The sequence below is a fragment of the Mobula hypostoma genome, chromosome 2 (assembly GCF_963921235.1).
Source record: "Mobula hypostoma chromosome 2, sMobHyp1.1, whole genome shotgun sequence".
Lineage (NCBI taxonomy): Eukaryota > Metazoa > Chordata > Chondrichthyes > Myliobatiformes > Myliobatidae > Mobula > Mobula hypostoma.
In genome coordinates, this window is record NC_086098.1 from 184,571,134 (window position 1) to 184,715,312 (window position 144,179).

Genomic DNA, 144,179 nt, shown 5'->3' on the forward strand with positions numbered 1-144,179 from the left:
GCACAGTAAAAAAGTTCAAAGTCTCTTGAAAGTCCCACATCTCACGCAGACGGGAGAAGGAAAAAAACTCTCCTTGCCATGACCGACCACAGTCCAACTCTAAGTCGTCCGAAAACTTCGAGCTCTGATCAGCCCTTCGACACCCGAGTACCGAGCACTATCTCTATCCGAACGCTTCGACCTCAGCCTGGGTCGCCAGCAGCAGGCAAAGCCGGGGATTTTGGGGCCTTCCTTCCGGAGATTCTCGATCGCGCAGTAGCAGCTGCAGTGAACCGGACATTTCAGAAATTTCTCCAGATGTTCCTCTGCTTCTCATGTCTGTCTTCATCAAATCAGAATTGTGCACGGCGTCCTACTTACAGATACGATATCATTTCACCAGAGAGCTGCGTCGCGCTGCCATCTTCTCCTCCCGCCTCGTTTAGTATAGTAAATTTGCTGGTGACACTAAGGTTGGAGGTGTTGTGGATAGCATGAAGGGGTGTCAGAGGTTACAGCAGGACTTTGATAGGATGCAAAACTGGGCTGAGAAGTGGCAGATGGAGTTCAACCCAGATAAGTGTGAGGCGGTTCATTTTGGTAAGTCAAATATGATAGCAGAATATAGTACTAATGGTAAGACTCTTGGCAGTGTGGAGGATCATAGGACACTCAAAACTGCTGCTCAGATCGATTGTGTGGTTAAGAAGGCATACGGTACGTTGGCCTTCATCAGTCGTGTGATTTGGTTCAATAGCCAAGAGGTAATGTTGAAGCTATAGAGGACCCTGATCAGACCCCACCTGAAGTAGTGTGCTCAGTTCTGATCACCTCACTACAGGAAGGATGTGGAAACCATAGAAAGGGTGCAGAGGAGATTTACAGAGATGTTGCCTGGATTGGGGAGCATGCCTTATAAGAATAGGTTGAGTGAACTTGGCCTTTTCTCCTTGAAGTGACGGAGGATGAGAGGTGACCTGATAGAGGTGTATAAGATGATGAGAGGCATTGATTGTGTGTAGAGTGAGAGGCTTTTTCCCAGGGCTGAAATGGCTAACAGGAGAGGACACAGTTTTAAGGTGCTTGGAAGAAGGTACAGAGGACATGTCAAGGGTAAGTTTTTTGCGCAGACTGGTGAGTGCGTGGAATGGACTGCCGGCGATGGTGGTGGAGGCGGATACAATAGGGTCTTTTGAGAGACTCTTGGATAGGTACATGGAGCTTAGGAAAATAGAGGGCTATGGGTACCCCTAGGTTATTTCCAAAGTAAGTACATGTTCGGCACAGCATTGTGGGCCGAAGGGTCTGTATTATGCTGTAGGTTTTCTATGTTTTTACGTAGCGATGGAGCTGGACTTGTTCGTAGCATTGTTATGTTGTTGCCTGTACTAGCTGCATTGCATTGTACCGTGATGGTTCAAGTGATTGTCTTGGATGTTTTTATTGTGATCATAAGACCCTGTTGGACATAGGTAATATAGATTCCTGCATGTCTGTTTCACTGGTTCATTGATGAGACTGATGGCAGGGGAACGGTGTTGCCTCGTTTGTAGCAAGGACTCGGCCCTCATGCTGCACAGTCGCCTGTTTGCAGCAGCCCAGGGGAGCTGACACCAGTGGTGGTGTGGGAGAGAGCAGAAACTTGTTAGGGTGCACCGGAATCTGTGCTGTATCGGGGGCTGGCCCCACCAATTGTGCTGCCCTCCAGTGTTCACACGGTGCTTGCCTCTGCTGTTTGTTTGGTGCTGCCCCCTGTGTTCTCTTGGTGGAAGAACAAGCTGGACCAGGACAACTTACAATCAATCTACAGACAATGCCACTCAGGAACATGAACTATATGTTTTTTCCTTCATGACTGTATGATTTTCTGCTGTCTTAACCATATGAGCTTTCTATTTGTGTTATGTGCTATGTGCAGTGTGTTGCAATCTGTTAGTAATGTGTTTTTCTCCCTGGCCCTGGAGGAATGCTGTTTTATTTGCCTATATTTGTGTATAGTTAAGTGATAACTTTATCCTGAAGTTGAACTTGATCGGACACCAGCAGAGAAGCACTCTTTGCAATCAAATTGCACCAAATCTTTAGACTGATGCCTCATTATTTTATTCAGACTAAGTTAGAGTCATAGAAGAGTATAGAACAGAAACAGACCCTTCAGCCCGTCTAGTCCACGCTGAACCATGAACCTGTCAAGTCCCATCGACCTGCACCCGGACCATAGATTTCCATGCTCCTCCCATCCATATACCTGTCCAAGTTTCTCTTAAATGTTGACATCTAACCTGCATTCACCACTTCTGCAGGCAGCTCGTTCAACACTCTCACCACACTCTGAGTGAAGTTCCCCCTCAAATTCCCCTTAAAAATTTCACATTTCACCTTTTACCCTTAACCCATGATCTCTAGTTTTAGTCTCACCCAACCTCAGTGGAAAATGCCTGTGTGCATTTACCCTTTTCAATTCCTCATAATTTTGTATACCTCCATTAAATCTCTTCTCATTCTCCTGCACTCTAGGGAATAATGTCCTAACCTATTCAATAATTCTCTATAACCCAGGTCCTCAAGTCCTGGCAGCAATCTTGTAAATTTTCTCTGCACTCCTGCAATCGTATGAATATGAGTTAAATTAATTCAGTGTAACATTATGTTACTCTACAAGGAGTGTGGAAATGGCCCAGTCATTATGGGTAAAGCCCTTCCCACCATTGAGCATATCTACATGAAACATTGTCACAGGTAAGCAGCTTTCATCATTGCGGCCCCCCCACCACCACCCAGGACATGCTCTCTTCTGATTGCTGCCATCAGGAAGAAGGTACAGGAGCCATAGGTCTGACGGCATCAGTTTCAGTAATAGTTATTACCCCTCAACCATCAGCTTCTTCAATCAAAGGTCATAACTTCACTCAACTTCACTTGCCCCATCATGGAAATGTTTCCGCAGCCATGGACTCACTTTCAAAGACTCTTCATCTCATATTTTTGATATTTATTGTTTCGTTCTTTATTATTATTATTTCTTTCTTTTTGTATTTGAACAGTTTGTTGTCTTTTGCACACTGGTTGAATGCCCGAATTGTTGCGGTCTTTCACTGATTCTATCGTGGTTATCATTCTGTTATGGATTTATTGATTATGCCTGCAAGAAAATAACTTTCAGGGTTCTATATGGTGACATACATGTACTTTAATAAATAAATTTACTTTGAATTTTGAACTAGCTTGTTGTACCCCCTTTGTCAGTAAATGCTTCATCCTAACAAGAGTTGATGCTGGAAATCAAAGTAATACACACAAAATGCCGGAGGAATTGAGCAGGGCAGGCAGCATCTATGGAAAAGAGTTAACAGCCGACATTTCAGGACCTGATGAAAGGTCTTGTATCGAAACGTCAACTGTTTATTCTTGTCCAGAGAATGCTGCCTGGCCTGCTGAGTTCCTCCAGCATTTTGTGTGTACTGATGCATCACCCTATATGATTTTGAGACCCACAGATCATAGATGTCTACCTAGTTTTGTAAAGGAGTGGATGAGTGCAGCCAGGCTATCAAATGAAGGATGGCAATCAGCTCCATATCATTAGGCTGGGAAAATTATGCAATTGCATTGCATTGTTCATAAAGGCACATGACCCTATGTGAGATCCTGTCATATCAGCCTTCCATTCCAAATACCCCGCTTATACCCAGCGTGTAGGTTTAGATATGTAATTATTGAATCACAGAGGAAGCCAGTCGGTCCATCAAGCACACATCAGTCCTCTGCTAAAGCAATGTAGACAGAACCGATCTCCATTTCTTTCCCACTTTCTCATATGTCCATAGGATATTGGTTTCAAAGCAATAATTGAATCTGCTTCTAATACATCTTCAGCAGTGAATTCCATTTCATAACATTTCACTAGGTGCAAGTGGTTTTTCTCATATCACTTTATGTGTGCAATATTTCTTTGAATGCTGCAAGCTCCCATGGTAGTCAGCCACCGGGGCATTTGATCTGATTTTTTAATGATATTGTCTTGAGGATATTAATTCCAACAATTCCCATTACTCCATAAAATGACAAGATGTTTCACAGATAATGAAGCACACTTTAAAGTGCAGGAAAATACTACAGCTAACCAGAACCAGATCACAGTATAAACAGCAGATGAATGACCAGTTCATTTATTTTTGCTTTGGCCTGAATTGTTGCCCAGAATGCGGGAAAAAGAAAGACCTTTCTCTTTCAAATTATGCCAGCTGTTGTTTCACTTTCAATCTCAGCAGGTGTCAACCATGTTTCATTTCTTGCCCTATGTTGGAAGGCTATAGGCTTATGTCTCACACTAGAAATCTGAGATGAAGGATCTGACCTCGATATTTCAGTGCTTTGCTGCTGCACTGAGAAATATAGAAGGTGGCTCATCATTTTCAAATAATATTATAGATTTTACTTAGATTATTAACATATGGTGTTACGTGCAGCTAGCATTGTTAAACAAGCCATTAGTGTGGAAATGCTGAACAGCTTAATTAAAGCTTGTTTACCACATTGATTTATCAAGTGATCAGAAGGACTTATCAAATGACAAGAAGTGGTTTGAACATAAAAAGAGATTTCTTTTGGATTGCTGTGTTCTTACGGACAAGAACTGGTAAAGATATGTTTATTGTTGTCAGATCCCTTTATAAGGGGGTATGAGAGCTTTGGTTTGTTCTTGAGAACTCTTTGTTTCCTGGATTCATTAATTGAGCATTGTTTACCTCAAACTACAGTTGCGGGTGAGTGTTGTCAAGAAGTATTGAAGACTCATATTTGCAACTGCCAGGGGTAACAGAATGTGATTCAAGTTCATATTGCTTGAATAATGTAAACAGTTTTTGTTACTTATTGTGTAATGATTCAATTTTCTTGAATGAATCTGATTCTACAAAGCACTCTCTAGAGGTTGATTTTTTTTAGGGTGAAAACTTTAAACTATTTTCTCAGATGAACATGAAAATTGCCAGAGTACTCTTTCAAAGCATGCTCCTGAAACAACAGTGCTAATAGAAATTATCCAGTTATTATCACATTGTTGATGGTAACTTACTGTGCACAAATTGACTGCAACACTTCCAACAACACAGCACTGATCACTCTTCAAAGCTACCTTATTGGCTATAGGTGTGTTGAGAAATCTGAGTTTTTAGATCAGAGATTCATATCCTTGTGTACATGGACCCCTTGCTTAATGGTTGTGTCTATGGCATAAAGTTTGGGAACCCCTGTGTTAGATAAGGATTCTTTTCTTTCTATAAATATATAATGACAGTCCTCAATTTTGAGACGGTTAACCCTTTCATGTTGTGGATGTTCACTTGGATTGATTGACTGAAATTATCCAATCATCCCTTATTGTTACTATATGCAGCCTATTATGAAATCCCCTCTTCAAGACGATTTATTATCTAAATATAGTCTCAGCAGTAAGAGCTGAAAAAATGAATCACAATCAACCAGAATCAGGTTTAATATCACTGACATATGCTGTTCAATTTGTTTTTGTTGCAGCAGTACAGAGCAATTGATAAAAACAAACTATAAATCATGATTTTACATATTACTATGCAAAAGTCTTAGATACATATAGCTGGGTGCCTAAGACTTCAGCATGGTACTGTATTTGTCAATGTGGAGCAGAGAGTAAGTTTGTAAACCTGGTGGGAGCGAAGGGTGTTGGGAATGGTGAGGGTCGAGCATTGGGTGGAGTGTGAGACAGGTGGCAGCGAAGAAGTGCCAAGGATGATGGATGATGCATGTGCAGACACACCCAGCTGTGAAACACCAGGCAAGGTTACTCGATTCCAAACAATTGGTTCATTGATGTTTCTCTGGTGCTGCCTGCTCCCTTCCCCTCCCTTCCAATTTTCCCAATCATGATTCCCTTCTCCCAACGCTCTTCCCACACTCACTCCACAGTGGAGACCCATCAGTCACATGTGGGTTTATCATCATTCACATATGTATGAAATTTATTTTTTTTTGTGCGGCAGCATTAACATGCAATACATAAAATTACTACAGTACAGGACTGTGCAAAAGTCTTGGGCTCACTGGCTACTCACAGTACTGCATGCATACAGTGTAAATAGAGATCAGAAATAGTGAGGATGAGTGCATTTCCATTCAGAGATCTGGTAAAGGAGGGGAATTTGTTCCTGAAATGTTGAATCTCTCTTTAGGTTCCTGTACCTCCTCCCTGATGGTAGCGTGCCCTGGGTGATGGGTTTCCTTAATGATGGATGTTGTCTTTTTGAGGCATTGCCTTTTGAAAATGTCCTTTATGTTGGGGAAACCAGTGCCCATGATGGAACTGGCAGAATTTACAACACTGAAGCTTTTTCCCTGATCCTGTGCAGTGCTCCCCTCATGCCCCTCCCCAATACCAGACAATGAATCAACCACTTGCTATGCTCTCCACGGTTTGTCTGCAGAAATTGACTAGAATCTTCAAGTTCAATAACAAATCTCTTCAAGTCCAAAGGAAATGTAGCTGCTGATGTGCTATCTTTGCCATAGCATCAATATGTTGGGGCCAGGGTTGATCTTCAGAGATGTTGACAGCCAGAAACTTGGAAAATGCTCACTTTTTCCTTTTCTGAAGATTAAATGGATAGGTATGTCAGAGACTTCATATTCTGCTGCTTCAGTAGCCCCATCTATTAACACTTGAGTGCATTCCCCTTGTATATGACACAGATCATGCTGTCTAGACTGTTCTTGGTCTAGGTGATGTGCATTGTTTCAATCCATCATTGTTACAGGCCCTGTCACAGGCTGTACTCCCATTTTCTCCAGATCATTCCTGTAGGGTATAAGAACAAGTAACAGGTGTAAGAAAAGTGAAGTGTAGAAGGTTGTGATGAGGAAAGGATGATTGATAGTGGGGTACAATGGTGAAGCAGAGTGAAGGCACTGTTGTTAGTACCTCCGAAAGAAAGAATTTCAACTGGCAGCTAAGGAGATGTGTGGTTTAGTCAGGATCGCCAATGTGGGGGCGGGGGGGAGGGAAATGTGCAGCATGTGGAGAGAATGGTAACATCTCTAAGAAGAAGAGTAGTTTGAGTGAGGGTTAAGGAAGAACTTTTAAGATAAAGTCCATATCCAGGAAGCAAGAAGAATAAGTGGAACAAGAGAAGAGTGAATTAACTAGGTGGGCATGGATAAGAAATAAGCGTGAATTGTTTTCTTGAGTAACCATGAGGAAAGGAGTTCAGGATTGTTATGATGAGTGAACAATGAAAAGGGGAGGAACAGTGAGCAGGTTCCCTGTACAAGACAGGGAGCAGCAGATGACACATTTACTGATCTGGGTGGCCAATCAGGGTTCATTTCCCACCATTATCTGTAAGAACATCATAACTCTCCCTGGGACCACATAGGATTTCTCAGGTCTCTTCCCACATTCCAAAGATGTATGATTAGGATTAGTACGTTGTGGGCTTTCTGTGTTGGTGCCAGAAGCATGGCAACACTTGTGGGCTGCCCCTAGCCTAATCCTCACTGATTTGACACTAAATGACATTAGTCACTGTTTTGATGCACATGTGACAAATAAGGCTAATCATTATTTATTATTTCTCTTGCAGCACTGGATTTGAGTCATTTGGTCGATGCTCCATGAACTTCCTCTGCCACCCTCTACTTGTTAAGAGCACAGAATGACTTCAAGACAGTTTGACAGAGGTTTTGAGAACTGCCGGCAACATTCAGGGAGGCAATATCTTAAGACAACCTGTGTTTTGTTTTCTAACTGCAGTGATGTGTGTATGATCAGAATATGCAGCACAGTGCAATTGAGATCCTTACTGAATTATGCCTGCCATTTGGCTCATTTGCCTCCTCACGCACTGTTCCTAGTTGGGCTTCCACCCAAATAGTGAGCAAGCCTGAGTTTGCTTAACTGGGTGCTCACAGGGAATGGTCTGATACCCTATCCACTGCTCCAAACTTGAAGCAGTTTAAGGCATCGTCCTTTAAACATTGGTACAGGACATTCACCCTAGCTGTAGGCTCTAACTCTGCTGCAATTAGCTGGTCCACTTGCAATTTACATTCTCAGAGCTGGCCATTGTAATGGATAAGACCTATTTAGGTTTCCAAGTTTTACATGTCTTCAAACTCCCTCTCTTACCAATCCTACTTGTTACGTTGGTTGCCTCATACCCCATCCATCCTCTGGGCTTCATCCCTCCCCCTTTCTATCTCCCTAGGCCTCCCGTCCCATGATCCTCTCATATCCCTTTTGCCAATCAACTGTCCAGCTCTTGGCTCCATCCCTCCACCTCCTGTCTTCTCCTATCATTTTGGATCTCCCTCTCACCCTCCACTTTCAAATCTCTTACTAGCTCTTCTTTCAGTTGGTCCTGACGAAGGGTCTTGGCACAAAACGTCGACTGTACCTCTTCCTATAGATGCTGCCTGGCCCGCTGCGTTCACCAGCAACTTTTGTGTGTTGCTTGAAATTCCAGCATCTGCAGATTTCTTCGTGTTTGCTACGTTGGTTTCACTGTTATTGAAAAACTGTACCTGTGAAAATATAACCAACCACAATACAAGGTGTGAAAATTTTTATGTATCAATTATTTTATTTATTTTTATTTAATTTAAAGATTCTGGAATAGGCCCTTCCTGTCCAACCAGCTGCATCGCCCAGCATCCCAACTATTTAACCCTAGCCTAATCACAGGACAATTTATGATGATTATTTTACCTACCTACCAGTATGTCATTGGACTCTGGTAGGAAACCAGAGTAGCCAGAGGAAAGCCTATGTATTCATGGGAAGAACATACAAATTTAGAGGATGCTGGAACTCCAAAATCAGATGTCTCAAGCTGAAATCATGTTATGCTAACCGTTACAGTACTGTGGTGCCTTGCCATGTGATGTAATCTTCAAATATTCTTTGTTTTTGTATGATAGACTAACTGTGGCTTGAGACAACAATGCAGGTATCAGAAAGTAACACTTCAACTACCCCGCACCAGCTCTATTGCTAATAAATAACTTTCCAAAGACATGATACTACAAGGCATAGGAACAGAATCGGGAGCAGCCCACTGAATCTGCTCTGGTTCCTTCATGGCTGCTTTATTATCCCTCTTAATGCCATTCTGCCAATGGCACTCGACCACTACAGAAACCATTTGTAAAATGCACAATTCAATCGATCAACTAACTAAATTCAAAACCAATTTAAGTCTTCATGGACATAGATGAGCAGAGTGCTTAAGCTCCTTGTACAAAGCTAAAGATCAAAAATTTGATGCTACTGAGTTTGCTGATTGCAAAGTTCTAAACTTAAATGAAGACCTTAAACCTTATTGGATATAGATGGCTCTGGGTATCCTCACTAAAGGGAGATTATACTCTAACTACCTACTCTTCAAACACTAGTTCACTTCCCTGTTTATCCTCCAGCAAGTTTAGCTGCCAATTACCACTACTTGAGTGGTGGACCCCCATTCCCAGTCACCACCCCCCTCACCAAAAAGGAGATACTTCCAACTAACAGGGTAATTTAAACATAGTTCATTTATTTTTAGTGATGTACTTTTCAATCCAAACAAAACTTTTAAAGCATCTATAAAGCACAGAACTTTAATCAGAAACAAAATACAAAATCGCAAGCAATTTTAAAAACAAAGGATTTCCAAAACTGGGATACAATCCCTGTAAGCTAAAAAGAAATGCCAGCCATGCAGGTGAGCAAGTAGTCTGTTGCAGAAATCAAAAGTGGAGATTTTATTCTTCTTGATGTTCCTTAACAATTCCTGATAAACCTAAGCTGCTCTCTACATTATACTGCATTTCTGCCACTTGGGTGACTTCACACATATATGATATTTTTTTCTATTACCCTTTTTACACAAACTCTCAAAGTTTCTTGAGACAGTATGTCTAGATATCCATAATTAATGCTGTGAAGCTGACTCCCTAAGCATACAAACCTTCCAACTATTAACAGATCAGCTATTTGAAATGCTAAATGATAGTATCAACCTGGTTTGAAAACTTACTTGAACTAAATAAGTTAGCTTCCTGCCTGGTTTGAAACAAGCCTAATTAAATAATCCCATTGTTTTACACTACAGCTCTTGAAAGATCAATCCAGATGCTGTGAACCAACATTCTGTGTTCTGTATCTGTTTGCAAAGCTGTATTTTTAACTGCAAACTGATTACTGCCTGACATTTACATTAAAAACTGAAGACTAGCTTTTTTGCGAAAAGAAGTTAAACAAAGAATTTTCGTTGAAACTTTGTCTTATTCAAAAATCATTGTTTAATCAGTTGCTATGTTAGAAAGTTGAGCTTGGCATAGAAAGAAAGAAAGAAATGCCCCTGGCCCTGCACATAGACTATCCATCACAAAGGTAAAAAATATTTCAGCACTTTACTCCTTTTGTAGGCTTTGGCCATACTCTTACACAGAATAAGGCACCATTGATTGAATGAAGTTAGTGAAACTCTTCTCTTAAACTGTCCATCACCGAATATAGCTGTAGTTGAAAGCTGAGAAATATTTGGTTCTCTCGTCTTGTAGCCAGACAATGGGTAGGAAAGAAAGTCCAAGGATGGTTATCCCAGATCTGCAAGCATTATTGCAAATAAAAATCCTTCCACCTAGCAGGGTAGGTCAAGGTTAAGGCTCTGAAGTTTGCTCTCTCAAAATGTCTTCAAAGACAACCATCTGTACTATTCCTGCACTCATCCATCCTGCAATCCCAGCATCAACTGGGGATCTTGCTATGGCATAAAACATAGGAGCAGAATTAGGCCATTTGACCCATTGAATCTGTTCCACCATTCCATCATGGTTGATTTTATTACCTCTCTCAACCCTATTTTCCTGGCTTCTCCCTGTAACCTTTAATGCCCTTACTAATTAAGAATCTATCAAATTCCAGCTTAAATATACACAGTGGTTTGTTCTCCACAGCCATCTGTGGCAATGAATTCCATGGATTCACCATCCTGTAGCTAAAGAAATTCCTCCACATCTCTTTTCTAAAGGGATATCCTTCTATTGTGAAGTTGTATCTTCTGGTCCTAGACTCCCCTGCTATTGGAAACATCCTCTCTACGTCCATTTTATCTAGGCCTTTCAATATTCAATAGGTTTCAATGAGATATCCCCTCATTATTCTAAACTCCAGCAAGTACAGGCGCAGAAATTCATCGTAATTTTTTAAATTTCGTCTGGCACTGAAATAAAGTCAGCATTCACCTGAAGGCTGTTTTGGATAGCTCTAAATAAAAGGGGAAATCCATTGATGTCAGCTCCAAAGCAAACAGCATCTATTTCAGGGAGAGTGGGTGTAAGGAAGTGACTTACAGTCTTAATTTCCTCACAGCTCTGACCTGAGGAAGTCGCTCTTAAAGCATCTCAGACAATGCAACCAGACCCCTGTCAGCCACTTGGGAAGCATTGGTAATGAACTACTGCCTGTTGAATGATGGTATGAGGGGGCAGATTCTTCAGAGGAGAGAGGAGACGAATTTGCGCAGGTTCCTGTAAAAACAGTGTACATAGAAGTCAGAATCTATGTGCAAAGGAAACACTTGGAAGTGGCTCCAAGAATACCTTCAAATTTCAAAGAAAAGTTATTGTCGAAGTACATATACATCACCATTTACTACCCTGAGATTCATTTTCTTGCGGACATTCACAGTAGATGAAAAAAAGCACAATAGTACCAATGAAAAAATATACATGAATAAAGAATAACCAATGTGCATAAGAAGCCAGACTGCAATTACAGAAAAGGCAAATATAATAATAATAATAAATACATAATCTTGAGAACATGAATTGTAGAGTCTTTGAAAGTTGAATCAAATTTAAGAATTTGTTCAACTATGGGTATCATTTGTGTACTTTGGGTGCCAAAAATACCATGTGAAGGTATATGACGTTCTTAATCCTTATTAATGACTGGTGTTAACTCACATCAATGTTTGCGAAGTATTGTTAAAACCATATTAATACAATTTTGGTCTGATCAAAGGCAATTATGTTTTCGAATGGGGAGGCAGTTAAATGCACTTTGTGCATCCAGGAATCTCTGACCCGCGTTTATTGCTTTTGAAAAGATAGTGTGAGCTGCCTTCTTAAACTGTGGCCGTACTTTTCAGTAAAGGTATTCCCCAAGTGTTGTGAATGGGGAATTCTAGGATTTGGAACCCACCACTGACAATATATTTCCAAGTCAGAATACCCATGACTTGGAGTAGAACTTGAAGGTGGTGATATTGCTCCTGCCTGTTGCCCTTGTCTTTCCTAAAATAAATTACTGTTAAAGTTGCCTGGTTGAGTTACTGCATTATATTTTGTGGATAGTTAATGCTATAGCAATCATGCACTGATGCTGGAAGGAATAAATAGTTTCTATGGCAGATAGAGTGCTGATCAAGCAGCCTGCTTCATCCTGGTTGGTGTCAAGATTCTTGAGAGTTGTTAGATCCAGGCAAGTGCAGCGTACTTCATCATTCTACTGAATTGTTTTTTTTTGTGGATAGTGCAAACGATTTTCAATATGGGGAAGTTAATCAATTGTCACAGGAAACATGGCTACTGATCTGTTTTGTCGCCATGTTATGTCTGCTCCAGTTGAGATTCTGGTCAAAGGTGAAAATAAGGATATTGTTTGTGGGGATTCAGTGGTAGTCATGCCATTGAATGCAAGGGCAGGTGATGGAACTCTCCCTTGTTAGGTATGTTACTGCTTGACACGTTTGCTGCAAACATCATTTGCCACTTATCAGCCTATGCCCGAATTTTGTCTAGGCCTTGTTGCATGTAGCCATGAACGACTTGATTTTCTGAAGAGTTGAAAATAAAATTGAACATTTTGCAATCATCAGCAAACATCTCTACTTCTGTCCTTTTGATGGAAGAAAGCTCCCTGTGAGCTTAGGAGACGATGGCGCCTATCGGCGACTCCCTGCTTGCATCTTCGGAAATAGCTCTATTTCTATCTGTAATATCTCTATTTTTCCCTTTCAGGGTTCTTTTGAAGACCCTGACCTGGACAAGCATGCTAACTTCGGTTCTTTGGGGTCTTGGGGTCTCACGACTGGCCGCTATTCAATATGCCAAGGAAGAGGACAAGAAGACCAGTGCGCCTTCAGGGTTCCGGGATTTCATGGCTCCGGAGGAGGGCGGACTCGAGGTCAGTGCTCCTGCAGGAAATCGGTGTGTTGTGGGAGATGGAAGATCAAAAGCAGCAAGCTGACTGCTGGCTGTGTGCCCAAAGACCCGAGATCTTTGGGCACAGAGCTCAGAAGAAGCAACGCAACAGACTTTTAACATTATAAATCAGGGAGTTGTTTGTTATATCTCCCCTCTCGCTGTGAAACAGAGACACCACTTTTTAGGGAGGGAGAGAGGGGGAGAGAGAGAGAGAATTAATGAGAATTAATTACCGGGTGAACAAGTGGTAATTGGGGTACTGCAAGTCTGTGTCTTTATTGATGCTTTGCTGCACACTTGAGTGCTCACTGGGGGGTGTCAATGTTTTCTCGCCGGTGGGAGGGTGGTCGTTGCTTTGCTGCTGCTTATGTGTGGGAGGGGAGGCTGGGTGGGGATTTTGGGGTTCTAACATTTAACTGTCATTCATTCTTTGGGACACTCCCCTGTTTTCATGGATGTTTGCGAAGAAAAATAATATCAGGATGTATATTGTGTACATTTCTCTGACATTAAATGTACCTTTGATCCTTTGATGATAAACATAAAGACAAAGATTAGCTTTATTGATTATGTACATTGAAACGTACAATAAAATCCATAATTTGTGTCAATGACCAACATAGTCCAGGGATGTGCTGGGAGCAGCTCGTAAGTGTTGTTATGTTTCTGGCACCAACTTAGCGTGCCGACAACCGTACATCTTTGGAATGCGGGAGGAAACTGGAACACCTTGGAGGAAACACAAGCAGTCACAGGGAGAACATACAAACTCTACAAGGTGTAGAAGGGAATTGAACCCTTATGTTAACTGTTAACAGCACCATACCATTATAGAGTCATAGAAACATGCCATTCAACCCAGCTCATCCACACCAACCAGCAGACAACCTTCTATACTGATCCCCTCTTCCAGCACTTGGTCTATAGGCTTCTCAAAGTTCGAAGTAAATTTATTATGAAAGTCACCAGAGAGAAACCTGAAATCCATTTTCTTGTGGGCATACACAATAACCTTGAAGAGGACTACAACCCTGTCGTGGTTTGGAGGCTTGCATGCCTCAATGACATGGAGAGCTATACTGGCTGGAGTCAGGGTCTTATGCTTTGGCTCATGTTAGGGTTACCCATGCCAAACAGGTCAAAGTGTAGAGACCAGACTAAGAGTGGCCTACCAGACCTCTAGGCTTAGGGGTTGAGCTCAGGGCTAACAACCCTGACTGGTGAAACAAAATTGTTATGGAAACAGCAATGAAGAATTCTTCTACATCCTACATCTGAGTGCAAATATATTCCTCCATCCAGGACTTGCATGACTCACAGTAGTGAAAACCGAGAGGAAGCTACTGACATGCTGAAGGAAGCCCACAACACTGCCAGAGATGGAGGACCTTCACTGCTGTCCTAAATGCCAATGATGCAATGGGCAGTAAGTATGCTCAATAAATCCAATAACCATAATAGAATCAATGAAAGACCACACCAAATGGACATATAACCAATGTGGAAAAGACAACAAACAGAGCAAGTATAAAAAGAAATAGATAATAATTATAAATAAGTAGGCAATAAATGTTGAGAACATGAGATGAAGTGTCCTTTAAAATGAGCTAATAACTTGTAGAAACATTTCAGCAATGGGAAAAGTGAAATTGAGTGAAGTTATCTCCTTTGGTTCAAGAGCCTGATGGTTGAGGGGTAATAACTGTTCCCGAACCTGGTGATGTGAGTCCCAAGGCTCCTGTACTACCTTCCTGATGGCAGCAGTGAGAAGAGAGCATTACCCAGGTGATGGGGGTTCCTGGTGATAGATGCTGCTTTCCAGTGACAATGCTTTGTGTAGATGTGTTCAATGGTGGGAAGGACTTTACCTGTGATGGACTCAAGTGCTCATTTGGATTCTTCTAAAATCCAGCTTCAACCATTCTCTTAGGCATTCTTCATCTTCTCTCTGGATGAAGAAGATCCAATTTGTATCCCCTGCAAATCTTTTCTCCACCAAACTAGGAATTTTTCTTCGAGTTACCATTGGTTTCAGTTCTACTAAGGGCACTTGATGCCAAACTTGGTGAAATATGTTCTCATCTCATACCCCTTCTGGATTTCAGCTCTTCGATGTTATACCAAGGTATTGAGGTGAAACCCCATCCCTGTGGATAGATTATTTGGTGAGTAGCTACTATTTATTAATATTGTCATCCAAACCTTACTTCATTTTACTGATTCTTGAAAGTAGATTGATTGGATGGCAAATAGCTCAGCTGAATTTGTCTAATGATTATGAACAGGACAAACAAGGGGATTTTTCCACATTTTCAGTTCTGAAATTGCAGTGAAATAATCTTCTTAGAGGTGTGGCCAGATCTGAAACATAGGTCTTCAAAGCTGTAGTTGGAATCTCATCTTCCCTCATAGCTTTTATGTAACTAGTTCTGTCAGCATTTCTTGATATCACAAGGCTGAAAACTGCTGTCTGACAGTGGGGATCTCAGACAATTCTGTTATAGAGGACTGGCTGAATGTGGTTGTGAAGGCTGCAGTCTTTGGCACTCAACTATTGGGCCTTTCTGACATTCAGGATGGGACAGTTCTTGAAGCCTTCTTCCCTAATTATATCTTTATCCACCAGTATTCAAGTTCAGATATGATAAGACTGCATAACGAAGATCGGGTGCATTAGCTGATGAGAAATATTTAACTCTGCCAATGGCATGCTGATTTTTGCTGTACATGCGCAGTCTTGTACTGCAGTTTCACTAAACAGGGACCTTTTCATTTCTAGGCACACCTGGTGCTACACCTGGCTTTCCCTTCTACAATCTTCATTGAAGTAGGGTCGATGCCTAGCTTACAGTACAATAATGATAGAGTGAGGGATACAACAGGCCATGAAATTTTAAAAAAATCTGGTAGTGTATATTTCTGCTGCTGTTGATGGTCCATTAGATATTTGAACGGCCAATAAATCCATAAACACTATCTTGCTATTCCTCTTTTGCACTAATTGTTTCTTATTGGAACTTATGTTTTTTTATGTTATGCTCTATACTGCTGCCACAAAACAACAAATTTCATAACATATATCCATGACAATAAACCTGATTCTGATTTTGATTCTCATGGGTGCCAGACCTGTTCTCAAATGTCCCTTTTAAATGTTGGTCATGGCACACAATGCAATGGAGCGTTTCCTCATAGCAAAGATGAGATTTTGTCTCTACAAGGACTGAGCAATGGTTATTTCCACCACAGCTGTCATGGAGAGATACATTTAGCACAGGTAGGTTTGTTAGAAAAAGGACACATACATTTATCTTCACCACTTACTACAGGCTCCATTTGGCATTCATCACCTTCTGGTCAGGGACAGATCCATCAGTCAATGTGCTACTAAGCCAGTCTTGTTGATGGCCACTGAAGTTCCCCATGCTCAATACATTCTGTGTCCTGGCTACTTCATCAGTCAATGTGCTACCAAGCCAGTCTTGTTGATGGCCACTGAAGTTCCCCACCCTCAATGCATTCTGTGTCCTGGCTACTTTCCATGCTTCTACTGAATATTGTTGAACATGGAGAGCATTGATTCAGCAGATGAAGGAGAATGGTAGGTGGTAGTCAGGAAAAAGTTTTCCTTACCTATAGTTGACTTGATTTTATGAGACTTCCTTAGTCTAGAGTTGTTATTCAAGGCTCCATACTTCAATGTACTGTAAATGTATTATCAAAGTATGTATTTGTCATTATATACTACTCTGAGGTTCACTTTATTGCAGGTATTCATGGTAAAACAAAAGAAATCAATGAGAAACACAAACACTGATAAACAACCAATGTGCAAAAGATGACAAACTGCACAAATACAAAAAACAACAATGAATAATAATAGTAATAATAATAAATAGTTCAAAGATAATTTATTATCAAAGTACACATATGTCACCATATATAACCCTGAGATTTGTTTTCTTGTGGGCATACCCATTCAATCCAAGAACCATAATAGAATCAACGAAAAGCTACACCCAGCAAGACGGAGAAAAAGCTAGTATGCAAAAGATAATAAACTGTGCAAATATAAAAGAAAAAGAGTAATCATAATAAACATGAAGCAATGAATGTCAAGAACATTGATGACCAGTAGTGTAGTGGCATCCGCACTGACCTGCGGATCATTCGGGAGAATGAGGAGATTATAGATAGTAGCTACAGGGAGGTAGTTACGCCAAAGGAGCAGAGGACAGGAAATTGGGTCACTGTCAGGCGAGGGAAGAGGAAAGGGCAGGTAGAGCAGGGTTCCCCTGTGGCCATTCCCCTCAACAACAAGTATACTGCATTGGATACCGTTGGGGGGGATGACTTATCTGGGACAAGCTGCAGTAACCGGATCTCTGGCACCGAGTATGGTTCTGCAGTGCAGAGTGGAGGGTGGAAAAAGAGGAGAGCGGTAGTGATAGGGGACTCGATAGTTAGAGGTACAGATAGGAGGTTCTGTGGTCGTGACAGAGAATCCAGGATGGTTTGCTGCCTCCCGGGTGCCAGGGTCAAGGATGTCTCTGATCGCTTGCATGACATTCTGAAGTGGGAGGGTGATCAGCCAGATGTCGTGGTGCACATCGGTACCAATGACATAGCAAGGAAGAGTGAGGAGGTCCTGGAGAGTGAGTATAGAGAGCTTGATAGGAAGTTGAAAAGCAGGACCTCGAGGGTGGTAATCTCAGGATTGCTACCTGTGCTCCGTGCCAGTGAGGGTAAGAATAGGATGCTCTGGAGGATGAACAAGTGGCTGAGGAACTGGTGTAGGGGGCAGGGTTTCAGATTTTGGGATCATTGGGACCTCTTCTGGGGCAGGTGGGACCTGTACAAGAGAGGCGGGTTACACTTGAACTACAGGGGGACCAATATCCTTTCAGGGAGGTTTGTTAATGCTATTGGGGGGGCTTTAAACTAGATTTGCAGGGGGATGGGAACCAGAGTGCCAGAGCTGACAGTGTGGCTGGGGTGAAAATAAATGTTGTTAAAAGTTCAAGCAAATCCGCTGATAGAAAGGTTGTGAGTGGTGGTAAAAATCTTCTGAGGTGTATATATTTCAATGCTAGGAGTATTGCGGGAAGGCAGACGAGTTGAGGGCATGGATTGACACGTGGAATTATGACGTTATAGCAATTAGTGAAACTTGGCTACAGGAGGGGCAGGACTGGCAGCTTAATATTCCACGATTCTGAAGTTTCAGATGTGATCGAGGCAGAAGAATGAAAGGTGGGGGAGTAGCATTGCTTGTTAGGGAAAATGTTACAGCAGTGCTCAGGCAGGACAGATTAGAGGGCTTGTCTACTGAGTCCTTATGGGTGGAGCTGAGAAACAGGACAGGTATGGCCACATTAGTGGGGTTATATTATAGACCACCCAATAGTCAGCGAGAATTGGAGGAGCAAATCTGCAGAGAGATAGCAGGCAACTGCAGGAAACATAAAGTTGTGGTGGTAGGGGATTTTAATTTTCCACATATTGATTGGGACTCCCATACTGTTAGGTGTCTAGGTGGGTTAGAATTTGTAAAATGTGTTCAGGAAAGTTTTCTAAATCGATATATAGAGGTACCAACTAGAGAGGATGCAATATTAGATCTCCTATTAGGAAACAAGTTAGGACAAGTGACGGAAGTGTGTGTAGGGGAGCACTCTGGTTCCAGTGATCATAACACCATTAGTTTCAACTTGATCATGGATAAAGATAGATCTGGTTCTAGGGTTGAGGTTCTAAACTGGAAGAACGCCAAATTTGAAGAAATGAGAAAGGATCTAAAACGCGTGGATTGGGACAGGTTGTTCTCTGGCAAGGATGTGATCGTTAAGTGGGAAGCCTTCAAAGGAGAAATTTTGAGAGTGCAGAGCTTGTATGTTCCTGTCAGGATTAAAGGCAAAGTGAATAGGAATAAGGAACCTTGGTTCTCAAGGGTTATTGCAACTCTGATAAAGAAGAAGAGAGAGTTGTATGACATGTATAGGAAACAGAGAGTAAATAAGGTGCTTGAGGAGTATAAAAAGTGCAAGAAAATACTTAAGAAGGAAATCAGGAGGGCTAAAAGAAGACATGAGGTTGCCTTGGCAGTCAAAGTGAAGGATAATCCAAACAGCTTTTACAGGTATATTAAGAGTAAAAGGATTGTAAGGGATAAAATTGGTCCTCTCGAAGATCAGAGTGGTCGGCTATGTGTGGAACCAAAAGAAATGGGGGAGATCTTAAATGGGTTTTTTGCGTCTGTGTTTACTAAGGAAACTGGCATGAAGTCTATGGAATTAAGGGAAACAAGTAGTGAGATCATGGAAACTGTACAGATTGAGAAGGAGGAGGTGCTTGCTGTCTTGAGGCAAATTAAAGTGGATAAATCCCCAGAACCTGACAGGGTATTCCCTCGGTACTTGAAGGAGACTAATGTTGAAATTGCAGGGGCCCTGGCAGATATATTTAAAATTTTGGTGTCTACGGGTGAGATGCCGGAGGATTGGAGAATGGCTCATGTTGTTCCGTTGTTTAAAAAAGGATCGAAAAGTAATCCGGGAAATTATAGGCCGGTAAGTTTGATGTCGGTAGCGGGTAAATTATTGGAGGGAGTACTAAGAGACAGAATCTATAAGCATTTGGATAGACAGGGACTTATTAGGGACAGTCAACATGGCTTTGTGCGTGGTAGGTCAGGTTTGACCAATCTGTTGGACTTTTTCGAGGAGGTTGCCAGGAAAGTGGATGAAGGGAAGGCAGTGGATGTTGTTGACATGGACTTCAGTAAGGCCCTTGACAAGGTCCCACATGGGAGGTTAGTTAGGAAAATTCAGTCGCTAGGTATACATGGAGAGGTTGAAAATTGGATTAGACATTGGCTCAATGGAAGAAGCCATAGAGTGGTGGTAGAGGATTGCTTCTCAGAGTGGAGGCCCATGACTAGTGGTGTGCTACAGGGATTAGTGCTGGGTCCATTGTTATTTGTCATCTATATCAATGATCTGGATGATAATGTGGTAAACTGGATCAGCAAATTTGCTGATGATACAAAGATTGGAGGTGTAGTGGACAGTGAGGAAGGTTTTCAAAGCTTGCAGAGGGATTTGGACCAGCTGGAAAAACGGGCTGAAAAATGGCAGATGGAGCTTAATACAGACAAGTGTGAGGTATTGCACTTTGGAAGGACAAACCAAGGTAGAACATACAGGGTAAATGGTAAGGCTCTGAGGAGTGCAGTAGAACAGAGGAATCTGGGAATACAGACACAAAATTCCCTAAAAGTGGTGTCACAGGTAGACAGGATTGTAAAGAGAGCTTTTGGTACATTTGCCTTTATTAATCAAAATATTGAGTTTAACAGCTGGAATGTTATGATGAGGTTGTATAAGGCATTGGTGAGGCCAAATCTGGAGTATTGTGTTCAGTTTTGGTCACCAAATTACAGGAAGGATATTAATAAGGTTGAAAGATTGCAAAGAAGGTTTACAAGGATGTTGCCGGGACTGGAGAAACTCAGTTACAGAGAAAGGTTGAATAGATTAGGACTTTATTCCCTGGAGCGTAGAAGAATGAGGGGAGATTTGATAGAGGTATATAAAATTATGATGGGTATAGATAGAGTGAATGCAAGCAGGCTTTTTCCACTGAGGCAAGAGGAGAAAAAAACCAGAGGACATGGGTCAAGGGTGAAGGGTGAAAAGTTTAAAGGGAACATTAGTGGGGGGCTTCTTCACACAGAGAGTGGTGGGAGTGTGGAATGAGCTGCCAGACGATGTGGTAAATGTGGGTTCTTTTTTAACATTTAAAGATAAATTGGACAGATACATGGATGGGAGGTGTATGGAGGGATATGGTCTGTGTGCAGGTCAGTGGGACTAGGCAGAAAATGGTTTGGCACAGCCAAGAAGGGCCAAAAGGCCTGTTTCTGTGCTGTAGTTTTTCTATGGTTTCTAAGTGGCCCTGGGTTTGAAACCAGCTGGCTTCTTGCATGCTTTCCATCCATGCTGGATTGAGCATCGTGCTAGCAACTTGGCTTGGTAAAAAACACAAACAAAAGGTAATGAAACATCACAGTTGCAACCCAATGCAGCACAAGGAGTGGAGAGGAACTAACCATCGAGAACATGAGATGAAGAGTCCTTGAAAGTGAGTCCATTGTTTGTGGGAACCGTTCAGCGACAGAGCAAGTGAAGTTGAGTGAAGTTATGCCCAATGGTTCAAGATGTTGAAGGGTAATAACCGTTCCTGAACCCGGTGGTGTGAATCTTGAAGGTCCTATACCTTCTTCCTGATGGCAGCAGTGAGAAGAGAGCATGGCTTGGGTAATGGGATTCCTTGATGATAGTTACTGGTATCCTAAAAAACAGCACTCCATGTTGATGTGCTCAATGGTGGAGAAGGCTTTACCGTGATGGTTTGGGCCATAATCCCTACGTTTTTTAACATTTTCCATTCAAATGCATTGGTGATTCCACATCAAGCTGTGATGCAACCAGTCAAGATACTCTCCACCACACATCTAAAGGAGTTAGTAAAAAATTTTAGGTTTCCTGCAGAATCTTTGCAAATTTTTAAGGAAGTAGAGGTGCTGCTTTGCTTTCTTTGTAGTGGCACTTACTGTATGTACTGGGCCGAAGACAAGCCCTCTGAAATGATAACTCCGAGGAATATGAAGTTGCTGACACCCTCCACCTTTGATCCCCTGATGAGAGCTGGCTGATGGACTCCAGTTTCATTCTCATGAAATCAATAATCAACTCCTTGGTCTTGCTGAAATTGAGTGGCAGTTAGTTGTTATGGAACCACTCAGCCAGATTTTCAGTCTCCCTCATATATTCTGATTTGTCACCATTTTTGCTTCATCCAACAGCTGTGCTGTCATCGGCATACTTAAATATGGCTTTGGAGCTGTGGTGAGCCTCACAGTCTTTCAGTATAAAGTGAGTGGGGCAGGGGTTAAGCACACTAGATGACACCACTACTTTTCTAAGCCTAACTTAGCCATTCCTCCAACTGCATTCCAAGACATCTCATTGATTTGAGAACCCAAACGTTTCAAAATGTATATTATGTACATGTGGGTGGCATGGTAGCAAAGTAGTTAGTGCAATGCTTTACAGTGCCAGTAGTAACATCAGAGTTTATTCCCCCCCCCCCCCCCCCCCCGGTCTGTAAGGAGATTTTATGTTCTCCTCATAACTGTGTGGGTTTCCTTCAGGTGCTCTGCTTTGCTCCTAAGTTCCAAAGATGTACAGTTAGGGTTAGTGAGTTGTGGGCATCCTATGTTGGCATCAGAAGCATGGCATCACTTGCAGGCTGCCCAGTACAGTCCTCACTGATTTGATTTGACATAAAACTCAGTTCACTGTAGGCTTCAATGTACATGTGACCATGTGACAAATAAATCTAATCTTTATCTTTTATCTTTATTCTCACAATTCAGATATTGACATAAACCTGCATTTTTAAGCCAGAAAAAGACACCTATAATATTATAGTCATGCAGCTGTGTCAGGTTGGAGGGAAAGACCTTCATCATAACATGTGGGCATAAAAAGTAGATATTAAAAAGGCAGTAGCATAAAAAAGACATTAAAGTCCTATGAATTACTTTTGTCATTTAGCAAGGTCATGGCCAAACTTCTAACTCAGGGATAGTGCTTGAAAATGACAGTGAGTCCTGAAGAAGGGTCTCAGCCCAAAACGTTAACGGCCTGACCTGCTAAGTTCCTCCAGCATCTTGTATGTGTTGCTTTGAATTTCCAGCATCTGCATATTTTCTCAAGCTAGTGATTTTCTATCCCTGTATCATTTGATTCCAATAGTATCTAGAAATCAATTACTACATACTTTGAATGAACTCAACACTAAACTTCCACAGCTCTCCAGAGTAGAGAATTTCAAACATTTATCACCCTTGGAGTGAATTTCTTTCTCTCAATTCCTATCCTTATTCACAAAACCAGTCCTATAGTCCAGGAGCTTTCAGTGGAAAATATTCTCCCTACATCCAATCTATTGAGCCCTTTAAGATTGTTGGAATCGCCTGTAATTTTTCTAAATATTAAAGAATGCAGACCCAGTGTACTCAAACTCTTGTCCAATAGCACACCTGCCCTCCTTGCGAACATTCTACTGAATATGTTCTATATGTATTTTCTCTATAAGTTTATCCCTTTTTTGGGTAGGCAGATCTATGTAGAGGAGTCTCACCAAGGCTCTGTTCAATTTCAATAAGTCTTCCTTACTCCTGTTATCAATTCTTCTTACCAAAAAGGATATCTATTGTGTATTTAATATTTCTGTAAAATTTAAGTAATATTGTACATGTATTATTTGATTAAGCATTTTTTACATAATTCCTTATGGGTTATATGTAAAAGAACGTGAATAGCATACATCATGGCGCTACCACATTATAATTGCATGCCTAGCTAATGTAAAACCTGAAATGCATACGTTTATCCAAGGCTCCTGTGTTTTTCTTTCCATTAGTCTCTGGAGTTACAAAACATAACAAAGGCGATGAGTGTGTTTTAAAACAAACCCGAGATGACTACCTACTGGTTGAAGTGCAGCAAGGCGTTGGAGTTTTTTTTTAAAGTGCAGCACGCTTTCTTCACAAGAGGAGAAAGACAGTCAAGTAAAAAAAGGCAGGAAACAGGTGACATTCATGGGTTTGTAAACAGTGAGTATCAGGTGATAATAATAATAACAACAATAATAATAAATAATAAAAAAAGGAGAAATGACTGGCTATTTTGGAAAGATAGATGTGTTCAATTGCACAAAAGATAACTGGGAGATGTATACTGAGTGAATTTAGCAGCATTTTAAAGAAAATTATATAACCAATGAGAAACTAGTACCAGTTTTGCTGTGTGCATTTGGTGGAAGAGCATACAGTTTGCTTAGAAGTTTAACTGCTCTAATGAAACCAGCCAAAACGAGCTTTGCAGGAAAATTTAGAACCAGAATGTTGATTGCAGAACATTTTAGGTTTCACAACAGATTCAAAATGAAAGGGAGCCTATTTCAATACATAGCTGAGGACATTGCCCAAGCATTGTCAGTTTAGTGTGGGCTTAATGATGCACTGAGAGATCATTTGGTTTGTGGAATCTTACAAGAAAGTATTCTGAAACAGCTCCTAACTGAAGCACAACTCATATTTAAAAGATATGTTGAAATTGCTATATCCATGGAAACTGCAGCCAGAGAAGCAATTAAATTGCAGTCAAGAATGAAACGAGCATGAACAAAATTGCAAATGTCTAAATAAGAAACCTACCTGGCTGAACCAGTTTTGTTACCAGTGTGGCAGGGGCTCACGTACATAGACCAATGTGGGTTTAAAAGTGAAGCTTGCAGAAAACGCAACAATGTAGAACACATATAAAGAGCATGTCGGGAAGGCAAAAATAAACAGACTGAACAGGGATGTCAGGTAGTAATTTCAAAAAGAGCACTAAACAGCATGCTGTTGATGTAAAATCTGATAACGAAAATGGGTAGCTTTGAGATTTACAGTGTGGAAACTAACAATACACAAGCAATATGCTTACATCATAAGTGAATGACAAATTAATTAATAACACTGGCTGGACTGTTTCAGTCATTCCACAAAATCAGTTTGAACAGCATTTCAAAGACACTGAACTGAAGCCTGCTGGTATCTAACTAAGAACTTATACTGGAGAAATATAACTTCTGGCCCCAATAGTCAAGGTAAATGGGTCTTCCAGGATCTGTGGTGATTTTAAGATCACCATAAACCCAGTATGGAAAGTAGATCAATATTCTCTGCCCAGGATAAAGGATATCTTAGCAAGAATTTCTGGAGAAAAACTCTTCAGCCAGGTGGACTTAGCTAAGGCCTATCTACAGATGGAGATGGAAGAGGGGCCCAAAGGGCTTATGACTATAATCACGCACAAAGGGCTTCATCATTATAATAGGCTTATTTTGAGAGTAGAGTCTGTTTCTGCACTTTAGTCGAAGCTGTGGGCCAGGTGCTGCATTCTGCCCAGGCATTGAGTGTTACCTAGATGACATCATTAGTACCAGTAAGGATGACAACAAACACGTTGAAAATTTCAAGACAGTGTTAGAAAGATTAAAAGGTTATGGGCTCAGAGCACAACACAACTGGTGTGAATTCTTTAAACCAAGCACCATGTACTGCAGTCAACCCATTTATGCTCTAGCATTAAACATGTGTGCTAAGAAAATTCAAGCAGTGGTGGATGGTCTAAGGCCAAAGGATGTGACACAGTTTTGGTGCTTTTTGGGATCTATAATTACTATAACAGCTTGCTGTCAAACCTGGCTACTGTGCTTCAGCCGTTGAACTCATTACTACCGATCGGGAAGAAATGGGAATGGACAAAGCAGTGTGAGGTGGCTTTTGAAAAGGTAAAGGAAATGGTGACATCAGGCACGGTGCTTACATATTATGGTCCACACTGTCCGGTGAAGCTTGCCCGTGATGCCTCGCTTTATGATATAGGTGCAGTGTTGTCACATGGTATGAGTGGAAGAAATGAACATCCAATAGCCTTTGTATTATGTTGCTTTTCTGCTGCAGAGAATATTTATGCACATATTGTCAGGCATGCCTTGAGTCTGTTTTGAGGTGTAAAACATTTCAACTAGTACTTGCATGGGAGCAACGTTACTCTCATTACCAATCATCAACCACCTGTTCCATTTTAAAATCGACGGGTGTTTCAATAACAAAAGCAGAGATGGGCTCTATTTCTTAGAGGACACAATTACAAGATCAAATTCATGAGCACGTCTAATCAGGGAATTACTGATAGATTGTCCTGTTTACCCTTAGAGAAGGAAATAACCGAAAAATTTACCGAAGTGAACTCTCCTCTTGATGTATTTACCCTAATGCAAATCTCCTTATTACGGCACAGATGATCCAAAGGGAAACCAGAAAAGATTCCACACCATCTCAAGTCTACATGGCCACCAAAAGTGGCTAGAATGTGCAGCAGAAGATCCAATTCCTCCATTTTTACTAGTCCCAAGATGAACATGCCCTTGATAAGGACTTATGTGGGGATTGAGAGATTTACTATCCAAACTGAAAGCTAAAGTGTTGGAGGAGCTACAGGCCGGTCATCCAGGAGTGGTCAAAATGAAAACATTGGCTCAAAGCTTTGTCTGCTGGCCTAGGGTAGATTAGAAGATTAAGTAGCTTGCCATGCGATGTGCGTGATGCTAACACATCAAGAAGATGCCAACAGCAGTACCTCTCCGTCCCTGGAAATGGCCTGCATTGACCTGGCAGAGGATTCATGTGTATATTGCCAGACCACTCATGGGCACAAGTTTCTTGGTAATAGTGGATGTGGGCACAAAGTGGCCAAAAGTGTTCCCAATAGCCTTCATTACAACCGCACACATTGTTGATGTGCTGAGAAGCCTCTTGGCAAGGACTGGTGTTCCAGAATACTTCGTAACAATGGACCACAGCTTGTTGTGGAGCAGTTTCAGTCATTCCTGAAATGAATGGAATAAGACATTTTGCACCATCCCACCCAGTTACAAATGGCTTGGTGGATAGTTTTGTCCAGAGTCTAAGGAACAGACTACAAGCAATGTGAACAGAACACACTACCAGACTGAATCAGAAGTTTACCAATTTCCTCCTTGCATATCACAATGCTGCACAATCAACAACCAACAACTCACCAGTTATGCTGTTCCTGGGTCATCCCTTGTGCTCACACCTAGAGCTTCTCAAACCTAATCTCTGAAGGAGTGTGCTGGACATACCGATGAGACAAATTGAGTCCTCCTCAAACAAGGAGTTTTGATGTTTCACTCTTGGACAAGCAAACCTGGTGAGGAACTACAGAGGTGATCAAAAGTGGGTACTTGAAAAGATTAAGGACAGAACTGGGCCACTGTCCTACACAGGGAAGATTGTGTCTATTATCATCTGCAAACAACGCATTGATCAGTTGCGGAGAGCAGAGTCAATTATTAGAGAAGAAAGGTGTCCAGAGCTGTCAGAACCACTTCCTGCAACCCCAGAGACAACTCCTACAACCTCCACGAAGGAGGTCCCAGAACCTGAGATTGTTTCACAGCCACAAGTCCCTTCTGCCAAGCGGAGTAACATCCCTTAACAGAAAAGATATTAGCACACAAGAATGAGACATCCTCCAGAGCAATTAAATCTTTATGCTCGAATGGGACAATTTAAAATTATATAGCTATATCTATATGTGTGTGCGTGTATGTATATATATATATGTATATATATGTGTGTGTGTGTGTGTGTGTGTGTGTGTGTGTGTGTGTGTGTATGTATGTATGTATATATATAATATATTGTGGACATGTTATATTGACACTGGAGGCATGGTCTCACTTGCAGGCTGCCCAGCACAACATTTGCTGATTTGGTTTCACACAAATGATGCATTTCACTGTATGCTTTAATGTGTCAATGTATTTGACAATAAAGCTAATATTTTATCTTTACACTCTCTCTGGTTGTCTGTAATCTCCCAAAGCTTCTTTATATCCTCCTCTGTGCTCACAATTCATCCTAGTTAATAAACTTGGATAGATAAACGTTGGGTTAACTCAGGCTGAAGATGTAGAGGATTTGAAAATTTGTAATTATCTTCAGAATCTCCTTCATTCATGGCAATTTCTTTATATATCAGAGATTGTGTACTGGATATTCAATGAAAAAAACACTATGCATTCAATATCACTGTGCTCTTTTTATCCCTCTCATTGTAGAATTGTAAGAGGCATCACATGCCTTGGAATCCCACTGAGTGTGGGAGAATCATCCCACAAAGGAGAAGGAGGAGACAAATCGATTCTACCCATTCTATTTCCTATTGTATCTTCCCATGTAACATCTTCCATTTTTATTTTTTTCTTGCCACCTAGCAACTCAAAAACTCCTTATGATGAAGCAGTGATTTACTCACACTTCCAATTCAGTGTACTGCTTTCAGTGTTCATTATCTCAGTAACTATTTGGAGATGCCTCTGTCTAGTCCTTAATTTCCAGTTTCTTATCATGTTATTTATTCATTCCATTACCATTCCTGTGGAAAGTAGAAAGCGGGGGCGAGGGAAAGATGTGAACAGTGGTGGGATCCTGTTGGAGACGGAGGATGTTCCGGAGAATTATGTGCTGGACGCGGAGGCTGATGGGGTGGTACAAGAGATCCCACATTTGTGGGAAATCCAAAACAACACACACAAAATGCTGGAGGAATTCATCAGGTCAGGCAGCATCCATGGAGAAAAACAAACAGTCAACATTTTCAGCTGAGAGCCTTCATCAGGACTGGAAAGGAAAGGGTTTATTCCTTTCCACAGATGCTGCCTGATCTGCTAAGTTCCTCCAGCAGTTTGTGGGTGCTTATGTGAAAGAAAAAGACTGCTGATGCTGGAGAGAAAAAAAGTTCAAATGTTAAGTTGTTGAGCTGACATGTAAACCTTTCCACAGTTGCTGCCTGATCTGCTAAATATACCAGAATTTCATTTTTCTATCAGATTTCCAGTACTGTGTTTTTATGTTTTCAACTATATCATTGCATCTGGCTCCACCAAAACATCAGCTCTTATACACTCATGACATCAAGGTTCATTTAAATTTGCTTGAAATCACAGTGTTATGTGATCCATTTTAGATTATAAGACATAGGAGCAGAATTGGGCGATTTGGCCCATCAAGTCTGCTCTGCCATCTCATCATGGCTGATTCATTAGCCCTCTCAACCCCAATCTCCTGCCTTCTCCCCATAACCTTAGATGGGCTGATTAATCAAGAATCTATAAACCTCCGCCTTAGATACACCCAATGACTTGGCCTCATAGCTGTCTGTGGCAATGAATTTCACTGATTCACCATCCTCTGGCACAAAAATTTTCCTCATCTCTGTTGACTGTTTATTTCTCTCCATGGATGCTGCCTCTCTTCTGAAGCTCTGCACTCCTGACCCTAGACTCCTCTACTATAGGAAACATCCTCTCCATGTTCACTCTATCTAGGCATTTCAATAGTCAATAGGCCTCAATGAGAGGCTTCCTCATTCTTTTAAGCTTCAGTGAGTACAGACCCAGAGCCATCCTTGGATTATTCTCCTGAACCTCCTCTGGACCTTCTCTAATGCCAGCATATCTTTTCTTAGATAAGAGGGCAAAAAATGCTCACATAATCCAAGTACAGTCTGACCAATGTCTTAGAAAACCTCAACCTTACATCCTTGCTTTTGTATTCTGGTCCTCCCAAAATGAAATTCAACATTACATTTGCCTTCCTCACCACCAACTCAACCTGCAAATTAACTTTCAGTGAATCCTGTATGAGGACTCCCAAATCCTTTTGCACCTTGGATTTTGAATGTTTTCCCTGTTTAGAAAATAGCCTCTGCCTTTATTCTTTCTACCAAAGTGCATGACCATACATGATGCTGCTTAACAAGTTAAGAGCTCTTAACTTGTTAAGCAGCATCATGTCTGGCACCTTGTCTAAGGCCTTCTGAAAATCCAAATAAACAACATCCACTGACTTTCCTTTGTCTATCCTGCCTGTTGTTTCACCAAAGCCCCTCAATGGTATCCGAAGCGATGTGCTTATTATTAGGCAGAATGGTCACAGGAGTACTCTGTACAGACTGTCTCTTTCCTTTCCTTCTCCTGACAATCACATAGGTACCTGTCTCCGGCGACCCACGGGTGACTACCTCCCTGTAGTTCCTATTTATCACCTCCTCATTTTCTGAGCATGTCTCCCCTGTGCATCTTTGTTTAAACCTCCTCACTAACGGAAGTCTTAAAAATAAAGTTAGAATCAAATTCTCTCATGATGACATTAATCTTGATTTTATTGAATATCCGATGGTAAAACTGTTAACCACCATCATTACACCGTGATATATGCATTTCGAGAGCAAATTTGGAAGGTGCTTTTGGAAAACACCTTTTTAATAGTTTGTGCCATGAATTAGTAATGTGTTGAGATGTTTGTGCAAACTATTCTCTCTGTAAAATAACCAGAATAAGTTGTATTTTATTCCATGGTCTGTGTGTTTTATTGCCAGTCCAAGTTATAATTGCTACATAACTGCATTATACTTCATCTCTTAAACTAACTCTGTATATATGATTGTAATTCCCTCAGATGGAATTTTCAAGACAGAACAGATATTAAAATAATGAACACTGTTTCTACAAAGCTGGTTCCCTTCACCAGTCTGCAAAATCCGCTTTTACCGTGAGTAGGTCTCTCAACATAATCTTCTGCAGTAAAGCCATTAGATGCTGACTGGCAAAGATCTGTGCAGCTAAGTGTTTGTCCTGTTGAAATCCTTTATTAGTTACTCCCTGGCTGGACAGGCTGTCAAAATGATCAGGCATTCACAAGTGTTCAGCTCTGCACTGAACTGAGGCTGAGGCTGTGGCCTACTTCGGCCACTCTGGCGTTCATGTCTATGCGTTCCGCGACATTTAGTCAGCTCTGAACTGAACTGAACTGAGGCTAAGGCTATGGCCTGCTCCGGGCTTTGTGTCTGTAGGCTCACTTTTATTTTAAATGCTATTTGCTTATTTTTATTGTTTGCATGATTTTTTTTCTCCCTGCACATTGGGTGTTTGACGATCATTTTAACGGGTTTGTATGTTTTGTGGCTGCCTGTAAGAAGACAGATCTCAAGTTGTATGATCTGTACATACTTAGATAATATATCTACTTTGAACTTTGAAATATTCGAGGACTATTACAAGTTAGAACCATAGAACCATAGAAACTACAGCACAGAAACAGGCCTTTTGGGCCTTCTTGGCTGTGCCGAACCATTTTCTGCCTAGTCCCACTGACCTGCACACGGACCATATCCCTCTATACACCTCCCATCCATGTATCTGTCCAATTTATTCTTAAATGTTAAAAAAGAACCCGCATTTACCACCTCGTCTGGCAGCTCATTCCATACTCCCACCACTCTCTGTGTGAAGAAGCCCCCCCAATGTTCCCTTTAAACTTTTCCCTCCTCACCCTTAACCCATGTCCTCTGGTTTTTTTCTCCTCTTGCCTCAGTGGAAAAAGCCTGCTTGCATTCACTCTATCTATACCCATCATAATTTTATATACCTCTATCAAATCTCCCCTCATTCTTCTACGCTCCAGGGAATAAAGTCCTAATCTATTCAACCTTTCTCTGTAACTGAGTTTCTCAAGTCCTGGCAACATCCTTGTAAACCTTCTCTGCACTCTTTCAACCTTATTTATACCCTTCCTGTAATTTGGTGACCAACACTGAACACAATACTCCAGATTCGGCCTCACCAATGCCTTATACAACCTCATCATAACATTCCAGCTCTTATACTCAATACTTCGATTAATAAAGGCCAATGTACCAAAAGCTCTCTTTACAACCCTATCTACCTGTGACGCCACTTTTAGGGAATTTTGTATCTGTATTCCCAGATCCCTCTGTTCCACTGCACTCCTCAGTGCCTTACTATTAACCCTGTATGTTCTACCTTGGTTTGTCCTTCCAACGTGCAATACCTCACACTTGTCTGCATTAAACTCCATTTGCCATTTTTCAGCCCATTTTTCCAGCTGGTCCAAGTCCCTCTGCAGGCTCTGAAAACCTACCTCGCTGTCTACTACACCTCCAATCTTTGTATCATCAGCAAATTTGCTGATCCAATTTACCACATTATCATCCAGATCATTGATATAGATGACAAATAACAATGGACCCAGCACTGATCCCTGTGGCACACCACTAGTCACAGGCCTCCACTTGGAGAAGCAATTCTCTACTACCACTCTTTGGTAATAATTAAATTCAAATGAAACTACCTGTATGTATTTTCAATGTATTAAAAACAAAAGAAAGTATAAACATTGGAACAAGATTAATAGCTATAAATTTGTTGAAATAAGTCAATAAAAGTGAATTAAAATGTCAATAAAAATGTCTGTATCTTATCTTTCTCCCAGTCGTCTTTCTCTCCATTGGTGGCACAGTAGCTTGGAGATTGGCACAATTGCTTTACAGTGCCAACAATCACATCAGAATTTGATTCCTGCTGCTGTCTATAAGGAGTTTTACCTTCTCCCCATGACTGCATGGGTTTCCCACAAATGCTCCACTTTCCTCCCATATTCCAAAGGTATAAGATAAGGGTTAGGTTTAGAAGTTATGGTAGGCTATATTGGCGCCTGAAAGGAGATAGCACTTGTGGGCTGCCCAGCCCAATTCTCAGACTGTGTTGGCCATTGATGCAAAAATGATGCATTTCACTGTATGGTTTGATGTTTTTATATACACGTCACAAATAAAGCTAATCTCTTTTATTATTGAAAGGGAGTAGCTAAATTTACAAAAGGTAACTTGTCACAAATTCAGCAGGAAGACTTCCCAAAATAAATGTTTGAAAATAATGGTAGCTCACCTTCCACGGAACTCGTGTGATGAAGCATAATCTGAATTCAATGGCAACCAGCTGTATGGAAACCACCTGACTTCCATTAGTGCTTGAATAGGAACCTCAACTCTTGGCATAGTAATAAAGGTAAAAGCCAGCAGCACTAGATGAAAATTCCAGCTCCTTCATGAAAAATTTACACGCTTGAAAAAAGCTTACTTTTATAAATGTCTGTAATATTTCCATTACTACCTTAGTTTCCCAGTAATATTGCAAGCTTTCTTTATTTATTCACTTTGCAGTGACTTTAAGGTATTTGTTGCATATCCTTTGCCTTGCCCATCTTCTTGGCCAGCACACCCCACTCGCACCCCACTACATCTATTACCTCAGTCACCACACTGCACTTTTTATAATGCTGTTCACATTGTCAGTACATACTGTTATTTATGTATTAACGCAATTGTGATCACCCTCATCTACTCTCCTTGTTCTTCCTGGTAGTCGATATCAGGGTGTGAGAGGTGCTGTTGGAGTAGATTTGGTGAGAAACTGTACTGTATTTTGTCAATGGTGCACAGTACAGTTGTAGTGCCAATAGACAATAGACAATAGGTGCAGGAGTAGGCCATTCGGCCCTTCGAGCCAGCACCGCCATTTACTGTGATCATGGCTGATCATCCACAATCAGTACCCTGTTCCTGCCTTCTCCCCATATCCCTTGACTCCACTATCTTTAAGAGCCCTATCTAAATTTTTATTGAATGCATCCAGAGAATTGGCCTCAACAGCCTTCTGAGGCAGAGCATTCTACAGATCCACAACTCTCTGGGTGAAAAAGTTTTTCCTCAACTCCGTTCTAAATGGCCTACCCCTTATTCTTGAACTGTGGCCTCTGGTTCTGGACTCCCCCAACATCGGGAACATGTTTCCTGCCTCTAGCGTGTCCAATCCCTTAATAATCTTATATCTTTCAATCAGATCCCCTCTCATCCTTCTAAATTCCAGTGTATACAAGCCCAGTCGCTCCAATATTTCAACATCTGACAGTCCTGTCATCCCGGGAATTAACTTCGTGAACCTACGCTGCACTCCCTCAATAGCAAGAATGTCCTTCCTCAAATTTGGAGACCAAAACTGCACACAATACTCCAGGTGTGGTCTCACCAGGGCCCTGTACAACTGCAGAAGGAACTCTTTGCTCCTATACTCAATTCCCCTTGTTATGAAGGCCAACATGCCATTAGCTTTCTTCACTGCCTGCTGTGCCTGTATGCTTACTTTCAGTGACTGATGAACAAGGACACCTAGATCTCGTTGTACTTCCCCTTTTCCTAACTTGACACCATTCAGATAGTAATCTGCCTTCCTGTTCTTGCCACCAAAGTGGATAACCTCACATTTATCCACATTAAACTGTATCTGCCCACTCACCCAACCCGTCCAAGTCACCCTGCATTGGCATATCATCCTCCTCACATTTCACACTTTCTGCCCTTGAGGAAGTGGAGAGAACGAATGTTTACGGTGAGGAATGTTATATCAGTCAAATGATGTTGAGTATTTTTAAGGTTGATGAAACCACAATCGTTCAGGAAAGTACTTCATCAAGTGAAGCAGTGGTTCCCAAACATTTTGGGGTTACCGTCCCCTTGGCTCCCAGACTACATTCCCTCTGCCTTTCCAACCATTACATAAACGCTACAAAGAACTTTGATTTACAATGCACAATGAAAGAAAATAGGAACTGCAAATTCAAAGCAGAAAAATAATTGCAAAAAAATTAAAATCCATTTAATGCTATAAATAAAATTATTTCTTTACTTAATTACAGAATCAACAACTTTTGAACGTACATTAGTACTCCAACTATTCACTACTTCATTGCTTTTTCGCCTTTCAGTTAGATGAATGGGTTGGTGCGGTGATATCAGCTTCTCTACATTAGGCTGAATGTCACTCAGAAGAAGTCTCAGATCTCCACGTTCAGTAATTTGCGGTCTGTTTCATTGCTTTGAAAGAAGTTAGGTGACTGCACTGAAGCTGTGCTCTGCTATATGTGATGTTGGAAAGGCAATAAAGAACATCTTGACCTTTTCCCACAGTGCAGGATAGCATTTAGAGATTTCTTTCTGCAACCAAAAGTCTTGATATGATTTTTTTTTTAACCTAGGCTTCAGCTCCAAGACATTTTGTAGCAAGATCAGTTCTTCCTCCATCCTTCCTGTTAATTGCTCATACAAGTGTTTAGGAATGGATTTATTACCCAATCTGGTATTCAGACTGAGAGAGGATCCTGACATATCTCTGGCATGACCTGATGCAACTCACCCAGGTGGGCACACTATTCTTGTAGATCTTTCTTTCTCATCCAACTCAGAAAGGCTCAGAAATTGAAAAAGGCCGTAATAGCCAATGTAGTACTTAAGTATGGTTAACTTGGACAGAAATGTGGAGATGACTGATTTGACTTTGGTAAGGTTCACATCATTTCCTTGAAATTGAAGAATGATTTCATTAAACTTTGCAAATAATTCTCACAAATAGGCAATGTCATATCCAATATTCTTGAGTTGATTACTGAATGAGGCATTGGAGTGTTCAAAGATTTTTATTGCAGTTTTAAAATTGCATGTAAGTGACTCAGGCAGTTTCCTTTTGAGATCCATTTTACCTCTGTGTGCAACAGCAAGTGTTCAAACTGTTCAGCATTCTCAACACAAAGCCCTCAACATAGTCAAGAATTTAGAACGTGGGAACTGATTTTATTTACCACTGTGATAACAGTATTTAGTGATTTGTTCAGCCAATCACTCTTTGTGATAAGATGCCTGTGAATTACACAGTGAATGGTAAATTTGTTAGGTACAGCTTTTTTCAAGAAAGTAATAACCCCATGGTGGCACCCTGTCATTGATGATACCCCATCTGTTGTACAAGCAAGAATGATGGTGAGCGGAATGTCCTTCTCTTTGAAAAATTGCTGAACAGCCGGAAATATTGATCCTTCTTCATATCTGTTTCTAGTCCCCTTGTAAATAACAACACTTGAACTATACTTTCATCCTGTATGAAGCAAACATAATCATGAAGCAAAGATTTGTTGCCTGGAAAAATTGACTCATCCAACTGCAGGTCAAATTCTATTGCTCGAAGTGTATTGCACAAGGGATCTTCCACATTCTCAGACATTTCATCTATTTGTCTTTGAACAGAGTTGTCACTGAGCAAAATCACTTTAATTATTTGGTCTAGTGACCGATTCAAAACCATACTCAGAACCTCCCATACTGCTGGCAGAATCAGTTCTTCTCTGATTGTATGAGGCTTTCCAGATTTAGCAATGAGCAATGAAATGTTGTATCATCACTGTTTTGTTGTGAAGTTCTGGCAATCATGTTTTGAAATGTTTTCTGTTTTCACAAAATGACTGAAAATAAGACAAGTTTGTGTTAGCAGAGTGTATTCTCTTCAAATATTCACGGAGCTTAGATGGTTTCATTGACTCAATTGAAAAAAAACTTTTTCATACAACAGACACATTGGCTGCTGTTGGTTGCTTGGTGCTGGTATAAATCCACATTTCAGGTACACCACACTATACTGTCAGCATTTCTTTTCCATTTGGTCTGCTTCTGCATTTTTGTGATGGATTAATGACCACAGTCAATTGCCTGTTGTTTAAGATTAACCTCAAGTGCTGCAATCAATAAAGGGGAAAGTTATGACATTACATTAGATTTAGCAAAACCTGACTTGCTGCCTGAAAGTATATAAAGTGGGGCAGCTATATCTCAGTTGGGCCATGGGCTAGAGAAATACAGTCAAGACCATTCAAAAGGGCAGTTTCTGGACTTTACCCCATTGAGCACCATACCCTAATTCACAGGAATTAGGTCGCCACGAGATTGGACTATGGGAATCGTACTAGCCACCACTGCACTACAGTAGTAAACTGCAATAATGCACGGGCTGGGCCCGGAAATAACATGATTTCTTCAGTCCAAATTCCTCACGATATTGCGAATACAGTAATGTCACATGGCCTTTTAACAACTATAACATGCTTCAAGCAAAGTCTAAGAGAACGGTAGGTTAGCAAGAGGTGAGGTGATTACACGATCATTGTAATCAATTAGGAGGCACTGATGATCAAATGCCGATAATAAGTAATTCATTCCTTAAATTAAGGCGGTAATCCCTCAGTTGTCCCCTTTGCTACCAAGTGACCCCACCACCTCCTTTATCTTTATTTCCCCCTTAGAAACTCCTACTCCCCCCAGGCAGGCGATCTCACTCACTTTGAGAACCATTGATCTAGAGAGTTGTTGCTGCTGTATTTAACAAGGGAAAGGAAAGTGCATCCCATTGACTAGTGTTTTGCAGTGGTGTAAGGGCTTTGGGACATCAGGGGTAAGTCACTCAATACCAAATCTCTGTCCTGCCCTTGTGTCACAATGTTTATATGGTGTGTTAGTTGGGGTTTTGATGCCCAGAATATTATCATGAGGAACTTAGCGATGAAAATGTCATTAAAAGCAAATTAAAGGAGTTTGATGTCTGACATGAATGTGGTATAAATGTTAGTCGCCACTTATATTGGCCAGATTTTGTTGCATGCATGTCTGGATTCTTTCTATCTATAAGTTGTTGAAAATGGAATTTAACATTGAAATCCTTAGCAATCATCCCCAGTTCTGACCCCAGGATCAAAGGAACTTAAGAACGTAAGAAATAGGAGCAGGAATAGGCCATCTGGCCCATTGAGCCTTCCCTGCCATTCAATAAGATTGTGGCTGAATATCAACGGTGATCTAATGATACTACAGCTGGGTTAACTAACAACCATAACCGTTTTTCTTTGTGTGTCTATGACAACAACTACTGAATTATTTCCTTCTTAATGTCCATTAACTTCAACTTTAGGATGGCTTCTTAATAACACACGCTGTCAAATTCTGTTTTGACACCAAACTCTTATTGTAATTCAGCACATTTATCCATGTTTCCAACAAGCCCATGATAGGATCTGGAGCTCGAGCGGTCCTGGCAACATCCATATTCAGTATTACAGAATGGATTATTGGTGAGTAATTGCCACTTGATGGCACTGTTAGTTACATCTTTGGTCACCGCTGATGATTGAAAATGGCCAGATTGTCCAGTGGTTAGGCAGAATGCATTTGCTCTGTATTTTAAACAATGAACATATCTGGGCAAATTCCACATTTCTAGGTAAGATGCCTGTGTTGTAGCTGTAGTGAACAACCTGGCTTCACAGTGATTGAAATTAGGATCTCAGGAGGAAGGAGAGATGGGCCGTCACTTTGCACTTCTAGCCAAACATGTTACAAATTCTTTTGAGCTTTTTCTTATGCATGCACCCTCTGGGTGGTGCCTCAGTGGAAATAGGGAGATGGGGATTTTCCTGAAGCCTCCTCCACTTCTTATCTGTTTAATTGTCCATTGTTATTCATAGTTAGACGTGGCATCACTGCAGAGATGTGATCTGATCTATTGATGGTAGGCACTCTGAGCTCAGTCCATTGAAGTCCATCCATCTATTTTGCCTTGGTCACCCTCAGTGGTTTATCCATCCCTTCCCTAACCTCTTTTACACCATACAACTAACTTTTCTGTCCTTTCCAATTTTGAGCAAAAGAGTCGGGAATGCAAGTCCAACTTCATTCTTTACTTTAAGCGAGGTGCCACGTAAAGTCATGAAGTATGTAATTCAGGTGTTTGTACATGTAACACATAATAAGCTATTTAAATGAAAAAGAATTCTTAATCAAACAATATATATACAAGACTACCCAAATATTATTGAAATATTAAATACACAACAATGGACCTGAAGCACTGACTCTGTTTTTCTTTCTACAAAGGTGGCTTAACATGTTGAGTGCTTCCAGTATTTTCTGTCAGAATGGCCTGGTGTAGCATCTGCTTTGCCAAAGACTGCAAGGAATTGCAGAGAGTTGTGGACACAGGTCAGTCCATCACGAAAACCAGCCTCTGCTCCATGGACTCTAAACTTCTTGCTGCCATGGAAAATCATCCACCCCAGGCATTCTCTCTTCTCCCCCCTCCTTCCCTCAAGCAGAAGATCCAAAAGCTTATAAATGCACATCACCAGACTCAATGACAGGTCCTTTTCCAATGATATGTGATGTTTGAATGGACATTCTGTAAAATAAAGATGAACTCTTTACCTCACAATTCACTTTGTCGTGACCCTTGCACCATGTTGTTTACCTGCTCTGCACTTTAACTGTAATATTACATTCTGAATTCTAATATTGCTACTCCCTTGCAGTTCCTCGATGTACTGTGTAAAAATCTTAGGGATATATATATATGTACTGTATGGCCTACAGTATAATAAGGGACTACTTTATGTTTTATTAACGCGTCGTTGAATGCACTATTAGGCGCATATTGAGCATGCGCTATTAAGCGCGTATTGATCTGTACATGTGCGCCGAGTTTGGTTTCTGCCAGTAAAGAACCATGAACCTTAGCTCCTGTCTCCAGCATTTTTATTAGTAGTATTGTTGTGTAACCAGGCCACAGACACAACTAATTGGCGACGAGGTTAATGAACCTACATCATATGGGAACACCGTGTTTTAATTATAATGACACTTGGAGGGAGGAGAAGATTGCGGCGTGACGCAGTGCATGCAGCCGTTCCGAATTGATATCGATATGTGTTACTCAGGGGCCGTGCACAATCCGGATTTGATGGAGACAGCCATGAGAAGCACGGAGGAACACCTGGAGAAACTTCTGAAATGCCCGCTTCGCTGTCGCTGCTACTGTGAGATCGAGAATCTCCAGAGGGGAAGGCCCCAAATCCTCGGCTTTGCCTATTGTCTGTTGCCAGGGCCAGGGTCGAAGCGCTCGGCAGAGATGGTGCTCGGTGCTCGGTGTCGGAGAGCTGATCGGAGACTCGGAGTTTTCGGACGGACTTGGAGTTGGACTGTGGTCAGATGCTTCCAGGATGCTGCATCAGCAAGTTTGCAGCACTGGAGGCTCACCATCTGCGTGAGATGATGGGACTTTCAAGAGACTTTGAGACTTTTACCGTGTCTTTGGTCTGTTCTTATCAAGTTACGGTATTGCTTTGCACTGTTGTAACTATATGTTATAATTATGTGGTTTTTGTCAGTTTTTAAGTTGGTTTGTCATGTGTTTCTGTGATATCATTCTGGAGGAACATTGTATCATTTCTTAATGCATGCATTACTAAATGACAATAAAAGAGGACTGTGTGTCCTCATAATCTAATCTAACTTGGAAGAAGAATACAAGGAACAAGCCAGGGAGCGAGAGAAGGAGGCAGAGAGAGGCCGTGAGTCTGAAAGGAAGCGGGAGCATAGCCGGGGTTGGGAACATCGGGAGAGCAAGAGACACAGTCAGAGCCGCAGCACATCCAGGCGAGACCACAGCCAGCGCTGACCCCCAGGGGCTGCCCCAGAAGGAAGATAAAAATCAGTGACACACACATGTCTAGACGGAGTGCATTCATGGCGCTAGCAAAAAAGACGTGAGTCAAAAAGGAAAATAAGGGGAGTACGGGGCTTAATTAACATAACAAAGATGGCGATGATTGGAACCATTACAGCATTTGATATTGGCATTGAAGACTGGGCAACTAACATTGAAAGAGTGGAGTTATATTGTGAGGCTAATAGTGTTAAGGATGAAAAGAAAGCCAGCGTCTTACTCAGTATTACGGGAGCAAAAATATACAGGCTGTACGGAGCTTGTTAACCCCTGAAAAGCCAGCTGACAAAAAGTTCAAGCAAATAGTAGACACTCTCCAACAGCATTTAAACCCCAAACCATTGGTCATTGCTGAAGTAAATTTCCCAATCAGAATCAGAGCAAAAATGAAAGCTTTTCTGAATATTGTGCTGGATTGCACAAATTATCAGAACATCGTCAATTTGGAGCTGGTCTATCGGACACATTGAGGGACAAGTTAGTGTGTGGCATGCACTGTGAAACCGCACAGAAGAAGCTTCTGTGTGAAAGAGACCTTACATTCAAGAAAGCGCTAAACATTGCAATATCAATGGAAACAGCAGCATGGGGTGCTTCCGAAATACGACAAAAATCTCTGGAATATGACACAAATAACATGTCACTGAACAGGAATGAAGGAAAGAAATGTTACTGTTGTGGGAACAGGTCACATGTCCTGGATGACTGTTGGTTTAAAGAATGCAGAAACTGTGGCAAACAGGGCCACATTGGCAGAGTATGCAAAGCTAGTAAACAGCAGAAAAAGGACAAAGTACAGAGAAACAGGAAACCCCAGAAAGGAAAACACAACAATGTACACAAAATGGAAGAAAGCAGTTCTGATGAAAACGACTCAGACGAAAGTGAACTGTCTTGTCTGCAACTTCACAGTGTGAAAGAGACAGATGATCGAAGAGTAATATGGATCACCCCTCAAGTGGCAGGTGTGAGACTGAAAATGGAGTTGGACACAGGCTCAGCTTTAACAGTGATCTCTGTACAAGACTACAAATGACTGTTTTCTCACATACCTCTGAAACGTACTAAATTACTGCTAAAGACTTACACAGGACAGAAAGTGTGTTCCAAAGGTAAAATTAAAGTGACAGTGACCTATGGAGACAAAACACAGCAGCTGAACCTCTATGTACTGAAAAATGGAGGACCACTGTTGCTGGGACATGAATGGCTCAGGAAAATCCAGTTGGATTGGCATATCTCAAGGCACTAGATGTGTCAGCAAAGGAGGGCAGCTTGGCGGGGAAGATGTCTGCAGCTCTCCTCTCACCCATTGTCGACTATTACAACAACGAGGAGGAGCTAGACAGCGTCGATGATGAGGACAAACGTGGTATCCATGGCTGAGACTCAGATGAAGATACAGAGGATGTAAGAGAGACAGATATTGCCAATAAGCAGGATGATGAAGACTACCTGGAAGTAAAAGAGCATATGTACCAGGAGAAATTGACATCTCTCAAAAGACAGCTATAGCAGTTACAGGAAGGCACTTTGCAGGAGTATCAGAAAAGGATGAAGAAACTAGATCAACAATACAAGGAAAGAATACGAAATGCAGAGCTTTTTCTGCATCTGGAGACAGAACAAGTGGAAAGGAATTGTATTAAAGAGAAGAAAGCAGCAGTAAAGGAATTTGTAGATAAGAAGATTGAGTTAGAAGAAAAGAAAAAGTTGAGAATGAGAGGCTAACAATGGAACTCACAGGAGATTCTATGGAGGTAAAGCCAATAAGGACTAGGAAACTAAGGAGGAGACCTAATGACCCTGTTCCAATTACAGACAAAAGACCTAAACCTGCACCTGCGCAGTTAAACTACTTGTTAACAGATGAACGGATAATGGAAGATCTGCGAACTCTCAATAAACTTAAATCTCCGAAAAGACCAGCATCTCCGTCTTCTCCTGAGCATCTTCCCAGCACTCCTGCTGAATCACCAGTACAAAGGTATGAAGCACAAATAGAAGATGGAAAGTTATATTACGAAAAGAGATGGTATCATAAAGGTCAGGCTATCTATTTGGATTCTAAGGAGAATACGAAGATTGGTTGTGTAATTAGCTCAGAACAAATGAGATATGGATAAGGAAGACTAGTGATAGCACAAAGATGTGTATATATCTAGGACAGCTGCACAGAGGAGTCTTCATTATATGGAGGTGATCTGCTGCCTCGAACTCTTAGCAAGTTGGAGGCACACATCTTCTTAACTCCCTACTCTCAGAGGTCAACTTTTCATGGCTTTTATATGGAAATCTGTATTAAAACAAACATGTTTATTGACAGACATTACCCGGAGAGGCAGAGAAGACCCCCCCCCCCCGAGACTTGAGTTATAATTGGATCTTAGCCCAAAAGTTAAAAAAGTTTAAAAAAAAAGCAAAAAAAAAAAAGGAAAAAAAGGGGCTTATTATAATTTGATATTATTATGTTACTTTGTTATGATTTGATATTATTAAGTTACTAAGTAAACAAATGGTAGGCATTTGTATGTTAATTTGTTTAGCATAGTGACCCAGTAAAAAATACAGTTGATACACTATTAAAATAAAAGAGGAGGAGTGTACTGTATGGCCTGCAGTATAATAAGGGACTACTTTATGTTTTAGTAACATGTTGTTGAATGCACTATTAGGCGCATATTGAGAATGCATTATTAGGCGTGTATTGATCTGTTCGTGTGTGCCGAGTTTGGTTTCTGCCAGTAAAGAACCGTGAACCTTAGCTCCCGTCTCCAGCGTTTTTATTAGTAACATTGTTGTGTAACCAGCCACATACACAACCATATATGTATAGCTAGGAGTGCCTAAAAGTTCCGTACAGTACTGTAGTTATTTTATGTATTACGCTGTACTGCTGCTGCAAAAAAAAAACAACTTTCATGTCATATGTGATTGATGATAAACGTGATTCTGATGTGGGTCTCTATTGTGGACAGAAAGTGGGAAGAAGGCAGGGAGGGGAAAATCATGTTTGGGAAAAGGGAAAGAGACTGGGAAGTACCAGAAAGATATTCAGTAGTGATCAATAAACCATTTGTTTGGAATCAAATTATTTTGCCTGGAGTCTCAGGACTAGATGTGTCAACACCCTTGCTACCTGCCCCCCCCCCCCCACCAGTCACTGGAACTCCATCACTGAAAGCTGTCCCACACCCCTCCCTCACCATTCTCAACATCCTTTGCTCCCGCCTGCCCCGGCAGTCCTTCTCTGCCACCTATCCCGCACCACCCATGTGGCTCTCCACCCTTGCCTTTGCTCTTGCCGGATTTACAAGCTCACTCTCTGCTCCATGTTGGCAAATACATTACTGTGTAAAAGTCTTAAGCGCCCTAGCTATATGGACTGTATGTGCCTAAGACTTTTGCACAGTACTGCATGTTCTGAAATGATATGCATGGTTGGCAATCCAAAGTTTGTCATGGTATCTCAGTACATGTGACAATAATAAATAAATCTCCAGTTCCTATTTTAATTATCAAAGAGCCAACCTTATTGATGTGGGTCTGGTATCACAAAAGCCAGGTAAATAGAGTGGCCCCAAATATTTTATTGGTAAAGAAGCAAGGGGAGGACTATAAGGTAGGATTGAATTCTATACATGAGGAGTAAAAATCTTTACGTTATGTCTCCATTCAAATGTGCAATGTGCAATTATAGTAATTTTAATAAATATTCTGTACAACAGGATAGTCAATATAACTTAGAAATGTAGTTGTGACAGCATGAATTAAGCAGTCTGATGGCCTGGTGGAAGAAGCTGTCCCGGAGCCTGTTGGTCCTGGCTTTTATACAGTGGTACCGTTTCCCAGATGGTAGCAGCTGAAACAGTTTGTGGTTGGGGTGACTTGGGTCTCCAATGATCCTTCGGGCCCTTTTTACACATCTGTCTTTGTAAATGATCACAAACTGAAAAGGAAATCCGATCATGAAGTCTCAGGGGGGAACTGAGATGTCAGTAAGTATTTTACGTCAGTTTTCACCAAGGTCAAGTTGCTCCTGTAGATATGAGACTGACTGCAAGTTTTGTAATCTGAAACAAACAAAGTGAGCTGCTAGAAGGACTCGGTAAGTCAGGCAGCCTCTGTAGAGGGAAATGGACAAAGACCACTTATCCGGACCCATCATTAGTCCAGATGAAGGGATCTGACCTGCAATGTCAACTATCCATTCACTTCCCCACACCCCTCCCCTACAAATGCCATCAGACCTGCTCTATTCCTCTATCAACTACTAGAGAGTCAGGAATGTGGCTGAGTTTGTATAAGCTAATAATTCATTAAAAAGTGATACTGGGAAGAAGAGAGTTCAAAAATCAAAGTAAAATTTATGATTGAAGTACGCGTATATCACCATATACCACCTTGAGATTCATTTTCTTGCAGTGATTCACAATAGAACAAATAAATACAATAGCATCAATGAATATCCAATATGGTGCTGGTGATATATGGCGACATTTTGGGTGTAGCTCACAAAACTAGACCGCAGAGCTACAAAAGGTAAATTCAACAAGTCCAGATGGAATATTTCCAAGGTTGCTGCAAGGACTAATGGAGACAATAACTGAGGCCTGGCCACAATCATCCAAACATCTCTCAATTCAGGAATGGCATCCAAGGCCTGAGAGGTAATAAAGTTCACATATTTATCAGCTATCAGTTTGTTCGCACAAGTGGGAACTAGGCTGGCTATGAAAAGAATACGGAAGTACTATAACCATTGACTTCGGTGTGAGAAGCAGGGACTGGAAGTTCAAAGTTCAAAGTAAATCTATTATCAAAGAACGTATATATCACCATACATTACTCTAGGATTCATTATCTTGCAGGCATTCACTGTAGAACAAGTATAGAATAGAATCAATGAAAAACTACACACGAGGACTGACAACCAATGTGCAAAAGAAGACAATCTGTGCAAATATAAAAAATCAAATGCTAATAATAAATAAATAAATAAATAAATAAATAAATAAACAAACAATACTGAGAACATGAGTTGTAGAGTCCTTGAAAGTGAGTTCATAGTTTGTAGAATCAGTTCGGTGTTGAAGTGAATGAAGACCATAAAATAGGGTTTTTTAAGCGACTCCTGGACAGGTATATGGAGCTGAGAAAAATAAAGGGTATGGGTAACCCTACATAAATTCTCAGGTTAGAACATGTTCGGCACAGCTTTGTGGGCCGAAGGGCCTGTATTGTGCTGTAGGTTTTCTATGTTTCTATGTTTCTAAGATATCGATGCTGGTTCAGTAGCCTGATTGTTGAAGGGACTAGAAACAGTTATCAGAGACAGAATTAGCAATCAGTTTGGCAAGCTTTGCTTCATTACAGAAAGACAGAGACATTTGATAATGTGCCAAAAGATGAATATCATGACCAAAGTCCAGTATCAAAGGACCTGTAACAACATGGAGAGAAAACTATCCAACTAACTGGAAAAAGTGAGTGGTCATGAAAGATTGTTTTTCTAGTGGGGGTGGTGGTGGTTGTTAGGGCAGAAGGGTGGGTAATGTATCAGTTGCAGGATCAGTACTAGGGCACTGCATTTCTTAATATATGCGAATAACATGGTCTTGGATATATGTTGTGAAATTTCTAAATTTGAAGATTGCATTTAAGTTAGAAGTATAGTGAACATTGCAGAAGATGATAATAGACTATTTTTATGGAGAAACATTACAGAGCTATGGACTTCATTGTTTGAAGTTACAAGTGGGAGAGCGAAATCTTGCAGGGTGGGTGGCATTTGAAAACTGCAGGTCTCATTACGAGTGAGTCTTACTTAAGTCAGTAAAAAGAAAGAAGTAGCCGTTGTTGGAGTGGGTTTTGTTAGAGTGGTCTGGCTTTGGCTCAACAGACTTGACAATAAGGAACAAGTGCAGGCTCCAAGTTATTTTCTAGTAAGTTTTTTTTTGGTTAGTCAGGGTATCAAAGGTTACAGGAAGAAGGCAGGGGAATGGGGTTAAGAGGGAGAATATATCAGCCATGATGGAATGGTGGAGCAGAATCGATGGGCCAAATGGCCTAATTCAAGTCTTATGCCTTATGGTCCTATAGTCATGCAACACAGAAAAAGGGACTGTCAGCTCAGTAAATCCACGTTGGCAATTAAGTACCCATTTAAACTAATTAGATTAGATTATAAGGACACTCAGTCCTCGTTTATTGTCATTTAGAAATACATGCATTTAAAAATGATACAATGTTCCTCCAGAGTGATATCACAAAAAACATAGGACAAACCAAGACTAAAACTGACAAAACCACATAATTATAACATACAGTTACAACAGTGCAAAGCAATACCGTAATTTGATAAAGAGCAGACCACGGCCCCGGTAAAAAAAAGTCTCAAAGTCCCGATAGCCTCATCATCTCACACAGACGGTAGAAGGGAGAAACTCTCCCTGCCATGAACCTCCAAGCACCGCAAACTTGCTGATGCAGCACCATTGGAAGCACCCGACCGTAGCGGACTCTGAGTCCATCCGAAAACTCCGAGCCTCCAACCAGTCCTCCGACACTGAGCACCGGGCACCATCCTCTGCCGAACGCTTCGACCTTGCCCCGGCCGCCAAGTAACAAGCAAAGCCGAGGACTCGGGGCCTTCCCCTCCGGAAATTCTGGACCATACAGTAGCAGCGGCAGCGAAGCAGGCATTTCAGAAGTTTCACCAGATGTTCCTCCGTGCTTCTTCACGTCTGTCTCTATCTAATCAGGATTGTGCACGGCACCCTACTTGACAGATAACAGACATCACCACCGGAGTGGCCGCTGCGAGCTGCGTCGTGCTAACATCTTCTCCTCCCGCCTCTTAGTGTAATTCTGTATTTACATTCCCCACATTCACATCAGTTCCCCTCTTCACCATCCCCTGATCCTACCAGTCACCTACATACTGAAGGGAATTATACTGTGGCCATTTATCCTACCAATCAGTGTGTCTTAAGATGTGCGAGGAAATCAAAGTACCCTGGGGAAAATCGCTACAGTCCACAGGGAGAGCATGCAGACTCCAGGCAGGCAGCACCTGAGATCAGGATTGAACTGAGGTCGCTGAAGCCATGATCCTGGAGCCACTGTGTGCCTTCAAAGAGAAAGAGGCAGGTTGAAATAGAGAGAAAGAACTAAATTCATTGCTGACAAATATGTTTCATTTTGGATGAAGGAATGAGAAATAGTAACAGAGTAGAATATTTCTTCTGTAGGGTCAGTGTAGGAGAGTATAGCCATCCTAAAAATATTACTAAAGCAGACATAAGAGGACAGATCTTACACTCAGCGGCCATTTTATTTGGAACCCCCTGTATCTAGTGAAGTAGCCACTGTGTGTATGTTCGTGATCTCCTACTGCTCTAGCCCACCCACTTCAAGGTTTAACATGTTGTGCATTCAGAGATGGCCTTCTGCACACCACTGTTGTAATGTGTGGTTATTCAAATTACTGTCACTGTCCTGTCAGCTTGAACCAGTCTGACCATTCTTCACTGACCTCTCTCATTAACAAGGCAGTTTTTCATACTGAACTGCCGCTCACTGGATTTTCTTTTTGTTTCTCGCACTGCTTAGAGACTTGTGTAGGAAAATACCAGGAGATCAGCAGTTTCTGAGATACTCCAACCACCCCAGCTGGCACCAACAATCATCCCACGATCAAAATCACTTAGATCACATTTCATCCCCACTCTGATGTTTGGTCTGAACAGCAACTGAACTTCCTGGTCATGTCTGCATGCTTTTATGCATTGAGTTGCTGCCACATGATTGGCTGATCAGATATTTGTATTAACATACAAGTGCATAGGTTTACCTAATAAAGTGGCCACTGAGTGTATACTTTTGCTTCTATTCCTTATTAGTTGGAAACCATAATTCTAAAAGGAATTCTGAGCTTTTATATTCATAGTTCATGGAAGCTGACAAAACAGATTGAGAGAATGGTTAAAGGAACTAATGGTATCCTGAGCTTTATAGTGGCTTTGTGTACAAAAGCAAGGAAGCCACCAAGTGGCCTTATAAAACACTGGTCCATGCACACTGTATCAGGTTCTGGTGCCCCACGCCTTAGGAAAGCTATAAAGGTCCTGGATACGATCCAATGGAATCCCATTGAATCGATTCCAGGTATGAGGGTCCTTCTTTGTAATAGCTGGTATTATTCTCTTTGGATCAACGAGGCTCTGATAGAAGTACTTTAAGTCATGAAAGTACCTTTTTGGAATCAATGTAAAATGAAGGAACAGATGCATTAGCAAAGGTTTCTATCTGGATTGTACTGCGAGGCATAGTAATGGAGACAGATTCAACTACTGATTTCAAATTCGAGTTCGATAAATATCCAACAGGAAAAAAACATTATAACACTCTGGTTGAGTGGATTCATCTGTCGTAGACCCATCATGGATTTAACAGGTTAAATATTCTTCCATACAGTGATTGTTGCGGTGTGTGCTGAGAGACATGGAGGCACCAGATAGACAGATGTGGAGGAATGGCAGACTCCCACGTTGAGACAGAAACAAGAGTTTATTCCTGGGAATTCCATCTGAAGATTGGTGGTTTGACCGAGTGGCACCTTAAGACGAATCATTCTCGAAACACACAAGGACTCCGTAAAAAATGTTCATTGGAGTTCACTTTAAGTTATCACAGTACACTGAAAACCCAAGCTACTCAAAATAAACTTGACAAGGTTGAAAAGAAAGCACAAGTGTTTAATGACTCTAGTTGAGACAACAATTAACAAATGCAGGTGTTTATGACAGCAACTGTGATTTGATTGGCTGCTTGGAATGCTTGGTGGTGTCACTATTACTGGAAACTGATGTCCTGTCGGGAAAGTGAAGTTAGCAGTTAATGCCACCACTGCCTACAAAATTCAAGCCGTTAAAACATATTCAAAAAGATTATTCAAGAACATAGTAGTCATAGTCATAGTCATACTTTATTGATCCTGGGGGAAATTGGTTTTCGTTACAGTTGCACCATAAATAGTTAAATAGTAATAAAACCATAAATAGTTAAATAGTAATATGTAAATTATGCCAGGAAATAAGTCCAGGACCAGCCTATTGGCTCAGGGTGTCTGACCCTCCAAGGGAGGAGTTGTAAAGTTTGATGGCCACAGGCAGGAATGACTTACTATGACACTCAGTGTTGCATCTCAGTGGAATGAGTCTCTGGCTGAATGTACTCCTGTGCCCAACCAGTACATTATGTAGTGGATGGGAGACATTATCCAAGATGGCATGCAGCTTAGACAGCAACCTCTTTTCAGACACCTCTGTCAGAGAGTCCAGTTCCATCCCCACAACATCATTACGAATGAGTTTGTTGATTCTGTTGGTGTCTGCTACCCTCAGCCTACTGCCCCAGAACACAACAGCAAACATGATCGCACTGACCACCACAGACTCGTAGAATATCTTCAGCATCGTCCGGCAGATGTTAAAGGACCTCAGTCTCCTCAGGAAATAGAGCTGGCTCTGACCCTTCTTGTAGACAGCCTCAGTGTTCTTTGACCAGTCCAGTTTATTGTCAATTCGTATCCCCAGGTATTTGTAATCCTCCACCATGTCCACACCGACCCCCTGGATGGAAACAGGGGTCACTGGTACCTTAGCTCTCCTCAGGTCTACCACCAGCTCCCTAGTCTTTTTCACATTAAGCTGCAGATAATTCTGCTCACACCATGTGACAAAGTTTCCTACCGTAGTCCTGTACTCAGCCTCATCTCCCTTGCTGATGCATCGAACTATGGCAGAGTCATCAGAAAACTTCTGAAGATGGCAAGACTTTGTGCAGTAGTTGAAGTCCGAGGTGTAAATGGTGAAGAGAAAGGGAGAGAAGACAGTCCTCCTTACATACACTCAGTGCCACTTCATTAGTACACCTATACATCTGCTTGTTAATGCAAATCATATGGAAGCAACTCAATGCATAAAAGCATGCAGACATGGTAATGAGATTCAGTTGTTGTTCAGACCAAACATCAGAATGGGGAAGAAATGTGATCTAAGTGACTTTGACCGTGGAATGATTGTTGGTGCCAGATGGCATGGTTTGAGAATCTTAGAAACTGGTGATCTCCTGGGATTTTCAGACACAACAGTATCTAGAGTTTACAGAGAATCATGCGAAAAACAAAAAATATCCAGTGAGTGGCAGTTCTGTGGGGGAAAATACCTTGTTAACAAGGAAGCTGAGAGGACAATGGTCATACTGTTTCAAGCTGACAGAAAGACGAGAGTAACACATTCAAGTTTCCCCTTCATCTCCTCTGCTCTCAGGAAAACAAACCCAGCCTATACAGTGTCCCCTCTTATCTGAAATATTCCGCCCAAGCAACATCCTAGTGAATCCTCCACACCCTGTCCCATGCAGTCATGCCCTCCAGTGAAACCATGCCCCAGATGGATGCCTCCTATTTTGCATACATCCCAAATATGCTAGCAGAAATCCATCTGAAGTAAACCATCTATTAGAAAGTTGGCAGTACTCTTTTTGGTTTTCTTGATGGCAGAGATACTATTGGTTGTGTATCAGCTGTAAAACAAGCATCTCCTTGACCAATCGGACCCTCAACATGGAAAATGAGTCGGGGTCCTCGTGTGTGTGAAGTTCTACAGCACAGAGCTACCCCTACCTCAGAGTTACTTGCCAGTTTTATTTGAGAGATCACCAGATGTCTGAGTGGGAAATTGATAAATATTACCTAGTGGCAGTCAATGAGGAATGGGTTGAATTTTATTCTGCATCGAACCATGCGTGATCTGGGGAAGCATGACTGGTTAACTTAACTAACTGGCTCCAGCACAATAATCCCTTAATAAATGCTAATATTCTATTTCTATTTCAAGTTCCTTAAGATTGTCAAAGTCGGGAGTGGTAGTGGGGATAAGGTCTCACTACCTATTAAATGCTCCCAGTGGCGTGCGTATCAAATAGCCTATGACAGCCAAGTTCAGCTCCCAGCCTTCACATGTGGCTTGGCTACTAAGTCCAGCAGATCCGTTTCTACTGACAAGAGAAGGGGCAAAGGCAGACTACTGTCACCTTGTAAGTAGTTGCTTCTGGCAGACGGGCTTGTCAGCGTGGTTGGTAACTCATCTAGGAGAAGCAAAACCCTGATCTCAAACATCCACAGCCTTGCGGCTATATCATCTCATGGGGAAGGCTTCAAGAGTAAATCCCAAAGAAAATTATGGGGCTTGAGTCCCTAAGGCAGTCCTACGTTGAGTTCAATGCTGATTAGCAACTCCTGTGATGCCGCCGGTGCCAAACTGTATCGGTCTCTGCCGTTCCTTTTGATTCATCAGCTCATGGATAGCAGCTTGCTGTAGGTCGTACTGCCCTGGGTTGCATACTGGCTTGCGTATCACATAGACAGATGGGATACAATATCTATGGTCAACCATTCTATTTCATCTGAAAATATGTTAAAATCATATAATATAATATTGTAGCCAACAGTGTGATGTGACAAATTTCTTTGATTTGAAGCTGTCCATGACCACTCAGGCTCACTTGGAAAGATATTTATCATATGATGCTCCTGGCAATGACTTATCCTCTACATCTGTGTTCTACATTCTCCAATGACAATGCTGTGTGTGATGACATTTATACTTCCAGTTTAAATTTCCACTTGCAGCTGTTATTGCCTGTAGCATACTGAACACTTTCTGGGAGGAGTTTTGATGTTTATTGAAATTGAAAGATTTATGTTTCTTTTTCCCCCTGATATCCACAGGATAAATATTCATCAGTTGAAGGTGTGCCAAAGCACGTGTCCACAGCCATCACATTGAATACCCGCTGTCAAGAACTTGCCAGCATTCCACCTAGACACGAAAGGTTACATCAGAACCTTGAAAGTGCTGGATCACATAGACAGATGATAATAACCGATCTGACAGAAGGCTACTTTTCTTATGTGTGTTCTTGGCTCACAATAATTTGCTTAGCACTGACAGAAATAAATCCAACCTAAGTTTAAGCGACTGGCATACAGGAGAAGGAAGTTTACTTGTTGTCGAGATGTCCCAACAGAGGCTGATTAAATAGAACTGACAATCTGACAAGAGTCATTTTACACGCCATGATAGTCTATGCACTGCTTTGGCCCAGGTAAGAGGCACATCTCAGTTGTAAGGAGTCTTGCTTCCAGTTTTGGCTTCAAACCTCAGTCATTAAATTTGAACATAAAAACTAAATTAGCACTCCAAGGCAACATTGAGATAGTTTTTTATGTGTTCAAGTGCCAACCTTAGAGCAATAAGTTAAATCATGTGGTTTCAAGTAGTCTCATTACTGTGATGCATCTTGTATTGTGTTAACAGGGAAATCTAAAACTAGAGGTCATAGTTTAAGAATAAAATGTTGCCCACTGATGACAGAAGTGGGGAGAGCTCGTTTATTCCTCTCCATAGATTCTGCCCGACCAGAGGAGTTACTCCAACACTTTGTGAATGTTGCTGAGGAGAGATTCCTTCTCCTCAAAGTTTATAAACGCTTCGTATTTTCTCCCCCAGAAAGATCTGAAGGTTGAGTTATTGAATATAATTAAAATGAGGTAGGCAGATATTCAGGGGAGCCATATATAATGGGAATCAGGCAGGAATGTGAGTTAAGGCCAAGAGCAGACCTGCTGTGATGTTACTGAGTTACCGAGCAGGTACAAAAGAGAACGAGGACTACTCCTCACTTGTTCCTAATGTCCTTCAGCAAAAATATCTCCAATTCTCCCAATGACTACAATTCAAGACCATTAATTACTTTAAAACCTTTAAGAAGAGTTGTGAAAAATAAAGCAGAATATGTTGATTTTGTCAGCAGGTCGAACAACTGCAGAGACAGATAGTTGTTCAACACCTACACTATTCATTTTATCATATTGTAAGAAAAAGATCAAGGCACAAAATTTATCTGAAGTAACAGCTTTGTATGATTCTTTGTTGGCTTATTCAATAGAACTAATCAAGTAACTGTGGTATTCACAGGGCCAATTGAGATGAAAGATTGAACATCAATAAATCACCTGAATTAAATAAGCATCTTGCAGAGGTTGACAAAAACAGATGTTTATAAAAAACACTGTATAATTTAATGACCAGTCAAAGTGCACTAATGCCAGAGATCCTGAAACATAGAAGTTTAATCACCTCGATTCTCCACTACATTTCTCAACCCCATATTCAGCAGTTCAATTAAACTGATGCAAAACAGCAGTAAAGCTATCAGTTCAGTTCAATGCTCCTGCACCGGTGTTGAGGAGATACACCTCAAAGAGTAAGCTGCAACACTTACAGATTCAGTTCTCTGATCTGTGCTCCCGTTGTGGAAAGCTGCCTGCTGGGAGAATGATATTACTAAATTTGCCCTATTAGCAGAGTATCAAATCCCTAGCTGTGAGTTAAAAGGCCATGATACAATCTCTGTATGATGTTACATATACCTTCTCCACTGAATTATAACCTTATAACCTATCCCCATCTGCTTAGTATTTTTGTATTTTTTGTTTCTTTTTTTGCTAATGCTACTCATAATGCCTGCTCTGCTATTGATTATTGAGATTATCAACTGGCAATTTAAAAAATCAAATATTGCTTTAAATAACTCAAATAACACTGATAAGTAGGAATCATAAACGTAATTGGCTATGTTGACAATTTAATTACCAATCTCTAAACTTGCAGAATTGACAGCACACAAAATCCTGGGTTATTCATTACAGTCTGGATATTAATGCATCAGTTCATGCTGCCAGCAAGCTACTTAATCCATAAAACATCTAACAAGGCATAAGACCCAATCGGCTGATGCTAGGGTATAATACAAGCTCGCAATAATATGTTCATTTGATATGCATTTAAATGGATTGTTTCAGATCCCCACAAGGAGTTCTGCTAAGAGCAGTAAGCATTGATGCCAGTCTGGTGCTGTAAGATGATAATAAAAATACTGATGGTATAGCTATGAATCCTCTTGTAACACTGACATATTTTACAGCACAAGTGAGCTTCTGAAACCTCAGCGATTCCCTCCAAGATGATAAAGTGTCTCAAGTGCTTATTTATGGGTAATGTGGGGTTACCAGTGTTAAAAAAACAGCACTCATTAACACAAAATCATTCTAACATGGAAATATTTTCATTCTCTCTCCTTCAATGCTATTTTGCAGTATCACTTTTAAACTTCTTTAATTCATTCTAATATGCTAATTATGTTTCCAATAGCCCTGGTTCTGTTTTGTGATGTTCCCCTAGTTTCTCATACCGGGGAAAAGGACTACAATTTGGAACATTAGTTGATGTTATTCTCAAACAAATTTTCATTGGCAATATGTGTTTAAAAGGAGTAGTTATCACAATTAAATATTGTTGAATAAAGATATAACCTGTTTAAGTGGAGTAGAGAAGTTTAACCTGTATTCAGTCCTCCTATCATTTCATTTGAATTTCATAAAACATTGATTGTAAGGTTCCGTGCTAATCACTAATATAAATGATTAATTTAGTCTTGTTCTGGAATAGCAGACCTTGAACAACATAAACTTTTCAGGATCACGTTTAATAGAATATATATTTTTGGCTGTTTGAGCATCATTGTTCATCGAATTTTAAACAACCTGAGTGATACCTTGACCAGAGGAAGTCTTCAATGCATGATTCCTGAGAGCTCTTAATCATATCTGAAGCCAAATATAATGGAAGGAGACGACTGTACATTGGATTGTACCTCAAGCACTCATATTTTTCCATTCATAATTTTGGTACAGGCTATTCTTCCCATAAGCATTTCTGCTTATTATTGCTCAGAAAGCTTACCCAAGTGAATATCCTTCAGAGTGACTACCAACAGAAAGGTATTATAACTAAGCCTGATTCTGCTCTCACTTGGTATTCCTATGTATTTTCCAACAGGGAGTCACTAGAAAGGATTTAGAATGGAGAAACATTGCCTGAGTTTCCTTACAAGCTGGAACTGAGACAACTAGAGCCCACTTAGAGCTCTGTTCCACCATCAACCACCCCTGTATATCCCAAATCCTGCACCTCGCAGAGCTGAGAGCTCCATATCAGATGGTAGTGTGATGCAATCTTACCTCCCTATTAGGAGAAACTGAATGCTATTCATCGCTCTTTGTTTGTTCTGTTCCTATAATGACTTCATGATCCATTCTGTTGCAATCAGCATCCAGCCCCCTCCGGCAATGTTTTCCAAGTATTCTGTCTTTGGAGCTGAGTCTTAAAAGTTCCCCAAAACAAAGTCCGAGAAAAAAGCAAGCAATCCATATTACTGATAGAAATAAGGTTTATTAGGATGCATGATATATTATTCATATATTTTAATTATTTAGAGATACAGCGCAATAACAGGCACTTCCTGCCCACGAGCCTGCAGCACCTAATAACACCTACGTGGCCAATTAGCGTACCAACCCGTACATCTTTGGAATGTGGGAGGAAAGCAGAGCACCTGAAGAAAACCCACCTGGTCATGGGGAGAATGCACAAACCGCTTGGCAGGAATTGAACCCATGTCACTGGCACTGTAATAGTGTTACACCAACTGCTACGGCGCTGCCCCAGTGTTATAATGGTTGTTACCTCATTAAGTATTATACCATACGGCCGGCTGCTGTCTATGCATTTGTTTTGCTTTCCAATGACGTTTAAGGTAGAAAATTCCAGAGATCCGCACGGGCTATTCTTTAGCCCAAACTCTTCAATTTCCACAATAATCACTTGAGAATGCAGCAGAGAGCTTCTCTTCTATTCCAGAATGAATATGGTCTGCAATTATTGTATTTATTTATTGAATGTAAGCCTCTCAAGCAGAATGCTACAGCAGATTACCTTCTGGAAATGACAATACACTCCCTCAGGATCAACGGTGACTTGCTTGACTCAGGTTTGGTGGGCTCTAAGATGATTGCTGAGGGGAACATGATAAATGCAGACTCACAGATGTTTAGATCGGTGGGTGGTTTGTGAGATACTTCACCCCATCTTCAGCGGCAGTGGGAACAGCCCCAGAAGCCAGTGAGGGTGTTGCATATCTTGTTTATTTGTTTATTTATTTAGAGGAACAACACTTTAACAGGCCCTTTCAGCCCAATTACACCCACGTGACCAATTAACCTACTAACCCACAGGCCTTTGTTACAGTACTTATGCACATAGAGGGTGCCTAAAACTTTTGTACAATATTGTATTTGTCAATGTGGAGCAGAGAGCGAGTTTGTAAGTCTGGTGGGAGCAAAAGATGTTGGGAATGGTGAGGGTGGAGTGTTGCAGGAGGGGTGTGGGACAGGTGGCAGAGAAGGAGTGTCAGGGCAGGGTGGGGGGTGGTGTGGGTGCAGACACACCCAGCTCTGAGACACCAGGCAGGGCTATTTGATTCCAAATAAATGGTTTATTGATCATTACAGAATGTCTCTCTGGTGTTTTCCACTCCCTCCCCTCTCTCTCCCCCTTTTCCCAACCGTGATTTCCCTCTCCCTGTCCTCTTCCCACTCTCAGTCCACAACAGATCCATATCAGAATCAGGTTTATCATTACTCACATATGTCATGAAATGTGTTAATTTTTGCGGCAGCACTACAGAGCAATACAGAAAATGACTGCAAAAGTCTTAGGCACCCTAGCTATACATATGTGCCTAAGACTTTTGCACAAGCTGTACTTGGAAGGAAAGCAGACCTCCCAGAGGAAACTCACATGGTCATGAGGAGAAAGTTGAAACTCCTTACAGACAGCAGCGGAATTGAACCCAGGTTATTGCTCACTCTATAATAGTTTATGCCACCGTGCCACTCCCTAGTTTCTTGATGGAGACCTTGAGCATTGCTCCATTTCTTCTAACTGTATACTAATCTTTCTGAACCAGAGTTTGGAATAAAGTATCGGATTTGGACATCTGGTGTCAGTCATGTGAGCGATGTAGCCTACTCAACAAAGCCAACAGAGTGTAATTAGGACCTTGATACCAGAGATGTTAACTTTGAAGAAGACACTGATGTCATTTATTACCTTTCCAGTGAATGTTCTTTGAGGATTGTCCAGCAATAACATTAGTGGTATCTTTCCAGTGACTTAAGACGCCTTGTCTAGATATTCTGTGTCTCAGAAGCTCATAAAGGGAAGGGAATCACTGCTGCCCAGTGTCAAACCAAGAGCTTTGTCTCAGGTTTGACCTTAAGACATGATTGTTTTGAATTGTCCAAAGGCTATGCTAGTGCATTGAAGATAATGATGGAATTTATTGTCTGCTTTTGCTGAGGGGTGGCTCTGATGAAATGAAAAGTGATCTATGTTTTCTAATGTGCCTTCACAAAATGTTATCCTCAAATGCCATACAGGCATTAGAGAATAGCTTTTCCCGTATTATTGGTGGAAGTAGTGACACTGATGCAGAGGTACCCAATTCTTAAGTCGATGTATATTTTGAATAGCTAGATTGATTCTGACACATATTTGGATGGAATATGTGAAGCTTTCCATCACAGACACTATGAGTTGTTCACAAATCAAGGCTACAACGAAAAGATGTCAAAGGATAGTCGTACCTGGAGAATTACATGAAAGAATAATGGATGAATTTCATATAGAACACTTGGGCATTGTTAACGTGAAGGCAGTAACTCGTTGCTTTATTTATTGGTTCTTACAAAGATAAGGATCTGGAAGACTTAGGTCCTAAGTGCATAGCTTGTCGAGACGGCAGTGTGTAGCCAGAGCAAGTGTGGAAATAACCTACACAAGCCCCCCAGTGAATCCAGATAAATGACAGGAAGGGTGACATGAACAATCTTTAGTGCTGGTGGATGGCTATACAAAGTAGACTGAGGTGATATACGGTACAGAAACAGGCCCTTCAGCCCATCTAGTCTGTGCTGAACTATTATTCTGCCTCGTCCCAATGACCTGCACCCAGATCATAGCCCTCCTTACCCCACCTATCTATGCATTCATACAAACTTCTCTTAAATATTCAAATCAAATCTGCATCCATCACCTTCACTGGCAGCTCACTCCACACTCTCTCCTTGCTCTGAGTGAAAAAGCTCACTCTCAAGTTCCCCTTAAATATTTCACCTTTCACCCTTGACATATAGTTCTGGTCTCACACAACCTCAGTGGAAAAGGCCTGCTTGCATTTACTCCATCTATACCCTTCATACTTTTGTATACTGTACCTCTGTCAAACTTCCTCTCATTCTCCAATACTCCAGAGAAAAAGGTCCTAACCTATTCAACCTTTTCCTATAACTCAGGTCCTCAAGTCCCGGTAACATACGTAAATTTTCTATGCACTCTTTCAATCTTATTGTTATCTTTTCTTTTGCTACTTAGGAAGCTGGGTGACATCAGATGGCAGGTGCAACTTGGACATCAAAAGAAGAATAGGGATGGAAAAAGACACCTTTACAAGAATGAGGAGTATACTGACCAATACTAAACTAAGCATGACAACCCGCCTCAGAGTACTGAAATGTTACGTTTATCCAGTTATGTTATATGGCTCAGAATGTTGGACAATATCTAGTAACATGAGGAAACGAATTGAAGCAACAGAGACGTGTTTTTTGAGGAGGATGCAAAGAATATCATGGACGAAACGAATATCTAACAAGGATGTCATGAACAGAGCAAACACAAAAAGAGAAATAATATACGAGAGCATGAAAAGGCAATGTAGCTTCATTGGACATGTGATTAGGAAAGAGGAGTTAGAATGCACGGTAATTATGGGAAAAATTGAAGGGAAGAAAGCAAGAGGAAGACAAAGACAAAAACAAATGATGATGGAGACAGCAGCCAGAGAACTGGAAATGAATACCAATGAATTGTTCCACTTGACCTGAAACAGGAGTGTGTGGACCATGGCAGTCAAAGCTCAGTCTGGGCTTGGCACCTGATGATGATGATGATGATCTTTCCTGCAGGCAGATGAGCAGAACTGCACACGATACTCCAAGTTAGGCCTCACGAAAATCTTATACAACTTCTGTACTCAGTACTTTGATTTATGAAAGCCGATGTGCCAAAAGTTCTCTTTATGACCCTATCTATTTGTGATGCCACTTTCAAGGAGTTATGGATCTATATTCGGTAACCCCTCTGTTCTACACCTCATTGCCCTACCATTCACTGTGCAAGTCCTACCCTGATTTGTCTTCCCAAGATATCTTTACCTTCAAAAAGAGGTCATATCAGACAATGGTGCACAAGTTTATCCTTTAAGTCTGAGCAGTTTGTGAAATAAAATAGAATTTAACATCACTTCTCATCTCCTCAGCAACCCTGCTTGAAGTGGAGAAAACATGAGTTGAATTTTCTGAGATCTCCAGATAGTTTGGAGATGAGAAGATCCTATAGAAATGCACAACCCTTAAATTCACCTCATGAAAGTTAGGGAGAAGGTCAAAAAAAGTTCACATCAATCAGTTAATTTTAGTGCAAGTTACCTTAGGGAATACTGGTGATGATTGAGAGGTGAGTCAAATTGTTAAAAAGGGTCAAAAAATTATAGTAAATGTGACATCAACAACATCTATTAAGTCTTCAAGAAAAAATACACAAGCAATGCTGAGTTGAGAAGATTGAAGAAAATTTGAAGGCATGCAAATTGATTCATCTGGTCTGTTTGTAAATGTTGTTAATTAATTTTGTCCTGTTGAAGGATCTTGGCCCAAAACATGGAATCGTTATTACTTTCCATAGACGCTGCCAGATGTGCTGACTTCCTCCAGCATTTTGTATGGGTTACTCTGGATTTGCAATATCTGCAGAATTTCTTGTGTTTATAATTAATTTAGTTCCTATTTTTTTTCTGAAAGGGGGAAACAGTATAGTATATCTAAATAGGTTTCACATTATTTCTGATGTGTTTGATCGGTGTATTAATGGCCAAAAGAAATGAATGGTCTAGGTACCAGAAAGAAACCTGGCACAACTTGGAACCCTCATGTAACCCTCCATAAAACTACACACATTACGCATGTCCACACTAAAAAATCACTAGTATATATTTCACATCAGGAAAAAAAACAAGAAGACACTGCTGAAGATTAGCAGCTGGAGTGAGGTCCCATGTCGCTGGCTGCAAGCACTTTAGAGATCTTCTTAGATCCAGATGGGTGAGCATAATGGCACATTTCCTACATTCTGGTGTGCATATTACTTCAATGTCCTCAATTTGCCCTCTTCAATTGACTTCAACCCAGCACTCCTTTTACCAGCTCACTGTCAAGGAGCAACAATTCTGCTCTATAAGGCATTTCTTCTCATCCCTGAATGAAAATCAAAACATTGCAGATACTGAAAATCTGAAAATAAAAGCAGAAACGTTAGAAAAACTCAGCAGGTCCAGCAGCGTCTTTTTCAGTTTCAGATAGAAGACATTTCTGCTTTAATTTTGCTAATTTTTCAGGAAATCTACTTTTTATACGATGTCATGACTCTTTCTGCTGGTCACCATTAACAAATGAATTCCATGCATCTATTCAACTCCTGTCATTTGTCCCTGCCGGTCATTTCTTTTTATTGCTACTGAGAGATGATTAAACAGCAGCAAAAGGTAGAAAATCAGAACTAATCCCTTGGACTCTGAGAAGTCTGACCTATAGATGAATGACATGGCCAAATGCATGAACATTGGAATTGTGAAGATGGAGCATCTCACACAAACTGCTGGAGGAACTCAGCGGGCCAGGCAGCATCTATGGAAAAGAATACAGTTGACGTTTCAGGCCGAGACACTTTGACAAGACTGGAGAAAAAATGAAGAGGAGCAGAGCTATAAGTGAGGGAAGGGGAGGGAGAAACACAAGGTGATAGGGTATAACCAGGAGTGGGGGGGGCACGGGGTGAAGTAAAGAGCTGGGAAATTGATTGGTGAAAGGGATACAGGGATGGAGAAGGGTGAGTCTGATAGGAGAGGGCAGGAGGCCATGGAAGAAAGAAAAGGGGGGAGGACTACCTGAGGGAGGTGATAGGCAGGCAAAGAGATAAGGTGAGAGAGGGTAAAGGGGAAGGGAAATGGTGAAGGGAGGGGATGCTATTATTGGAAGTTCAAGAAATCGATGTTCATGCCATCAGGTTGAAGGCAGCCCAGACTGAGTATAAGGTGTTGTTCCTCCAACCTGAGTGTGGCCTCATCATGACAGTAGAGAAGGTCATGAATTGACATATCGGAATGTGAATGGGAAGTGGAATTAAAATGGGTGCCCACTGGGAGATCCTGTTTTTTCTGGTGGATGGAGCGTAGATGCTTGATGAAGCAGTCTCCCAATCTACGTCAGGTCTCACTGATATACAGGAGGACACACCGGGAGGACCGGACACAGTATATGACCCCAACAGACTCATAGGTGAAGTATCACCTCACCTGGAAGGAATGTGTGGGGCCCTGAATGGTAGTGAGGGAGGAGGTGTAGGGGCAAGTGTAGCAGTTGTTCTGCTACAATCTCCCAGTGGCCATCCTGCTGTGAAACTTTGGAGATGGTATGCACTATACATCTGGCATGAACATTGAATTCTCCAACTTCCGGTAATTCCTTCCCCCATCCCAGTTTCACTCTGCCCCTTCCTCCAGCTGCCTATCACCTCCCTCATGGTTCCACCTCCTTCTACTACCCATTGTGCTTTCCCCTATTCCTTCTTCACCTTTTCTGCCTATCCCCTCCCCCACCCCTTGATCTTTCCCCTTACTGGTTTTTCACCTGGCACCTACCAGCCTTCTCCTTCCCACCCTCCCCCCACCTTCTTTATAGGGCCCCTGCTCCCTGCCCCTTCAGTCCTGATGAAGGGTCTCGGCCCGAAACGTTGACTGTTCGTTTCCATGGATGCTGCCTGACCTGCTGAGTTCCTCTAGCATTTTGTGCATGTTGCTTTGACCCCAGCATCTGCAGAATATTTCGTGTTCACTATACATCTTGGTAGGCAAAATGTACATTTAGTATGTGGATGGAATACTAATAAAGTAGGCAGAATTTTCCTGGATATGTTGAGCTATTTGAGAATCATCAGCACAAGAGATTCAGTGGATGCTGGAAATCCAAAGTAAAAGTGCTGGAGGAACTCTGCAGGCCAGCCACCATCTATGGAGAGGAATAAACAGTCGACATTCCAGGCGAAGACCCTTCATTCGGACTGCACTCATCCAGGCAAGTGGAGAGTACTCTATCACAAGTTCGATGTGTTGGCATGCTTCCCACTCAAGTCACGCACATTTGCAGAGGAACTGAGGATCTGCCTCGATCATGACAGTTATGATGCCATAGAGACTGGGAGACCTATGAGATTAGAAGATGAGTCATGATCAAAATGTCCTACCTATCATCTTTGCACCCTCAGCTCACAACCCCCTTATCTCAGTCAGTAACTCATTTATTTACTGAGACGTCCTGTCATTCCAGCTGCAGTGTGAGCAGTTGATGTGGGCTTTGGGAACTACAGTGTCAATAGTTGTCTTCATACTTTACAAACTTAGCTCCAAACCTTTCCAGACATGTTCCAGTTTTCCCAGGACAGTTTACAGATTCTATAAGGAAAAAAACCTTTTAAGCAGGCAGCTGTGAGGCTTTCAGTGTCTGTTCACACACTCGCCCACCAGCTCGTTGGGCCGTTCATCACATCGCACACTTGAGCTGCTTTCACTGAAGAGTTCCAGGAAGATCATGAAGGCCTTGCATAGCGAGTTAATATTCAAAGCTCCTAATGGGTAATTTATAGCTATTGAAATCGGCAACCTACTCTCCCAGAGGAGGCGCTTGTATACAGCCAGACATTCTTACAATAAATGTACAATATAGCAAATTGGAGTTGGATTCCTGTCATGTAGTAATTTCCAGTAAAAACCAGCTCTTCAAACACAAACTCACAGGAGTGAAAATCCAAATCTGAATGCTTATTGTTCATTACTAATGAGGGAGGAGAGCCAGAGAGTCATCAAACATGGAACCAGGCTTTTCTGCCCATCAAGCCCATACTGACCATTAAACACTTTCTTACTCCAGTTGTGATTTATTTCCATCAGCTCTGACTAGATTCCACCACACAACTGCACACCAGGGGTAATTTACAACAGCCAATTAATCTATCAATCTATATCTTCTTGAATTGCAGGAGGAAGCCAGGGGAAGTGCATACAGTCACAGGGAGAATGTGAAATTCAGAACGCAAAATCATGATCGAACCTGGGTCTTTGAAACTATGAAGCAGCAGCTCTGTTAGTTATACCACCGTATCACTGTGCTGATTATAGTCCTATTTAATTTGTACAAGTGTTCTGGAGGTAATTTTGAATCACCTCCTATCTGAGATCTATCTATTCAACACTGCTCGGGGATCGGTTTCAGTAAATTGCTGATAAATCTACTGCGTCATCAAAGGAGCAAAATTTCGCTTAAATATTTAGTAATGTCGATCAATATAAAATTGGTGCACTCTGTGTACTCTCAATCTTTAACAGAGTCAATTGCAAATTGATGCATGTGAGTCACAAGAAGTTCCAACAAGGAACGTGCAATTTATTGAAGGTCCATATACTCTGATGCTATGTAATATTTAATATTCTTTTCTTGGGTAAGACTTATATAGTGCCTCAAATGCTAATGGTAAATTTGACATTTAATGATAGTGTACAATGGCCATTATCAGACTACACAGCATTAAACAATTCTCCTCATTTTCATTTTGGAGTTAAATAATGGCCAGTTGATGAAATATTGCTAGATTTATGCTATCACCTAAAAAAAGACTAACTCAAAAAATCACCTCCTTTGGTTGTGGGATCTGCGCAGAAGGGTAATGTCATGTCATTCTGATATTAGAGACAACTCTGCGGCTGTGCTGCTTATCCCTAGACAATAAGGGATGCCAGTGCAGAGACATGGTATGATATCATTACATTACCATCTGCCTGACCTTCGACCTTTTCTGCATGGCACCTGAGAAGTCACACATTGGAATCACATGGTGAACAGGTGTTAATATAACAGTTTACCACTATGACATCAATCCTGCGTTATCAATTTTGAAGTTACTTCATAATTCAAAACTTCGTTGTTTACTCGTCAGAACTCAGTGACGGATATTCTTGACTTCTAATTGTATTCTAAAGGAAACAAGTAAGCACATTGCGATTTGACTCTGGTTTAAGTCAGTACTTAGATGTGAGTAAAAGGGAAAAACAATTACTGGTGAAAAGTGTTTTACCAAATAAATCCAAATTAAATAATAATAATGAACATAGAACATAGAACAGTACAGCACATGAACAGCTCTTCCGCCCATAATGCAGTGCAAAACCAATTAAATTAGTAATGAAATGGCCAACTAATGAATCCCCTCTGCCTACTCAATGTCCACATCCCTCTATTCTCTTCACATTTATTGTGTCTTTCTAAACATCTCTTAAAAGTCTCTCATGTCTGAAGTCTTTACCATCACTCCAGGCAGCACATTCCAAACAGCCAACATGCTCTGTGTAAAAAACTTACCCCTCGCATCTCCTCTGAAATTACTCCTCTCAATTTAAATGCATGCCCTCTGGTTTTGGACATTTCAACCCTGGGATATTGTCTGTCTACTCTGTCTATGCCTCTCATAATCTTGTAATCCTCAGTCAGATCTCCCATCAGCCTCCGGTGCTCCCAAGTAAACAACCCAATTTTGTCCAAACTCACATTGTAGCACATGACCTCTACTCCAGGCGACATCCAGGTGAACCTCTTCTGCACCCTCTCCAAAGCCTCAAAATCCTTCCTATAATGGGGCAACCAGAGCCGTATGCAATACTCCAGATGCGGCCCAACTCAAAATTTATAAAGCTGCAACATAACTTCCTGAAAGATCAATAAGTTAGTAAAACATTCTCATTTAAAAATCTCAGTGACTGGTTACAGAAGTATAGCAACACATGAGTTTTGTTCTTGCATTTTCTCTATCCATTTTGATTTTAACTTTCTACATTTAGATTAGACAACTTTCAGCAAATAGCTATAGAAGAATTAAATTAATATCTCATATAGAACGATCGCTGTACTGTCCACACTGGATAGTTCTGAATCTGAAATAAATGCTCCTGTACATTCTCATTGTAAATTTATATTTTATGCAGACATATTGTGCACTCATGATTTTTCTTTGATCTCTTCTTTGAGAATAACGCAGAATTTAATCTGGAAATTGAATTGAAGTGAAATCTATAAAAAGAAACTCTAAACAAGACCCATCTCTGTTTATGCATCTTTACTGCAAATAAACAGGGGAGAATACAGACATAAACATTTCTCATTCAGTGTGTAATATCAATTCTCAAGTGAAAAAGGTAATGAATTATCTAAGTGAATGATGGATGGAAAAAATTAGTGGCCGTGGTTTCAAAGCTATGGGATGCAGCAATTCTTAATAGGTCTGTTTGCAAATGTGTTAAATCAGGGCAATTTTTGCTCTATGCACTCTCTTAAGGGTTAAACCTGCAATTTATTAAACAGAGAATAAATACTATTTGATGTGTTCCCAGCCTCACTATAAATTTCATTCTATATTTCCAAAATGCAGGCATTGCAAACATCAGGTATAAAATGTTTTACCTATGCTTTACCTTCTTCCCGCCTCAACCTGGAATCTTCAGGGAATAACATTGGATCATTCCGTCCAAATCAGTAAGATTTTTTTCCTGCAGTGCATATCCTTGAGAAAGAGGAAAGGTAGGAAATGATTATGCTCTTTCTTCACTAAGACTCGAATGCACCTCTGTTGTCTTAAGCGTATGATTTGTCTCGTCAGTAGCTGTGTGCATGCAAAACCAAACCAGCTGCATTGTTTGTGCTAAATGCAGAACACCAGAGCATCAGATTATCTATAGACTTTTCCAGATGGCCTACCTTTTCCAGAGATGCTGCATACAGTTGGATGGAAAGCACAGTAGTTTAGTGCATGTATGGAAAGGTGGTTGTGCATTTGAGTATTTGCCCACATTTATATGAAATACTGAAAGATTAATGTAAATGGGAACAAAATGTGACTGCATGTATTGAAACCAATTCATGAAGCTGTACCTTCTAGCTTGCAGGGGGGAGAAAGAACTCCATAGACAAGGGATAAAATATTATCTGCTATTTGCAGTACTGGAGCTGTTGTATGGTGCAGATGTGTCAGGTATAAAATCAGTCACAAGAATAAGCCTGGGACCAATAATGAAGATCAGAAATCCTCCCTGCTTTAGGAGCATGTTGCAGAAATATTGTATAGATTATGACTCACAGGGGAAAGGTGAAACTTGGTTAGTTTTACAGCTGCTTACATTTTTAAACCCTGCTCACATGCTTCCTTTCAATACTGAACAGCTGGTTGCGGTGAACAAATAAATCAGCTTTCTCCTTACCCCCCTTCCCCAACGCAGCATAAAGAATCTGTCATGAAATGCAGTGTTTCCTCTGGTCTCATTCAGGGGCAGTTATCTTGGGAGACTAATGTCTGGAGATCCTCTCCTGGTCAGTTATCACAAGTGACCAAAGCGACTTCTTTATTCAGCTCTGATAGGAAGTCCTACAGAAGATTAGTGCTTACTAAAGCAATTCACAAGGAGTCAGGGGGAAATTTCACAGAGGTCTATCCAAACAGATCTTCTTCTACTGCAGGCTTATCGGCCATTAGGATAACAAGTGTTATCCTATTGTTATTGAGAGAAACATCATTACATGATAACGAATAAGTGGCCTGCCGAGTCGACTTGCACCTTTAAAACTAACCGTCCCCAAGTATTTTCTGCTTTATTGCACAGGCAGCTGAAGAGAGAGATAAAGGGCAAAAACGAAATCAATATCATTTCAAGTTCCACCTTTTCAAGTCATTTCTATTGTCTCCTTTAGAAAAAGAAAACTTCCAGCAGATTTAACACAGTTTCTGTCAATATCTATTATTATATCGACGCTTACCATACATAGTAGGAACCTACTGAATCACTAGGACACATTAGTGGTAAGACGAGATACCTCTTTATTTGGCCTGGCTAAAAATAGCAGTCAAATGGCAGAGTCAGAACTCTACAGGACAAGTAGTCAATGGGCTGAGTGAGCGATTGAACTCCAAATACTCCAGGTTCGGCAATCTGCAGCTGACAGGCTATTTTTTGCCATGGTTGACTAAATATGGTCAGGGAGGGAGCCACTCTGAAGGGACTGGTTGCCGGTAGTGCATGTTTCAGATGCTTAGCCGGGTATATAAGTACTAGAAATGTGGTCCCTCTTTCTGATTAGAAAGTGTTCTCAGCAGCCCCCTCCTGCGTGTGTGAGTGCTGACCTCTGCTTCTGTCTGACCTCTGGAGGGGAGAAGGTAGCTTCCCACTCACTACAGCTCATATGAATCAAGGTGCTCTGTGTCGCAGCATCCGTTCAAGTGAACGTCGCCTCTCCTGAACTCCTGGTTCTGTCCTTCGGTGTGCGGTCTGCCTCCCTTTCTGTCTCTGTCTCTGTCTGCCTGTCTGTCTCTCCCTTTCCTTGTCTTCAGCTTTTGGCTTGTCATACCTTTTAACATACACCAACGTGGCAAGGCTCCTCTGCAGCAGGATGGGAAGAGTTAGGGGCTGCAAAATTCAGAAGGAATTTCTACATCTGAGGACTAACACCAGCACAGGGCCCCCGTTTTCTGCATAAGAGATTGGCTATGAGAGAAGGCTGACGGCTGCTGCATGAAGTGCATATTGTTACCTCGTGATACTGTGACCCTCCTCTATGCATCTCTAACTCTCCAAAGCTGATTCAGCTTTCAGCTACTGCTCTGGTGACACAACTGCTGTAACAGAATCTCTGATCCGGTATGTCTTTCTCTCCTATCTTTCACCTCTAAACTGCTCTTGCGCCTGACAGTGGGGCTCAGTTGACCCCCGCCCGTGCAACATGCTCTCGTGTCTGTGTGCCTGTCAGTCTGTGTGTCTGTGTCGGTGCATACATGCCGGTGTGATGATGGGAGCCGGTGCGAGAGTGTGTGGGAATGCAGAAGGTTCTGTGGGTTTAATTCTGCCGTGCTGTACTTTGTATTTAACAAATACTGCAGAGCAAGCAATGGGCTGGAATGATCTAAACAGAAATGGGAGACCTTTGGCATGCGATCACTCTGAAAGGTTAAAAAGCCTTTTATGCTTAATGCTGAGACAGGCTGCTTGATGGATGCTGATTGAAGTGATGTAAGGAAAAAACACAGTGATAAATAACAACAATAATAATAATTACTTAATAACAGTGACTGGAGTTAGTATGACCCAAGAGCCGGAAAGCACAGCGTAATAAAAACTTTCAACCCATGTTCTTACAGGAGAATTCTTAAAAATGAACGGTGAATTTGAACACTGAGGGAAGGGGGGAGTAGAGCTGTGCTTGAGGTGGGAGGGGTGATACAGGGTGGTGGTTAGAGGGGGTGGGGGGAGTTCTGTCAGTTTCCTGTTGCCCTGGTGTTCATCGGACGCCTGCTTGTACAGTGAGATCATCTACAGGCAGCTTTTAATTTCACTGGTTTCTCGTTCACTCACTTGTCAAAGGGCAGCAGGATGAGTCACGCATTTGTCTTCACCTTGCCGTGGTCCCAGTCCCATGTGAAATTTTAATGGAGCCATCCAGGTCTTTGAGTGAATAGAGTGTAGCCGAACTAACCCGATGTCTGAGAAGTTAGCGTGTTTATGTATAGAAAGCACTTTTGGACAAGTTTCCTCTGTGAAATGAGCTACCAAGAATAATGTAACAGTTAAGGAAATGAAGATAGCCGGGCCTTTCGGAAAATTTATATTGTCCACCAGCTTTAAATGTTTATTGCTAAAGTTTGCTTAAAGAACATCACTCCCCAGCTTTTCCCTGGTAGCTTAGATCAAATGAATGTGTGAAACTAAAATTCATTAACACTAAGACATATGCCTTGCATTTGCCTGTAAATTGGTATTGATCTATGAGCTTGGACGGAGTAGCAGGCAACAAAGCAGGTGAGTGGAGATGCAGAACGTACCATTACAGCAATGCTGAATGAGCATTAAGTGCCCCGTGTGACCTCTTGCTTTTGCCTTAGTGCCTAAATCCTGCCCATAATAGGCTTTTATTCAGTCTGATCATCATTTTCAGCATCGCCACTCTGGCCACATTGTTAGGGGAGGTTTAAAGCTCAGCCCCGGAATGACTGTGCAGCAGACAGAGAAAGACAGAGGCGGAGAAAGGGCGACTGAAAGCAAAGGATGGGACGTAAAATCACGAGGGGGCCAAGCTGGTTCTCTGTACAGCCTCTTGAATTTTTTATTGGTGGGGAACCCTCACTGTCTAACAGCGACTTGCAAGTGAACTGTCAGTGATGGCAACAGATGTGTGCCAGGGCAGCGCCAAGTCTGAAAGTGCACGCACCCTGCAATCAAGAAATGATCCTGGGACCACCAATCCAAAAAATTTGACTTCTACCACCCTAATATATGGAATTTGCACTTTAACATAGGTAAGAAAATATTCATTGTTTTTTCTATAACTATGCGGCGAGCCACACATTTGGATAATTAAAAAAAAGCTCCTTTATTGATCTCAGCATGAATTAAAATTTGCAACATGTCATGACTGCAGTAATGTCTTTTAATTAAAGCGTTGTCAACTGTAGCATTTTCCCCAATCATTTCTCCTCTTCCTGCCAAACTCTAATGCTTATTATTAGTCCATGAAAAATATGTAAAGCAAACTGCGCATCCCTGGTGTAGCTCTTAACATTAGTGTTCAAAGCAAAATGGAGGGGAGGATTGCACTTTTAACAGCTGCTTTAAATTTGTTGCATGTAACCCAGATCCTGGGAGCAAGGATTCTGAATCAGCATTTTCACGTATGTGAAGGAAGCACATCTGGCAATTACCTATTTGGAACACATACTTCTTTATATGCCCATATGAACCTTGCAAGCTATGGAATGTAAAGAAGTATGTATTTCTTTTAGGGAATATTCGTCGAAGAAGAGTGACCATTCCAGAGAGAGAGAAAAAAAAATCTTGTCTGACAGGGCCGCCTGAATGTGGAGTCAATTGATGAGGTTGTTGTAGTGCATGTATTGTTCCGTCACTTTTCCTGTGTCAGCAGGTGGAATTGCTCATCGGGACATTAAATATTCAATATGCTGACTGCGGCAGTGCTTTGAAATGCAAGGCTGGAGGAGAGCTTTCTGTCCACATTTGTTTTAACAAACCAAAATCCAAATAGAATTTATTTTATTTATTCTGAAAAAGAAGTCGTATCAAGTGAATTGTGTTTACTCAGGCAGTCACAGCAGACTTCAGATTGCAGGAATGCGTTCATCTCTAGATAAGTCTGGCAAAATTCACCAGCTGTTTTCTGTCTTTTGGCAAAATGAAGAATGTATTTAAGTATGATTGTTTTATTAAAACAAATGCCAGTGATTTTCACATTTTTCTAGATATTATCATGAAAATTGGCAGGCTAAACATTTGCAGCAAATTTGCGTGAAATATTTTACAAATATGATATTTCTAAACTTCGAAGATTTTTGTTCATGCATTTTGTAAAACAAGATGTGCAAAGAGAGAAACCTTTATAACAATACAACAGTTCAGCCATGATCGCATGCATTTGAATATACTTCATTGGTTGTAGGGTGCTTGGGATGTAACGGGGTTGAGGCAAATTCTACGAGAATCCAAGATTTTTATGTATTGGAGGCTCTGTGCTTCCAAAGATTCATCTGAATTTGAAGCAACTTTTATACAAAGGAAAAGTTTTGCCGCAGAGTCAGGCCTGAAATTTCAGATTTAAATAACTGCATATTTTAACCGTCTTTCTTTTTATTGGTAGCTTTGAGAGTTAAATGAAAAATTGTTGCTTGGATCTATCTTTATCTTAAATTGTGCATTGTGATCTTTTAAAGTGGTGGATTCTGTTTTAATTAGACATGATATAAAAACTGTAAATTGAAATACTGCACGCCACTCCTATCAAATTTGCTGCAAGTGGGATATTTTTGTTACTCTTCCACAGACTGTAGGGTTTTAACTACATTTTGCTTTCATTATGCATGGCTAAGTGAGCATTTTAGAAATTATGCATGATAATAAGTTGTATGTCACATCTTACCATTGTGATGGCTTAGTTAGGGAGTGACTAGTTAGTTACAAATAAACACCAAGATAACTGCTGAAGTAGGGTGATAAGACTTTAAAATATACCAAAAGAGAAAAAATGCTTCCGTGGCGTACTGTTATGGGAGGCAATTGCACTTTCATGTTCTCAACTTTTGAGAAAGGTCAGAGGGTGCAAAAGTTGTCGATTAGTCAGTTGTAATGTAATACATGTTGTTTAGGAGAATCCCACTGATGTTCAGTCCTGCAGGGGAACTTTGGCAGCAACAGGTGTGAAAGAGACTAGATTGAGAACATTCTGCGCTGCAAAAGGATGACCTTTGCTGAGAGATACTGAACGGCATTGTGGGTAAAATTCAATCTCTCTCGACAGGCACGTTTGCAGAAAGCAAGTCTGCATTCTTGGCTAAGGGCTCAGTCCATTTGACCATTGCAGATTTGAATTGCGTTTTATGACCATGTTGGGCAATTTAGTTAATGCATTTTATCTATAACTCCATGTCAGCTCCTCAAAGAATTTGTAACTTTTTCTAATAGCAAGGTAGAAAGAAGAGCTTTTGAGACCTTTTTCTTAATTTCAGTCTCTAATTTGCCTAATGATTCTGATTTTTCAATTTCAATACATATCAAAATATCCAAAATATTTACTACAGGTATCTTGCCCTTTACACTGCTGCTTCGAATAAAATCCCTCAAATTTTAGATTTTTTTATTTATTTAAAAGCTTTACTTCAAAATTGAATCTCATCTTATTTTGGATCGAAAACATACTAAAAATGAATTTCTGCCCTTTATGCAGTTAAAATATTATTCATTTATTAAAAATCAGGAATCGCCAATTGGATTTTCAATGAGTGTTGCTTGGTAAACTAGCAATCTACGAGTATCAGTTTTCATAAAAGATAAGAAAGCTTACAATCCAAAGTAAATAGCTAACTATCAAAGACAGTAATCATTTTATAGCATTAGTGTTTAAAACCCTAGACATGGCCTCAGTAAAAGCATTAGTGAATGGCGCATAAGCAATCTCATTTTAAACTGTCGTCCAAAGTGAAAAATGTTGTGTTGAGAAGTAAACCACTATTAAGCATGATTAGATTGACCCAAAGGACAGATAGTTCTGCAGCTTTTGCATTAGTGGCCAATCAGTTCTTGCCCACCAGGATGGAGAATTGCATAATATTTTTGATTTAAATAAAAAGAGCGCAAATGAATTTAGAAACGTGTTCAAGATTTTAGGATGTGAAGAACGTATTGTAGGAAATGTCTGGGTGATCAGAAATGTGAATTTTATGTACAGTAAGAGGTTCGAGAGGGGAAACGTCAGCTACCGCCTTAGCATAAATTGAGAGTACATACCTGGGTCAACAAATCAAAGAAATCTGCAGAGTCAGAGTTTGGGCTGTGCACGTCCTATTGCAGAAAGATCAGCACTGCACTGCAGTATCTCTTTATGCGTCTGACACTGGCCTGGCTATTTAATCTTGCCCTATTTCCACAGTTATATGTGGATAAAATTAGGGAAAAGGGCAGTTAGTCTGTCAAAGATATTCCACCATGCTAGTGTGATTGCGTCACTAACCTTTCTTCTAAGTCGGGCCTTCTCTATCAGTGTGATTAACTTTCCCCCCCTCCAACTCTGCATGTACCCTCTCCTCCATTCTCTCTCCCCTTTCAAAAGGTGTAGAAGCCTGAGCATTTGCTGACAGGATATATATGTTTTTTTTGGGAAGCTTGATTGACGTTCCAAACAGATGCAGCTTATTATGAAGCACTCATCTGCCTGCGTAAGTAGCTCACCATGCCCTGATATGGGTAGGGCATGGAAGTGCACTGTTGTCTAAATAAGCACCTCAGTAGCTCAAAGTGTCCTAGAATGCCATGACAGCTGATATAAATAGTCTTCATTCTCAGCTGCCCTCTGTGCCGAAATCACACTTAACTAACCCCTGTAATGGAAGAGGGAGATGCTTCTCGTGGTAACCAAATGCAGTAATGTCCAGTGACTGGTAGATGAACAGCTGGGAAAGATAAATTGAAAATATTCCTGTTGTTGGCAATCATCTTTACATTTAAAACTGTCAGAATATATATATATATGTGTATTCCTTGCTTTCCTTTTGCTCATATACCTGTTAATCACTTAACTAAATTAGCAGTGTTTGAATTTTAAACTCTAAAACTACAGGATAATTTCAAAGTATTGAAAGTTCTATTTAACCTAATCTATCAGAACTACGTGAATTCATTCAAAAATACAAAAATTAACAACTATTATTTGTGGCCATTTAACCTACTTGTATCAAACAAGCTATGCATAAGATGACATTGTTTAACTCAGAATGAAAGTCTGCATGTTTTAAACCAGTCCACCAAGTAACAGTTCCATTCAAAATATACTTTGTGTATTGAATTAGACTTATTCAGTGTAATCTTTTCGGTGTTAACTTTTGAAGGATCATATGCATGAAAAGAATTAATTTACAGCCATTAGTTTCAATAAGTTAGAATTAGATGTTGGGCAGCTCTGTGGTTCATGAGATTATAGGACAAAATTCCCTGCGAAGTATTTGAGCCGCATGTAATGTTTATCCACCGATTTTTATTTTTATGCCAACTTCAGTTTATCAAGTAAATATATTTTTATCTGTTCAGTTAAACAGTACAAATGTTCTTTGATAATCAAGTGCAGACCAGTTGGCAGGAATAACTCTGAATCTGTTCAGTATTGTACAGCAGAAGGTAGATTTGCTGGATCACTTTTAGCCTGAGAGCTCATTTAAAACATCTGAAGTCAATATTCTTTGTCATTGATTTGGTTCAATGTGGTGAGCAATTTTTTCAAATGAGATTTTAAGTGAAGAATTAATATTTCATCAGAACAACTTGCTCATTAAACAATTGAATTTATGATGTCAAAGGTTTCTGGCTTTCATTAACTTAATAATGTTTTCCAGCCCAGTTTGCATGAATACAATCAACATTTTTGCTGGTTCAAAGTTAAAAGATTTACTGACTTAGATATGAAGCTTAACATCTTATTCAGCAAACAATGGTTTGTTTTAAACATTTAAACAATGTCATGAATACTGATAGAACATTGTTTTAGGAGGAATTTCAAAAATAACAATGCTCGTATTTAATCCTAAATTCAAAGGTTAAATTCCCCTTTGATTTCTAGAATTCAATTGGGTGAGTAATACTGGATGCCCAAGGCATATTTATTATGATATTCCATGTGACACTGTCAAATCCTAAATAAACATTCTAGTTTAGTTATTTTGGATTGACAAATTAAAAATAATATTTTGAATGAACACAACACTTCAATAAATGTTAAAATTAAAAACTCCAGAGACCCATTGCGTGTTTTACAATTATTTTCATTTGCACTGGAAGTGTTTATAATGGTTCCTAGTTGATGATATAATTGTGAATTCAATTTACAAAGTATGCTTATTTTAATTGTACAGAATAGTCTTTGTAGAAAACATTCTGTGATCTCTTGTTTTTCTATTTAATTAAGTCATTAAAAATGACAACCAAAGCTAAAACCTTTTAAACAAAGATTCTCTTATCTCCAGATTGTTAGCATTCAATTCTAAGAGTAATGATGCATCAAAGGAAGTTTAAATAATGAATAAGTTCTATCATAGAGCATAAACAAAGTTATAAACATCTTTTCCCTAACAGTGAGCTGAAACTTACAGATATCACATTATTCATGAAGGGAAAATATAATTTAGAATCCCTGTCATATTTATTTTATTAATAATAGCAATAATGTGCTGTATCTGAAAAGAAAAATAACAGGCAGTGGATTAACTAATTCCTCACCTCCTCTAATAACCTTGGCAATAAACACAGAAACAAAAGTTTACCCCATTTTTGTATGAGCAGAGTTACTGGACTTAGAGATTACTGACTGCACATGATATAGAAAGAGGATCAAATTTACATAGAAAGAGATCTGAACACTAACATGAGGATAAATAGCTCTAAAGTCTAAGATTATATCTCAATTACAATCTCATCATGACATCAGTAATATATGCCTAATGTGTAAGAAACCATTAGATACTAGAATACACAGTATGATAGCTACAGCATGAAGAAGAAAGTTAGCCAACATTTAGAAAGTTTTATGTGAGCAATGATCTTAACAGCAAATGCCAATGGCATTGTTGAGACCAAATGAAGAATGCACCAACTTACTCACTAATCACTCCAAGATCTAATTCTGAAACTTGTTAAGTGTGACTCCAGTCCTCATTAATGTGATTGTGGGAAGCATGACAATTTTAATCAAAGTGAAATTAGATACTCATTTGTTGTTGATCTTGTGCCAATGTAGTTATGAAACCAAGAGGCTAACTTCCCAAGTCTCCTGACAATTCAGCTCCGTGGTGATTGTTGGGAGGTGTGATTCACTTTGAAATTTCCACTTTTCTCATTTCCTTCACTTTTGTTCAGTATCTTTCCCTGGTACAGATCTGAAACAAAAATGGGACAGCACAGAGAATTCTCACCCCTGCTGGGTTACAAGACAGATGCTTCAATATAACACATGCCATTGTTCTCCTCTGACAGTCATATCTTCATCATTCTTTGTAGTCATGCTAGTTAGCCTTAAAAACATCTTGTCCTTCGGTTATGAATTAGTTCACTTCAAAACAGGGACATTATTTAATTAATTTAATTTTGTTAGTTCCTTTTATAACACTGTGACTTTTAAGTGCTTTTAATTTTATTTTTCGAATTTAGGGAACCTGTATAAATCAGACTAGATTAATAACTTCTATTAGCAGAAAGCTGACAGAGATTATGATTGGTTTATCCTATGGAGTTTAAAAGAATGAGGAGTAATTTCATTGAGACTTTTAGATTTCACAGGGTTGACAGCGTAGAATAATAAGAGGCTATTTACTCAGACTAGAGAGTCTAGAATTAATGGTGTTTTATAAAGATAAGTGACTCCATTTATAAGTAAGTTAACACATTTTTTTAAACCAGTGATTGTAAATCTTTGAAACTGTCAGTTATAGAGAGGTGTGTCTAAGGCAAAGGCCATGATCAATAGATTTTTGGGCACGAAGGGAACTGGAGGTTATGGGGTGTAGACTGGAAAGTGGGCATGAGATGTGATATCAGCCATATTCTAACAAACTATGCAGGGTACTCTTGTATTAAATGAGATTAGAATTTATCTTATTTCAGAGCAATCTAAAATGGGATCCCCTACAACAGTTACACTGAATGAATAAGTCACAGCCTGGCAACTTTCCAGGGAAGCAATCAAAGTGTAAAGAGCATAATTCACAAAGTGATTCTAAATTAGCAGAAAACAGTTTTATTTAGGAGCAATTACTCTCAAAGATTGTGTTTTGTTACTTTTTATTTAATATTAATATTCTTTCTACAATTTTTTTACCAGCAAACTTTTGTAACTAGAATCTTAGAAAATAGAAATTTGATCCAGGGTGCTTGCTCCAACTCTTTAAAGGACCAATCCCATTAATTCACTCCCTCAGACATTCCTCACAATTCAACAAGTATTACCCATGCATTCCCTATTGGAAGCTATCATTTAAACTTCCATAGCCATGTTTATACATGGTGGCCTCCGGAATAACACATCGCAGACACAAATTTTTCTCTTTTTTGTTCCTGTGGTAATTCTGTTAATTTTTTAAAATTCCATGAATTCTAGTTACCAGTCCACCAATCAGCAGAAAACTTTCCCCATATTTACTCTATTGAAACTTCTGAAAACGTCAAGTGCTTTCATTTCATTCCTTTTTCTCTAAGGAAAATAATCTCTGCTTCTCTGGTTTCGCTTTGCCCCAACATAATTCTATTAATAGCTGAAAATATCTTCATTTCCTTTATTAATAATTATAAAGTTACTTTACAGTTTCAAAATCCCCATTAAGGTGATCAGTGCTACATTTTATTATGTTCTTCTTGGCTGGGATATATTATTTACTTATTGTATCAGAATAAGTTGCACAAGCTTTCTACTTTGAGGGAGTAGATATATAGTAAGTGCCTATATCTTCAAAAAGCAAAAACAAGCATGAAGCCAGTAAGCCAAGTCATTAAGAGCTTTCTTCTGTACATTTGATGTTCTTAATTTATCAATGTTGCCAAACAGTAGTTTCCAGAAAGCTTCGCATTTTCTGAATGCTGCTCTCCTTCTTTTATTGAGAACATAATTTCCAACATCCACATAAATTGTATTTTATCAAATTAGAAAAGGACCCTGACTCATTTTTCAAGGGCTGCCAGATGCCTGAAGTGATAGAAATTGACTTAATCAGTGAATATTAAGTGTAGAAAGCCAGCTGATGCTGTAGTGACATCTGCAATAGACTTTGAGGTGCGTGGTCCCAGGTTAGAATCCTGCTGGCTCCTTGCACGTTTTCCATCCGTGCTGGGTTGAGCATCAGGTTAGCAACTCAGTCTCATAAAAAGCAACTAGACAAATGCTACAGAAACAGCAAGGTTGCCACCTGATGCAACACAAGGCACAAAGAGGAACTAACTATTAAGTGTATAGAGAACTCATAAGTTTAAGACATCATGAAATGTCAGCACTTTCAAAGGTGGGGTGGAGACAAATTTTGAACACTATTAACTTGATAAATTAGTTGTCTGTTATTGTACTTAAATAGAGGCTTTATTTAAGCAAATATTTTTAACCATTATGATGCATTGGAACTTAACCTTATAGAGATAGCATATTTACCCATATATATTTAAGACTGCTAAAGCTATTAAAATATACCTGATTTTCATACGTTCCTGTTGCTGGAGCACTTCTGTGGTTGAAAGAGGTACCTTCCGTATTATATGAGATTTTGAGAATTCCAGACTGTTGAGTAACACACACAAAATGCTGGAGGAACTCAGCAGGTCAGGCAGCATCTATGGAGGAACTGTGGAAATGTTTAAAGTGCTAAGTCAACAGAGGATTTTTAGAAAATTAGCCTTTTGATTACTCAGTTTTGGTGAACTGCTACATTTTTATTTTGCATATGAATTACAATAGGCTTTAATTATATTTTTCTGATGTGCTCTTAATCATGAGAAAATATAAATGGAACAGCTCCAAGAAAGTGTCAAGAATTATTTGAACTTCAGATTTGATTTACTGAGACTGATAGTTAAATTCAGCAAACCAAATTTATTGAGCTTAATGACTTATGCGTCTAATTAATAGCCAATTAAACAACCACAGAAAGTAAACTACCTTCACCATTCACCTAGCCTATTGAAATCCGGTTTCAACATCCACAAAATAAAGTGAATTCTAAGTTGTTTATAGTTTTCCTTTCAAATTCCTAGCCACGCACTTTTGGTATTTGATTCATAGTAATGCCTAGAGTTGGTCAACTGTTCTTTCATCTCCAGTTTTGAAATCATTGCCAAACAATACCTCCAGTTACTTATCTTGGTCTTCAGCATCTTGCATTGCTTGCTGTCAGTTAAACTCCAGAAGCACAGTCAAGAGAAAATCTGCGGATGCTGGAAATCCAAGCAACACACACAAAATGCTGGAGGAACACAGCAAGCCAGGCAGCATCTATAGAAAAGAGTACAGTCAAAGGGTCTCAGCCCAAAATGTCAACTGTACTCTTTTTCATAGATGCTGCCTGGCCTGCTGAGCTCCCCCAGCATTTTTTGTGTGTTGCCCAGAAACACAGTGTGGGGGTTGTTCAAATTTCAATTGACTTAGTCATGCAGAAGTACATCAGTAGTAAGAGTAGTTCTCAGAGCTCCCATTGACTCTACTCTTCTAGAGTTGACTGTGTGTCCCTACTAGATACCCTTCTTGTATTAAAAGGTTTTGTTCTTGATTTTGAATATATTCAGTAAATGAAAATTTGTATGCTTAATTGAACTAAAATCTATATCCCTCAGAGATTGAGAATTCAAAGGTTTACAAGGCCCTGAATGTAATTATTTCTCCTTATGTCAGTCTGTAAGGCCATTATCCCAAGTCCATGCATTGTACCTGTCTCATGACCATTTTAGAGACACAATCTATGCAGATTCTGGAATCTGGAGCAACACACAAAGTGCTATAGGAACTCAGCTAGTCAGGCAGCATCTATGGAAAGAAATGCTGGACTGATGCTGCCTGACCTGCTGAGTTCATCCAGCATTTTGTACATTAAACCCACTTTAATCAACAGCATCTCAAATCTTCCATGTCCATCCTTCTCCTAATGTTCACCTCTCAATTCATTTAACAGCAGTGACTTGAAGCCTCTCATCATCCTATAAATATAGTTATTTTATTCTAAGATGATTCTGCAAATTCAAGAATTCTTTCTTCCCTAATGCCTCCTTCTTCCATAAACACTGATCTCCAAAAAGTACCAAGATTTCAGTGGCAGTAGGATTGATACTGTGTAATTTATGCGCGTAGTGTTATTGTTTTCCCTCGAGGCTGTCCCTGGATTAAGAATGCCTGGTTTATTGACACCGCTGCATATGAACGAGCTCCCATAATATTATTGAATTTAGAAATCTGATAAATGTACATGCATTCATTCATTGCAATCTGATAAATGTACATGCATTCATTGCGATGAATGGCAGAACTAGTTTCCTCTCATTCTCTCCACTTTTGGTATCTGTTCTTTCAAGGCAGTCCGTTGTTCTTTTGATTCCAGTCATTACAATAACATAGAGGTACACAATTACTTTTGTGTATTTTTCAACTTATGGACAGAACCAACTTAAGTTCACCTGTAAAGCATAACCTGTTCGTTGCCTGGGATAGCTTGTATCTGATTAGTTCATGAAGTCTTATTCGCATAGAATCCCTTGACTTAGCTTGTTTCTCTTATCTCTGTATTCCCTCCAATCTCCTTTGGCTGTGACTCCCACTTTATACTTTATTGAAACCATTTTATTTATTTTTTAACAATTTGCAACTCAACTATCAAAATAATGATAACAGTGCCTCCTTCAGCAATGGTCGCTCATCTTAAAAACAGACACCACAAGCCAACCCTGAATGCCAACCTTGGCAACCTTACATTCAGGTACCTGGGCTTCCTTCTGCCGCGGTTCGTCATACCTCCTCCTCCCCTAGTAACACATCTTGAAATCGAACATTTTGACCGATAATTAGTTGCTTGTCTTAATATCACTGTCTTTGTTCTGGTGTTCTTTTATCCTCACATCTTACTGTATTGTTGTAGGGTTTTTTTTCATTACTTGAAAGCAAAACTGTTTATTGCCAAAGCAATTAAGTTCTTTCAGACCAAGAATTCCATGTAGTAGTTTGGATATTGTTGGTTAACTGTGTGGTACTAAATTTGTAGAGTTTATCTAAAATCCACCTTGAATTTTCCTTGTTTGCTCTGGAGTTGGGGGGGCAGGGGGTCAATATAGCTAATGATGCATGTTTTGAGACAATAATTTTAGAAAGGAAGCAGAACATCTGAAATGACAAGCAGGAGCTTTGTGTCTGATGTTTGGTTTCAATATTTAAGCAGCTCATATAAAAATTAATCTAATGCACTTGCTGCTTAATTTCAATGTACATACCAGTTCAACCAATTAAATTCCCAATGTCATAGTTGTTCTTGCATTATGTTGATATTCTCATTTGAGTATAGATCATTGGATAAATAAGGTGAAGTATTGATATTGTTCTTTTTTTAACTTCTCAGTTTATTCCTATTCACCTTTCCTCATTTTTTTTTCTATGTTCATGTTTGGATAGAAGAGAGGTAAGATACTGTTTGGTCCACATAGGATAATAGTGACTGAATATTTGTCTTGTTGCCTCCTGATTTCTATTCTCTTTAATGTTGATGTTATAATGGTTATCATGCATTGATATTCAGAGGTGGTTACATTGCTACCTAAAGGCATGAAGAGGGAAATAGATGTGCTGAAAGAAAATTGCCTTTCCATTTAGAAATACAGGTTGGAATTCTCTAATCCAGCATCCTTACTACCCATCTGGGCTGAAGCATAGAAATTGTCCCCTAACCATCTCCCTCTAAGCAAGAGAACTTTAAGAATGATGGGACATTTGTAGGAAAAGGAAATTGCAAGTTTCCGAGGACTGTCTGTAGTCCAAAACATTCATAATATGGAAATATCATCAGCGGAGATTGCAAAATTTTCATTGCTATATTAACTAGTTACTAAATTAGTACAGGTTTTAATTAATTTTAGGTCTTAGTTAATTGGTGCAGATCTCTATTGCGGTTTGAAAATATGCCAGACCACAGATGTGGCCAGACCACTGGGTGTTGGAACAGAGAGTTTTAACTTATGTTCCAATTCTTTCTTTTCTGCCTATGGGTAGGAAGAGGGAAGAAAAGTGCCAGTCTCAAACTTTCCAAGATATAATAATTTTTGTGGTTAAGCTTTCATATGACATGAAATAACCCATCAAAAAAAAAGATAAGTAATAAAATACCAAGAAAAATTAACTTTGGCTAGGTTGCAGTACCAGTAAAAGTTGAACTGTTTTCAGACTACTTGATGAGTTTGTCATTATTTTATATGCTCTGAATTTGCATGGATGGACTGGATTGGTAAATGATAATTTGGTTATATTCTGGCTTAATTATGAATGTTTTTTATATAATTAATAAGTCAATATTTCAGATAAGCTTTTCTGAGCCAAATGCTTTGCTAAAGCTGGTAAAATGGAACCAAATCAACTCTTCTATGGATTTGGTCCCCTTCAACCAGCTGTAGCTGTGCATTGATCGCCTCAGCATGAGCAGGAAACAGAGAACAGGCCTGAGCTGAAACTGCCAACGAAAGCTGAGGATAAACAGCTTTGAAGACATTGTCAATAGGGAAATTATGGTGCTTGACATCTGCAAATATATCATGCACGAGTAAACTGTTAGGCTGCACCCTAGTCATCGAGCAGACCTGCACAAATCTAAGAGCATATGGAAAGAGAAATCTTTATCCTGCCATTTTCTTCTTAGTTTTTTTCTCCCCCTAACAGGAGAATCATGATGCATCAACGCAATATCGTTTTATGTAGCTGGCTTGTAATATTAGTTAATCAATATATGTACAAGTTGTGTGTTGATTATATAAATAAATGGTTTAATCTCTTTTCTTTGGTTCACTGGAGTCACTACAACATTGTTTTTTTATTACTATAGTCAAGGGTTCTTATACTGCAGCTCCTCTAACCCCACTGTCATACTATCAAAGTATTAGTTATAACAATTGAGCTATCCAATCATGTACTCTGTAATAGATGTGTTGAGAAGCAGACTAGAGCTCCTTTACTCTGCCAATAATAACATCTCATATTGCTTCAGGTTCTCATTTCTGTCAGCAGCCACATTTTAATGTTTCCAAATAAGAGCCACTGGTTTAGTAGCAATTAGACGATAAGACGTAGACCAGTTCGGCCACTCGGTCCATCGAGTCTGCTCTGCTATTCCATCATGGCTAACTTTCTATCCCTCTCAACTGCATTCTCCTGCCTTCTCCCCATCACCTTAGACACCTTACTAATCAAGAACCTATCAACCTGTGCTTTAAATATACCAAATGGCTTGGCCTCCACAGCCGTCTGTGGGAATAAATTCCACAGTTTCACCACCATCTGGCTAAAAAATCCTCTTCATCTTTGTTTTAAAGGGATATCCTTCTATTCTGAGACTGTGCACTCTGGTCTTAGACTCTCCCACTATAGGATGGAAGCATCCGGTCCAAGCCCAGCCTTGCTGTATTCAATAGGTTTCAATGAGAACTCCCTTCATTCTTCTCAACTACAGTGAGTACAGGACAAAGCCACGTACACCTCTGAAGGCAGTGACTCGAAGCAGCAGCCCTTCCGATGGCAGCGACTCCAACCAGCAGCCAAATGTCGTGCAATTTGTTAACTTTGCAACAGCAGTACAATGCAATACATGATCATTTAGAAAAATACCTGTGATTTACAGTGTGTATATATATCCATCCAAATCAGGTGGCAGAGGGAAAGAAGCCCTTGCTGAATCATTGAATGGGCACCTTCAGGCTCCTGCACCTCCTTCCTGATGATAACAATGCAAAGAGGTCATGTCCTGGGTGGTGGGGGTCCTTAATGATAGATGCCACCTTTTTGAGACATTGCTCCTTGAAGATGTTCTGGATACTACAGAGGGCAGTGCCCATGATGGAGCTGAATAAGTTTACAACTTTCTGCAGCTTATCCTGTACAGCAGCTCTCCATACCAGAGTGTGATGCAGCCAATTAGAATATTCTGCATGGTACATCTTTAGAAACTCGCGAGTGTTTTAGGTGACACACCAAATCTCCACAAGCTCCTAATAAAATATGGCTGCCATCTTGCCTTCTTTATAGAATGAGAAAAGCTGGAACTGGTGAATCCTGTGCCTATTTGAAAAACATCAAAAATAATCCTCTTTCACAAATCAAGTTGGTTTGTTTGTTCACCAGGGATCCATGCATGTAGGAAATATGGACTCGCGAATCAATGTTATCTCTGACTAGTGCTATGTTGAACCATTGTTCCTGTTTGGTGCTCACTGATTGGTGAATATATCCTGGTTTTTGTTGTTCAGTCATTATAATCGAGTACGACTCTTTGTGATCTCATGGACCATATGGTCCATAGGGTTTTCATAGCAATATACGGAGGTAGATTGCCAGGCGTTTCGTCTGTGCAGATTTTGCTGCTGCCCAGGTTGGCACCCGGCTCCAGACCACCTGCCTTGAAGACCAGTGCTGATGCCACTACCCCACCAGCTGGCTCCATATCCTGGTTTACTCTAGCTAACAACGTTGGGAATGTCACATTTGTACCGGTTGCCAGACTCCTATAATGAAAGATCATACGGGCCTTTTCAAGTTAAAACACTCTCGTTTGAGAACAGTCAGCCCCACTACACATGAGGTGGATTGTACATTGTCCATAAGACCATAAGATATAGGCGTAGAATTAGGCCATTTGGCCCATCGAGCCTGCTGTACTATTCCAACATGACTGATCCATTTCCTCTCACACTTAACTTCCTGCCTTCTCCCCTGCCCAATCAAGAGTCTATCAACCTCTGCCTTAAATATACATAAAGACTTGGCCTTCACAGCTGCCTGTGGCAGAGAATTCCACAGATTCGCCACCGTCTGGTTGAAGAAATTCCTCCTCATCTCCATTCTAAAAGGATGCCGCTGTGTTCTGGGACTGTGTCCTTTGGTCTTAGACTTTCCCACCATAGGAAACAACCTCTCCACATCCACACTATCAAGGCCTTTTACCATTTGATTGGGTTTCAATGAGGTCACCCCTCATTCTTCTGAATTTCAGTAAATAAAGGCCCAGAGTCACCAAACATCCTTCATATGTCAAGTGATTCAACCCTGGAATCATTTCCATGAACATCCTTTGAACCCTCTCCAGTTTCAGCACCCCCTTTCCAAGATAAGGGGCCCAAAACTACTCACAATGCTCCAAGTAAGACCTCACCAGTGCTTTATGAAGTCTCACCATTATGTCCTTGCTTCTGTATTCTAGTCCTTTTGAAATGAGTGCTAACATTGTATTTGCCTTCATCACCACAGACTCAACGTGCAAATTAACTTTTAGGGATTCCTGCACATGGACTCACTCCCAAGTCCCTTTGCACCTGAGTTTTTTGTATTTTCTCTCCATTTAGACAATAGTTAACCCTTTCATTTCTTCTACCTCAGTGCATGACGATACCCTTTCTGACACTGTAATCCATCTGGCATTTCTTTGCCCATTTTCCTAATTTGTCCTTCTGTATCCTCTCTACTTCCTCAAAACTATCTGGCCCTCCACCTGTCTTCATATCATTTGCAAACTTTGCATAAAGTCATCAATTCCATCTGCAAATCATTGATATATAACGTAAAAAGAACCGGTCCCAACATAGAACTCTGTGGAGTAGAACTAGTCACCGGAAGTTAGCTAGAAAAGGCTCCCTTTATTCCCACTCTTTGCCTCCTGCCTATCAGCCACTGCTTTATGCATGCTAGAATCTTTCCTGTAATACCATGGGCTTGTATCTTGTTAAGCAGCCTCATATGTGGCACCTGGTCAAAGGCTTTCTGAAAATCCAAATACACAACATCCACTGATTCTCCTTTGTCCATTCTGCTTATTATTTCTTCAAAGAATTTTGACAGATTTGCCAGGCAAGATTTTCCCTTGAGGAAACCATGCTGATTACTGCCTATTTTATCATATGCCTCCAAGTATGCTGAGACCTCATCCTTAACAATCGACTCTAAAATCTTCCCAACCACTGAGGTCAGACTAACTGGCCTATGGTTTCCTTTCTTCTGCCTCTCTCCCTTCTTGATGAAGTGGAGTGACATTTTCAATTTCCTGTCTTCCAGAACCTTTCCAATCTGTCGCTGCTGAAATCTGCAGGCCCACAAAATCATTGTTCATTAAGTTCAGTTTGTTTTAAAGTTACAATGAATTTTCCAACTCTCTGTATTAACAGTGCCTCAGATTTAGATTGCCTCCATAGCTTGGTAAAACTACAGACTACATTTACAATGCAACAGACCTTCCAGTAATACTTCAAATTATGGAAGCAGCAGAACTGAATATGATTCATGATGTGTCAGAATATTAAAACAAGGAAAAAATGCACTTTGTTAACAAAATCTGACTGTATCATCTCATCTGTAATGACCCACGTTAGGGCTTGTCAAGGATAAGAAATGTTATTTTTACCTGCATATGTAGGCTAGATACTTGGTAGTTTTATTTAAAAAACTCTCAACACGAACCAAAAGTAACTGACAACAGTAACTACCCACGACAGAATCCACATACTCTAGGACACGTTTTAATTCACAATGGATGAGTTTCAGTAAAACAGTTTGGTTTCATGACAGCTCGGTACGTGACAGTAGAGCAGCGGTTAGCACAACACTATTACAACTTGGAGGGGTTGGAGTTCAGAGTTCATTTTCAGCACCATCAGTAAGGAGTTTGTACATTCTCCCCGTGACTAGTGAGCCGGACAGCTGCTCTGGTTTCCTCCCACAGTCCAAAGACGCACCAATTAGTAGGTTAATTGGTCATTGTAAATTGTCCTGTGATTAGGCTATTTTTAAATAGGTGGGTTGGTGGGGTCCAGAGAGGGGCGGTTGTGGTGTGAACATATAAGGGCTATAAGGGCCTGTCCCACGCTTTAAAAGCTATTTACAATACAGTGGAGAGTATCCCACCTTATAATCAAATTTGCAATTCTTTCCAGATTCTTGCCTGGGTAGTGAAGACAAATATCTATTTCTTTTTTTTTGCATCTATGGTAGCGCAATTTGTTACACACCAAGCAACAGGAGGTAACATTCTGCTAAGATAAAGAAGGAAGAGAATCAGTCATTATCTTGTATTCTGAATCTTATTGTCTTTGGATTGGTTTTAAGCAGATACAATCACTTGTTTTAATCTATTTAGATCAATTCTCCAGAGATGCCGTCCTTAAAACAACACCTTCAGTTATAAGTCAGTAAAGTTGGCTCAAAGAAATTCAACCCATCTATATAAAAAAATTATAAGATTTCCACTAGCAATTAATTGAATCTTTTTAAATTTAATTCCTAATTATAGCACTGAACCTACAAAATGATTTATTTGATCCACTAGAAACTTCTATAAAATATTACTTTAACAATAGAATATAACTTATGAGCAAATGGGTCAAGAAATCTGAAAATTTACTAGAGAGAGAAAAATACGAAAATACTTGATAAGAGATATTTTATTTCATCAGCGAAATATTTCATTCACTAAATTAAGCTAATGATACAAAGATCTAAGAGTTGTACATAAGCCAAGATAATCAGCTGACACTAAATAAAAATTATGATGACCTGATCTTTAAGCTCACAGTGGAAGGGAATCATTTGATCACAATGTTATTCTGGGCTCTGCACATGCACTGCCCCATTCCAATGTCACTCGGTGTCTGAGACTTTCTGTGGGGATTTCTGGCATTTAGGAACATCGATGTCCTCAAGCTGGCTGAGCATTCCAAACAGATAGCAAACAAGAAAATAAAAAGGAACAACTGATATGATGTTTACAATACAGTATTTTGTGGATAGAAAACATCAAGATATCATACACAAAGAGGAAGCTAATACAGTAATATAAATAAACTTTATATGAGAGTTTGAAAGAAATTCAAAAATTTAGACTCCACACCTGGGGATTTAGTCTTCTAAGACCAGAGAAGAGTTTCCACAATAATGCAAGTTCAAAGTAAATGTTATTATCAAAGTACATATATGTTACCGTACACAACCCTGAGATTCAGTTTTTGCAGGTATACTTAACAAATCTATAAAATAACAACTATAACAGAATCAATGAACGACCATCCAACTATGGGTTTCAATCAGAGTGCAGAAGACAACAAACTATGTAAATACAAAAATGAAGAAATAATAATAAATAAATAAGCAATAAATATTGAGAACATGAGACGAAGAGTCCTTGGAAAGTGAGTCCAGTTTGTTGTAGGAACATCTCAACGATGGGGCAAGTGAAGTTGAATTAAGTTATTCCCTTTGTTTCAAGAGCCTGATGTTAAGTGGTAATAACGATTCCTGATCCTGATGGTGTGAGTCTTAAGGTTCTCATACCTACTTTTTGGTGGCAGCAGTGAAAAGGGTGTATGTTCTATGTGGTGGGCGTCCCTGTTGATGGATGCTGCTTTCCTGCAATAGTGTTTCACGTAGACTTGCTCAAGGGACTAAGCCATATCCACTACATTTTTGTAGGATTTTCTGTTCAAGGGCATTGGTGTTTCCATACCAGGCTATGATACAGCCGGTCATTAAATCTAAATATACCAATAAAACTTATTTGTACTTCTCAAACAGGATTTCAAATTTTCAGTATTTTTTAAACAAGAATACTGAAAGGGATTTTAAAATTTGTGTCAAATCACTGGTTCTATATTAATGGTGATTCTGAATATTATAGAGAAGCAATATATTACTGACAATCTTTTCCAGATTCACATAAGTTGCAACATATGAACAATGCTAAGAACTGCTGTGTGTTTTACAGGAAATAATGGGTGAGGAAAAATATATGGCCTTATGGTCTTATATAGTCAGCTTCAATACAGGCACAATTTTCAGACAAATATTATTACAAAAACATACAGATTATATAAGGTGCAGCAGATTTGTATACAGCTGTGGTCATGATCAGCAAGAAGATAATTCACACAACAGTAAGTAAATCAATTATGGTTCACATGCGACACATACAGGTCAGGCAGCATCTATGGAAAGGAACAAACCTTCGATGTTTCGGGACAAAACCCTTCTTCAGAACTGAGAGGAAGGGGGAAGATGCCAGTATAAGAATGTTGCCGGGAGTGGAAGAAGGCTAGCTGAAAGGTGATAAGTGAAGCCAGGTGGGAGAGAAAGGAAGGAGGCTGGAGAAAATAGAATCTGATAGGAGTGGAAAGTGGACCACAGCAGAAGGGGAAGGAGGAGAGGAGCCGGGGGAAGTAATAGGCAGGTGAGGAATTTATTTACCTGAAAGAGAAATTGATCTTCATACTATCAGGTTGGAGGGTACCCAGACGGAATAGAAGGTGTTGCTCCTCCACCCTGAGGGTGGCCTCATCTTGGCACAAGAGAACTGACACATTGGAATAGGAATGGAAATTGGAATTAAATTATTTGGCCTCATGGAATAGCTAATGTTGTGCCTTTATTTTAAAATGCTGCAGAGATAAGTCAGGGAAGTACATGCTAGTGAGCATTTCCTCAGTGATGGGATTCATAGGAGAGGATTCTAAGAGACAGGATTTATTTGCATTTGGAAAGGTAGGAGCTGAAAAGGGATAGTCAGCATTGCATGGGAAATCATGTCTCATGACTTTGAGCAGCCAGTGACTCATGGCAACAGTGGTGTGCAGAAGAGCATCTCTGAATATACAATATGTTGAACTTTGAAGTGATTGGACTACAATAGAAGACCATTGAACATACACCCAGTAGCACTTTATTAGGTACAGGACATAGCTAATAAACTGGCCACTGACTGTAGATCGATTAGAAAAGTAAACGAGTGAATTGCGGATGGGATTTAACTGAAACAAGTATGAAGTGATGCATTTGGAAAATTAAGCAACGCAGAACATAAACTGTGAATGATAGGGTTCTGAGGAGTTTTGTTAACAGAAGTACCTTAGGGAACAAGTAGGTAGTTCCCTGAAATTGGTATACAGCACAGAATAGGCCCTTCAAGTCAAGTCAAGTCTATTCAAGTCACTTTTTATTGTCATAACTGCTGGTAGAGTACACAGTAAAAACGAGATAATGTTTTTCAGGACCATGGTGCTACAAGAACAATACAAAAACTACACTAAACTAGGTAAAAAAACAACACAAAACTACACTACACTACAGACCTACCCAGGACTGCATAAAGTGCACAAAACAGTGCAGGCATTACAATAAACAATAAACAAGCTGCTCTGCCCAGAAACCCACAATACAACCTTAGTCTGATCACAAAACAATTTACAATGACCAGAATCACAATCAGGTTTATTATCACTGGCATGTGATATGAAATTTGTTAACTTAGCAGCATCAGTTCAACGTAATACATAATATAGAAGAGAAAAAAAGTAAGTAAAATAGAAATAATCAATCATTCAATCAATTACAGTATATGTATTTATTGAATAGATTAAGAAATGTACAGAAAAAAACAGAAATACAGTATATTAAAAAAAGTGAGGTAGTGTCCAAGGGTTCAATGTCCATTTAGTAATCGGATGGCAGAGGGGAAGAAGCCGTTCCTCTATCGCTGAGTGTGTGCCTTCAGGCTTCTATACCTCCTACCTGATGGTAACAGTGAGAAAAGGACATGCCCAGGCTGCTGGGGGTCCTTAATAATGGACGCTGCCTTTCTGAGCACCGCTCCCTGAAGGTGTCCTGGGTACTTTGTAGGCTAGTACCCAAGATGGAGCTGACTAGATTTATAACCCTCTGCAGCTTCTTTCGGTCCTGTGCAGTAGCCCCCCGCCCCATACCAGACAGTGATACAACCTGTCAGAATGTTTCCCACAGTATATCTATAGAAGTTTTTGAGTGTATTTATTGATGTGCCAAATCTCTTCAAACTCCTAATAAGGTATAGCCGCTGTCTTTTCTTCTTTATAACTACATCGATATGTTAGGTCCAGGTTAGATCCTCAGAGATCTTGACACCCAGGAACTTGAAACTGCTCACTCTCTCCACTTCTGATCCCTCTTTGAGGATTGATGTATGTTCCTTCATCTTACCCTTCCTGAAGTCCACAATTAGCTCTTTCGTCTTAGTGCATTGAGTGCCAGGTTGTTGCTGTGGCACCACTCCACTATCTGCACTCTCGTCACCACCTGAGACCACCTGAATGGTACGTCTTTGGACTGTAGGAGGAAACCAGAGCACCTGGAGGAAATCCACGTGGTCACGGGGAGAACATACAAACACCTTACAGACAGCGGTGGGAGTTGAAGCTAGGTTTCTGGTACTGCAAAGCATTGTGCTAACCACTATGCTAATGCAGGTAGACAAGGTGGTGCAGAAGGCACAACACGTCAATTGAAGCATTGAGTATAAAAGTTGGGACATCTTGTTCCAATTGGTCAAGACCTTAGGCAGGCTAGAGTTGTGGTGGGTCTGCTCACACACTGCAAGATAAAACAATTAAGCTGGAAATATTGCAGAAAAGATACACAAAGAAATTGCTTGTATTATTGGATTTATAAATAGAGATTGGATTGACTGAGTCTATTTTCCTTGGAGCAAAGGACTATGGATAGGGATAGAGAGGTAACACAATAGAGGCATTTAAAGTTGTGACATGCATAGATGGGGTAGATTGCCAGAGACTGTTTTCCAAGGTAGGGACAACTAAAACTAGAGGACGTAGGTTATGGTGAAAGGGAAGAATTTTAAAAGTGATCTGAGGGGTAAATTTTACACACATGGAGTTGGTATCTGGAATGAGCTGCTAGAGGCAGGAACAATAACAACATTTATGAGGCATCAGGACATATTTGAATGAGCAGGGCACAGAGGATATAGAAGAGTTAGGCATGATAGTCAACATAGATATGTAAAGGTACATTGACCCAACGAGTTTATGTTGTACAACTCTATGACATTTATTAAACAGGGAAATTCCATCACTTCCAGTTATGAACACAAATATTTACCACACAATATAGGATCATTTTGATGTCGACATTCAGTGGCACATTGTTAGATAAAGGAGGTATTTTGTGCTCTTCTGCCTCTGTAGCTCATCCACTTCAAGGTTCAGCGTGTTTTGTGTTCTTCTGCACACCACTGTTGTAATGCATGGTTATTTGAGTTACTGTTACCTTCCTGTCAAGTCCAACCAGTTTGCCCTTTCTCCTCTGACCTCTCTCATTCTCACAGCATTTTTGCCCACTGAGCTGCCACTCATTGGATTTTTTTTTGTTTAGATCACTTTTCTTCCCCTTTCTGATGTTTACTCTGAACAACAACTGAATCCCTTGACCATGCTTGCATGTTTTTAGCATTGAGTTGCTACCATATGAATGGCTGATTAGATATTCTCAGTAACAAGCAGGTGTACAGGTGTACCCAATAAAGTGGCCACTGAGAAAGATGGAAGGCTCAAGTTTTCCATTAAGACATCTAATCATTTTACTTTCAGACAAAGGAGATTGCTTTTAACCAAATTGACTTAATTCAGATTTAGATACATATTGTACATAAACGGTTTATTACTAAGGAAGTGGAGTCTGATAAATTATATTGTATTTTTTATGTGTTAATAAATTATACTGGATACACACATAATTTCTTATTTGGTATCTGTAATACAATACTCATATGTGTATTTTTCTGGAATAAATTAAAGATAATTGAATAATCGACTTAAAACAACACTTTGAAAAGCCATCTCTCCTCTTAAAGGTTTTTACATGACATTACCTAGACAAAAGCAACTGAAAGTTTGCATTAAATACTATTCTACAGTTTAAAATGGGGTAAAAAAATTTACAATGTTGACGTTTTATCATTTCAATAGGCACCATCGGCAGAACAAAGTAAAATGGCAGTTTTTCCTAATCTCTAATGTACCGAGTAAGAATAGAGGGTATATAGAGCATTTTAACAGTCAGGCAGCCCACTTTTTGTTTACTTACTGAATATTTTATATATATTGAATTACCGATATTACAATAATTAACCTTAATCTAAAATACCTAAAGACATGTTCTTTTCTTCTCCCAAACACATTCACTTTATGCAGTTTTGTCTGGGAATATCACAACAGATCTCAGAATAACACAGTGCAAATATCACTCCAGATCTTAGGCCAAAGAATAGGAGAAGCCACATTTACAGGGCTATCAATTGTTTAGCTCAGCGGTCCCCAACCACCGGGATGTGGGCCAGTGCCGGGCCGCAAAGCATGTGCTACCGGGCCGCGAGGAAATATATGAGTCAGCTGCACCTTTCCTCATTCCCTGTCACGTGCACTGTTGAAAGTGACCGCAGGCAAGGTCATTACCCGCCTGTCATGCATGTCAACGCGGGAAGAAGATCAACTCCTCAAGCTTGCAAATGATGGTGGGCTCTAAAGTATGTTTGACATAACATCTCTGCTGGCATCCTGGATCAAACTCAGGGCTAAATATCCTGAGATAGCCACGGAGACACTGAAAACGTTGCTTCCATTTACAACATATCCCTACAATGAATGCAATGAAAACTAAATTGCAGAATAGACTGGACATAAGGAACCCCCTTCGAGTATCGCTGTCTCCCATCTCCCCTCGATGGCACCGTCTTGTTGCAGGAAAACAAGCCCAGGGCTTCCACTGATTCAGTGTGTTGCAATGATTTTATATGTTCATACGGGGAACATATGTGCTGTGTGTTTAATATCCAAATGTTACTTGAAATGTTATGATGCTATTGACTTATAATGACATATAACCGTATAACAGTTACAGCACGGAAACAGGCCATCTCGGCCCTTCTAGTCCGTGCTGAACGCTACTCTCACCTAGTCCCACTGACCTGCACTCAGCCCATAACCCTCCATTCCTTTCCTGTCCATATACCTGTCCAATTTAACTTTAAATGATAATATCAAACCTGCCTCTACCACTTACTTAACACTTACTTAAAGGTCCCCTGTCCTCCCCTGATAATTGACTTATCACTATATTCATGCTAGGAAAATACACGCTGTGTGTTTAATATTAAATTCGTTAGATAAACCCTTTTAGAAATGAAATTGAGTGTATTAGCCACTTATCACCTATATTCCGGTCATGATTAAGACTCCCTCCCGAACAGAATCGCCAAAAACGACTTGTAGGAAAAAATCGGCACGTAGACGCATGCGCACACAGGTGCCTGCGCAAGGCTTCATGGTCATTGTAGTATTTCTCGGGGTACACACAACATATTTGACTGCTACTCTTGTCCGTTGGCAACCGTACCCCCCCCCACCCCGGTTGGCCGGTCCGCAAGAATATTGTCAATATTAAACCGGTCCGCAGTGCAAAAATGGTTGGGGACCCCTGATTTAACTTACTTTCAGATAGAAAGCAAAGGGAAAAGTCATGAAAAAAGCAAATGTGGCATTGAAACCAAATGGTGCCATTTTCATAGAAAACTTGTCTCCCTACTATAATTGTATTCTGAACATATCAAAAGTTCTCAATGTCGTTTGAACTTTTTTTGTACTTCATTTCTTTTTCAGTTTGTTTCCAGTGGCAATATATTGATCAGGGTAGCTTCTGAACCCTTTAATCCAGTGGTATGGTATTTTACAGATTAAGTTGCAAAAATAACAATCTGGAGCTTAGATGACTGGTCCACAGATATGAATTCAGTTCTCACCATGTAACAGGTTGAATTTAAATTCAATTAATTATATAAAATTGAAAGGCACTGGAAACTGGAGTAAGAAACAACATGCTGGAGAGACTCAATGGGTCAGACAGCATCAGGGTGGAGACTCTTCATCAAAACCAGAAGCCCAGTCCAGATGATGTGTTTTGACTTGAAGCATCGACTGTCCACCCCGCCCCCCCCCGAAGATAAGTTTAAAATACATATTTGGAAAAAGAGGACTGTTGAACTATTTTACCAGAAATAAAAATTTACAGTACATTCACTCAGTTGCCATTTATTAGGTATAGGAGTGGAACTGGGTGTGGTCATCCACTTCAAGGTTTGGCGTATTGTTTATTGAGGGATGTTCTTCTCACCGTTCTTATGAGTGGTAATTTGAATTATGTCACCCTCCTGTCAGTTTGAACTAATCCGGCAATGCTTCTCTGACCTTTCTCACTAACAAAGTGTTTTTGCACACAGGAAGTGCCACACCAGAATTTTTTTGTCTGCTTTTCACGGCATTCTCTGTAAACTCTAGTTAAGAGACTGTTGTGTGTGAATATCTCAGGAGATCTGAGATTCTCAGACCACCCCGTCTGTCACCAAAAGTCGAAGTCACTTAGATCACATTTCTTCACATTTCTGATGTTTGGTCTGAACAATAACTGAACCTCTTGATCATGTCTGCATGCTTTTATGTATTGAGTTACAGCCACATGATTGTCTAATTAGATAATTGCATTAATGAAAAAGTATAAAAAATAAGATGGCCACTAAGTGTATATCTTCCTCTTACCATAAGACCATAAGACCATAAGACAAAGGAGCAGAAGTAGGCCATTCGGCCCATCGAGTCTGCTCTGCCATTTTATCATGAGCTGATCCATTTTATCCTATTTAGTCCCACTGCCCCGCCTTCTCACCATAACCTTTGATGCCCTGGCTACTCAGATACCTATCAATCTCTGCCTTAAAGACACCCAATGACTTGGCCTCCACTGCTGCCCGTAGCAACAAATTCCATAGATTCACCACCCTCTGACTAAAAAAATTTTTTCGCATTTCTGTTCTGAAAGGGCACTCTTCAATCCTGAAGTCATGCCCTCTCGTACTAGACTCCCCCATCATGGGAAACAACTTTGCCACATCCACTCTGTCCATGCCTTTTAACATTCGAAATGTTTCTATGAGGTCTCCCCTCATTCTTCTAAACTCCAAGGAATACAGTCCAAGAGCGGACAAACGTTCCTCATATGTTAACCCTCTCATTCCTGGAATCATTCTAGTGAATCTTCTCTGTACCCTCTCCAACGTCAGCACATCCTTTCTTAAATAAGGAGACCAAAACTGCCCACAGTACTGCAAGTGAGGTCTCACCAGCGCCTTATAGAGCCTCAACATCACATCCCTGCTCCTATACTCTATTCCTCTAGAAATGAATGCCAACATTGCATTCGCCTTCTTCACTACTGACTCAACCTGGAGGTTAACTTTAAGGGAATCCTGTACGAGGACTCCCAAGTCCCGTTGCATCTCAGAACTTTGAATTCTTTCCCCATTTAAATAATAGTCTGCCCGTTTATTTTTTCTGCCAAAGTGCATAACCATACACTTTCCAACATTGTACTTCATTTGTCACTTCTCTGCCCATTCTTCCAATCTATCCAAGTCTCTCTGCAGACTCCCCGTTTCCTCAGCACTACCAGCCCCTCCACCTATCTTCGTATCGTCAGCAAACTTAGCCACAAAGCCATCTATTCCATCATCCAAATCGTTGATGTACAATGTAAAAAGAAGCAGCCCCAACACTGATCCCTGTGGAACACCACTGGTAACCGGCAGCCAACCAGAATAGGATCCCTTTATTCCCACTCTCTGTTTCCTGCCAATCAGTCAATGCTCTATCCACGTATGTAACTTTCCTGTAACTCCATGGGCTCTTATCTTGTTAAGCAGCCTCATGTGTGGCACCTTGTCAAAGGCCTTCTGAAAATCCAAATATACAACATCCACTACATCTCCCTTGTCTAGCCTACTGGTAATTTCCTCAAAAAATTGTAATAGCTTTGTCAGGCAGGATTTTCCTTTAAGGAATCCATGCTGAGTTCTGCCTATCTTGTCATATGCCTCCAGGTACTCTGTAACCTCATCCTTGACAATCGACTCCAACAATTTACGGACTGTGGCAAGTGAATACTTGGCACCAGCAAAACTATTGACAATAGTTAGAAAGCTTAGATAATAAAAAGTTTGGAGTTAGATTATGCCAAATGGAGCAATAGATGTTTAAATGCTAATAGCTTATTTCATAATTCATTAATCAGAAACCAGAATTTCCCCTGTCCAGGTCCTATCACATTCTAATCTAATCTAATCTAATCTAATCTAAATTTTGCGGTTGGCATGTGAAATAAAAGCGGTTTCTAAAATTAATTGTTTGGGTTACTTAAAGCAACACAGATTGCATCCTCAGTTTAAATCAAAGCTTTAATCTCAGAGCAAGAGCATTTTTCAAACGTTTAATGATATTCCTCATCTTTCCAACATTTTATGTAACAGCTCCAAAAAATACTCAGGTGATTTCATAATGAACTTCACTCATCTCTTTAGATACAATTCATAATAAGAACAACTGTGATGTGTCACTGAACAAAATTAATTGCTTGGCCATTCTGGATAGGTGCAGATTTTAAGAAGCATCATCAACATCAGTAAAGCATCCTGCGTGGTTTTATATTATTACAAAACACACAGCTTGGGTGTCAAAGCCAATGATTTGTAAGTGAAATGTAGTCATGGTCCAACTGTAATGAACATCGATGTGATAATGAGAATTACCATAATCTTATTATCTCCATAAATGGTAGTGCAAGTGCCATGCTGTCTTAAGTTAATTTGCAGTCACAGCAGGCTGATTAAACACATGCAAAAAGGACTGCTTTTACAACCAAAGCTGGGATTTCCTCTTTAATTCTTTTATCAGCCAGATATGCTAAATACTTACACTTTAAGACTTCCTAGTCTGGAAGTGTACACAGCCACATTGTCAAATACAGGATTTCACCAACTACAGTTTCACACTCTTGAGAACTGGTGCAGTATACGTTGCTAATTGAATTATTCCCCCTAAAATCCTTCCTGTACAGTATAACAATAATCCCATACTCTATTTTAAAACACAGGCATTTTGATTGTAATCTTTCATTTCTAATTCTTTCATTTTTTATTTGCTCTTTTGGAGGCGGTTCAGTTTATAAACAGGGTAATGGTAAAATACTAGCCAAGTGCCAAGCATGCATATGAAGGGTCTCAGCCTGAAATGTTGACTGTTTGTTCCTTTCCATAGATGCTGCCTGGCCTGTTGAGTTCCTCCATCATTTTGTAGGTGTTGCTTTGGATCTCTAGCATCTGCTGATTTTTTCATGTTTGCACCAGAATACAAGGTTCTTTCTCCACTTCTTTCCTGTGTCAGAGAACACATCAGAGAGAGAGATAGAGCTCTAAACAGATCTTTCAGGCTACTGAGTCTACATTAATCCTTACACATTTTAATGTCCTCAAACTTCTTTCAACAAGGTCAAGTCAAAATAAATTTATTATTAAAGTATGTATATGTTACCATATGCTACCTTGAGATTCATTTTCTTTCAGGCATTCAGAATCAGTATCAGGTTGATTATCACTGGCATGTGCCATGAAACTTGTTAACTTAGCAGCAGCAACTCAATGCAATACATAATATCCAAAAAAATGAAATAAGTAAATCAATTACAGTATAAGTATATTGAATAGATTAAAAATTGTGCAAAGACAGAAATAATATATATTTCAAAAGTGAGGTAGTTTTCACCGGTTCAATGTCCATTTAGGAATCGGATGGCAGAGGTGAAGAAGCTGTTCCTGAATTGCTGAGTGTGTGCTTTCAGGCTTCTGTGCCTCCAACCTGATGGTAACAGCGAGAAAAGGGCATGGCCTGGGTGCTGGAGGTCCTTAATAATGGACGCTGCCTAAAGATGCCCTGGGTACTTTGTAGGCTAGTACCCAAGATGGAGCTGACTAGATTTACAACCCTCTGCAGCTTTTTTCGGTTTTGTGCGGTAGCCCCTCCATACCAGACAGTGATGCAACCTGTCAGAATGCTCTCCACGTTACATCTCTAGCAGTTTTTGAGTGTATTTGTTGACGTACCAAATCTCTTCAAACTCCTAATGAAGTATAGCCGCTGTCTTGCCTTCTTCATAGCTGTATCGATATGTTGGGACCAGGTTAGGTCCTCAGAGGTGCTCAGAGATAAGTAAATAGAGAAAGAGGTATACATAAAACAAAGACTGACAAACAAAAAATGTGCAAGAGAAGACAAACTGCTCAAATAAATACATAGATACATACGGACAGAGGTGGGGGCTGCTCAATTACAGGGTCTCTATAAAGATGCAGGATCCTTGAAAGTGAGCAAAAACCTGCCTCTGGATTCCATGACACATCTACACCCTAGGGACAATTTCAGTGGCCATGTAACCAATCAACCATCAAGTTTAATCTACCAATTAGCCTATACATTTTTGGGACGTGGGAGGATGCCATGAGCTTCTGAAGGAAATCCACACAGTACAGGAAAGATGTGTGAATTTCACACAGAGAGCATCAGAATTCAAGTTCAACCCCATGTCACTCTAGCTGTGAGGTAGTTTTTCTACTAGTCATCAACGCAGGCTGCGCAGGTTGACTCTGTGCTTAAGAATGCATTCGGTGCATTGGCCTTCATCAATGGTGGGATTGAGTTTAAGAGCCGAGAGGTAATGTTACAGCTATATAGGACCCTGTGCTCAGTTCTGGTCAGCTCACTACAGGACGGATATGGAAACTATGGAAAGGGTGCAGAGGAGATTTACAAGGATGTTGCCTGAATTGCGGAGCATACCTTATGAGAATAGGTTGAGTGAACTCGGCCTTTTCTCCTTGGAGTGGCGGAGGATGAGAGATGACCTGATAGAAGTGTATAAGGCATTGATCATGTGGATAGTCAGAGCCTTTTGCCCAGGGCTGAAATGCCCAACATGAGAGGGCACAGTTTTAAGTTGCTTGGAAGTAGGTACAGAGGAGATATCAGGGGTAAGTTTTTTATGCAGAGTGGAGAGTGCATGGAATGGGCTGCTGGTAACCTTGGTGGAGGCGGATATGATAGGGTCTTTTAAGAGACTCCTGGAAAGGTACATGGAGCTTGGAAAAATAGAGGGCTATGGGTAACCCTGGTAATTTCTAAAGAAAGTATATGTTTGGCACAGCATTATGGGCCGAAGGGCCTGTATTGTGCTGTAGGTTTTCTATGTTTCTGTGTTTACTACCTGTGACACTGTTCCTCGTTTTGTCATCCAAACAACAACACATTTCAGGTTATTTACACCTTTCCTCACTGAGGGAACTTCACTCATACTTCATCATTCCCTCCTGCAGGAGCTGAGCTCAGAATCTAAACCTATAGCTAGCAGTCATGTTTAACCGGGTGGCAAAGCATCACAGTGCAATTTACAATTGAAAAATATGCTCTGTGCAGGGCCTTGCTGATTACGTTGGAGCCAGCTTAATTTAGGATGTTCACTCCAGGAGATCTTTTGGTTGGGTCAAGAGGTGAGCAGCAAATCTGGCTAGTTTGCCATCATCCCGGAAATTAAGATTTTAGATTATGAAAACACTCAATCCTCTTTTATTGTCATTTAGAAATGCACACATGCATTAAGAAGTGATACAATGTTTCTCCGGAGTGATATCACAGAAAACAGGACAAACCAAAGACTAAAACTGACAGAACCACATAATTATAACATATAGTTACAGCAGTGCAAAGCAATACCGTAATTTGATGAGGAACAGACCATGGGCATGGTAAACAAAAAGTCTCAAAGTCCCGAGTCGATTGACTCCTGAGTCCCCGATAACAGGTGGCAAAAGGGAGAAACTCCCTGCCATAAACCTCCAGGCACTGTCAACTTGCCGATGCCTTGGAAGCAGCTGACCACAGCCGACACTGAGTCCATCCGTCCAAAAACTTCGAGCTTCTGACCAGCCTCTCCGATACAACCTCCCAAGCGCCATCCTCTGCCGAGCGTCTTCGACCTCTCCCCCGCCGTTGAGACACTCAAAGCCGAGGATTTCAGGGCCTCTCAGCTCCGGAGATCCTGGTTACCACACAGTAGGTTACCACACAAATTCAGGGCCCAAAAGCTGAACAAGCATAGATAACTTTACCCACCTCAACACTGAACTGATTCTACGATCCATGGAGGAACTCAGCAGGCCGGGCAGCGTCGATGGAAAAAAGTAAACAGTCGAAGTTTCGGCCCAAGACCCTTCATCAGAAGAAAAAAATGTGAGAAGTCAAAGTAAAAAGGCAAGGGGAGGGGAGGAAGGAATACAAGGTACAGTAGTAGGTAATAGATGAAACTGGAGTGGGAGTGAGGTAAAGAGATGGGAAGTCAATTGGTGAAAGTGTTAAAGGGCTGGAGAATGGGGAATCTAATAGGAGAGGACAGAAGGCCATGGAAGAACGGGAAGGGTGGGTAGCACCAGATGGAGGTGATGGGCAGGCAAGGAAATAAGGTGATAGAGGAAAATGGGAATGGGGAATGGTGAAGGAGGGGGTGGGGCATGACCAGAAATCAATGTTCATATCATCAGGTTGGAGGCTATCTAAATGGAATATAAGGTGTTGCTCCTCCAACCTGAGTGTGGCCTCATCACGGCAGTAGAGGGGGAACATAGACTGACAGGTCAGAATGGGAATGGGAAGTAGAATTAAAATGGGTGGCCACCGGGAGATCCTGCTTTTACTGGCAGAAAGAGCATAGTTGTTCGGCGAAGCAGTCTCCCAACCTACATCAGGTCTCATCAACATACAGCAGCCCACACCGGGAGCACTGGAATGGTTGTATCCAGTAATGATCCTCCTCTCTCTTTCACCATTTCCCCATTCCCCTTTCTCTCTCTCACCTATCTCCTTACCTGCCCATCACCTCCCTCTGGTGCTCCTCCCCCTTCCCTTTCTTCCATGGCCTTCCGTCCTCTCCAATTAGGTTCCTCCTTCTCCAGCCCTTTATCTCTTTCACCAATCAACTTCCCAGCTCTTTAGTTCACCCCTTCCCCTCTCCCAGTTTCACCTATCACGTACTACCCTGTATTTTTCCTTCCCTCCCCCCACCTTCTTACGCTGACTTCTCAACTTTTTTCTCCAGTCCTGCTGAACGGTCTAGGCCCAAAACATCGACTGTCTACTCTTTCCTTAGATGCTGCCTGGCCTGCTGAGTTCTTCCAGCATTTTGTGTGTGTTGCTTGGATTTCCAGCATCTGCAGATTTTTTCTTTTTTATGATCTACGGACTCACTTTCTAGGACTCTACAACTCATGTTTTCAATGTTATTTATTCATCCATTAGTTCATTCTGTTTACACACCTTGTCTACTTTTGCACATTTGTTGTTTGCCCGTCTGCTTGTGTGTAGCTTTTCATTGATTCAATTGTATTACTTTGCCTTAATGTGAATGCCTGTAAGAAAATGAATCTCACAGTCGTATATGGTGGCATATATATGTAATTTGATAATCAATTTATTTTGAATGAGTTTACAGGGCAGAATAGGACACATATTTTATTATATTCCTCACCTGCCTGATTAACAGCACTACATTTTAACTTGTTATAAATGCTTTTAATGAATGTCCAAAATCACAAACTATGCATATCCCAGAGTTAATAAAGCTGGATTTCAGGACAAATATGAAGCTTACATGTTTTTTTAAGAGATCAGGGAATTGTTGAACATCTTCAGTAAGAGTATCTGTGTACTTTGAAATTAAATCATTAGGAAGCTAGGGGAGTAAATCTACCTTTGGTCAATCAACATTACACATTTGTTAGTGTATCAGCCACTGGTTAGACTCATTCCTTACTTCCAAATCCAGTGAAGTCAAGGGAACTAAATGTGTAAAAATGAGCACAAGTCACAAAAAAAATTCTTACAGGCTCTGGATGACTACGGATGAATGTCCCCTCTGTGGTATCGGAATGCATGCTGTAAATCAAATTTATTTAATATCCAGGAAGAAAAACACCAGCAAATAAGTTTCACAACTGGATGCAAAGACTTTTATTAGGCTGAAAAAGCCAGTATCGCATTACCAAATTTATTGGTTTACAGGACTGAACTATACTTTAACAATATTAATGATATATTAATGAATTGTCTTAACTGTGCATTTTCCCAAAGGATATTTTCCCTTTAACATTAACATTAAAAGATGTTAATGTTAGTTCTATTGCTAGGCATCTCAATTGAATGAACTATTAGGTCCAAAGCACTAACAAACTTAGCAGTAGCTTTGGCATTTTAGTAAAAGTGAATACTACTTTGGCTTTTTCCTGCACTTGTATTATCCCCAAGACAGCTGTGAAACACAGTGCTATGAAAATGTGATGACAACTTACTAAATAACAAGTTGCCATATGAGGCTTTTAATACACAACCGTGGTGTGCAGTCATTAACAAGTCACCGTAACAAATCTCATCTAGCAAATTAACCAATAAAAGTTAATGCTTTAACTCAACCTTGCTTGAAGTTAAACTGACACTTCCAAAATCTGTTGCTCATTGCCCTCCTACATTTACAGCTGCAAAGTGCTCATTGCTTTAAATGAACCATGCATGTTGTTTATGAAAAAAAACAGAAAAAAATTAACAGAGGATGTGAGCACCTTTCGCCAGTAGTGAGAGACAACACACAGGGGAGCACTTGTCATTGACTGCAATAATTGGGCTGATCACAGAAGTGACCTTTTCTCAGCTTTCTCCACGTACTGAAGATTTTCTCCAAGGAACATTGAATGTCTGTCCTGCTTTAGCACTTGCAGTAATTTCAAGATTCTGGTTTTTATGCTAGTTAAACAACTTCACCCAAGAAGACCATCAAAAACCTTAATTATCCCTTTATTCAAACTCCATGAACTTTCTTTTCTTGCATAAGGTTTTATTTTGCATAACTCATATAGAAGGAAGTCCAAGATATTAAACATACTGTACTACGCCATCTAGTTGCCCTAGCACCATTGGGCTCCTGGACTAGTGTGGATAGCTTCACTCCCCCAGTGCTGAATTGACTCCACAGCCCATGGGCTCACTTTTGGGGACTTTGCAGCTCATGTTCTCAGTATTGTTTGATTATGTTTTGTTAATTATTTGCTCGATTTGTCCTCGTTTGCACACTGCATGTTCGTCGGTCTTTGTTACATATGGTTTTTTCATGGTCTGCCAAACAGCAGAAGATCACAGAGTGAGTTGGAGACATTTCATAGGAACATAGAAAAACTACAACACAGTACAGGCCCTTTGGCCTACAATACTGTGCCGAACATGTACCTACTTTAGAAATTAGAGTTACCCATAGCCCTCTGTTTTCCTAAGCTCCATGTACCTATCCAGGAGTCTCTAAGTAGCCATTCCTGTCCCTGAGCCATCCAAGTCTCTGTAATGGCCACAACAGCATAGCTCCAAGTACTGACCTACGCTCTAAGCTCATCTGTTTTGTTCATGATGTTTCTTGCGTTAAAATAGACACATCTCAAACCATCGGTCACCTGCCTATCCTCACTCTCACACTGTCTCCAAGCTTTCTCTATTTGTGAGCCAACCACTCCTTCCATGATCTCTGCAGTTCAGTTCCCAACCACCAGCAATTCTAGTTTAAACTCTCCCCAATAGTCTTAGCAAACCACCCTGCCAGGATATTGGTGCCCCCTCGGATTCAAGTGCAACCCATCCTTTTTTACAGGTCACTCCTGCCCCAAAAGAGATCCCAATGATCCAGAAATCTGAATCCCTGCCCCCTGCTCCAATCCTTCAGCCACGCATTATCCTCCACCTCATTCTCTTCCTATACTCACTGTCACATGACACAGGCAGTAATCCCGAGATTACTACCTTTGAGGTGCTGCTTCTCAACTTCCTTCCTAACTCCCTGTAGTCTGTTTTCAGGACCTCCTCCCTTTTCCTACCTCTGTCGTTGGTACCGATATGTACCACGAACTCTGGCTGTTCTCCCTCCCATTTCAGGATATCGTGGGCACGATCAGAAACATCCCGGACCCTGGCACCTGGGAGGCAAACTACCATCTGTGATTCTTTCCTGCATCCACAGAATCATTTGTCTGACCCCCTAACTATAGAGTCCCCTATTACTCTGCCTTCTTCCTTTCCCTACCCTTCTGAGCCACAGGGCCAGACTCTGTGACAGAGGCACAGCCACTGTTGCTTCCCCCAGGTAGGCCGTCCCCCCCCCCAACAGTACTCAAACAGGAGTACTTATTGTTAAGGGGAACAGTCACAGAGGTACTCTCTAGTATCTGACTCCTGCCCTTCCCTCTGCTGAGTGTTACCCACTCATCCGTCTCCCGAGGCTCCGGTGTGATGACTTGCCTTTAGCTCCTCTCTATAACTTCCTCACTTTCCCTGACCAGACACAGTCCCTAAGGAGCTGCAGCTTGACGTACCTGCTGCAGGTGTGGCCATCCGGGAGGCTGGGAGTCTCCCGGACTTCCCACATCTGACACCCAGTACGGAACACTGGCCTCACAGACGTACTTCCAGTTTCTATTCTCACAGGTAACTTACCTCGCATCGACCCAGTATCACCAAGGTCCGAATGACCCAAAGCCTTATCATTCTGCCTCGGGTCACCCTGTCGATGACACTAGGCAGTGTCTCCCTTTTATGCCCAAACCTTCCCTGCTATCTAACTCACGACTGGTGCTCCGGTTATAGCTGCTGATAGTCCGTGTACAATGGACTAATGCTCTTGAAGCTCCCCTTTTAAATAACTACCACCAACCTGCGAGAAATCCCTCTTGGTAAAGCTTGTGGACTTCTCACGCCAGGTTTAACAAGCAACCAGTGGCTGTCAAGATTTGTCTGCCAAGTGGGAGATCACAGAGCGAGTTGGAGACAACTTCCTGTGGACTTTAGTGTGCCAGGATTAAAAAGTGACCAGAACCTTTGGGAGAATGTCAATGTTATGCAAACATAACAATCTCTTAGACAATCGGCAGGGACCGATGAATAGAAGCGGGCTGTAAGTGCAGCGGCCATTGCATGAGTGGGACAATGTGTGAGTGGTCAGATTTTGGCTCGAAAGGCTTAGGCGAGAACAAGCGGATGCTACTGGGAGAGAATGATCTATCAGAGCACAGCAACAGCTAGGTCAGTGGCACTGTGGATGGGTAAAGGCAGGCAGGCAGACTGATGCTCAACAGTTAGAGGGATGGACAGGAGATTCTATGACCACCAAAAAAAAAAATGCCAGGATGGTGTGTTGCCTCCCAGGTACTAGGGTCCAGGAGGCCTTTGACTGGCTGCAGAAGATTCTCAAGGGGGAAGGTGAGTAGCCAGAGGGCATGGTGCACCAATGACACAAGTAGAATGGGAGAAGATGTCCTGCCCAGTGAGCATAAGGAGTTAGGGATGAGGCTGCAGGGCAGTAATTTCTGGATTACTCCCACTACCATGTGCTAGACAAGGCAGGAATAAGATGATGGTTCAGATGAATGAGTGGCCGAGGAAGTGGTTGAGCGGACAGGATCATTGGGAACTCTCCTGGGGAAGGCATGACCTATACGGATTACACATGAAACTGTGGGAGACTAATATCCTTGTGGACAGGTTTGTTAAAGCTGTTGGAGAGCATTTAAACTAATTTGGCAGGGGAATGGGAACCGGAGTGATAGGGCAGAGGGAGGGGCAGTTGGTATTTAAGTTAATCCAGTGTGTAGTGAGACTGTGAGGGAGGACCGTCAGATAATAGGTCAAAATTTCAGTCAGTGGGATGAGTTAAAGTATTACATGGGGGTAAAGTTAAAGGGTGGCAAATATAGGATGGAAGATGTTATATTTGAATGCACACAGTATACAAAACTAGGTAGATAATCTTGTTGCACAGTTGGAGATTGGCTTGGATGGCATTGTAGGCATCATTGAGTCATGGCTGAAAGAAGATCATAGTTGGGAGCTTAACATCAAAGGATGCACATTGTATCGAAAGGCAAGATAATTAGGCAGAGGGGGTGGGTGGCTCTATTGATTAAAAAAATTTCTTGTGAGGAAGTGATATAGGATTGGAAGATGTAGAATCCTTGTGGGTAGAGTTAAGAAACTGCAAGGGTAAAAATACCCTGATGGGAGTAACACAGTGTACAGGCCTCCAAACAGCAGTCAAGTTGTGTGATATAAATTACAGTGGGAAATTGAAAATGTTAAAAGGGCACTGTTACAATAGTGATGTGGGATTTCAATATCCACTTAGATTGGGATAATGAGCTGGCATTGGATCCCAAGAGAGGAAATTTGCTGAGTGCCTACAAGATGGCTTTTTTGAGCAGCTTGTGGTTGAGCCAACTAGGGGATCAGCTATTCTGAATTGGGTGTTGTGTAATGAACCAGATTTGATTAGAGAATTTAATATATAAGAACCCTGAGGAGGCAGTGATTATAATATGATAGAATTCACCCTGCAGATTGGGAGGGAGAAGATAAAGTCAGATATATCAGTATTCCAGTAGAGCAAAGGGAATTAAGGAGGCATGAGAGAGGAGCTGGCTAAAGTTGATTGGAAAGGGACGCTAGCAAGGACAGCAGCAGTAAAACAATGGCTGGAGTTTCTGGGGGCAATTTGGAAGGCTCAGAATAGACACATCCCAAAGATGAAGAAGTAAACTAAAGGGAGGATGATTAACCATGGCTGACAACGAAAGTCAAAGACAGCATAAATGCAAAAGAGAGGGCAGGTAATATAGCAAAGATTAGTGGGAAGTTAGAGGATAAGGAAATTTATCAAAAAACAATGTGCGGCAACTAAAAAAAAAGCTATAAGGAGAGAAAAAAATAATATATGAAGGTAAGCTAACCAATAAAATAAAGAAGATATCAGAAGTTTTTTCAGAGATTTAAAGAATAAAAGGAAGATGTGAATGAATAAGGCAAGGCAAGACAAAGAAGATGATGCTGGAGAAGTAGTTTTGGGAGACAAAGAAATGACAAATTTAATAAGTATTTTGCATCATTCTTCACAATGGAAGACCCTAGCTATGTGCCAGAAATTCAGGGGTCAGAAAGCAGTGTAGTTGCTATTACTAAAGAGAAGTTGCTTGTGAAGTTGAAAGGTTTTAAGGTAGATAAGTCATTTGGGCCAGTTGGAATACACCCCAAGGTTCTGAAAGATGTACTGAAAAGATTGTGGAGGTCTTAGTAATGATTTCTCAAGAATCACTAGATTCTGGAATGGTTCTGGAGAACTGGAAAATTGCAAATATCACTCCACTCCTCAAGAAAGGAGAGAAGTAGAAGAAAGGAAATTACAGCCAGTTAGCCTGATTTAAGGGTTTGGGAAGATGTTGGAGTCCATTATTAAAGGTGAGTTTTCAGGACAATTGGAGGCATATGATAAAGTAGGCCAAAGTCAGCATGATTTCCTTAAAGGGAAATCTTACCTGACAAATCTGTTGGAATTCTTTGAGGAAATAACAGGCAGGAATCACAAAGGAAAATCAGTGGATGTTGTTTACTTGGATTTTCAGAATGCCTTTGACAAGGTGCCACACATGAGGCTACTTAACAAGCTAAAAGTGCCCATGGTATTACAGGAAAGATGCGAGCATGGATGGAAGATTGGCAGACTGGCAGGAGGCAAAATGTGGGAATAAAGGGGGCTATTCTAATTGGCTGCTGGCAACTAGTGGTGTTCCACAGGTCAATATTGGGACCACTCCTTTTCATATTATATGTCAACAATTTGAATGACAAAATTGATGGCTTTGTAGCCAGGGTTGTGGATGATGCAAAGATAGGGTGAGGAAGCAGGGGTTCTGCAAAAGGACTGAAACAGATTGGGAGAATGGGCAAAGAAGATGCAGATGGAATGTAGTGCAGGGAGGTGTATGATCATGCACTTTGGTAGAAGGAATCAAAAAGCACAGACCATTTTCTAAATGGGGAGAATTTTTTTTAAATATCAGAGGTGCAAAGGAACTTGGGACTCATTGAGCAGAATTCCCTAAAGATTAACTTGCAGGTTGAGTAAAGAAGGCAAACGCAATATTAGCATTCATTTCGAGAGGAAAATAATTAAGAACAAAAATGTAATGTTGAGGATTTATAGAGCATTGTTCGGACCACACTTGCAGTATTGAGAGCAGCTTTGGGCCCCTTATCTAAGAAACCATGTGCTGAAATTGGAGAAGATCTAGAGGAGGTTCATGAAAATGATTCCAGGAATGAAAGGGTTAACATATGAGGAGAATTTGATGGCTCTTGGCCTGAACTCACTGCAATTCAGAAGAATACAGGGGGATTTCATTGAAACCTATTGAATATTGTAAGACCTAGATAGAGTGGACGTGGAGTGGATCTTTCCTATAGTGGGGGAATATAGGACCAGAGGGCTCAGCCTCAGAATAGAGGGACTTCCACTTAGAACAGATAAGGATGTATTTCTTGAGCCAGAGGGTGACAAATCTGTAGAATTCATTGGGGCAGACAGCTGTGGAGGTCATGTTGAGTATATTTAAAGTGGATGTTAATAGGTTCTTGGTTAGTAAAGGTGTTAAAGGTTTTGGGAAGAAGGCAGGATAATCAATCAGCCATGATGGAATGGCAGAGCAGACTTAATGGACCAAATGGCCTAATTCTGCTCCTATGCTTTGTGGTATTATGGATTCTATTGTATTTCTTTATTTTCCTATGGGTGCCTGCAAGCAAATGAATCTTAAGCTTGTGAGTGGTATACACAAGGTTGTATATGGTATGGATACTTCAATGATAAATTTTCTTTGCAATTTTGATATGCTATCTATAATTTTCCCTTTTGAAGCATTGCTTTTCCTTCTAGGTTTCATTTTCTGATTTATCTGAAGTTATTGATTTCAGTCTGCAGACTGCATATTATAGGAAATGTATCCTGTAGACTGATGGTCAGGTTAGAGAGTCATACTGTCTAATGGAATGGGAAGCGTCAAGAGAGATAGATTGAGAAATCATGATTAGGGAGCTAAGGTGAGGCAAAGTTGGAGAGGAAGGCTGGGAAATCTGAATGCACTGTGGGAACTGGGGCACAAGAAGAAATGGAGAGGAGACTGAGAACAGGGTTAACTTGGGTCCTGGAATCGCCTGAGGGGTTGAGACAAGGAGCCAAAATGGTGAATGCATGATAGTCATTGGTAATTTCCACTCTTGGGTGAAATAGAATGAAGTTTAAAAATCAAAGTAAATTTATAATCAATGTATGTATATGTTACTATATACTACTTTAAGATTTGTTTTCTTGCAGGTATTTACTGGGAAGTTAAAGAACTATAAACAAATCTACAAAAAAATACAAGATTGACAAGCTACTATTTTAATACTGTTAGTTGAGGATTTGACCTTGTACTGTATATTGGAACAGTAGGAACTCTGCTGTAATCTTTACACATCACTCTGCCTTTGACTATGTGAGTTAAAATGTACATCTGAGATTTCTCCTGTGAGACAGACGATCAAACTTTGAATACAGGCCTATCCAGTACATGAGTGTTTCAAAGTTCAAGGTAAATTTATTGTAAATGTACATATATGTTACCATACACTACCTTGAGATTCATTTCCTTGCAGGCATTTATGGGGGAAAAAAAGGAAATATAATGGAATCTATGAAAGCATATACATGAAGACTGACAAGCAACCAATGTGCAAAAGAAGACAAACAGTGCAAATACAGTAAAAAAAACATGATGCTGAGAACATAAGTTGTAAAGAGTCCCTGAAGTGAGTCTGTAGGTCATAGAAACTGTTCAGAATTGAGGTGAGTGAAGTTATCCATGCTAGTTCAAGAGCCTGATAGCTGAAGGGTGACAATTGTTTCTGAAACTGGCTTTGGAATGTGAGGCGGTATGTCAATCCAATTAGCGACATGTGATAAAACTTTCTTTCCATTTCCTCTTAGGTTCCTTCACTAAGAGCCTAAGGATTCTCAGCGAAGGAGCCCAAGAGGACAGGGGAAGGAAGATCAATCAAATACTGTAATGCTAGTTGAATAGACAGGCTGCCTTACTTTCCAAAGCCTTCCCACCACATAAGCACAAGTCAGGAATGTGAATGAATACTCTGTAATTCCACTGATCATTCATAAAGAAGTCACAAATGCTAGTGATCCGGATCACCTTATTGATACCCTATGTTCCGCCCTCAAATTTTCATTCCCTCCATGGCAGACATATAGTGACTACAGTCTGTACCAGCTACCAAATGCACAGTAGTTAGAAACTCGGGCTACTCCGACAGCACATTCCAAATTCAATTCAATTCAAGTTTCATTGTCATTCAACCATACAGGAATACCCATTAACACAGCCAAGTGAGACAGCATTACTCCGGCAACAAGGTGCAAAACACAATACCAACAGTCACACACAGCACAAAGCATATTTAGCACATACAAGATAGCAAGCACGTGTAAGGTATCAGTAAAATGCAGCCATCCAAAAAAAATAGCCCAGCCCTGAGTCCATGAATGCCACAGAAATCTGCAGTTGACCACAATACAGCTTGCCTTCTGCAGAGCGAACACTGAGGGGCATCACTGACTCCAGCCTGTGGAGCACGCTGGCTTTAAAGCCTCTCTCCTGGCAGCTGTGAACATACGACACCGCAGCTTGAGGCCCTGAGTCCATGCAGTTGACCACAATATAGCTTGTCTTCTGCCGAGTGAATACTGGTGGTGGGGGAGTGGGGGGAGGCAGCACCAACCCCAGCCACATTGCCTCTGGTGGAGCACAGCATCTTTGGCGCCTCTCTCTTAGCATCTGTAAACAGGAAACACTGCAGCTTAAGGCCTCGTCCTCACTACGACTAAGGCCACGCAGCTCCCCTACCACCGCCAGTAAATCACTGAATCATATTTGCAACATTCCACGTTAACAATGTCCGAAAGGGTCTTGTGAACACGACTGTAATGGTCGCTCGCTATAGGCTGCTCACCTCCTTGCACACTGACTCCTCCAAAGCCTTTCTGAATCCGGTGGCCTCTACCAGCAAAATAAAAAACAAAGGCTTTAGGGATGTGGGAACATATTTTCCTGCATGGTCCCACCGAGTCTCACATCACCCTGATGTGGAGGCACATCACTGCGTGTCCTCACAAGCGGATTAACAGCAGCCAAGTGTCTGAGAAACGGCAGCCAAACAATACTGAGCTTGAGGTTCGTGAAGCATAAACAGAAGAGTTCAGGAACAGGAGGACAATAAGGGCTTAGTGGGAGAAGAAGCTATTCGACATCAGGAGCCTTGCCTTCAAGCTGAGTGAATGATGAAGACATTGCCAAGGCAACAAGGATTCCCCCTGTATAGAAATGTTTCTCCCAAGCACTTTGCATATACTGTACCTAGTCTTCAGTGCAAACATAATGACCCTCTCCATCATTATCACCACCAACGTATATCACAACCAGCCAAGAGAGCCCAGATTTCTCATGTTCTTCCTCACTGTCTGTTTTCTTGATTCACCTGCAATGAAATGATCCTCACTATTCACTTCAATGGTTTATGACAGTTTGTATTTCCTGACCAATGATGTCTCACTGAAATCACTGTGTAGATGCTTCATCTGCACACCTCAAAGCGGCTTCGTTCTGCAGGGGTGTAAACAGTGGCTGAGAACTTCACTGCTTCAGACTACTGTTCAGTGTCAATGGTATGTATTCAATATCGTATGCAATGGTGCTGACACTAATGTAAATCACAATGTAATGGTCAGATTAGCATGCTTTGGGTTTGGAGATGCACTGGAGGGACCAATGTAAGTTCACACTCATCTGGAAATGAGAAATCTCTTCCAGCTAGAAGTGTAATTTATTTTATGCTATTGAATCAATTGACCATTTCAAGATACATAATGGGGAAGAACTGATGATGTCGCAGCAGCAGGAACACCTCGTTTTTCTCAGTGTTATACCATCTTGCCTAAGCAATAATTTCTGACTATCACTACTTCTCAGCTTGCGATTCTTTGTATAAAGGATGGCTCTTAGAGATTGGGCATCATTAAGTAGATGTTTCACCATGTGACCTTGCTCACAAACATTAGACTCTCGGAGTCCTCCTCACAGGAGGCTGCCATTTTAAGTACTGGAGGCGCAGACCAAGCGAGAAGTGAATCTGTAAATCAACTTTACATTGGAGGCAATAATGAAAGACCATAAGACCATAAGATATAGGAGCAGAATTAGGCCATTTGGCCCCTCTAGTCTGCTCCACCATTTCTTCATGGCTGATCCATATTCCTCCTCAGCCCCAATCTCCTGCCTTCTCCCTATATCGCTTCATGCTCTGACTAATCAAGAATCTATCAACTCTGCCTTAAATATACCCAATGACTTGGCCTCCACAGCCACCTGTGGCAACAAATGATGCTGTGAAACATGAAAACTGTGGCAAGAGTCAGATTATTTCACTATCAGTTGCTGATGGCATTGAAGAGATCCTTTCAACATTCCTCTTGAATATTTGAGTTGAATTGTGTAACTTCATTAACCCACCTCAGTGAGATCTAAACGTCAACACAGTGACCTCTCTGCACCTTGAAAAACATGCTATGCCTGAAATCAAAAAGCATTCGAACAATGCTAATTTCTTAAAAGCTGTGTATGATAAAGTGAAGTCACACAACATTCAAATAGAAAATGGTGACCACTTTCTTTCAAGTGAATCACCCTCGGTGTGCTTTGATCACCGTATAGGTTGGCTTGGATGTGCTGCTGCTGTTGTGCCTAACTCCATTCCTAACTGTTTCCACACCACTTTCTTATCTATGCTATCCTCAGCAGACTGGAGGAAGTTGGAAGTTCAAAGTACATTTATTATCAAAGTAAGTATAAATTATACAACCTACTGGCAGCCACAAAACAAGAAACCCAAAAGAACCCAGTTTAGAAAAAAGACCAACACCCAACGCAGAGAGAGAGGGAGAGAGGGAAATCAAATAATGCAAGCAATAAAAGCAAGCGACAACGTTCCAAATGAAAGTGAATCCATGGACCCAAAGCCCAGAGCAGCCAGAACCGGCCCATACCCTCAGTCACAGGTCATCACGCAGCGTGATAAATTGTCATGAAGATGAGTTATTTATTGTAGCTCACTTTGATGTACCAGGTAATGCCAACTTCTGTTGCTCCCTGAAAGTGTAAGGGGTTAGTAAATGGCAGAATCCTTAAGACATGTACAGTCAGATCTTGGAATGCAAATTTATAGCTAGCCGAAAGTGGCGATGCAGGTGGTTAGGGTGGCATAGTAGGCACACGACATACTTGCCTTCTTTGGTTGGGGTGTTGAGGACAAAAGTTGGGAGGTCATGATACACAGGCATGGAATAGGATACAGACCATGTGTAGGCAGAAGGGTCAGTTAAATTTGTCATCATGGTTGACTCAGAGATCATGGGCAAAAGACATGTTCCTTTGATTACTGTTTAAAATTCTATCTGTTCTAAAATGGGTTATTATACAACCAATGTTGCTCCTGTGCTCAATTTAGACTTGTTCCACCAGAAATGATATTTAGACAACAGTTGGAGTATTCTGTGCAGTCTGGCCTCTGCATTACAGGAAGGATGTGGAGACATTGGAGAGAGTAGAGAAGAAATTCGCCAGGATGCTGAATGGATTAGAGACGATTATCTATAAAGAGAGGTTAGACAAACTTGGATTATTTTCTCAGTAGCATTGGAGGACAAGGGTGAACTATAAAATAATGAAGGTATAGATATGGTAGATGACCAGAGTCTTTATCCCAGGTTGAAAATGTCACATACTAGAGGTTATCAATTTAGCATGAGAGGAAGAAGTTTTAAAGAGATTTGTAGGCAAGTTTTTTCAAACAGGATGGTAAGTACCTGACGCGTGTTCCCGGGACAGATATTGGAAGCAGATATGATAGAAGCATTTAAGAGGCATTTAGACAGGGCTATAGGCCAAGTAGTCAGAAGGGCTTAGTTTAATTTGGAATCACGATCGACTCATGTGAGTTACATCGTACAATAAACCTGATGAGCCACGTGGCAAAAATTATTCTCAGAGCAATCATGATGAGAGCAAGACTCCGTATAAAACCAGAAATCAGTAAAGAACAATGCGGCTTTGTGGAAAACAATGAAACCAGAAATGCAATTTTCATGCTACGGATGATCTGTGAACGAGCCATCCAGGTACAAAAAGACATCTACCTATGTTTCATCGACTATACAAAAGCTTTTGACACTGTCAGACAGCAAGATCTTCTGGAAATGCTTCAAGATCTAGACATAGATGAGAAAGATATACGTTTCTTAACAAACTTATACTGGGACCAGACATCATCCATCAGAGTAGAAGAAGTGAGTGAGTATGTGAATATTATGAGAGGAGTCAGGCATGGTTGTGTCTTTTCACCAGACTTATTCAACCTGTATAGTGAAGATATCTTGAGAAGTATCAAAGACATAAAAGGATTCACAATTGGAGGCCATAATATAAATAACATCAGATATGCTGATGACATCGTATTAATAACTGACTCAGAAACAAAACTTCAAGAACTAATCACTATAATGGCAGCAGAAAGTAATCGCAGAGGCGTCTCAGTCAACACCAAGAAGACAGAAAGCATGGTCATCTCCAGAAAGACAAACATCCCATAACGTGTGATCAAGATCGGAAATACAAACATCAAACAAGTCAGCAAATTCAGGTATCTTGGCAGCCTAATAACAAGTGATGGCAGGTGCGACACAGATATCAAATACAGAATAGCAATAGTGAAAGAAGCTTTCCAAAAAATGAAGACCATATTAACAGACAGAAAGATGAGCACGTACACTAAAAACAGAATACTGCAGTGCTACATTTACTCTATCCTGACTTATGGAAGTGAATGCTGGACCATTTCCCCAGCAATGGAAAAGAGACTAGAAGCAGCTGAATTATGGTTCTGCAGGAGAATGTTAAAAATATCATGGATCATACACACACATCAAATGAAGAAGTTCTCAGAAGAGCCCAAGCAGTTCGATCACTCATACCAACAATAAGAGAAAGACAACTCAGATTCCTAGGACACATCATGCAGAAAGATGAACTAGAAAAACTCATACTCTCTGGAAAGATTGAGGGGAGTAAACCTAGAGGAAGATCTCGGCTTATGTACATCAAAAGCATAGCCAGGTGGCTACACATCGAGGAAATGGTAGTCATCCAAAAAACGAAGGAGCGATCTATATGGAAAACCACAGTCACCAAAGTCCGCAAAGGATATAGTACCTAGACAGACAGACAGATTGACTCACACATCGTGGGCAAAAGAAATGTTCCCTCGATTACTGTTTAATGTTCTGTCTGTTCTAAACTGGTTATTCCTGCGCTGAGTTTAGACTTGTTCAACCAAGAACGATACAAGTTGTGCCTTAGTGCTATTTCTGCTGTTAAAAGTGGCAACACTTGTTCTTGACTAATGTTACAAGTTAATAGAGAGGTACAGAGCAACAGAAGGAAGTGTAATCCTATTGCAATTGGAGACAATTGTGACTGGAGTTCACGTTAATACTATTAATAGCCAGTATTAGATGAAATTCAGTGAGTCGCTATTGATTACTGGTGAATTTGAAGTTCTTCACAGATTCTCACCTTCACCCCAGACTCAGAGACAAGAGGAGACACATGAAAGAAACAACATAATATATTAGACATGGAGAGAAAGAAGAAATTGTTCAATAAAGTAAGGCATGTTGCATTTTTATTTACAAGCAAAGATTTTTTTGAAAGATAGGACTGTGGAAAAGTTGCCTCGTATATTTTGAATAGCCATATGGCAGCATTTTGGAACTGGCAACTTCCAAGCAAATCATGTGCGAATTTCTAAATTTATACTGAGCTTGTACAGCATGTTATGCAGCCAGATATCATAAACAACTTGCTCCAAGTCATCTGTAATGCCAATTCTATTTAACAGTCAGTGCTTCTAGTAATAGGAAACACACTGAGTTTTCTTATGCCTCTTCTCTACCCTCCTCTATTCCTGTGGGAGAGTGATAGGCCTCAACTTTGTCCCTTCATTGTATAACCATGATTAGGAAGAGGAACAGGGTACAGCTTAAGGTGAACGATGTCAAATATCAACATATCATTGCTCTACCGTTAATTTGGGCTGTGTACAAATCTTTTTAGTCCATTTTCTATGTAATCATGGGGAAATATAAAAATAAATATTGAAATCTCTAGAATCAGAAATAAAGATATCCTTTTCTTACAGGTCTACATAAAAATATATCAAAAGAAACTTTAAATAAAGGGGAAGCTACTGCTGGCTCCATAGACATATATTATGCAGAAATGCTTAATTAACATTTAATGGTGGGTTAAGGATCATTAATTATGAAAATAGATGGCATTAAAACATATGAAGTACTGTCTTTAATTTGTACAGGAACTTCAGTGAATACATTCCTGACATTTTATATCTGGCTTTGCTAGCACACACACACCATTTACATTTTACTGATTTTGCTGTATTGTATTAATGTACATGAATCATGAGGAATTAAGACAGAGATTCCCAGTGCCCATCCTCTCTCCCTGAATACCCCCTACATACAGTCAGTGGCCTCTTTATTAGATAGAGGAGGACCGATAAACTGACCTCTGAGTGTATGTTCTTGGTCTTCTGTTGCTGTAGCCCATCCACTTTATGGTTCAATGTGGTGTGTTCAAAGATGGTCTTCTGCACTCCACTGTTGTAATGCGTAGCCATTCAAAGATCTGATGTATATAATCTATTCAAAGCCATTCAACCTGTACAAATGTACAAAAGATACAAACTGTACAAATACAAAAAGAAAGAAATAATAATAATAAATAAGCAATAAGCATAGAGAATTTGAAATGAAGAGTTTTTCATCTCACTCTCGCCTTCCTGTCAACTTGAACCAGTCTGGCCATTCTCTGACCTCGACCACAGAATACCCTCACTGGATGTTTTTTTTTGTTTTATGCATCATTCTCAGTAATCTCTAGAGCCTATTGTATGTGAAAATCACAGGTAATCAGCAGTTTCTGAGATACTCAAACCACCCCATCTGACACCAGCAATTCATGGTCAAAGACACTTCAATACTTGCTCTATATTTCTTCCTCATGTTTGGTCTGAACAACAACTGAACCTCATGACTAAGTCTACATGCTTTTATGCATTGCAGCCACATGTTTGGCAGATTAGATTTTGCATGAACGAGCTGGAGTACAAGTTTACCTAATAAAGTGGCCAATTGAACATATAAATATGTCAAAATCTCAAGACGTCTAGAGATATTTGGCCGTGACTTTGTGCACAGCATCTGAAGTTTAGTGATCCACACAAAATGCTGGAGGAACTCAGCAAACCAGGCAGCATCTATGGAAAAAAGCACAGTTGACGTTTCATGATCTTGCTTTTGGACAGCTGACCAGCCAAGCTTATCTGCTCATGCTCTGTGGTGGCATCAAGTGGGAGAATGAATGATCTGCATCACTTTTCACTGCAAGTGGCAAAGCAATAGTATGCATTCAAAGTATTGTTAGAATCACAGGCGTTTGCAGACCCTGATGTTTTCACCATATCTTCCATTTTTTTTTGCCAATGTTCTGACCTTTTCCAGTCTTTTCAGTTGGTGCCACTAATAAAATTAATTGGCATAATGTCATCAATGTAGCCTTTATTGCAATCTGGATGTCATATTGTTGAAATAGCCTGTACAATTTAAGGTATCAAAGGTTAAAATAACTCATGAAGTATTCTGTACTTTTCAGTGGCTGCTGATTTTCTCAGAGTTCATTTTTAATCTCAGTACTTCAGAATAATTACAAACGTTTGTAGAAATTTGCTTAGTGAATAATTTGTAAGTCATACAGGGTGGGAAATGTGCCACACCAATTATTTAAATTAAATTATAGAAGTCATAGTATTACTTTTCATTCCAAAGAAAGAGCACTTACAATACCAACATATAATCAACGATTGGAGGTCAGCTATGACTGAACATTGCTATAGATTGGAAATTGCTGGTATTAGTCTAGCTGCAGCTCGCCTGGAGTCTGCCTCTGTCAATCCACAAGCAGCAAAATCAATGAAACTGAATTTAAAAGCCGGAATGATGCTGTTTGTTTCCGCTGCAGAAGGCTTTTGTGTTCAGACAATACCTAAAGGAAGAATTCTTTTATCTGACCTTGGACTACTCTCCAATCGATTTCTGAGCATAATTAACCAATGGCCAAATTAGCTCCTCAAATGTGACACTGATCTTTATTTCAGAAACAAATTCCATACATGCTTGGTGTTGATCGATCATTATTCAGCCAAGTTCTGACTAAAGCATTGCTGACAAAGATCCTTGTCTAAAGCAAATGCTTGATATAAAAAAAATTCAGAAGAAATAAGAGTAATACTTATCGTCTTACTTATTATACAGTGGAAAGTGAAACTACTTCCTCCTCGACACTCTCATTTCTAAGTCGTAAACATAAGAAAGTCTGCAGATGCTGGAATTCCAAAGCAATGCACACAAAATGCTGGAGGAGCTCAGCAGGCCAGGCAGCATCTATGGAAATGAATAAACAGTCGATATTTTGGGTCGAGACCCTTCTTCAGGACTCAGTTACCTCATCCCCACAATAAAGCCTTTGATGAATACTTAAGTGGATCAATAAAATGGTGGTTTCATTAAATTATTTTCTTTACTTCACAAATAATTGAATCTTCTTTGTTTTGTTCCAACTAATCTCACACCCTTTCTAAACACAAGTTCATTCAAAACTCTGCTCCCTACATTCAAACTTGATTCATGGTATTTGTAGCTATACATTTTATCTACAGGGATAGAGATGATCAAAAATGTTCTAGAAATGGTGTTCATACCTGCTTATATGAAGGCAAATAGTGAAGCTGAGATAAGATAAAAATAAATAAAATACCACGATGTGGGTGTTGTAACATGAACAAAATCACCAGAGAGACACAGCTGGTAAATATGAAGTAGTCTTTTATTCAACAAAAAGTGAGACAGCAGTCATCATGTTGAGGCCCTTTTGGAGGAAGAGGCCTGCTTGACCCAATATTACATGACATCTTATATGCTAGAGATCAAATGACAATTCTATATTTATAAGATGTATTTATAATGTTTTCTTTTAATTACATATAACTTTCACACCCCCGTCTTCACACTAACACACCAGACAATGATAATTAATATCATCTGGTTTTTCAGTTAACGGCTGTTTTCACAGCTCTAAGAACCTATTGTCCAGAGCTGCGTTTTAAATTTAATCTACAGTCCATATTCAGATCTAAAGATTGGTTGCTGAAGTTAATATTTTGGTATACACCCTAAATCCAGAATATGCCCTAACAGCAGGGATTCAGAAGAAAAAACTTTGCTTTGCTGAGTGAATTGCAAAGCAGGGAAGAAACAATGTGGTTAAGTACCCTGGCCATTAGCCCATTATATGTACTTAATTAAGGTGATTGCACAGTAAACTTCACAGTGGTAGTTGTACAGACTAATTTGAGGAACACATAAAGTTAAGTGCCTGTAATTAGTATTGATTTGAGAATAAACCATTGATTAACCATTTGTTGCCTGCTACTCAGTAAAATTACAAGTTCAAAAACCATGCTTTTTCATATAGCCACACATGGAGAGATAGAAGCCTAAATTCTGCAGTTTTAATGTTGACAAAACAGTTGTTGTTCACTATTGTTAAAACTGTGAGACTGACAGTATCACAAGCATCTTTCAGTTAGTCCTGACAAAGGGTCTCGGCCCAAAACGTCGACTGTACCTCTTCCTATAGATGCTGCCTGGCCTGCTGCGTTCACCAGCAATTTTTATGTGTGTTGCTTGCCTTTTCCACCCAAGTGAGTTTCTGATTTTTCAAGTTGCAGATTAACTTTGTTGAATGTTGATTCTATTCTCTGAAAAAAAATTACATCACATCTAGTAAAAGCTGTGCTTTTTCATCCCTGATTTTTGTACACAGGTTGTGCACAGATTTTTTTTGCCAGGAATCTTTTTGAAATAACATCCAACAGTGTTAAGAAGTATTGTGGATTTATGTGAATAGAGCAGATACTAATTCAATCAAGAAGCTGCCTTCAGTTCTTAATGTACAGTAAATTGCAAATTGTAAGCGGTACATTGAAGTTCAAAGCACACCTTTGCAAATAAACAAAATTGTCTGTCGAGAACAGGCAGGCCCATTGCCCGAGAGATATGGTTTGCAAAATGATGAGCAATGGTTTGCCTGTGCATCTGCCAAATAATAACAATAAGAATAAGAATAATAAGTACTTTTTGATCCTGAGTGGGAAATTCTTTTGTTACAGCAGCAACATATTAAAAAGAACATTAAAACAATGGGGTTGTGTTAAATGGCATGTAACAATTCAGGCAACTATGGATTTGAGTAATTTGCACCATTGTAAACAAGTTCAAAGAGGCTTGCAGACCAAACTGATACTGTCCCTTATCACATCAAATAGCAGATCTATCAATAGTTGGGCATCTGGCTTTTTGTCCTCTGAAGATTTTAGAATTTCTTTGTTAATTAGTTTCTTCCAGAAAAGGTGTTTGAACATTCAGAGGAGTCTTCTACTGATATGGAATTCAAAGGAAGCCTTGTCAACCACAATGTATTAAAGTAAACAATGTCATTGTAACTATTGAAATTGTTTTGAATCACCTACTGTTACCATGATCTTATAGGTATTAAAAGTGATGTACTTTTGAGTTTGTGTGACTCTGTTAAGCATGTCTTCAAGAGAATCTCTATTTGTCATGATGAATAAAGACTTTCATATTCACCAAGCCTCCAGTTTCTCCAATGACTGAGTCACAGTCACAACAAAGAGTAATTTACATCAGCAAAGGGAAATGCCACAAGACAGATTTCTGTAGTCACATTTCTTCAAGTCAGCAGCAAGTACTTACCACCAATACTGACTAAGAATGCCCAGCTACCTAGTTAAACCTTTTTACTAAAAACACAAGATAATTAGAAAACAACAGGAATTCTGCAGATGCTGGAAATTCAAGCAACATACATCAAAGTTGCTGGTGAACGCAGCAGGCCAGGCAGCATCCATAGGAAGAAGCGCAGTCGACGTTTCAGGCCGAGACCCTTCGTCAGGACTAACTGAAGGAAGAGTGAGTAAGGGATTTGAAAGCTGGAGGGGGAGGGGGAGATGCAAAATGATAGGAGAAGACAGGAGGGGGAGGGATGGAGCCGAGAGCTGGACAGGTGATAGGCAGAAGGGGATACGAGAGGATCATGGGACAGGAGGTCCGGGAAGAAAGACGGGGGGGGGGTGACCCAGAGGATGGGCAAGAGGTATATTCAGAGGGACAGAGGGAGAAAAAGGAGAGTGAGAGAAAGAATGTGTGCATTAAAAAGAGTAACAGATGGGGTACGAGGGGGAGGTGGGGCCTAGCGGAAGTTAGAGAAGTCAATGTTCATGCCATCAGGTTGGAGGCTACCCAGACGGAATATAAGGTGTTGTTCCTCCAACCTGTGTAGTGACACATTTTGGTAGACCTAACTAACTTACTGAGCTTCTCAAACCCATTGAAAAAAGTGGATGAATTCTTCCACTAATGAATATAAATGAATAACAGGCTAATAAAGCTACATTTTTAGAATTGCACCTTTCAAAGCCATATTTCTGTTGTTTGTAACATAACTGCAGATTAAAACAGACAGGTTATATCTTCTGGCAACACACACAAAGTGCTGGTGGAACGCAGCAGGCCAGACAGCATCCATAGGAAGAAGTACAGTCGACATTTCGGGCCAAGACCCTTCATCAGGAATAACTGAAAGAAGAGATAGTAAGAGATTTGAAAGTGGGAGGGGGAGGAGGAGATCGGAGATGATAGGAGAAGACAGGAGGGGGAGGGATAAAGCTAAGAGCTGGAAAGTTGATTGGCAAAAGGGATACAAGGCTGGAGAAGGGAGAGGATCATGGGATGGGAGGCCTAGGGAGAAAGAAAGAGGAAGGGGAGCGCCAGAGGAAGATGGAGAGCAGGCAAGGAGTTATTTTGAGAGGGACAGAGAGAGATAAAAGAGAGAGAGAAAAAAAGGAAAAAATAATAAACAAACAAACAAACAGATAAATAATGGATGGGGTAAGAACAGGAGGAGGGGCATTAACGGAAGTTAGAGAAGTCAATGTTCATGCCATCAGGTTGGAAGCTACCCAGATGGAATATAAGGTAAACAACAGGAATTCTGCAGATGCTGGAAATTCAAGCAACACACATCAAAGTTGCTGGTGAACGCAGCAGGCCAGGCAGTATCTCTAGGAAGAGGTACAGTCGACATTTCAGGCCGAGACCTTTCGTCAGGACTAACTGAAGGAAGAGTTAGTACGAGATTTGAAAGTGAGAGGGGGAGGGGGAGATCCAAAATGATAGGAGAAGACAGGAGGGGGAGGGATGGAGCCAAGAGCTGGACAGGTGATTGGCAAAGGGGGTATGAGAGGATCATGGTTCAGGAGGTCCAGGGAGAAAGACAAGGGGGGGGGAACCCAGAGGATGGGCAAGGGGTATAGTCAGAGGGACAGAGGGAGAAAAAGGAGAGTGAGGGAAAGAATGTGTGTATAAAAATAAATAATGGATGGGGTACGAGGGGGAGGTGGGGCATTAGCGGAAGTTAGAGAAGTCGATGTTCATGCCATCAGGCTACCCAGACGGAATATAAGGTTTTGTTCCTCCAACCTGAGTGTGGCTTCATCTTTACAGTAGAGGAGGCCGTGGATAGACGTGTCAGAATGGAAATGAGATGTGAAATTAAAACATGTGGCCACTGGGAGATCCTGCTTTCTCTGGCGGACAGAGCGTAGGTGTTCAGCAAAGCAGTCTCCCAGTCTCCCAGTCTGCGTCGGGTCTCGCCAATATATAAAAGGCCACATCGGGAGCACCGGACGCAGTATATCACCCCAGCTGACACACAGGTGAAGTGTCACCTCACCTGGAAGGACTGTCTGGGGCCCTGAATGGTGGTAAGGGAGGAATATAAGGTGTTGTTCCTCCAACCTGAGTGTGGCTTCATCTTGACAGTAGACGAGGCCGTGGATAGACATATCAGAATGGGAATTGGATGTGGAATTAAACTGTGTGGACATATCAGAATGGGAATGGGACGTGGAATTAAAATGAATTAAAATTATATTTTCTGCTGACTGGCAAACTACCCAAGCTCCCTGTTCCATTGTGGGATGGGAGTTGTCAAGTCCCATTTGATCAGAAGGCCCAATAGCTGCCTCAACTTCCCCAAATACAAATGACAGCCTGTGATCTCAACATAGTTTTAACTGCCAGTGAGACGTTCCCCTCAAAATCAGCTATGGAATTTGTTTTCAATAGTGAGTTGATTGACATCCACAAATATTCAACAACAGTCATGTTGAGAAATAAAAATAATAATTTAAATTATTCTTTGGACAACAATTAAAATCAAATGCTAAACTCCAGGTATACAAACTTAAAATAGTTAAATACATTTAACCTAATTCAATTAAAACAAATAAATAAATCTATTTAGTGTTCTGGCAGCTTCCCACATTCCAAAGGGACTGCTGTGTTTGTGCATGGCCTAACCTGGCAGAGGCTCAATAAGCAGAATTCCCTGGGAACTGGAGAACTGGATGAAAATTGCACTGCCCCACTGCATTCCATAAGTCCACCAACACAAAGCAGGTGTCCTGGGGCAGAAGGCTGCATTTCAGGTTCTGCTTGGGAATCATGCCCAGTTAGTATTTAAATGCCAAGTGATTCTGATGGCTTTTAAGCAGAAGGTCTGTCTCATTATCATTTCACGGAGGGGGAATTCAGATAGCTAATACAACTTTATACAATAAACAAGATCACTTAATGCCAGTGTACTCTGAGAATTGCAATGCAATAAAGAGCATCCTTTTATCAAAGTGCACATCATAATCCTGTTATTGCTTCACCACTGACCTCAGGCAATTATTGGGTTGTTGTTCCTGTTTTACAGCTTGCAATTTTTCCTCATTAGCAGAGGCCTCCATAGTAAAGGAGGCTCATTGTGATGGGACATGTTTTGGGCAATTGAGCATGCAGTTTAGTCAATGTTAATTAAAGATCTCCAGGAACCCTTTCCCTTCTTCTGCCTATGATACTGTTGATGCTTTAACCAGCCACAATGCCAATTCAGGATTATGTATGTGCCTCACTTTTACTTCAGACACTGCCTTTTTCAAATTTTTCAGTTTATCGCTTTTGGAGAGAGAGTAGAATTACAATCATAAATCAATCACTATAGTTGTTAATTATCCAGACCCTCACATGTTGAGGACTACTGCATCTGTCAAAACTTGCAATTGGTATCAGTTAAGGTTAACAGCTAAAAGAACAAACCGGAACCTTAACAATTAGATGCAGAATATGCATAAGTGCATAAGAACCGGAGGCAGGAGTAAGCCTCACAACCCATTAGCGTGCTCCACCATTCAACAAGATCATGCTGATCTTTGACCTAGATAACTGCTTGAGCCCCACATCTAAAAATATAAATGATTCAGTCTCGTATACACTCAGTAACAATAGACTCACAGCTCTGTGCGTGGAGGATACAATGTTCCAAATGAACCAACCTACTGCTGCCTGTAAGAAGTTTGTGCATTCTCCCTGTGACCATATCAGCTTTCTCCAGGTGCTCCAGTTTCTTCCCACTTCCCAAAGACAAATGGATTACTAGGTTATTTGATCATATGGGCATAATTGAGTAGCACAAGTCAGAAGGGTCTGTTAGTGTGTCGAATCTCTAAGTAAAAAATAAAAATATAGATGAGATCTTTCTCACCAGCTAGACTTATATCTAATGTCGTATCGAGTTAGACTCTCCAACCATGTGAACTAGATTCTCAGCACCTGTTCATCTCATAATCATATACTATATGTTTCAATGTGATCACTTGTAATTATTCCAAATTCCAGAATTAGAGAAGTCATTCTCTGATGAGTAGCTTGGATATCACGCACACCGAGCAAGCCTTCATTCAAGATTCTGCAGTAAAGGAGAACAAAATAATTGTTAGTCTGGATCCAATGCACCGTGTAATAAAAAAGCAAAATAAGATAAAGAAAACAATTACAAAAAAACAGTAAATATAAATACATAAGATAGTATATACACATAGACTAGTTGTAGGTCCATTCAGTGACACTAGGCACAGGAGTGTCTGTACATAAAGTGACTGACAGGAAATAATGAAGTAGTGGTAGTGGTGTTTGAGGAGGGATGGGTTAGTGGGTGGATGTATTGATCAGCCTCACTGTTTGGGGAAAGTTACTGTTTTTGAGTCTGGTGGTCTTGGCAAGGACGCTATGCAGCCTCCTCGCTGATGGGAGTGGGACATTATTTAAGGGAATAACAACAACTTGTATTTGTTTCACATCTTTAGCATAATCCGAAGTCCTTCAATTATCAAACCATATTTTTTGCTGATACACAAATTGTGATTTTTAGACAGTTAAGTTCTGAGCTTTAAAAACTGTTTTAATGGAGGAACAAGAAGTAACAATGGAGCAGTACTGGGAGGTGATTTTGGATTTAGGGACAACTCCAAGGGAGATCAGGTGGCCCACAGGTAATCAAAGTTACATATTTTAAGGTACAGAGATGTGAAAAAGTGAAGACATTGATTGGAAAATGAGGATGACAATTTTAAATATCAAAGTATAGTGGTATCACTGACCACAGAAATGGTGAGTGGACAAGGCTTAGCACAAGTAGAGTTGTAGATGAGCAATATTGGTAACATTCTTCTCAACATAGTAATGGTGTTACTTACATTCATTAAAGCTTCAGTACAAATACCATTATACATTAGAGATATGTGAAGTTCTTGTGGTTAACATCCAGACCAATGATTATCAACTGAAAAAGATAGAGCTAAAGCTGAATAAATTCCTGCTTCATAATTCATACACCATAGAGTCAAATTTCTGCATCCGTGCTCACACTAGAGAGCCGTGCTTCCCTGATGTACATATTAGCTGACGACAAGAAGGAAGGCTTTGATGCTCCAATATGTGCTGTCAGAAGCCATGTTCTTCACTGCAAATACACAGCAGAAAGTTCACCTTTTTTTTTAAATTAGCCTCTGAATATAGACATCAGAAGCCAGGACAGCATTTATTATCTATCACTAGCTACCCTTGACAGGATGGTGATGGACCTTTTCTCGTGATATACTCCAGTCAGTAATATGAAGGCAAACCAGCAATACTGATAGGCAGAGATTTTGACCCTGCAATAAAGAATGATTGCCATATAAATTCAAATCAGGATTCTGTGTGACAAAGGGAACTTAGAGATCATGGTGTTCCCATGTACTTGCTGTCTAAGCAAGAAAACAGAGTTCTGGTATAGAATATAACAACTTGTCTGAGACCTGCCAATCTATTTTCGTTTCCTGTAACAGAATTGAATCTGATCTTATCAAAGATGCCAATGACATATTTTGTACGTTGTAGTGGGACTCATTTGTACAAACTTCTTGGAAGGCAGCTGGCTTTATTTTATTGAAGGTGATACATAAATTTAAACTGTCATTATTATTTCCCACCGCTGGAAGATCCATCTGACTCCCTTTACAGCATTTCAGAAGACATTGTTTTGTCCATGACTCCTTGTCCCACCCACTCTCAGCCCGCTTTCTTACCCCCTCCTTCTCCTCCTTTGCCAGTTCTGAAACTCCTCACTGTCCTGTGCAACAAATTCTCCTTCCAACAGAAGCAAAAGTTTACTTCCAACGCAGTCTCCTATATATTAAGAAAAAAATAATTGAGTGATCGCTTTTCAATGGTTTGCTTTGTTTTAAATTGATTTCTAAAATAGACAATAACTCTAATATTCTTGTAGCATCAACTTAAATAAAGTTTGTGATATTATTGATGAGATACTTCTTTTAGAAGCAGCCAAGTGATTTTTTACAAGGATCTAAATATCGTGGAAGCTTTCACAACATAGTTAAAGCTCATATCAATATCCTTATAGTTGTATGTCTTACTTGCTTACTGCCTGCTACGTCACTGGCATTTAGGACAGCAATGAAGGTCCTCCATCTTAATCTGTCATTGGCCACTTAGATGTAGAAGGATTCTTCATTGCTGTTTGCATAACAATTTTTATTTTACCAGTCAGGGTTGTTAGCCCCAAGATGAAATCCCGAACTTAGAAGACCGATGGACCACTCTTAGTCTGGCCTCTACCCTTTGACCTGTTTGGCACGGGTGACCCTATCAAGGCAACATAGCTCTCCGGTCATTGAGGCACACAAGTGTCCGAAGCAAGACAGGTTTGTGGTCCCCTTGGAGGTAATTGTATGTCTAACGTTGGAAAGCGAGCGGGAGTTTCAGCGCTAACTGCTTGCCTTTTGATCGCTGCCAGAGAAGGAACCTGTGAGCGGCCTTTCACTATGTGGCTCGCTGTAGCAGGTGGGTAAGCCTCTCTGCCTCATGCGGTGTCCCTCTCTTTCAATGAATGTTGGTGAAATTGGAAAATGGTATCGTGGGTCTGCGTCTATGGATTGGACTATTGCATTTATTGTCTGTGGACTTTTTCCAGACTTATGCTTTTTATATTCTATGCTTTTTATTCCCCCGTTCCTTTTCCATTTGCAAGGGGAGGAAGTTTGGAGGTTGATGTTCTGTTAGTTTTTAGTGTGGAGGGGGTTATTTTTGGGGGGTTAATGTTCCTGTTCCACTTTGTGTGGGGGAGGGTTTTTGGGGGGAGTTGATCATTTCTTTTTTGTATGGGGCGGTGGGTTTGATGTTTCTCTCTGAATGACTTTTCATGCTCTTTCTTTGTTTCGTGGCTAACTGGAGAAGACAAATTTCAGAGTTGTATATGAAGACATGCTTTGATTATAAATGAACCTTTGAACCTTTGAACATTTTAACATTGAGGTTTAAAAATTAGTCACGAGTAGAACAAAGGGTCTCATACGTGAAACATTAACTTCTTTCTTCTTCCTACAGCTGCTGTCTGATCCATTGAACGTTTCCAGCATTTCTCTTTTTATTTCAAATTGCTGACATTTTATTATTTTTTTCAGTAGAGGAAGCATTTCCTCCCAAACTGAGTGAATAAGAATAACATTGACCCGATAAAGTGGCTTGTTTTTTTTTGGATGAACTGCCAAACATGATGGATAGCCTTTGCGCAGTAAACTGAACTGCCTTCACCGATTTTCTGACATCCAGGTGTGCAAATGAACTTCAATAATTATTCCTTCATCCCATCATAATATTGTGATCTCACACCTGTCATATGTAAAATTCAATTCACTACCACCCAACTCAGAATAGCACTGTCCAACAGAATAGATCAATATTTGCCCCCATTTAATATCAAAGAATGTATACAGTCCACAACCTGAAATTTTCACACTCAGCAGACATCCATTAAACAGAAGAAAAATACCTGAAGAATGAATGACAGAAAAAAACGTAAGAACCCCAAAGCCCCCTACCTCCCACACACAAGTAGCAGCAAGCAGCATCAGCCCTCGCCCCTCACCACTTAATTGAGCATAAATCATCAACATTCCCACCACCCACTATACAAGCAACAGTAAAGCCCCAAAGAGAGATTATGATCGACAGTGCATCAAAAACTAACTGTTCACCCCAACATTTTCAACACCCACAGGCACTCTCTGTCACTAACAAGGGAGAGACAGATATGGCCCCTTCCACAGTGACAGGGGAGACAACCGTCACAATTTTTTTTTTGTAATTTATTTTTTATTGAATTTCATCATTAAACAACCATTTCCATAAGATGTATTTCAGATACTGTACATATATATCATATAATCATATTTGTCACAAATATCCACATAATATTTATCTGAGGTATACACTTACAGAAAGGAGAGGAAAGAAAGAACAACCGAAAGAAGAAAACTATGTACAGAGTAGGCAGTGATCTTTTTTTACAACATATTCATTGACTTGTGAGAATAAAATCAGGCCTATGAGGTGTTATGTAGTTAAGCCATTTTTTCCAGTATGAATCAAATTGTTCCAACTTATGATTAACAGATGCTGTTATCTTCTCCATTTTGTAAACAATTCCAGTGGTACAATCAGTCTGAAATGTTGGCTTTTATTTCGAGTTCCTCAACTCAACAATCAGCAGCAAGCTCTCTCTCACCATGGAGAATGCACTATTTTCTAGAAAATCATAAAAGTAGAAATATGATCATATACAGATTTTACACTGCAGTGTGGACACTTTTCATTTAATCTCAGTTTACATTTCTATAAACGAAAATAAAGTAGAAGTCTGACCTTATACAGATTTTACACTGTAATGTGGACACTTTTCATTTAATCTCAGCTTACATTTCTATGAATGTAGTGTGTATATTTCTGTTCTTGGCCATGAGCGCACCCCAGATGTGCAGCCCTGAAGAAACAGTGATTAGCCTTGTTTCTCCTCTCCTGTCCTTGGCTGTCCTTCCATCCAGTATCCTAACAGAGTATTTTTTCTATGTACTTTTAACTGTGTAGTATCAGGTCTTTGAAATTTTAATGAAGTAGGTCCCTTGGCACACAAACTACATTGTTTAATGGATATACCTTCAGGAATATTATTTAATCTCTCCTTAGAAATAACATGCGTCAAAATATTACTGGTCATATTTAACTTTTGAATAATTGGAAACAAGTTCTATTGTATTTCTTTTTTTCCCTGTAAATGCCTGGAAGAAAATGAATTGCAAGGTAATATATGGTAACATGTACGAACTTTGATACTAAATTTACTTTGAACACTGAATATAATTATCGTGCAAATTATCCCTACAGCCATTTTCTATGATGTGGGATTTAAAATAATACAGGTAATGTTAAACATTCCAAGACCAAAACTTCTACATAGATCTGAGAAACGACTGAAAATTGAATAGACTGGAGTAACCCCAATCATTGTCTGAATCAAAGGTAGTGATGAATCAGCATAAAGGAGGGAGGCAGAAAATCTGGCTGAGTGGTACCACAGCAACAACCTCTCTCTCACTGTCAGCATGACAAAGGAGCTGATTACTGACTTCAGGAGGAGCAAAACGAAGGTTCATAAGCCAGTCCACATCGGGGATCAGAGGAGGAGAGGGTTGGGTCTACAGCTTTAAATTCCTCAGTGATATAATTTCAGAGGAACTGTCCTGGGACAGCACATAAGTGCAAATAGGGAGAAAGAAGAGCAGCACCTCTACTTCCTTAGAAATACACAAAGATTCGGCACAACATCTAAAACTTTGACAAACTTCTATAGATGTGTGGTGAAGAGTACATTGACTGGTTGCATCATAGCCTGGTATGGAAACACCAATGCCTTGAAAAGAAAATCCTACAGAATGTAATGGATGTAAGCCATTCTATCACAGGTAAAGCCCTCCACACCATTGAGCACATCTACGGAGAGTGCTGTCACATGAAAGCAGCATCCATCATTAGGGACTCCATCACCCAGGCCATGCTGTCTTCCCACTGCTGCCATCAGGAAGAAGGTACAGGAACCTCAAGACTCTCACCACCAGATTCAGGAACAGTTATTATCCTTCAACCATCAGGCTCTTGAACCAGTGGGGATAACTTCACTCAACTTCACTTGGTCCATTACTAACTATACCTACAACCTATGGACTCAATTTCAAAGACTCTTCATTTCATGTTCTCAGAATTTATTGCATAATTATTCATTATTGTTATTTTTTTATCTTTTGTATTTACACAATTTGTTGTCTTTTGTGCATTGGTTGTTTCTGCCCTGATAGGTGAAGTCTTTCATTGATTTTATTATGCTTCTTGGATTTACTGAGGATGCCTGCAAGAAAATAAATCTCAGGGCTGCATATTGTGACTTACAATACACGTACTTTGATAATAAATTTACTTTGAACTTTAAACACCAAACTAATCTAGCCATCTCATTTGAGTGTCATGGTACTGTAGCAGTTAGTGTAATGCTTTACAGCACCAGCGATCACAATTGGGATTCAAGAGCCGCCACTGTCGATAGTGATTTTGTCCATTCTCCTCATGACCACATAGGTTTCCTTTGGGTGCTCCAGTTTCCTCCCACATTCCAAACATATTAGGGTTAGGAAGCTGTGGACATGTCCCTTTGGTTTTTCTGTGACATGTATATGATAATTCCTGTTGGCGTAGAAGCATGGCAACACTTGTCAGCTGCCCACAACACATCCTCAGACTGTGTTGGGAATTGATGCACACGATGGATTTCACTGTATGTTTCGATGTTTCAATGTACATGTGACAAATAAAGCTAATCTTTATCTGTTTTACCTTTTCATTAAAACCCCCAGTCTCTGTTCCTACCAAATTTCTTCCCTCTGTTATAAGTCAAGTGTATTGTCAAGGTGTGCGCCGCTTAACGTCCATTCATACAACGTCCGATCGGAAATACATCCGTAGTCCCGATCGGAGAACGTGACGTAGCGGACATAACCAATCTCGTGTATCACGCATCTCTTGAGTGTAGTAGCGTTATCTCTCTGTTTAATTTTCTTACAGTATACAGTTTTAGTGTAAGTTCTTGGCTATTTAGTCAATACAGGTACACTACAGTACTCCATATAGGTTTGCTAAATATATAATATGGTGCTCGCACAACGTCCAAATTACATAACGTCCGATTTCACAGAATGTATCGTGGACGTTAAGTGATGGTACATATATACCGTCAAAAGAGACAATGTTTCTTCAAACCAGGGTGTAAAGCACAGTAGTGCACATAACACACAATAACTTAATGTAAGTAAAGATAAAATCTACAGATGTATCACAAACTAAAGTGCATAAACTAAATATTGTCAGGTACAGAACAGATAAATTTTCCCCTAAGTGAACTGTTTCAAAATCTCCTTGAACTACTGACAAACAACTTTCTTTTCTGAACAGATTTCAAACATCACTGTCACTGGCTTTATTGATGCTGAGCTGTTGGCTTTGAGTGTCACACCAGAACAAATCCTCAGCACCCGGTCCCATTTGTACTGACGAGTGGCTCCATTCATTGGCAGAAAGGTGCAACTAGGGCTTTGTGTTTGATTTCCCCCTCAATTAACCAACACAATTCATGAGATATTGCTAAAGCTGCATTTTCTTTACTCCTGATATGGGCTGTGCAATAGCTAAAGCGTTCAAGTATCAGTGGGGATTATCATGTGTACACGCCAGAAAGACTGAAGGGAGAATAACAGTTACAAAAAAATGTGACTTGGTCAAAATTTAAAAGTGAAACCACTTACAATAGAATAAGTGATTTATTTTAAATCCCCCTCGATACAGTGCCTTTGCAGAAGAAGCCATTCTTGGCACAGAAAGTCTTGGCAAGTGACCTGTCCCATTTTCCCCTGTGCAGCACTGCACCAGCTATGAAGCAGCCTATAAAAATGCACTGTAAGGTGACTTCTCTTACTTGCTCTACCTGCATTCTTACTGGTGAAGCAATGAGACTTTGCCATGTTAAGACTCATAGCATGACAAAGAAAATTACTGGCATCCTCTGTACATTTTAGGCTTGCCAATTGATATTTATAAAAGTGAAAGTAATTATCTGCTAATATGATATGCTTCTTGTGAAGGTGGAGCAGGCAAGATGATGCCTGAAAGCTGGTGATTCCCAGCTCTGACATTTTCCCTTAAAGTTAGGCATTGCATGAACTGATCTTTGTTCAGCAATAAAAACACAAGAGATTCTGTCGATGCTGAAAATCCATTCCATTCCCTATGCTGGCTCCCCGCTTACTGCTTCTGTTCTTCTCACTTGCCCATCACTGCCCTCTGGTGCCCCTCCTCCTTTCCTTTCTCTGTGATCCATTCTTCCCGCCTATAGATTCCTTCTTCTCCAGCCCTTTACCTCTTCTATCACCTCCCAACTTCATCACCCCTCCCCCACCCACACTCCTTCACTCTCCCCTGGTTTCAGCTATCAGCTACCAGCTTGTAACCTTTCCTCTCCCCCCACCTTCTTATTCTGGCTTCTCCCCACTTCCCTTCCAATCCTGATGAAGGATCTCAGCCTGAGTCATCAATTGTTTATCCCTTTCCATAGATGCTGCCTGACCTGCTGATTTCCTCCATCATTTGTGTGTGCTGTTCAGGCTATTGACAATAAACTACAAAGTTCAAGACTCCTTCTAATGCTATTTAAAACATGCTCCAGTCCCAAATTAAAGGACTGCGCCAAACTATTCTAGTGTGACATTCTTTCAACAACAGACCAGGGGATGAGTTTGTTTAAACAAATACCAGCAGGGGTACAAGTGGAGCAGCTGGCTCACATCTCCAACCAGCTAGACTTAAAGCCAACCTCTGGACTTGTCTCTGTCAATTTTGTACATTTTCCTTGTGATCAAGTGGGTTTTCTCCGTGTTCTCCGATTTCCTCCTATATTTCAAAAAAGTTGGAGGGTTGGTTGACCAGAATATATTCTCCCTGCAACATGAGTGAGAATTGTAATATATGGATCTATTTCTTTTAGAAAAATGACTCCCCTTAGCACTACCTATGGACTGATAACTTACCTATGTGCATTGATCTGTTGTCTATGTATGGGTATTTATCTGCTCTCTCTCGCTGCAATGTGGATACACCGGTCAAAGCCATCTACTGCGTGTGTGCTTTTATTTAATTGATATGTAGTTGCACAGACACAACAAATTGGTGACGAGTACAAATGCTGAATGTCAGAGAATATCACCAACTGCACTGACAGTTAGGGGATGAGACAGTGAGAGGAAAGAGTCGAGCAGTAGGCCGTCACAGACGCTAACAATGGGACGCGTAAGAAACTGCATAGTACACAGTGGAAGACGCACAATTATCAAAGTTCAAGTGAAAATAATGTGATGATGGCTTTAGTTGGGAAAGTTGACAAATTTGATAGTGCTAATGAAGGCTGAGGGCCATATATTGAGAGGGTTGAACTGTACTGTAAGGCAAATGACATGGATGAGGAACAGAAAGCCACCATGCTTCTCAGCTTAATGGGTACTAAAATGTATAGGAAGTCTGGACCTGTTGGCACATGTGCGGATTTCAAGGTGAGCAACAGTCCAGTGCTGCGTACTGTGTAGTATCCCTTGTCACGAATAGAAGACATTTTTGTATCTTTGGCAGGCAAGGAGAGGTTTTCAAAGAGTGACTTGTTACAGTTCAGTCTGCAAATTGAGATTGAGGAGTCAAGTAGGAAATTCCTCACAACCAACACTCACAAGGGACTGTTCCAGTATAATCGTCTCATTTTTGGCATCCCATCAGCTCCAGCAAATTGGCAAAGAGCAATGAACCACGTGCTCCAAGGTATCCCAGAAACAAAATGCTACCTTGCAGCATTATTGTGACTGGCAAGAATGATGAAGAGCAACTACAGAACCGTTGTAAAGTGCTTACCAGGCTAGTGAGTATGGTCTGTGTGCAAAGGGAGAAAAATGTGAGTTTTTAAGAATGAATAGTGTGGACGTGTCATTGACAGACATGGCTTATGTAATTCACAAGAGAAGAATGAAGCAGTGCTACAGGCACCCAAACCGAAAAATGTGCCACAACTCATGTCATATTTGGGCCTTGTAAATTACTACCACTGGTTTCCCCAAACATTGCTACAGTGCTCCATCCATTGTTGCACTGTTGCAGACAGGTGCAAAGTAGGGATGGTCAGAAAGCTGTGAAAGGGCATTCAAGGAAACAAAGAGATTCGTAACATCAGATGAATTGCTCACCCATTATGACCCATCTTTGCCCATCAGACTGGTGTGTGATACATCCCTGTAAATCATTGGTGCCGTTTTGTCATACACTATGAAAGATGGATCTGAACATCCAATTGTATTTACTTCAGTATCACTGATGAGCACAGAACACAACTATTCACACATTGACCTAGAGGCCCTTAGTCTAGTATGGGGAATAAAGAAGTTCCACCACTACTTGTATGGACAAAAATTTACACTAGTGACAGATCACAGGCCCCTTGTGTTCATTTTCAATCCCAGGAAGGTAATTCCAATGATATCTGCTACCCGGTTACAATGTTGGGCATGTTCCTGGGCGCCCACTCTTATGTCATAGAGTTCAAGGGTACCAAACAACACAGCAACACTGATGGCTTGTCACGTCTTCAGCTGTTGGCAACTTCATACTGTGACCCAGCAGAAGTGTTCCACACAGCACTGGTAGACCAGTTGCTGGTAACAGATTCTGAAATACAAAGGGAAACAAGGAATGACCTGACATTGCCAAAAGTCTATGACATCATCATGCAAGGACGGCCAGCTCATGATAATCCCATGTTTCCAGAGTTTTCAGTGAGACAAGAGTCACTGTCTGTATGTCAAAGAATGCTGATGCGTGAATCTCGTGTTGTGATTCCCTCTAAACTGCACACCAGAGTGTTAGAGAATCTGCATGAAGGACACCCGGGTACGGACAAGATAAAGAGTCTTGCCTGGAGATACGCGTGATGGCCAACAGCTGTTCAGGATACTAAAAAGATCAAATTGTACCCCCACAGGCACAGTTACACCCATAGCAGTGGCCGTTGTCACCATGGCAAAGAGCATATATTGATTTTGCTGGGCCATTCATGGACTCCATGTTTCTGATTACTGTGGATGCTCATTCGAAGTGGCCAGAGATCCACTTGAAGTCAACCAGCTCAGAAAAGGCTGCTTCTGCCCTGAGGACTATCTTCACCAGAAGTGGCTTACCAAAACAAATGCTGAGTGACAATAGACCACAATACATGTCAGAAGAGTTTAGACTATTCATGAAGAAAAATGGCATCAAACATTTCACGTCATCTCTTCACTACCCAGCAACAAATGGGTTAGCTGAAAGGTTTATCCAAACATTCAAGAAGTCCATGAAAGCTATGAACAAGGAGGACATTTCTCTACCGCGCAAGGTGGACAACTTCCTTTTTGTGCATCGGAACTCTGTTCATGCGACGACATATCAAACACATTAATGAACAGGAATCTGAGATCTCGCATTGACCTCCTGAAACCAAATCTACTGAGGGAAGTGCAGAATATATAGTTCAGCTAGTTGCTAAGTGTATCAGCAAGGAGCTTCGAGATTGGACAGGAAGTCCCAGAACGTGATTACCGAGAAGACAAATGGACACCCAGTAGGATAGCTACAAGAACTAGACCACAGGTGAACACAGTAGCTGCTGCAGATCATACATGGAGATGTCATGTGGATCAGATGCTGGACGTTCAACTGAAGAACACACCTGAATCAATTGCATCCAACAGGACGGACAGATTACAGCCATTGGACTTACCGCTCAGTGATGATCATGCCACTGACAGCAAAGTGACACCTGCAACCAAGAACATTGCTTTTGACAAGGATACCTGCCAAACCTGATGCCACTCCACAGGTCCAGAGATGCTACGAGAATCTTGCCTCTAACAAACCTAATGTCACTCACCAGGTCCAGAGTCGCTATCCTGAAGGAAACAAAGCGTCACCTAAAAGACTGAATCTTTAGAACAGTGAAGTTAGTTATCATTTTTGTGGCAGCATGTTTATTTGTAATAAATACAATTTGTGAAAGGGAAATTGAATGTTTTGTACATATACAGTTTTATGTTCCATTACTCTAAAGGATGTGTAATGTATTGATCTATTTCTTTTAGTGCAATGACTCCCCTTAGCACTACATCTGGACTGATAACTTACCTAAGTTCATTAATCAGTTGTCTATGGATCCATATTGAACTGTTCTCTCATTCTCTCTCTCACTGCAATGCAAATATACTAGTTAAAGCCATCTTCTGAGTGTGTGCTTTTATTTAATTGATATGTAGTTGCACAGACACAACAAGCAGTAGAATCTTTGGGGGTGTTTATAGAAACATGGAGATAATAAAATGTGATTGGATGGCACAGTACTGTAGTGGTTAATACAATTCTTTAGGGCGCCATCTGTAAGATTACCTATCGCTGTTGTAAGGAGTTTGTATATTCACCCCAGAACCACGTGGGTTTCCTCCAACTGTTTCGGTTTCTTCCCACATTTCAAAGATATAAAGTTAGGGTCAGCGAGCTTTGGGTATGTTATGTTGGCACGGAAGTGCGGCAACTCTTGCAGGCTGCCCAGCATAATCCTCACTGATTTGATTTGACACAAACGATGCATTTCACTTCATGTTTCGATATACTGTACATGTGAAAAAAAAGTTTATCTCTTTTTTCTCCTTAAAGTAAATAGCGCTTGATGATTGGCATGGACTCAATGGGCCGAAGAGCCTTATAAACTGTATGACTGTCTGACTATGGTTGTTGCAATAGTTAGGTGAAACATCAATTGTGCCATGACGCAATATAAACAACAAAAGAAGTTCATTCATTACTTTGGACAATGCTCCTTCAATTATTTAAATCATATTCATTGTAAGCCATATTGTTAATCATGGAATCTTGATAGGCATCTGGAGGAGCAATATTTGCCTACAAATTTACAGCACTTCAAATAATTGAGGCACTTTGAGGTTTTTATGTGAGTTGCAAAGCAAAGGCTTTAAAAACAAAAGCCTTGCTTTCTTTCAAAATCTTGGTGGCCTTTGACTAACCAGCTTTAGTGAATAGTCCCATTCATGAAGAGTTCATGTTAGATCTCTGCTGTGGGTTATTTCCACATTTATTTAACCATTTATCCTGTATTGAGAATTATGATTACCATCGGTATTAGCTGCTTATTGGTAGCACGCTTCTCTCAGGATTGATTATGTGCTGCACTGAGACTTTGCCAAACACAGCAAGAAGCAGACTGGGTTTTAGAGGGTTGATGATCCCACATGATAGGTCCGAGCCTTCCCTTCCATGGAGGATGTTGCTTTCGTCCACTCCAACCCACTGTCAGTGCACAGACTGATGAGCATCTCCAAGCAGTTTAAGCAGGTCAGCAGCTGCAAGAGTGAGGCTACCAGTCCAAACAGACCTCTGCTTCTTTCAATATCAGGTTTGAGTAGGTCAGCGGCTGCAAGAGTGAGGCTACCAGTACAACCGGACCTCTGCTTCTTTCAATAAATCAAGGAAGGTAGTGCACCCGTGGTTGACAAGAGAAATTAGGGATAGTATCAATTGCAAAGAAGAAGCATACAAATTAGCCAGAACAAGTGGCTCACCTGAGGACTGGGAGAAATTCAGAGTTCAGCAGAGGAGGACAAAGGGCTTAATTAGGAAGGGGAAAAAAGATTATGAGAGAAAACTGGCAGGGAACACAAAAACTGGCTGTAACAGCTTTTATAGATATGTAAAAAGGAAAAGACTGGTAAAGACAAATGTAGGTCCCCTACAGACAGAAACAGGTGAATTGATTATGGGGAGCAAGGACATGGCAGACAAATTGAATAATTACTTTGGTTCTGTCTTCACTAAGGAGGACATAAATAATCTTCCAGAAATAGTAGGGGACAGAGGGTCCAGTGAGATGGAGGAACTGAGGGAAATACATGTTAGTAGGGAAGTGGTGTTAGGTAAATTGAAGGGATTAAAGGCAGGTAAATCCCCAGGGCCAGATTGTCTGCATCCCAGAGTGCTTAAGGAAGTAGCCCAAGAAATAGTGGATGCATTAGTGATAATTTTTCAAAACTCGTTAGATTCTGGACTAGTTCCTGAGGATTGGAGGGTGGCTAATGTAACCCCACTTTTTAAAAAAGGAGGGAGAGAGAAACCGGGGAATGATAGACCGGTTAGCCTAACGTCGGTGGTGGGGAAACTGCTGGAGTCAGTTATCAAAGATGTGATAACAGCACATTTGGAAAGCGGTGAAATGATCTGACAAAGTCAGCATGGATTTGTGAAAGGAAAATCATGTCTGACGAATCTCATAGAATTTTTTGAGAATGTAACTAGTAGAGCGGATAGGGGAGAACCAGTGGATGTGGTATATTTGGATTTTCAAAAGGCTTTTGACAAGGTCCCACACAGGAGATTAGTGTGCAAACTTAAGACACATGGTATTGGGGGTAAGGTATTGATGTGGATAGAGAATTGGTTAGCAGACAGGAAGCAAAGAGTGGGAATAAACGGAACCTTTTCAGAATGGCAGGCAGTGACTAGTGGGGTACCGCAAGGCTCAATGCTGGGACCCCAGTTGTTTACAATATATATAATGACTTGGATGAGGGAATTAAATGCAGTATCTCCAAGTTTGCGGACGACACGAAGCTGGGCGGCAGTGTTAGCTGTGAGGAGGATGCTAAGAGGATTCAGGGTGACTTGGATAGGTTGGGTGAGTGGGCAAATTCATGGCAGATGCAATTTAATGTGGATAAATGTGAAGTTATCCACTTTGGTGGCAAAAATAGGAAAACAGATTATTATCTGAATGGTGGCCGATTAGGAAAAGGGGAGGTGCAAAGAGACCTGGGTGTCATTATACACCAGTCATTGAAAGTGGGCATGCAGGTACAGCAGGCGGTGAAAAAGGCGAATGGTATGCTGACATTTATAGCAAGAGGATTCGAGTACAGGAGCAGGGAGGTACTACTGCAGTTGTACAAGGCCTTGGTGAGACCACACCTGGAGTACTGTGTGCAGTTTTGGTCCCCTAATCTGAGGAAAGACATCCTTGCCATAGAGGGAGTACAAAGAAGGTTCACCAGATTGATTCCTGGGATGGCAGGTCTTTCATATGAAGAAAGACTGGATGAACTAGGCTTGTACTCGTTGGAATTTAGAAGATTGAGGGGGGATCTGATTGAAACGTATAAAATCCTAAAGGGATTGGACAGGCTAGATGCAGGAAGATTGTTCCCGATGTTGGGGAAGTCCAGAACGAGGGGTCACAGTTTGAGGATAAAAGCGAAGCCTTTTAGGACTGAGATTAGGAAAAACTTCTTCACACAGAGAGTGGTGAATCTGTGGAATTCTCTGCCACAGGAAACAGTTGAGGCCAGTTCAAAGAGGGAGTTAAATATGGCCCTTGTGGCTAGGGGGATCAGAGGGTATGGAAGGAAGGCTGGTGCAGGGTTCTGAGTTGGATGATCAGCCATGATCATTATAAATGGCAGTGCAGGCTCGAAGGGCCGAATGGCCTACTCCTGCACCTATGTTCTATGTTTCTGTGTTTGATTACCTATAGATGCTGGGAATATGGTTGAGAGGATCTGGGACGTAGATGGGATGAATAACAAAGACAGAACTTAAGCTCGGAATGCAGATACAATGCTTCCCTTCAAATGCAAGAAAGAACTCCATTATCATCCATGAGGTGCTCTTGGTATCGCTACATATGATATGGAAAAGGTCCATATTCTGCATGTGTGCTGCAGTAAATGTCCAAACCATCTTCTGTTTCACTGGGAGATCTAAAATGTTTCATGTCTGCAACAACATGATATACAGGATGTATCCAATAATGAGAAGGTCAATGGCCAGAGGACACAGCCTCAGAATAGAAAGGCATCCCTTTATAATAGAAATGTGGAAGAATTTATTTACCCAGAGGATAGTGAATCTATAGAAGCCATTTACACAGACGAATGTGAAGGCCAAGTCATTGGGTATATTTAAAATGGAGGTTGATTGGTTTTTGATTAATAGGGGTGTCAAGGGTTAAGGGGAAGGCAGGTGAATGGGGTTGAGAGAGGAAATAATTCAGCCATGATTGAATTGCAGAGCAGACTCGATGGGACAAATGGCCTAATTCTGCTCCTATGTCTTATGGTCTTATGGCTATGAAGAAAATTTCTGACCTCACCGTTCCAGACAGTCAATTCCTCTGGACCACGCCACAATACTTGGACCTCATGGAAAACATTCTGCAGTCAAGCATCTTTCACCTTGTCATTCAGACAACTGTTCTGTACAGAGAACATGTGGGAGAAGAAGATGGTGTCGCGTGTCAGAGGACTCCCCAAGCAAACCGTCAAAGTCATTTGGGAAGATGCATCATTGCCAGAACTCTCAACTGAGCACCAAAATATTGATCAGCTGGTGATGAGAACGACCTCTCAGCCAGATTGTTTAGGCACAGCCGACGTGTCAATCCCATCATGTGCCGCCATCAAGGTGAGATAGTCATCCATCTTCTTCTGATGTTTGTGTTTGTCTAGAAGACCTGGAAAGGGATGCATTGATCTTGTATTGCAACTCATTCTGACCAGCTATTTAATCAGGTCTCTGTGCTTTTTGGGGTGTTCCAAGGCACAGATACTGAGACTACATGGACACAGATACATGGACTACTGGAAACACTCAGTGAAAGATGAACTTCCATCCCTAATATTTTGCTAGTCTTCCAGTGGAAAGAGGAGTCCACAGCCAAACTTTACATTCAGCAGTGTAGTCATCTGTTCTGTAGAATACACTAATGGTTGGCGCAAAGGTTCTGTGGAGAAAGGCCACATTTTAGGGCCTTCCAACCAGTAGAAACTGAGGAGCCAAGACCATGTGTATTAATCTCTCAAATCTATCTTTAATAGAATGTGTGTGAAATGCTTGTGACATTTTAGAATATTGTAAACAAATATTATGGTAAAATGAAAAATGTTTGCATGTTACTGCATGGGTTTCCTTGTGTCTCCTTGTGACTGCATAGATTTCCTCAGGCTGCTCCAGTTTATTCCCACATCCCAAGGGCAGGCTGGTTGGTGGGTTAATTAGCCACTGAATCTTGCTTCCATATGTGAGTGGTTGAACCTGGGGAGAGTTGATGAGACTGTTTGGGGAATAAAGAAATGAATAATATGGGATTAGTGTAAATGGGTGATTGATGGTCAGTACAGACTCAACGGGCAGAAGGGTCTGTTTCCATGATACGTTTTCTGTGACTTTCTGACTCTAGTGTCCCAGCTGTATCGCTGTATACTTTATGAATATTAAATAGTAGCTGAATCCATCTCCCTATAGTAACAAAAGAGACAGGACAATCTTTTATTTTGTTTCCAAGCTCTCATTTATTTACATAAGTGTTTTAATTCATTAAGAAGATCATTATATATCCTGAAAGGAAAACATACAAACATTTAATAATTAACCTACAAGATAGAGGCATGAATTACTGGAAATGATTTAAAGAGAATAAATACACTTCCAATTTTAGAGTCTGAGGACAGAGGAAACCTTTTGGCCCATCAATTCTATGCTTGTCAAACATTGAATTATCTAGCAGAATCTCATTTTGTACACATAGGAAGAGAAAACTGTTTACTACTTCCCCTGCTCCAGATATCCCATCTAATTTGAGTCTTAATCCATAGCTGGAATATAAAGTTCTGGTGAATCTCAAGTACTATATTTAATTCCAGTAAAATGTGACTCAAGAAATGCTGTCAAACCAAGAAAAATCAAATTCAAGTTTGAATTTATACCATGGGATATACTGTATATATGTAGTATAAACGTCATGAACATCAACTTTGTATCACAGCAGCACAGCACAATACAAATGTGACAAACATAAGTTAACGTAAATTTAAATTAATATGGATTATACTTATATGACAAAGCAAACATAATGAATGAGTACAAATTATGAAGGAGAGAAAAGGAATATAGTCCAAGGTAGTGTTAGGGTTCTTCAGGTTAGTTCAAGAATCTAATGGCCATGAGGAAGAAGCTGTTGTAGAATCGAGAGGCATCAGCCTTCATATGGATGGTGTACAATTTGCAAGGTATAATATTTATTTGCCTTGGCAAATATTCCACCAGTTAACTAGATGAGGTTACCTGTACATATCATTCACAAAAGAATAAGAACAAATATGCAGTGCTAATTGCTTATACCAATTCAGCATTTTGCGAGACTAACCACCATTGATGCAGTTTGCAATGAATTTCCATGTTTCATTGTGGTATATTTGGATTTTCAAAAGGCTTTTGACAAGGTCCCACACAGGAGATTAGTGTGCAAACTTAAAGCACACGGTATTGGGGGTAAGGTATTGGTGTGGGTGGAGAATTGGTTAGCAGACAGGAAGCAAAGAGTGGGAATAAACGGGACCTTTTCAGAATGGCAGGCGGTGACTAGTGGGGTACCGCAAGGCTCAGTGCTGGGACCCCAGTTGTTTACAATATATATTAATGACTTGGATGAGGGAATTAAATGCAGCATGTCCAAGTTTGCGGATGACACGAAGCTGGGTGGCAGTGTTAGCAGTGAGGAGGATGCTAAGAGGATGCAGGGTGACTTGGATAGGTTGGGTGAGTGGGCAAATTCATGGCAGATGCAATTTAATGTGGATAAATGTGAAGTTATCCACTTTGGTGGCAAAAATAGGAAAACAGATTATATTCTGAATGGTGGCCGATTAGGAAAAGGGGAGGTGCAACGAGACCTGGGTGTCATTATACACCAGTCATTGAAAGTGGGCATGCAGGTACAGCAGGCGGTGAAAAAGGAGAAAGGTATGCTGACATTTATAGCAAGAGGATTCGAGTACAGGAGCAGGGAGGTACTACTGCAGTTGTACAAGGCCTTGGTGAGACCACACCTGGAGTATTGCGTGCAGTTTTGGTCCCCTAATCTGAGGAAAGACATCCTTGCCATAGAGGGAGTACAAAGAAGGTTCACCAAATTGATTCCTGGGATGGCAGGACTTTCATATGAAGAAAGACTGGATGAACTGGGCTTGTACTCGTTGGAATTTAGAAGATTGAGGGGGGATCTGATTGAAACGTATAAGATCCTAAAGGGATTGGACAGGCTAGATGCCGGAAGATTGTTCCCGATGTTGGGGAAGTCCAGAACAAGGGGCCACAGTTTGAGGATAGAGGGGAAGCCTTTTAGGACCGAGAT

The 144,179-nt window shown here is 40.6% G+C and overlaps 3 long non-coding RNA genes and 1 pseudogene across 3 annotated transcripts; 2 read left to right on the top strand and 2 right to left on the bottom strand.

The window, feature by feature from the left end:
- Nucleotides 1-5,489: 5,489 nt before the first annotated feature.
- Nucleotides 5,490-11,461, bottom strand: LOC134342741 (uncharacterized). The gene is made up of 3 exons (XR_010017086.1): nucleotides 11,347-11,461; nucleotides 8,409-8,535; nucleotides 5,490-6,811 (listed from the first exon to the last, which is right to left on the bottom strand). It is a non-coding gene; the product is annotated as an uncharacterized LOC134342741 (long non-coding RNA).
- Nucleotides 11,462-41,454: 29,993 nt separating this feature from the next.
- On the top strand, nucleotides 41,455-42,370 carry LOC134357788 (sin3 histone deacetylase corepressor complex component SDS3-like; annotated as a pseudogene).
- Nucleotides 42,371-60,247: 17,877 nt separating this feature from the next.
- On the bottom strand, nucleotides 60,248-67,856 carry LOC134342740 (uncharacterized). The gene is made up of 4 exons (XR_010017085.1): nucleotides 67,733-67,856; nucleotides 65,798-65,897; nucleotides 64,889-65,047; nucleotides 60,248-60,526 (listed from the first exon to the last, which is right to left on the bottom strand). It is a non-coding gene; the product is annotated as an uncharacterized LOC134342740 (long non-coding RNA).
- On the top strand, nucleotides 67,480-92,380 carry LOC134342739 (uncharacterized). The gene is made up of 3 exons (XR_010017084.1): nucleotides 67,480-68,022; nucleotides 69,314-69,674; nucleotides 82,957-92,380. It is a non-coding gene; the product is annotated as an uncharacterized LOC134342739 (long non-coding RNA).
- Nucleotides 92,381-144,179: the final 51,799 nt, after the last annotated feature.